We start from the raw sequence: 144,179 nt of genomic DNA on the forward strand, positions 1-144,179 counted from the left end.
GTCTCCCAAGATTTGTGAGAGTGTTGGGTCATCCTTCAGGATAGGTTGTAGATCCTTAATAATGCGTTGGAGGGGTTTTAGTTGGGGGCTGGGGGTACTCCTTTTCTTTTTGCGAATACAGACTAACACGGCTGTTACTCTGAAACCTGTCATTATGCAAGGCACTGCATTTAACCGTATGGAGTGGAAATATATCAACTGCATGAAAAAGTTGTACAGATACAGACAGACATCATCTTCCTTTCCAAATGCAAACGGATGGACATTGTACCAAAAGGACTGAAGGTAAAAAATCCATTACAATCTACATACCACCCAGACTATGCTGACAGCTTGTGCCACACGCTCTCAAAGAAACTGCAGAACCACCTGATCAACATCCTCTACAGCAAACAGGGAAAGATTAAGAATGAGCTCTCAAAAATGGATACTCTCATAAAAAAACAACCTTCCACACAAACTTCCTCGTGGCTGGATTTTACTAAAACTAGACAAGCCATTTACAACACACACTTTGCTTCTCTACAAAAGAAAAAGGACACTAAACATTCTAAACTACTACATGCCACAAGGGGCCACAGCAATGGTTCCCTCAACCCACCTAGCAATATTGTTAACCTATCCAACTATACTCTCAGCCCAGCAGAAGCAGCTGTCTTATCTCGGGGCCTCTCCTTCTGCCCCTCCACCCCCACGAACATGATACAGTTCTGTGGTGACCTAGAATCCTATTTTCGACGTCTCCGACTCAAGGAATATTTCCAAAATACCTCTGAACAACATACTAATCCACAGAGGCCTCCCTACCAACATTGCAAAAAGAAGGATTCTAGGTGGACTCCTCCTGAAGGTCGAAACAGCAGACTGGACTTCTACATAGAGTGCTTCCGCCGACGTGCACGGGCTGAAATTGTGGAAAAGCAGCATCACTTGCCCCATAACCTCAGCCATGCAGAACACAATGCCATCCACAGCCTCAGAAACAACTCTGACATCATAATCAAAAAGGCTGACAAAGGAGGTGCTGTTGTCATCATGAATAGGTCGGAATATGAACAAGAGGCTGCTCAGCAGCTCTCCAACACCACTTTCTACAAGCCATTACCCTCTGATCCCACTGAGAGTTACCAAAAGAAACTACAGCTTTTGCTCAAGAAACTTCCTGAAAAAGCACAAGATCAAATCCGCACAGACACAGCCCTGGAACCCTGACCTGGGATATTCTATCTACTACCCAAGATCCATAGACCTGGAAATCCTGGGCGCCCCATCATCTCAGGCATTGGCACCCTGACAGCAGGATTCTCTGGCTATGTAGACCCCCTCCTCAGGCCCTACGCTACCAGCACTCCCAGCTATCTTTGAGACACCACTGACTTCCTGAGGAAACTACAATCCATCGGTGATCTTCCTGATAACACCATCTTGGCCACTATGGATGTAGAAGCCCTCTACACCAACATTCCACACAAAGATGGACTACAAGCCGTCAAGAACACTATCCCCGATAATGTCACGGCTAACCTGGTGGCTGAACTTTGTGACTTTGTCCTTACCCATAACTATTTTACATTTGGGGACAATGTATACCTTCAAATCAGCGGCACTGCTATGGGTACCCGCATGGTCCCACAGTATGCCAACATTTTTATGGCTGACTTAGAACAACGCTTCCTCAGCTCTCGTCCCCTAACGCCCCTACTCTACTTGCGCTGTATTGATGACATCTTCATCATCTGGACCCATGGAAAAGAAGCCCTTGAGGAATTCCACCATGATTTCAACAATTTCCATCCCACCATCAACCTCAGCCTGGTCCAGTCCACACAAGCGGTCCATTTTCTGGACACTACTGTGCTAATAAGTGATGGTCACATAAACACCACCCTATACCGGAAACCTACTGACCGCTATTCCTACCTACATGCCTCCAGCTTTCACCCTGACCACACCACACGATCCATCGTCTACAGCCAAGCTCTGCGATACAACCGCATTTGCTCCAACCCCTCAGACAGAGACAAACACCTACAAGATCTCTATCAAGCATTCTTACAACTACAATACCCACCTGCAGAAGTGAAGAAACAGATTGATAGAGCCAGAAGAGTTCCCAGAAGTCACCTACTACAGGACAGGCCTAACAAAGAAAATAACAGAACGCCACTAGCCATCACCTTCAGCCCTCAACTAAAACCCCTCCAACGCATTATTAAGGATCTACAACCTATCCTGAAGGATGACCCAACACTCTCACAAATCTTGGGAGACAGGCCAGTCCTTGCCTACAGACAGCCCCCCAACCTGAAGCAAATACTCACCAACAACCACATACCGCACAATAGAACCACTAACCCAGGAACCTATCCTTGCAACAAAGCCCGTTGCCAACTGTGCCCACATATCTATTCAGGGGACACCATCAAAGGGCCTAATAACATCAGCCACACTATCAGAGGCTCGTTCACCTGCACATCCACCAATGTGATATATGTCATCATGTGCCAGCAATGCCCCTCTGCCATGTACATTGGTCAAACTGGACAATCTCTACGTAAAAGAATAAATGGACACAAATCAGATGTCAAGAATTATAACATTCATAAACCAGTCGGAGAACACTTCAATCTCTCTGGTCACGCAATCACAGACATGAAGGTCACTATCTTACAACAAAAAAACGTCAAAACCAGACTCCAGCAAGAAACTGCTGAATTGGAATTCATTTGCAAATTGGATACTATTAATTTAGGCTTAAATAGAGACTGGGAGTGGCTAAGTCATTATGCAAGGTAGCCTATTTCCCCTTGTTTTTTTCTATCCCCCCACCCCCCGACGTTCTGGTTAAACTTGGATTTATGCTGGAAATGGCCCACCTTGATTATCATGCACATTGTAGGGAGAGTGGTCACTTTGGCTGAGCTATTACCAGCAGGAGAGTGAGTTTGTGTGTGTATGGGAGTGGGGGGGGTGAGAAAACCTGTATTTGTGCTGGAAATGGCCCACCTTGATTATCATGCACATTGTAGGGAGAGTGGTCGCTTTGGATGAGCTATTACCAGCAGGAGAGTGAGTTTGTGTGTGTGGTTTTTGGAGTGGGGTGGGGGGGTGAGAAAACCTGGATTTGTGCTGGAAATGGCCCACCTTGATTATCATACACATTTTAAAGAGAGTGGTCCCTTTGGATGGGCTATTACCAGCAGGAGAGTGAGTTTGTGGGGGGGAGGGGGGGGGGCGGAGGGTGAGAAAACCTGGATTTGTGCTGGAAATGGCCCAACTTGATGATCACTTTAGATAAGCTATTACCAGCAGGAGAGTGGGGTGGGAGGAGGTATTGTTTCATGGTCTCTGTGTATATATAATGTCTTCTGCAGTTTCCACAGTATGCATCCGATGAAGTGAGCTGTAGCTCACGAAAGCTCATGCTCAAATAAATTGGTTAGTCTCTAAGGTGCCACAAGTACTCCTTTTCTTTTTGCGAATACAGATTAACACGGCTGTTACTCTGAAACCAGAAATTCAGTGACACTTTGAGCTCTCTACTCCCCAAGCCTGGGAATAAACATACTTGAGCTGCGCACGCTTTGGTCATGGGTCTGTGGTGGCCACAGGTTGCAACGGTGCAAATGTGGAATAAGAGAACATGCAAACCAGCAAGGAATTCACTCCCGCGGCATTTTGCGGTGTGTTCCTTTTGCTATTGTTGAAGGCATTAGTGCATATAAGTGGTCTCTGCTTCACAGGTCAGTGGCTCACTCCACTCCTGCCGGGAAGTCAGAGTCTTGTGTCTAAGACAGCACAGGCTGTTGCTATAGAAATCATTCCGATGTCGCCAATCCAGCAGGAGCAGGGGCCTGGAGCGGGTTCTGAGCTTTGTATGGGAGTGCCAATGTTTGTGTTTATTGGGATTTGTGTTTTAAAAGGTTTCAAGGGAGCTCGTTAGGAGGCAGAACTAATTCAAGAGTGTTCATTATTAGGATGTGTAGTAATTTATTATAATAATAATTATTAAGCATTGATGATATTGCTTGGCACGGAGGTCTGCTCTATCTCATAGGACTGCAGCTTCTGAGTGACAAAAATACGGAAAGGAGACAAGATCTCCCCACGTAAATTGCCCCCAAGTATGTGAGCTGGGGAGGGAAGAGTCCGTGAAAAACATTCAGTAAACACGAATACTGAGATAGGTGCAAGAGGTCTCCTGTGCACGCCAAGCGCACAGACTGTATTATCCTACAGGACGGGGAGACGCTGTGACATATACAGCTATGGGAGGGAGCAAGTGTGAGAATATCGGATTGTTTCTTTAAATTTGTAGCAGGGAGGCAGGCGGGGTGGGAGGGGCCTGGGGAAGGTGCTAGGTAGAAATTTGACACCGGTTAGCAGAGTGACAAAGTATCTTTAAAGACAGTATCAGATTTGCTCACGTGTCGGTGCCCTCCGCTGGACAAAAGCAGCACTGCTTGTGGGTGTTTGTGTTTGTCAAGCCCTCTAACGGCTGGAGGTCTGCAGATAGCTACTCATGTTGGTTGATGGTTTTTGCTTTAACTCAAGTGTGAAGAGGCCTGTGTTTGTGGAGCACTTATCTTCGCCCTGTCATTTGATACCAGGCGAAATTGAAAGACAGTACATTTTAACCAGATAAAAGGAAATATACTTTTTTCCCCACATCATTAAACTGTAGAACTCATTACCGCAAAGTATCATTAAGAAGGATTCCAGAAGTGATAGGACATTTACATGGAGAACATCCAAAGATAAAGTAATAAATATTTTTAAAAATAAACTAGAGTTTTGGGAGTAATGTTAACTGTCATGCTACAGGGCATGAACCAACCTCTAGCTATTTGCAGTTAGGAGAAATCTTTCCTTGGGGGCAGGTTATCCCAAAAGTGCACGGTCCCTTGCCCCTACCTCTGATGCATTTGGTGCTGGCCATTGTCAGAAACAGGCTTTTGAACTAACTGCACCAATGGGCTGATCTGAGATGGCAATTTCTGCATTTACTTTTGTTTTTACTTGTTGTTGCTTTATATTTACTTTTTATCTTAATAAAAGGCTTAGTTTGTGTTACAGGCAGATTTTCAGATCAGTTCCTATTTCATCCCACTGCTTTGCCCAGCCCTAGTACAGAGGGGTTGTAATATTTTATGCAGGAATAAGGGCATTCAGGAAGTGTTTGCAGTACGGCGCCTGAATAAAACATTCCACACCCTCTTCAGCAGCTCATTTGGGGTTTCTTTAGATCCAGCAGTTCTTAACCACTGAAGTACTCTGAAGTCTGTATTGACAGCTGGAAGTTCTCAGTACAGCCCCTGACGCTCAGGACTACATCTGGGAACTTTTTCTGTCCAAAATAATAAGGCAGAGAAACCGACATAGGCTGTTCAGGGGCTCTGCAGTCTCTCAAATTATAATCATTCAAAGGAGAAGCGGTTTGTTTGTTTTTTTCCCCCTGGCAGTAGCTTCCTGGAAAGTTTGAAAAAGACACTTGCAGCTTTTCAGCTAAGGCTTGCATTTATTTATTTTGCTTGCTTTCACTTCAAACCATCTCACTGCTCTATTGATGTAGGACCCCAACAATGAATGTGGTTCAAAGTGAACATTAAAGGGCATGGCTTGCTTTAAGCCACAAATGCAGGTGTGGTGGAAACAAACTTTTACAAAACTTAACATCCACAGAAATATTCAGGGGATGTTTTACATTCTGAAGGTCCCCTTTTATTTGTCCAGAAAATCAAAAATAAGGAGCATTGTCTAGTGGTTAGCACATGTCACTAAGACTCAAAAGGCTGGGGTTCTGGACTCAGCTTTCCTCTCTCTGCCTCAGTTTCCCCACCTTTCACATAAGGCTAATGATACTTACACGAGCTTTGAGATCCTCTTTTGACAAGATGCAGCATTAGGTATTATTATTGTTCAAGCAATACCCTTCTCACAACCCAAATAGTGCTGCACAATATGCGAGTGCATGAGAACCTGCAAATGAAACTGATTAGAAATATGAAAAGGAGTACTTGTGGCACCTTAGAGACTAACCAATTTATTTGAGCATGATCAAATAAATTGGTTAGTCTCTAAGGTGCCACAAGTACTCCTTTTCTTTTTGCGAATACAGACTAACACGGCTGTTACTCTGAAACCTGATTAGAAATATATCAGTCTAGTTTCACTGGCCAGGCTGAGTGATGGGCAAAAAAATAATCAAACAACATCAGCACTTCCAAGTTTTGTTCCACTCTATGTGTGACACCTTATGGATTCATATCTACCGAGGCCCGCAGGGAACCATTGTGCTCAGCAAATCTGACCTCCTGTAAAACACAGGCAAAAGGACTTCCCCCAAACAATCCCCAGAGCAGAGCTTTTAGAAAAGAGCATCCCATCTTCATTTAAAAATTGTCAGTGAAGGAGAAGCCACCACAATACTTGGTAACTTATTCCAATGTATTTTTACCCTCACTGCTAAAAAATGTACACTTTATTTCCAGACTGATCATGCAAATGTAAAGAGGTTAATTTGCATATTTGTAAATAACTTGTATAAAACTGTGATATGGCAAATTGTTAAATGAGCTAATTTGCAGAGTTTCACATAATTGAAGGGAGACCATGATGCATCATGGGAGAAGTACTTCAGTGAGAGAGGCCAGCCCATACAGGAGAATGGGCCCATGAGACACTGGGCCTACACCTCCCATGATGCATTGTGACAGCATTTCCAAATTGAACTAGTTTTCTTTTTGGTTTTTCTCCGAAAAGTTGTAATTTTCCATGGGAAGAAAAAAACCCACCCATTTTCTGACCAGTCTTACTGTACCAGACCCTGCTGTGAGTGCTAGGGATGCTGTGTGTGTGTGTGGTTACTCACCCTGCCAGTACTCATGCTATACCTGTTCTATAGATAGATGATTTCGGGCTCCAGCAGTGTGAGACCAGTGCTAAAACAATCCATTATTAAACACCCCAAGATGAGGACGTGTGAAAGGCCAGCTCAGCTTCTTGCAGATATTTGCGAGGCCAAGGTCAGAGAGAGGAGCGATAAAGTCACCAGGCTGCTGTTCTCAGAGTGTTACAGCATCAGGGTGGAACCTGCTGCAAATCTTCCATGGGAATGTGTCAAATTTGATAAAATTGTGATTTGACCTTATCAGAAGGGACTCTTTAGATTTCTGTTTGTTTGTTTGTTTGTTTCACAACAACAAACGCTTTTGAGATATATTTTCTTTGCATTCATAAGTTATAATATAAGGTCAAAATCAGAACAAACCATTTCAATTTATCGCAATGAAACGTTTCGATTGACCCCCAAATGAGAGTTTTCCAAAATTTCATTCTGTAAGAAATATTGAAATGTTTGGTTTTCTTCTAATTTGGGAAGAAAAAAAAATTCTGCAGAATTTCTGTTCTGTTTCGGCCTTCTCTAGTCGGGGCAAAATACCATCCTGGGTCCAGGAAAGGCAGGGCCTGATATGGGAAACCTGCCTTATGTGAAGCACATATGTGAAGATGGATCTTGGGACTGTTAAAAGAGGGATACATGGGTGACCACGGATCTGGAACATTGTTATAGTTGGGGTGCTGATGATGGAACATGTCTTTGGTGTTTGTTATTATGCGTCAAACCAGGGGGTGCAGCAGTGTCCCTAGTTCCGGCACCACTGTAGGTGATTGATCCCATAGGGTTAATAAAGGCTAGAGATGCCAGTCAGCTCAAGGGGAAAAAATAGGAGCACTTTGGCTGCTTTATTGGAGGCCTATTAATATCTGCCCGTGCTCAGGAAGTGGTGTCATGCAGAGCAGGAAGAGAATGGGCGTGGCCTTGTAAGCCTAATATAGACCATACACCTAGGTTTGTGGGCCAGCCAGACCCAGGCAGCCCAGGTCCTGCCTTTTTCACCAGGGCTAGGAGTTTTATCCGGTCACTCTCCAATAGGGGGTTATTGTTTTCTCTCCAAGGGATTTCCTGCCTGTGGAAAGGGCTTTGGGAGCAGCTATGCTAGACATTATAAACAGCGAGGCTGCTTCCGCTAACGGCCTTTGCTCAGCTCCTGGGGTGGATGCTGCAGCAGTGGGTGCAGAATTAGTGCTATCATATTAAAGGGAGTACACCCAAGCTGGCGCATTTGTCTGTGCACTTGGCTGTTGCTGATCATTGTGGTCACAGATGTCCTGTTGTGCTGCGGGTGTGCTAGTCCCGAATCAGGAGCCAAAGGTGCTGCCAGCAGCAGCAGAAGTGGGGGGTGCCTGAGCCATGGCCCCGCCCCGCATGCTGCCCCTTCCCCTTGAGGCACCACCCCTCTGTCGTCTCTTCTCTCCAAGCCCCCACCCCTATGCCCCCCCTCTCTCCGAGCCCCCACCCCTATGCCCCCCCTTCTCTCCGAGCCCACACCCTCGCACCACCTCTTCCCCCCAAGACCTTGTCCCTCTGTCGCCCCGGGTCTGGTGCCCCCTGCTGTCCTATGCTTTGTGCAGTCACTGACACCGAAGGTGGTGTTTTGCCCACGAGCGTAAATGACAGCACAAGGCGCAGGGCAATGGAGAATCAGGCCCAAGAGACCTTCCCTGAGAAGCTCACGCACCAAAGGTACCTCTGCAGTGCCCCGGGAAGTGTCATTTCCAGCTCAGGTGGACGTACCGGAGCTAAAACGAGCAGCGTAGCCGCAGCAGCTCAGGCTAGCGGCCCCAGTTCAGTCCTGTCTGAATCTTCGGCTTGTACTTGGGTGGCCAGCTGGAGCCGCCAGCTGCGCCACTGTAGCCATGCTGCTACTTTGGGTGCATTGCGCCTGTCCTGACTCAGGCAGAAAGAGGGGCAGCTGCTGGGTCACCAGTTCCAGTTCCTGTGCAGCATTGGTGGCCTCCCATCTCGCTACGCACCTAGCCCAGCCTGCCAAGATCTCACCAGGGCGCTCCCCGGGCAATGAGGGGGTCCCCACTCCTAACAGAGCACAGGAGCTAAGAGGAAGATGAGCGCCAGCCGACCCTTCTGGATTAGGATCTGTGGCTATAGGGGATCTGCAGAGTGGCTAGGCTGGGGAGGCCACTCACAAGTAGCAACGTCCCTGAAAATCCCTGAAGCTATTTTATCAATGCCTTGAAATTCTCGTCCCTTCAGCGACACCTTGGGGAACAGTTCAGGGAATCCTGCTCCTCCCTGCTGCAGAGCAGCCATGAAACCACAATGGGAACCTGCCAACATTGCTCATAGCAGCTGGGCTGTCGCCAGCCACAAGCAGCACTGAAAAACGGTTGGCATCCAATCAAAGAAAGACCAGAAGGAACCCGGGTGGCATTGGCACAAGACCAGCAATGGCCACATCTCCTGGGAGCGCCTCAGCATCGTACGCTGCCACCTGATGCAGGCCAAACACAGGGCTGGCTCAGTAAGCCGAGCTCGCCAGCCCAGCTATCACAACGAAGGGGTAGCACCTACTAGCTATGGGCCAAATTCCAGCGCTGGGGGCACTTCTGAAGGCACCATCATCAGTCCAACCTCTTGGTTTTCGATGGCATGTGCCAGGTGTGTCTGTTCCTTCTCACTGATCTGGAGATCTGCCAATCTTCTCGCCAGGCACTGTCATGGCATCACCTGCCAAGGCATCCAGGGTAGCTCCTCTTGTATTATTCAGCAGGGCCCCCCACAGAACACAGAGGAATGCGACAGTGGCTGGCTTATGATTGCAAAGTGAGTCTCCAGTCTCACTGGCATGACAGGGGCCCAGCTCCTGTAGTGAGGAGTACGATATAAAATCCTATTCTAGTCCATGTTCTAAGAAGGCGGCATCGTGCAATGCATTGACACTGGGATTCAGAACACCTGGTGTCTATTCCCAGCTCCATCACTGACTCACTGCATGACCTGGGGCAAGTCAGGTCACCTTTCTGCCTTGATTTCCCTGTCTGTAAAATACAGATAGTAAGGATCAGCCTTATTAAAGTGCTTTGAGATCCACAGATTAAAATAGCTTTGGTTTTATCCAAGATGTAATGCAGGGAACATGCAAAGATCAGCCAAGTTAAGGATGCTCTTGTATATTTCATGCATAATCCTCTAAGTGTGACCCTTGCTCCCCACCAAGGTCATCACAGTTACACAACCAGTGGATTCCTGTAAGTGCTAGATAGGTGCTAAACAGTATAAATAACGAACAAAGGAAACACTAGGTCATTTTAGTATTTGATTTTTTTTTTCAAAAACAGACATAAGATCCAAAGAACTTTGCCTCTCTGCTGCTCCTTTACCCAGCAGCCACCTGCCCATTATACCCAGCCCCAAATTTAATTCATTTCACTAATCTCACCCCCACCTGCCCAAACATAAAAATCAATGCATTAAAATGAAACAGCTCATAAAGTTCTAATGCATCTGTCCCTGGCCCTCTGTAGGATTGTGCAGATGCGGCTCACTCCAATACAGATAGAAGTCTGCTCTATCAGTCATGGGAGTCAGGGACCATGAAAATTATATGGGACCTGCTTGGCTATTACCCTGCACTTCATGTCTTCATTCATGCCAGCGCAACATGACTGCAAAACACCACTGGTGTGCTCTGGCAGCATTTCACCCTATCTTTACACGGGTATAAATGGCAACATTTAGTGCAGGGTAATGGAGACGCAGGCCCCTGGGGTCTGATTGCCAGAGATGCTGGGCACCTGAAGTTCCCATTGACCTTGGCTGGAATTGTGGGCCCAGCACCCCTGCAAAGCAGACCCAAGATGAATGTCTGACTGCATTAATTTCTGAGGATTAAGTAGTTAAAAACATTGGGCCCAGCGCTGTTCCCTTTGAAGTCACTGGCAAAACTCCCATTGCCTTCAGTGGGAGCAGGATGGGGGCCACTCTGGAATAAAAACATGCACCGGGGCACTGTTAAAGGTGTGCATTGCCTGCCCTTTCAACACTTAGCCATTCAGCCCTGATTTAGGAACTGCCAGCTTGGATTCCACCAGTGGCTCATCTAGTCGAGTGCCTCGTCTGACAGGAGCCAGTCCCAGCTGCTCTAGAATGAAGCTGCAGCAAGCCCTGCAGTAGGAGGTTATGCAATAACCTGCCCACAGTGAAAGTTGCTTCCTCACCCTCATTAGTAAAACGTTGGCTTATGACCTGAAGCTGGAGGATTTAGATCCCTTCCATACCTCTCCAGATTTTGTTGTTTGCTGATTTGTCTTTCAGCCTTGTTATTATAACTGTGGATGTTCTTGTTATTCATGTAAAGGCCTAATCTTCTTTTGGAATCCTATTAATCCTATCTTAGCCTCCTGATATTGTGTGGCAGTGAGTTCCACAGGTTAACCATGCACAAATTCTTATTCCTTTGATCAGATTTGAGTTTGCCACCATTCAGTTTCACTGACTTTTATTATAGGAGGTGCAGTGAAGAGCAGCACCTGATCTATCTCCCTTTGACCAGTCATCGTTTTTCTATATCATTATCATCTCCCCTCTGATTAGTCTCCTCTCCAAGATAGTCAGACTTTTCAATCCCTTTCCCTGTGGATATTTTTCCATGCCCCTGACCAGTCTAGCCACCAGGCTCTGAATTTGCTTGACTTCTGCTCTGTAAAGCCTTTGTTGTCTAGGGGGAACAGTCTCAGAAGTACCTAAGTGACTCGACTTTAAATATTTTAGCGAATTTTACCTAGGGTGACCAGAAAAAGTCACAGTACTTCAAGTGAGATATTAATTTACTATTAGTGTTATTATTTATATTACTGCAGCACCTGGGAGCGCCAGTCCTGGACCAGAACCCCATTGTGCTAGGCGGTGTACAAACACCAAACAGAAAGCCATAGCATTAGCATATTTTCTGTACTATTCTGCATCCCATTCCTTAAGCAGGCAGACATTTCAGTCACGCTGTATTGCTTTCTGCAGGGAGGTCTTACTTTCTTCTAATCTAATGCATCTGCTACGTCAGGGGGAGCTGGAATTCCTAAGGCAGCTCTGATGCTGGAATGGCTCATTCACAGAACTGCTGATGGGAAAATCACTAAACCATTGGGAAGGGGAATAATTAGCGCTGGTTTCAAGCCTTCAGCCCAAACTCCCTACACCTACGTATAAGCAGTTGTTCACTTAGTGGTTAATGGCAGCAGCCCAGCTGCTGCTGCTAAGCCTCTGGGTAGTCTGACTGCCCACATCATGAAGTCATTAGTATGTTTGTTCAGAGCACAGTTTGGAAAACTGAATGGGTGGCCCCAATAAATGGATTCACCCCTTTCTGCACCATGGATGGAGCATGACCCAGGGAGCTCTCGGCCCCAGCAGGACATGGCAATCTACCCTGCAATCAGAGTGGGATTGCAGCAGCATGCGTAGACATACCGGAGCAAACTTCAGTCTAGCTAGCTGTAGCTAGTCATGATCCTACATAGTGATACAGTCGTGATGCTGCAACAGGGGCTGGCTTGCTCAAGTGTGTATCCAGGGTTCTGGGCGAGTGTGTCCAGATCAAAGTGAGCTCAGGTGTATCTACATGTGCTGCAGTCGTACCTCTGATTGCAGTGTTAGACAGACCTGGAGATTGTTTCAAAGGGATAAAATGGTGACCGAGCTTTCATAACTGTTGTTCTTTGAAATGGGTTGCTCACGTCCATTCCATTCTAGATGTGCGCACGCCCACTTGCCTGGTCGTTGGAGATTTTTGTCTTAGTGGTATCCGTGTGGCCGGCTGTGGTGCCCCTTTGGTGCCATGCTCACGCGTCGGTATATCAGACATCACCAGCCCTGCGCCCTCTCAGTTCCTTCTTGCCGGCAACTCCGGCAGGGGGCAGGAGGGCAGGTAATGGAATAGACGTGAGCAACACATCTCGAAGAACAAGAGTTACGCAAGGTAGGTAACTGTTTTTTCTTCTTCGAGTGCTTGCTCATGTCGATTGCATTCGAGGTGATCTCAAGCAGTGTCAGTAGAGGTGGGTTCGGAGTTCACAGTCGCGCGGCTTGCAGCTTTGCTCTGCCAAAGCCAGCATCGTCTCGCGCTTGCTTGGTAAGTGCACAATGAGATGTGAACGTGTGGACAGACGACAAGGTAGCGGCCCTACAGATCTCCTGGATTGGCACCTGTGCCAGGGAGGCCGCCGATGACGCTTGCACTTTAGTCGAGTGTGCTGTCACAATAGCCGGCAGAGGCACTTTCACCAGCTCCTAGCAGTAGTGGATGAAGGCCGTGATCCAGGATGGAATCCTATGATCAGACACTGGCGACCTTTCACCCTGTCTGCCACCGCAACGAACAGCTGCGTCAACTTGCGAAACGGCTTTGTCCTGTCGATGTAGAAGGCGAGTGCCCTCCTGACGTCCAGGGCATGCAACCTGCATTCTTCTTCCCATTTATGAGGCTTTGGGAAGAAGACAGGTAAGTATATGTCCTGGTCGGTATGAAACTGGGAAACTACCGTGGGCAGGAACGCTGGTGCGGCCTCAGCTGGACCTTATCCTTGTAGAATACCGTATAGGGCAGTTCTGAAATAAGCTTCCTGATCTCGGACACCCTGCAGGCAGATGTTACCGCAACCAGGAACTAAACCTTCCAGGAGAGAAGAAGAGAGCAGGAAGCCAGAGGCTCAAAGGGAGGCCCCATGAGCCGTGACAGCACAAGTTTCAAGTCCCAGAGATGGACCGGATACCGGATGTAAGGGTAGAGATGCTCCAGACCTTTCAAAAACCGGGCCATCATATCATGAGCGAAGACTGACCTGCCTTGGAACAGAGGGTGGAAGGCTGAAATAACGGCTAGGTGGATCCTGGCTGATGACAGGAACAATTCTTGAAGTTTGAGGTACAGAAGATAATCCAGGATCGCCTGCAGCGAGGCCTGTTCGGCCTAGACACGTCATTCTGAGGCCCAGCACGTGAACCTTTTCCACTTGGCCAAGTAGGTCGCTCTGGTGGAGGGCTTTCTGCTATCCAGCAAGACCTGTTGCACCCGGGCCGACCATTCCAGGTCTTCCGCATTCAGCCATGCAGTAGCCATGCTGTCAAGTGCAACGCCTCCAGGTTCCGGTGCAGGAGACTGGTGTGGTCTTGGGACAGCACGTCCAGCCAAAGAGGGAGCTGCGGAGGGGTGGCTACCAAAAGGACCAGTAGGGTGCTGAACCAGTTCTGTTGAGGCCATGCAGGGGCTATCAGGATAACCTTCACCCTGTGCTGTTTGATCTTCTCAAGGACTCTGTGGATCAACACCACTGGTGGGAAGGCGTACATCTGGGCACCTGACCATGGGAGCAAGAAAGCATCTGACAGGGAGCCCCTGGAGTGAACAGAACACGTGGCATTTCGTGTTCTGATGGGACATGAACAAGTCCACCTGGGGAGTTCCCCACCTTCAGAAGTTCATACTCGCCACCTCTGAATGGAGCAACCACTCGTGGTGAGATGAGACGGTCCTGCTGGGGCAATCTGCTAACACGTTCCTGGTCCCAGGCAGATGCGCAGCTACCAGATGAATGGCCTGCCGCACACAGAAGTCCCAAAGGCAGAGAGCTTCTTGGCAAAGGGCCGACGACTTCGCTCTGCCCTGCCTGTTGATATGATACATTGCGGCGGTATTGTCCGTCAGAACCTGCACCACCTTGCCCATCAGGCAGGGCAAGAAAGCCTGACAGGCCAGGCAAACCGCTTTGAGCTCCCTGACACTAGCCCTTGCTAGGCAAGGAAAAGGCGCTGACTAACCACCACGGGCGGTAAGAAAGAACTGAGAGCACATCGGGCCGGCGGCGCCTGATATACTGACGCATGAGCGCGGCCCTCACGAGGGCGCCACAGTCGACTGTATGGATGCCGCTAAGGCAAAACTCTCCGACAACCGCACCCGGGGGTGTGCACACCTAGAACAGAATGGACGTGAGCAAGCACTCGAAGAAGAAGGGAAATTTTCTGATGTGATGATATGGATAACGAGATCTCATGATATGTGGCATTAGCCATTGCTGTAGTCAGGAAAGACTCCGTATCTGCCCACTCCCCACCCCTTATAGCTTGAACAGTGGATGGGGGAGAGCAGGGGGGCCACACGGTCCTCTGTAATATCAGGCAATGGCCACTGCTTGCGGCTGAATAGTGGCCTTGATGCAGCAATGGTCTGTCCCCAAATAGCAGTAAGGGAGCTATCCCACATTTCTGAGCCAGCATGGGAAAGTTTGGGAAAAGGGTTTTATGTCACTAATATAAAATAGCAGGGAAAGAGCAATTCACTAGAATCCACCACAGCACTGCAACATCACGTTAGCAACACGGACACTTAAAAGACTGGCTTCCTCCTTTGCCTGGCAGCCAGGTCTGGCCACCCGGGGCCACCAACAATCAGGCAGCATCACCGCAGCTTCTTCTTGCCATGAATACAGCCGACCCCGGGAATTCTGAAGTCTATAACATGGGAGCCTTGGTAACAAACCAGTGGCCAGCTGTCTCCTTTAGGAAGCAGACAGTACATTTGCTGCCAAATCGTTCACCAGCATTAACTGCCAGTGAACACTTGGGTTTCACTTGGGTTTATTAGCTAGGAAAGTCACACGTTCAGTTCTTGAATTCAAATCAGTTAGCAACAGCGTTGCATCACCTCACCCATCCTCCATCTGTAGAGGCAGGAACATCCTAGCGTTTGGCTAGGACAGGTAAAGAGGACCTGCTGCTTTAGCCTATTACTGATGGTGTTAGATGCAAGGATCGCTGATGGACGGTGCAAAGATCAGTTGTCCAAGAGGCATTGCAAATGACAAGCAAAGCGCCTGCCTCATTAAACTGTGTGTGTAAATTATACATGATTTCATCATTCATGCACTTTTGCCTGTATAGGTAATTCCTTGCGGAGTTCAGCACACCTCTGCACCCCTTGCATCCCTCGTAAGCGCTGCTGTTAGGCTCTCTGGATACTTAGACAGTAGCTCAATAATTACTGGATGGTCATTTATATTCTCTGGTATCCTCTCACTTAGTTGTTAAAAAGCAGAAGTCTGCTTAGCACAGTGCATTGAGCATAGCTGCAGAGATACTACCCTGGGCTGAGATGCCATCAGTTCTGACAAACTATGAGGCTTGGTCCTGGTCTGTCTTTGATGGCAGAGTGTCAAGGAAATCCCAGGGTACTTCAGGAAGTGGTGCTGGCATTTTAGCAGGGGTTTTCTTTGACTCAGTGGTGCAAGGTGACTGTGCACTGCTACAGGCGTTGTCTTCTGGCTGAGTCACAAATCCAAAGCGCTGACCACTCATGGTCTTCAAAACCAAAGGCACTTTGAAGACCATCTCCCCTTTTCCCCCACCCAGGAGACCTAGCCAAATTCTAGCTCTGGCAATTACATTAAATTCTTCCTGCACGTTCAGCAGGGTGCAGTCATCTTCACTTCCTGTTGTACACTATTGTTAGTGTTCCTGTGAACCATTAAACAGCTGCCACGTTCCACCCCAGTGGTGGCAGCATTCTGGTGGTGTGTGAAGGGATCCCTATATGTAATTATAAATGTATTAATAGCAGCCTTCCACCATGCAGCCCTTCCTAGACTCAGCTACCAAGCCCAGGTGTTATGGTCTCCCTTTTGTGGCAAGATGAGCAAGGAATTGTGATGTGCTGAGCACAAAACTTAATTGGGTTGCACTCAGCTAGACCATGTAGAGGGGAGCTGCTGTCACTCTAAGGTGGCTGAAGAGTTGCTATGGAGACCATTAATTAAACACAGCCTCTCGCCTGATGCTATCTAACTGGAGCAGCCTGGATAACAAGCTCTAGCTCTTTGTTTAGCCCTCCTCACATGTTGGTGCAACAACCCCCAGGGACCAGAAATAAGCCACAGAACACAAAGCTCCCAGCGATCCATGTTTAAATGACTTTATTTTTCCTTTTATAAATGGGCACAGCACAGAAATCATTAAAAAAAATAGACAGTACCATTACAGTGCTAGATCCATTGGCAAAGATTATTTGATAGGCTTTATTATTAATTATTATTATTATTATTTATTAAAGTTTTGGCCATTGAGTCAGGACAAAAACAAGTAACAAACATTTTTATTTATTTTATTTTTGTTTTTAACAGACACTATGAAGCAATTTAAGTACTAAACTCGAGGAGAGTTATGTACATACAAAAAATGTTCTGTTTAAGATATGTTTCCTATTAAAAATATTTACATGCATATTCCCCTCCCCCACTTGTTGAATAGTAAAACACTGAAATTTCAACTGCTGCCAAAGACTTTTCATTCTCCTACTTGGGCTTTTTAATCAGCCCCAAAAAGGAAAGGAAAGATTTATTATTGAAATCTTCGGGAAAGAGATGGGGGGTTGGGTTGGGTTTTTTGGATGTATATCAATGGTTTTGTTTTTCAATGTATACAAGTTGGCTTTGTGTTTATTTACAGAATAACCAATGGGTGGCATTTTATCCCGGAGATGTGGTGTTGAACGTTAGTGTTAAATAAGTGCATTGCTTCATCAGTGATTTTTAAAAGCAGATTTACCAAACAATGTGGGGAGAGAGATATTATTATAATTTGTTTTGTCTGGTTTGATTGTCAACTGTATGTTTATGACTTAGACCTCTGGGAGCCAAAACAGAGGTGCAAAAAGAAAAGGAGTACTTGTGGCACCTTAGAGACTAACCAATTTATTTACTCTGAAAACAGAGGTGGTTTATGCTCAGAAAGTCACTGGTACCCTTGAGGTCTTTGAAAATGCATTGAGCAAGATCTGGTGGCAGGATCTTAAAAATTCTGGGCAGCTCACTGAAATCTTCTGTGTCGAGTTGTTCCAAATCCAAAACTTTCCAAAAAGGTGCCACTCCAGACTGAGCTTTTCTGTAGATACTTAGGATGTCCAGTGATCTGGAGGCACAAGACACTTGGTGTCAGAAGGGAATAACTGAGAGGCCTTTGAAAGCTCTGTGTCCGTTTACCTGACTGATCTTCCTCTGTGTCTGCACTGGACAAAGAGCATGGAGGAAAGGGGAAGTCAGCAAATGCAATCCCCTTGAAAATGGTTTGGAATAGTCTGACACAATAACTGGGCACTATGTGCTGAGTTGCCTCTAGGCCCCTCGTACAAAAGCCACCGACGTCAATGGGAGGCTTTCTATCAGCATCCCCAGGCTTTGGCTCAGGCCCTTGCTGAGAAAGGAAAAAGGGGCCAGATCCTCAGCTGATGTCAACCGACTCCTCCGGCTGAGGAGCTGGTCCAAAGTCTCTGCAGAATTTAGCACTCTTAAATCTACGACAATAGTTTCCTCCCACTTAGTTTACATAGCTGGCTTGAATTAAAGCTGTGTGTGTGTGTACACACAAGTATATATGTATACACATATGTAAATTACATACACACACACACACACACACACACACACACATATTCTTCTAAGAGTTCAGACCTCCATCCAGCTAGCTTTTCCCTCCAAACACTGGAATGGATTTGTATTTGCTCAGGACGGCAGAGCAGCTGGCTATGTGCCTCACAAGACTCAGTTCTTCTAATAAATATTTCAGTGCCAAAAGCCTTTCAAAGCCTGGAAGCCCAGAGAGTGCTGCAGATTATGAACATTTATAATAATAGAAGGAGAAAAAAATTCCTTTTCATTTCTAACTAACCACTTTAATTGGAACAAAGCCTCTGTGCAGGACGGGGAATCAGATTCTGGGCTGGAGATTAGCTAGCTTTGAATTACACCAAAAGCTAAAGGCTCAAACTGAGCAAGGCAGGTTACCATATACGGGACCTTTGTCATTCTAACAGAAGAACAGAGTATGGAACTGTCAATGTGCAAAGAAACTCTGCAGCCTGTAGCAGGGCCCATTATTGACTCTGGTCCAGATTCTGCTTGTGTTTACATCAGTATAAATCTGAAGTGGCTTCACTGCAGAGACACTGAGATCAGACAGGGCCAGCGAGGCTAGGAAACATTGGATCCGGTTTCAGGAGTATTCCAGCTATCTCTATCAACATTTGGGCCAGGCTTTCAGCACACCTGAGCCCCGGTTCCACCACTGCAGCTGCAGATTTGGATTCTGAATGCTCCTAAATTCCCATGTGTACGGATCCCGGGTTTGGGGTAGTCCAAGGGGTCAGTCATCAAAGCGGATGCAGAATCAGAACCCCTGCAAAGTTCAGGGGGGAATCCAGCATTTTAATTTGAGCCCTTCTCTACATCAGGACTCCTGCCCGCAGTCACAACATCACCTCAGGTTCTGCTCTGCTCACCGCCCAGAAAACCTCTCGCAAAGCCAGGCAGCAGGAAAGGGCAGAATTGGAAGAGTGGCTGTAGGGTTCGAATGTGACTACTGGGAAAAGTTACTTTCCGACTTAATAGATCACCTCCTTCTGGGCCTTGCGTTAGGGCCACGTGATCTTCCGAAGTGCCAAATGCCTACAGCTCCGGGTAAAGGTGACGGGAGCTACTGATACAGGCTTTGAGAACGAGACCTCAGCTGAACAAATATGTACCTCCTTGCCAAGCCAATACAGCTATGGGATAGGGAGTCATCTGTGGCCAAAGCCTCGTCAGCTAAGCTCTGATTTCAACGGTTAAAGACTGCCCATCACCTTAGCATGTGGGCTACCCAAAAAGGGATCCCTAAAAGCCAATGCTGCTGCTGCTGGGAAACACGCTACATCCAACTGACTTTCCATTGGCTAGCTGGTGTTAAACCACAAGCCAGGACAAATACCTGCACCTTCCACCATGCATTAGCAGTGTCCAGCCTTTGATTGACACCTGGAAGAAGAAAGTTCCAGGGGTCAGAAGTTCAGTTAAAACAGGGTGACAGACTGTAACCACCCGGGTTTGAAGGGGGAGTGACTGCAGAGTCAGAAGCACTGTTGTGAATTCAGTACCCCTGGGGCTGGAGGGCAGCTGCATCCTGGGCTCGCTGCAGCTTTCCAGGCAATCATCAAGACATGCTGTGTACTGCAGGTCATGGGATAAGGCAGCAGGCGCAGAGCCAGAACTTCAGATGTGGAATCACTGAAATCCCATTTTGGGGCTTCCTTTCTTGACTATGAGCCCACTGGAGCTGAGGGCACTCACCACCTCACCAAATCAGGCCCTATAAACCAATCAGCATCTGACGCAGGTGGGGGAAGCAGAGAAGGTAACCAAAGATTTGCACCATGTCCCCTAGCCACACAAGCCCAGGGTTTGTTAAGATGCTGCCTTACACGGTACCTACCGTGAGCTGATTTTCATAATACATGTCCTGTTTCATTACAGAACAACAGCTGGGGAAAATCACCTGCTTTCCACCCTTCCCTCCCTTTGATCAAGCCTCACACCAGGTTCTCACCAACCCCCCCCCTCCCCTTCCCCCCCTGGAGCCCCAGGAGAAACTCATATTTCTTCATGTGTTGAGAGCAGGATTTTCAAAAGCACCCAGTGGAGTTAATCCTCCAACTCCCATTGACTTCCAATTGGGTCCCACAATCCTAATCCCACTGAAATCAACAGGAGTCTTTCCTAGTATTCCGGTGGGCCGTGGATCAAATCCTTGCAGCATTTGATTATTGACTCTTGGATGATTTCCTCCAACAAATTAAGATACAGAAAGCCACATTCATGGTATAGTTACTTCTAGTCCCCCAGCCGATGCACAGAAGAGAAGACATCAAACACATCTGGAATGCTTATTCCTAGCTGTTGATTCTTACAGCTACCCTTTCACTTGTGGATAGCTGAGTCAGTTGGAAGGGCCGATTGGTGACTGATTTTAATTTTTTTTTGTTAAGAAAAGGTATGCTACAAGCCAAGATAAAAATCTCCTTGAGATCACATCTACTTTCCAGACCAAGAGAGACACAGAAAGAGAGTGGTAGCAGCAGCTACTGGACAATAAATTAAGACATTGGTCAACTCTGATCAGTGTTTTAAATAACTATTTTTTTGTCTTTTTGTACTTTAAATTCTTTTAAGAGAAAGAAGGATTTTTCAGCCTGCTCTAACACTCACATTTTGAGATCGTTACTCCCTTCCGAACCTGTACAAGAGTTAAGCAGCGGGATTACAACTTAATGCCAGCTGAGAGGTCTAAAGGTAAAAGCGTCAGTGGATAATAATAAAAAAAGTTGTATTACAGTACTTCAGACTATTAAGGAAAAAAAGTAGAATGGAGCAGATTAATGAGGAAGCTGAGTAAAGCAACATTTAAAAAGTTAAGCTTGGAGGTTTTAATATATACTCAAAAGATTAGGACCATGTCTTTCAAAGGGGACTAATGGTTTTTGGTTGCCTCCTCTTTTGGGGTGTCCAAATTGAGATACCTTTAAGGGGCTTGATTTTCAGAATCCACTCCCTGAGAATTAGACCCCCTTTAAGGTGTCAATACAGTACCTTGAAATAAAGACACTCAAAATCAAAGTCCCTTTTGAAAAATCTCAGCCTAAAGCTGGTGAGAAAAAACAAACCTCCATCCAAATTTGCACCAAACCTTGAAACATTTGGCGCTCACATCCTGGGAGCCCTGGAGGGGCCCTTTCGTATGACTGGCAGCCTCATTCTGATGTCAGTTACACTGGGATCAATCAGGAATAACTCTGCTGACATCAGTGGAGTTACCCTGGTGTGACATCAGAACCAAGCCCAGGGTGTCATTCTTGTGCCTTTCACCAGATACCAGCTGGTATCACCGGATGTTTGCTTTGACCATAATTCTCCTCTCCCATCCACATGGCAGAGCCACTTTGTTCTCTGGGCTGTGCTGAAACCTTTTCCGGTTCCATGAGCAGATAGTCCCCAGCACGGCCCACTAAAAAGAGCCCACGAGGTCCCTGGCCAGAGGAAGGTGAGATAGCAGGGCATATCCTGCTCCCAGTTACATGTGTGCCCTCACTGACCCACGAGAGAGTTCCACGGGGAACAGCTTTGGATGGGTTATTTTGGGGGCTTGACCCAAGCACCTCCGGATGTCACTGCCTGTGTCTATCCTGCCTGAGCAAAATGCCCATATGGTGCCAATGGTGACATCAGGATGTCGACCGTTTTGTTTTTTTTATTATTAAATACAATAGTGAAGTCAGGGCTTCAAAGGAACATGGTCAAGATCCAAATAATCTTTTTAAAAACCCAGTTTCCTTAACTGTATCACGAACAGCCCTTTAGATTATTAAAGCCGGCCAATTCAAATTTCTCACTGAATGTTCCACCCTACAGGCCCAATCCCTGGGTTCGGGATTGGGCCCTCATGCCACTTATTCCCTTTCCATCTTAAACGCACCTCAGATGATTCAAAACACATTAGTCAGTTTCACGGTTGCTTCTAGTTGGTTTCCCTTTTGGACAAAGCTGATCCAAAGCCCATTGGAAGTCAGTCAAGTCCTAGCGCAGGGCTGTAAAGTTTAGACAGGAGTTTTAAAAATAAAAACTAAAAAAAAAAAAATGGAAACATTTCATTGGATTTAATAAATGATACATCGTCGAGCTAAACTGACCTGACAGTGACCCTTGAAAACCTACTGTTGTCTCCTTCATTTTCTTAATTTCCTGTAATTTGACAGGCGCTATCACCAAACACCATCTGAGGAGAACGGCTGCGAAGTGTGGCTTGATGAGGTTTGTGAGATATTATCACATTCAAAGGAACACAGATGACCTTTTAGCCTTTTGTTGTTTGTTCTTGTCAATCCCCCGTCCCCCAGCGTCCTGTTTCCCTTAAAAACGTGAGTGGGGTTGTCTGCAAAGAGCAGGGTATACTGCACTAGCTGCATTTTATTCGTCACAGTGAAAACCCAGCCAAAGCAAGGTCCCTGTCAACCAAGCCCCTGGTCAGCCCACAAAACATGGTTTCTATACACTTAAGGTCTCTGGCTGTGCACAGCAATGCAATGAAGTGAAGCAGTGTCAGGAAGGGAGCCCCACACAACTGCAAACTGTGGCTCCCTGCAGCTATGTGAACTCTCTGAGGAGGTGATCGAAAAGCTCCGCTCCAGCCCACTGGCCACTTTTCATTCCAAGAGCAAACCGCAGCATTAGATGTTTCATCTCATTGTGCTTTTTCAAGGCTTGACACTGTATTTGACAGTCACATCCTCTTTCCAAACAGAGCCATGGAGCAGCGATTCCCAGTAAGAAACCAACCCCCAACCCAACAAAAAGAAAGAAACCCCTCCCTCTCCCCAAATTCCCACCCCTACCCCAATTCTGGTAACAGGTGTTCAGATCTCAGAGTCAGTCATGTTGTTTGGTACACCCAGGAAACTCCAACCATCATCAGGAAAAGACCACCCAAGCATGCTCTCATCTGAGGAGTGATCGCATAGGCACTGAAAGTTGGCTGCCCGTTCGCTCCTCACACTTGCTGTCCCCTGCAAACGCTGCGTCCGCTGGAGAAAGGTTACGGTATTCGTTTGAAATCGGTGACACTTTTATTTGTATATTTTTTAACTGAAGATGTTTTTTTTTTCTTTTTATTATAGTGTTTGTTTGTTTGTTCAACTCACAGTCCCATCAGAAAGAGAGAGAGAGAGAGAGAGATTGGATGGGGAAGGGTGGGGACAGAGGGAAGTTGAACTGAGAGAGAGGCACTCTGGGCTCTTTTTATGCATAGAACTCCTCCTGCTTGTCGGGCTTTTGGTATGTGACGTTCGCCTGCTTTGGCTCCTCCAGTGTGTAGCTCCCCTCGTCCTTCTTCTTCATCCGGTAGATGAGTAGCATGACCAGAAAGGCAGCAAAGAGCGCCCCGACCACGCCGCCCACGATGACAGCTGCAACAGACAGCAAAGGAAAGAGCCAGTCAGTGAGCGGGACAACAGGGTCTCCTGGCCACCAACAGCGTGGCTGACCCCCAGGCGTCCAAAAATCACCAATGAAACCCCCCAGAGAGATTTAACAATAATAATTTGGGGGCCTTTTTATTTGCCTACCTCCCTTTCTGCCCCCACCCGCCTCCCAGTCAACTGGGTGGAGTTCAGGGTGGGGAGAGGTCACTAAGGCCTTTTGCAGAGGTTTCGAACTCCCAGGAGACTCTGCCCCTCTCCAGCTGCAGTTACCCCGTCAGCATCAGAACGCCAGGCCTCACCTATTAGCACTTCTTTCCTCTCCAGGATGTTTTTCTGGGGGAGCTGTGCAGCCGAGTTCCCAGAGTCTATCGTATTGTCTATGAGGCCGGGCTCTGCATTCTTCCCCAGCCCCGGCCCTGCTGCCAGGGTAACCGCAGCGATCACTTCGTTATTGAGCTCTGGCTGAGTCGTGTCTTCCTCCTCGCGGATTTCGAAGTCCCCGCTGGGCCCTCCGCTGACAGGTACCTCCAGCTCGTTGTCAAGGGCCGTGGACACAGTCACATCCAGCGGCTCGGTCTGGGGAAAGGAACGAGACAGAGGAGGAAAGAGAGTCAGTCATCCAAAGGCTTGGAGGAGAAAGCATGAGGAGGAACTGCTTTGAGCTTCACTCCGCCCTTCCCCTGCCAGATCTCCCCAGCTCCATTCCCGCCCCCGTCCGATGCAGTGAGAGAGACTTTGGGACCCAAGGCAGCTATTGCATTGTGGTACCACCTGGGGGCAGGCTGAGTCGGGAGGGCTGAGGCTGAGTAGCTAGGTCAGTCCAGCCCATCTGACAGCTTCCTTGAAATGTCCTGCCAGATTGCAAGGAGCATTAGACATCCCCATCCTTTGGGATTTTTAAGAGCAGGTTGGACAAACACCTGCCAGGGATGGTCTAGATAATACTTAGTGCTGCCTTGAGTGCAGGGGACTGGACTAGATAACCTCTCGAGGTCCCTTTCAGTTCTATGATTCTATCTTAGTTGACACCATAAGCACCCAGCCTTTAAAACCAGGTTGGCCTGAACCAAACCTCGCCTCCTCCCATCCTCAATACCCCTGAGCATTTTACAGCTGCTCAAAATCCCAGACCAATATCTGGAAGTGAATCTTGCACAAAACTCATCTTCATAATGGACCGAACTGAAATCTTGGATCCCAGCTTCTCCAGAGCGCTAGGATTTATCATCACTTGACTTTCTGGCCGAGAGCCGATTGAAAAACAGAAAGACAATTTGGTGCCAAAGATCCAAAATTGTTTCCATTTCATGGGGTTTGAAATCAGCCATTTTTCACAAAATATTTTTTCTGAAACACTCCCATTTTCCCCTTGTTGCCATTGAGTACAACACAATGATTTATGTCTCGGGTTTCTTATTTTCCTTCTTTTTCCCCCCCTGTCATTTTTCACAACTTCTCCAACTTGCAAAAGCAACTGAGTGGCAAAAGGGAAAAAAGTGCTGAAATTCATTCAAAGCTGGAGACTTTCTGAAAAGCTGCAGTGTCTAGAAAGGGGAGGGGCGGGGGATGCCTCTAGGCATGTGTTGGGGAAAAAGCCAAAATTGAAATTTCAAAATTTTGAACATTTTTGAAACACCAAAGCAAAATTTGCAATTTGGAACCAAATGTAACAACAGTTTTGTTTCTGTCTGGAATTTGACACCCAAAAATGTTGTTGAAAATGCCATTTTCTTGCATATTTTTTTCATTTTTGATTTTGGGAAAATGTTGCAGTTCAATCATTTAGACTGGCTCTATTCATTACTCTTGTCACCTCCTCCCCTCTGTGTGCACGGCGCAGGGCCTGGGGCAACCTGCTGGTGCATGAGAAGAACGGTTTGTTTCAAAATTTAGCTAGATCTATTTAAAAACAAACCAACAACAACAAAAAGGGGGGGGGGGAACACCCACAAAGGAAATGGAAAAAACAAAAAATAAAATAAATGTTAATTTCAAATAAAATGAAATGGAACAAAATGTTTTGTTCGACCCAAAATGATTTTTTGGTTTTGGCCACTGAACTGAGAAGTCAATGATTCGTTCAGCTCCGGCAGTGGGTCTGGCCCTTGGTCTTCACATGCTCCAGAGCCTGCAGAGATAGATTCCAAAGGCAGAGAGGCAGGTGTGGTTTTGGATCCACTCCTGGTGGTTTTCCCCAGTGGGGTCACTGAGTCTCTAACCCTAAGTGCCCCTGATTCTGCCTTTGTGCTGGAGGCAGGGCCCTGCGAACTGCAGGGCTCAGTAAGCCCAATGAACAGACATCGTCAGGAGGGTCTGTCCTCATGGGCTAGCATCTGTCACAACAAAATTCAAGAGTTTGAGGACACCAGGAAGCTCCCCAGCCTGGGTCCAATCCTGTGCTCTGCCCCAAGGGGGGAGGGATAGCTCAGTGGTTTGAGCATTGGCCTGCTAAACCCAGGTTTGTGAGTTCAATCCTTGAGGGGGCCATTTAGGGATCTGGGGCAAAAACTGGGGATTGGTCCTGCTTTGAGCAGGGGGTTGGACTAGATGACCTCCTGAGGTCCCTTACAACCCTGATATTCTATGAACCAAGGGGCCTCTTCCCTGTCTCCCTTCAGCCACGCTTACAGCCTGGCCCCAGAGCTACTGGCAGATGAGCTGGAGTCACAAGCTCGTCTTTGCTGGGGATGGCGTTGGGGCCCCAACACTCTGCTGCCCACCTGACCCCAACATCCCTCAGCTACAGGGCAGCTCAACCAGAGCCAGAATCTGCATCTGGGCCTGTTTTGCTTTCATAGATTCATAGATATTAAGGTCAGAAGGGACCATTATGATCATTTAATCTGACCTCCTGCACAACGCAGGCCACAGAATCTTACCAACCCACTCCTGAAAAACCTCTCACCTATGTCTGAGCTATTGAAGTCCTTTCCATCTGCAGGCCAACCTACCCGCCAGCTCCCTGCGGGCCCGATCCCCGTAGGCCAACCTATCCAGCAGCTCCCCACATGCCAACCTATCTGCCAGCTCCCCGAGGGCCCAATCTTGTGGGCCCGATCCCCACAGGCCAACCTACCTGCCAGCTCCCTGCAGGTCCGATCCCCACAGGCCAACCGACCCGCCAGCTTCCTGCGGGCCCGATTACTGCAGGCCAACCTACCCAGCAGCTCCCCACATGCCAGCCTACCTGCCAGCTCCCTGTGGACCCGATCCTGCTGAAGTTCCATTAGCTGAGCTGCTACAGAGCCAGCCCCCTTGAGCTAGCAGCCTCCCCTCCTCAGCAGTGATGCCTGGCTCCCCAGTCACCGCGATCCCTGTCTTCACTATCAGGACCTGCCCTGCCACAGTCAGTCTCCAGGCCTGCCAAGCAGCGCAGCTGCTTCTCGGGCTAGACAAGGCCGGCGGGCAGCACAGGGTCCCCTCCTTTGCACTGCTGCCTTTAAAACAAGCCCTAGGGACGCGCTGGCTTCCCAGGACCATGCATCTGCCTCCTTTTGTGACAGAGATTAGCTGACAGCTGGAGGGAGCCTGGAGCGACGCAGAGAAAGGGGAACTCGTTTCGATAAATAACTCCACGTCTCAGTCACCGCTTCCTTCACACAGACCCTTCAGGCCTTTGGATCCGAGAGCTCAGTGGATTACACCCACCGCCTATGCGACCCCAGGGGCAGGAAATGCACCACAAATGCATAATTGCAGAGCAGTGGGGCTCTGACTGGCCAGGGAAGGGTCAGAAGACTGCATGATGAACTTGTAAAAGACGCAGGAAACACATCCGTTGCCTCCTGCAAACCACACGAGACCCATGCAGGATCTGTGCAGGGACATTGATTTTTTCATCCTTTTGCATGGGGAGCATTGTCTCGCAGACAGAGCATGTGGCTAGGATCCCAGGAGACCTAGGGGCAAGTCACATCATTTCTTGGTGCCTCTGGTTACCCTCCCACTCTTTGTCTTTTTAGATTGTAAGCTCTTTGGGGCAGAGAGCTGCCCTCACTAAGGGTGTGTCTACATTGCCATGGGGAGTGTGACTGCACTAGGTGTAGACATACCTGAGCTAGCTTTGATCCAGCTGGCTCAATTAACAACAGCTGCGAAGACACCGCAGCATGGCTGGCTACATGAGCTAGCCCCTCCTGCCCAGGGCCTCGGGTACATAGTCAAAGGGCCGCCTCCCATGCTCCTGCCTCCTTACTGCTATGGCCGCTGGGGCTAGCTTTGAGCCAGACAGCTCAGGGCTGCGGTCACAATTCATCACACTGCTAAACAACAGAATACCAACTGAAATACATACAACATTTTTGTTTTTCTACATTTTCAAATATATTGATTTCAGTTACAACTCAGAATACAAAGTGCACAGTGCTCACTTGATATTATTATTTTTTATTACAAATATTTGCACTGTAAAAATGCTAACGAAAAGAAATTATTATTTTTCAATTCACCTCGGACAAGTACTGGAGTGCAATCTCTTTATCGTGAAAGTGTAACTTACAAATGTAGATTTTTTTTTGTTACATAACTGCACTCAAAAACAAAACAATGTAAAACTTTAGAGCCTACAAGTCCACTCAGTCCTATTTCTTCTTCAGCCAATCTCTAAGACAAACAAGTTTGTTTACATTTATGGGAGATGCTGCTGCCTGCTTTTTATTTATAATGTCACCTGAAAGTGAGAACAGGTGTTCTCATGGGACTTTTGTAACCGGCATTGCAAGGTATTTACATGCCAGATATGCTAAACATTCATATGCCCTTTCATGCTTCGGCCACCATTCCAGAGGACGTGCTTCTATGCTGATGACGCGTGTTAAAAAAATAATGCATTAATTAAATTTGTGACTCAACTCCTTGGGGGAGAATTGTATGTCTCCTGTTCTGTTTTACCTGCATTCTGCTCTATATTTCATGTTACAGCACTGTTGGATAATGACCCAGTACATAGAATCATACAATCAAAAGACTGGAAGGGACCTCAAAAGGTCAGCTAGTCCAATCCCCTGCATTCATGGCAGAACTAAGTATTATCTAGACCATCCCTGACAGGTATTTGTCTAACCTGCTCTTAAAAATCTCCAGTGATGGAGATTCCACAAGCTCCCTAGGCAGTTTATTCCAGTGCTTAACCACCCTGACAGTTAGGAAGCTTTTCCTGATGTGCAACCTACACTTTCCTTGCTGCAATTTAAATCCATTGCTTCTTGTTCTATCCTCAGTGGTTAAGAAGAAAATTTTTTCTCCCTCCTTCTTGTAACAACCTTTTATGTACTTGTTCATTTTAAGAACACTTTCAATGCAGATTTGACAAAACACAAAGAAGGTTTTAATATCAGATTTCTAAAGATAGCTACAGCACTCGACCCCTGATTTAAGAATCTGAAGTGCCTTCCAAATCTGAGAGACACGAGGTGTGGAGCATGCTTTCAGAAATCTTAAAAGAGCAACACTCTGATGCCGAAATTACAGAACCCGAACCACCAAAAAAGAAAATCAACCTTCTGCTGGTGGCATTTGACTCAGAGGATGAAAATGAACATGCGTCGGGTCGCTCTGCTTTGGATTGTTATCAAGCAGAACCCATCATCAACATGGACGCATGGCCTCTGGAATGGTGCTTGAAGCATGAAGGGCATCTGGTATGTAAATATCTCGCGACGCTGGCTACAACAGTGTCATGCAAACGTCTGTTCTCACTTTCAGGTGACATTGCATACAAGAAGTAGGTAGCATTATCTCCTGCAAATTGTAACCAAACCTGCTTGTCTGAGTGATTGGCTGAAGTAGGACTGAGTGGACTTCTAGACTCTAAAGTCTTACATTATTTTATTTTTGAATACAGTTTTTTTTGTACATAATTGTACATTTGTAAGTTCAACTTTCATGATAAAGAGATTTCACTACAGTACTTGTATTAGGTGAATTGATCTTTTGTTTTTTACAGTGCAAATATTTGTAATCAAAAATAAATATGCAGTGAGCACTGTGCACTTTGTATTCTGTGTTGTAATTGAAATCAGTGTATTTGAAAATGTGGGAAACATCCCACATTTATTTAAATAAATGGTATTCTATTATTGTTTACCTTTTTTAATCGCACAATTAATCACGATTAATTTTTTTAATCGTTTGACAGCCCTAATTAGAATTAGAAAAGCACAGAGAAGATTTAGGAGTATGGAACAACTTCCATATGAGGAGAGATTAAAAAGACTGTTCCGGTTCCAAAGGAGACGGCTAATGGGGGGGATATGATCGAGGTCTATAAAATCATGACTGGGGCGGAGAAAATGAATCAGGAAGTGTTAATTTACCCCTTCACATAACACAATGACCCAATGAAGTTAATAGGCAGCAGGTTTAAAACAAATATAAGGAAGTACTTCCTCACATAACGCACAATCAGCCTGTGGAACTCATTGCCAGGGGATGTTGTGAAGGCCAAAAGTATAACTGGATTTGAAAAAGAATTAGATAAGTTCATGGAGGACAGGTCCATCAATGGCTATTAGCCAAGATGGTCACCCCTCCTCTGGGCGTCCCTAAACCTCTGACAGCCAGAAGGAGGGACTGAATGACAGGGGTGGATCACTCAATAAATTGCACTGTTCTGTTCATTCCCTCTGAAGTATCCGGCACTGGCCACTGTCGGAAGACAGGACACTGGGCTAGCTGGACCTTTGGTCTGACCCAGTATGGCTGGTCTTATGTTCTTATGTCATTGGAGTTCACTTAGATTGTCAAGGCCAGATTTACACAGGTGTTCAGGAGTCTAAAGATGCAGATAGGTGCCTGACGGATTTTTCCAAAGCACCTAAGCAGGTTAGGCACCCAACTCCCATGGGACCAGATAGGCCAGCTTGCAGAAAAGCAAAACAGGGCCTGAGTTCAAAGTCTGGACCCAGATCTGAGCAGATCGCACAGCACTTTAGAAGGCGGGTCAGTATTGTTATCCCCATTCTTCAGGTGGGGACAGTGAGGCACAGAGAGGGGAAGTGACTTGCCTATAGTCACCCAACAGGCAAGAGGCAGAGTCAGGAACTGAACTTAGCTCTCCTGAGTCCATGTCTCTATCTACTAGGCTACACTGCTGCCCCCAAGTCAAAGGTAAAGACAAGACAGCGCTCATTGTGCTAGTCTGGTATTCAAAAGGTGCGTGTGCATGTTCCTATCTGGAAGCAACCAAGAGCAACAGAACAACACTCAGTCAGGACTGGTTTGACAGCAGCATCCAGGGCCCCATTGTGCTAGGCTCTGCATACACACAGTGAGCAGCCGGCCCTACCCCAAAGAGCTTACAGGTTAAATAGACAAGACAGGAAACGGAAGCAGTATTTTTATTCCTTTATATGGATGGGGAGCTAAGGGATGGAGGGACATGTCCCAGGCCACGCAGGGGGGTCTATGGTAGAGTCAGGAACCGAACCCGGAGCGTCTGACCATAAAGCCAGCCTTCCTCTCAACTGCTTCCACTGCCGTGGCTACAGAGCTGTTCTCAGATCACCCATCTGTGCTCCGCCTGCTCCCCGCGGAGAGAACCTGTCTCTGGATCAATCATTAAACAGTCAGCCCCATCCTTGAGGTTGTTTCAGGCACCTGAGGACATGGGCAGGAGCCATCTGCCCTTGCTCCACAGTGACCTTCCCTTGACACAAACCTCAGCTTGTCTTGCCCTGCCCCTGGAGGTCACCCCAAACAAAAGACATCTGCTCTCCAAGCCCAGCGCTTTGCAGCGCTTCTAGCCTCATTGCTGCTACTCCGTGCCCTAGCAGCAATCTGCAGGCCTGAAAACTAGACCATGCCTAGGAATGAAGACAATGGCCTTCAGCCTCCAGCTGACTCAACTTGCTGCAGCATTGCCTGAATATCTCAGGCCACCAATCGCTACACTGGTGCCCTCTTCAGCACAGGCACAGATTCGAGGTCCTTGCCCTGATCTTCAACACCCTCAATGGGATGGGCACAGGCTGGACTAGGGAGCTCCTCCCTCCATCACCCACAGCTCATCAGAAACCACAGGGCAGTCCACACAAAGAGCCAGACTGAGAGCTGTTTTAGTGGGATGGCTCCCAAGACAGGCTGAGACAGACCCAGATTTCTGAGCCGTCAGCACTAAAAGTAATGCCCAATGAGAAAGGACAGAACAGCCCTGTGCAGGGCCCTGCATTCTCTCTTTACTTCTGTCAAGAGCATTTCCACCCCAAACTCGGCCACTCACAGCTATGGTCTGCACAGCCCCATGCATCCTGGAAACAAACCAATAAAGGAACGAGGCAATTTAGGAGCCAGGCCTGGGAATTAGAGACGTACCAAGAAACAATTAGGGATGAGAAGCAAAGGCAGAGATGGAAGGTGCGGGAGGTGGGGGTGGAAGGCATGAGCAGGCCCGCTGACAGCAATTCCGGGCCCCAGGGCAAAGCAGTCAAAAGCGGCAGCCGGGGGCCTCCAGGCCCTTTTAAATCACCCAGGCCCCTGGGCAATTGCCCCCTTTGCTCCCCCGTTGACGGGCCTGGGTGTGAGAAGAATCCTACACCCCACACAGCTCTGTCCACGTCCTGCTAGGTCATCACTTCATTCAACTCGGCTTAAACCGTCAAGTCAGTAAAAAAACCCACCAAGACCATCCCGACATTGATTGTCGCTCCCCTCCCCTCCCCCGCCCCGGGAAACATTAATATTGCTGAATCCCTCAGCAAAGCCCCTTCTCCTCCTAAAACAGACAGTGAACATGCCGGGGAGAGGGATTAAGCGGCTGGAGGGATAAGAGGATGGGATGCTCAGGGGCTTTTCATTATTATTTCAATATTGTGAAGCAGTTTCTGACCAATGCAGCTTTGTGCCTCTCAAGGAGCAAGGACGGCGGCGCTCGTCCCATTCATACATCACGGCCGGGATGTTCAAAGGAGCCCGGGGGAGCTGGGCTTTGAAAATGCCAGCACTCAGGGTGGAAAGTGGCGGTTGCAGGATCCGATCCGATCCCACCTTTCCCGGCTTTGTCTTTCCAAAGCCTCCCCTGCGCACAAGGCCCAGCCAACACCCGCATCCCTTGCTGCTTTGCTTAAGGACTTGGCCCATAGTTTCGCCACTTGAACTGTCCCAGGATACTAAAGGCAGCATCGCCCCCCTAGCATGAATGCAGTGATACGAGTCCCCGGGAGCTGTTCCCGATCCACTTCCAGCATGGATAAGCTATACCACCATAAGGCACCAACACACCTGCGGCCATACTTGGGTTGTACCAATGTAGCTATGTCAGTAATCACTCCCTACCCAACAGACTGTTCAGGTAAACAGTGGAAACAGTGTGTGTAGACCAGGCCCCCGCCCCCTCATTTCCCCACAAGGTCACCTTGGATTTGTGATCAGAGCTCTGGGCTGGAACCCCTTGTCCTGACCCCATCTGGGTCAACTACCCTGCTGGCTGTGAGTGACATGGCTTCAGGCATGGGAAGCATTATGTCCAGCAAAGGGCCCCACACCGCCTTCCAGCATGTCACTAGCACGTAGCACTGAAGGAGTCCGAGGCCTTGTCTACACTTGAAAGTTGGATGGACCAGTCTAAGTAGGGGTGCGATTCAAAAGACTCGAGCAGTGAGGACACGAGCAGATCTCTGCCTCAGGAAGTCACCTGCTACGCACTCTGTGCCACCCCATTACCCGGCTGTGCCCTCTTGTGCTGTCCTAACCCGTTCTCCCCTCTCCTCGTTCCCTGCACAACCGGACACCCACAGAGCACTATGCCCCCCACCCCCTCCGAGGCCGTTGCTTAGCCTGTCTCCACTCAGGGGTCTTTCGCCTCCTAAGTTCTGATCCTTACGGCTCCCCAGTTTTTGTTCTTCTCAGAGCTCCCTCTGGTGTGCCCTCCTCTGTCTGGCAGGAAATGACTCAGAGAAAAAGAACTAGATAAGTTCCCGGAGGATAGGTCCATCAACGGCTGTTAGCCAGGATGGGCAGGAATGGTGTCCCTAGCCTCTGTTTGCCCGAGGCTGGGAGTGGGCGACAGGGGATGGATCACTGATGATTACCTGTTCTTTCATTCCCTCTAGGGCACCTGCCATTGGCCACTGTTGGTAGACAGGATACTGGGCTGGATGGACCTTTGGTCTGACCCAGTCTGGCTGTTCCTATGTTCTTATGTAGATCCAAGTTTTCACCCTCCCCAACCCTCTCGCTCGCGCAGTGCTCAGAGCTGTGTGGCCATTGCTGTGACGTTGCAGCTCAGGCCAGAGCCCGGACTCTCAAGCCTGGGGGCGGGCAGAGGGTTCCAGCCCTTCAGTGACCAAGGGTAGATATGCCCTTGTCCCATACCTGGGGTGCGTCCGTGGGGGCCAAAGTAGCAGCCGGCGGTGGCAAGACAGTGCTCTTCTCTGTGACGGCCATGGTCCTGGAGGTGCTCGACTTTGGGCTGGCTCTGGGCCTGGCAGTGCTGGAGGTGACAAGCCGGGACGTGGCAGGCTCCGTGACTGTGCTGGCTTCTGTCACAGAGGCGGTCGGCATTTCCAGAGTGGTGGCCCGCGTTGTGGCCATCGTCGTGACGAAGGGGGGCAGGACCCTCCGGACAGTTGCTGGCTTGGCAGTGGGAGCGGTGGGGCTGGCAGCAGCAGCAGCCGTTGCGGGTGGCGGGGTGTCACTGGCTGTGGCACTGGTGGTAGTTGCTTTCCAGCCTGGAATCACCGGGGCCTCTGCCACCCCGGGGATATACAGGACGCTGGTCGCCTGCTCGGGGGTCGTTTCTTCGGCCGGTAACATTTCGAAGGGCGTTGCCACGGGCTGCATGGATGTGACAGGCAGCACGGCTGGGGTGGTGGGGAGCGTGATGGAAGTGTCCGTGCGGAGCCTCATCGCTGTCTCGATCCCAGACTCCTGCTCAAAATCTACAACAGAGGCAAAAGCGAGGCTGTGAACGTGCTGCTCCCCGGCAGAGCCATGGCCCTGGGAGAAGCAAGGAGGGATTTCCCCAAGAAGTCACGAGCCACAGAACTGGGATCGGGGCGTCCAGCATGCCCTGGGTTTGGGGCTGCTGCCCTACAGCAGCGGCGAAGGGGATCTGTGCGCCAGCTCTCGAGAGGAGAAGGGTGCACACTGTGACGCTGGCAGACCAGGTGCCAGCTTGTGCTAAGGCCCCTAGGCCTCACTCAACACTGCCAAATGCAGAGCTGGAAACCAGTCTGGCGTTAGTATTGCTGAAACAGGGATTAGCTTCATAGAGACGTGCCTAGTGTTTGGACTTTAAGGAATGCTTGTAAATTGCTCCCTGCATTAACCTCACTGATCAGATCGGTATCCCATGCTCGAAGGTAATGTTGAAGTGTTTGCTCTACAACTATAAAAATGTTTGCCCAGAAACTGGAAACCAACCCCTCAGCCAGGAGAGAAGCATTACCGAGTGTGAAATACTAGTTTACACAGAAGGTGGCAGGTCTTGCCCACAAGAAGGCCCATGGGAACTAAATGAGCCATTGTAGAATATCAGAGGAGAAAAGACGTTGTTGATGGCTCCCCTCACACCGTGAAGATGAGGCGTGCGAGAGAACTTGTCCCATCAGCGTGGACTCTGGGGGAAGGGAATAAAAATTCCTGATGGGAAGGAACTGCATCTGTACGCTGCTTGGACTCTGAGGGGCAAGGATGACTAAGCATAAGCAAAAGATCCCCAGGCTTGGCCTGGGTTAGCCCTAAGGGACAAATAGAGCTTGCTTATTATACAAGCTTTGATTACCTTTTAGAACCTCAAACTGTAACCCATTTGTGTGTCTATGTTTACCTGTTTTAACCTTGTAAATAACTCTCATTTATTTTTGTTAGTCAATAAACCTTTTGCTAGTTTATCATAGGATTGGCTACAAACCTTGTCTTTGGTTTGAGATCTGAGGTGCAATTGACCTGCGGTAAGTACCCAGTCCTTTGGGACTGGAAGTAAGCTGAATATTGTGATTTTTGGTGTAAGAGACCATCTGTCACAGCTTGCCTGGGTGGCAAGACAGATCAGAGTGCCCAAGGGGACTGTCTGTGACTCCATGATAAGGCTGTTATAGGGCATGAGGAGTTCACACTTGATACTTGGGTGGGGAGCATCTGAGTAGAGAGCTCACCGCCAGCCTGGGGTTTGTGCCCTGGTTTGTAACAGCCAGCCCTGAGGCTGGTACCCACAGCCGTGAGCCACTCCAGACACCCTGACGCACATTTCTATGCATCACAAAGGCAGAGCCCATTTTCATGTAATACTGACACGTGTAACCTGCAAACGTCGCAGAGCCTGTTTGCGAAGGCCAGGCACAGAACTCCCAAGAGCTGCTGTCAGCAGAGGAACCTCGCCCTGCAGAAACAATCCCCCTGGGGCTGGGAGAGGGCATGTGCCCAAACCGATGTAGGTTGGAGGACCAGTGTTCTCCACCGGGGATGGGTGAGGTGTAATTTACTCCCTTCTCTGGCACAGAACAAAGGACACTCTTGATGCTCTAGTCACCTCATAGGCCAAGCGTTGAAGGCAACGGCAGACTCCCAGGATTCAGCCAGGGATCTCTTATCTGATCCCCTTCCCTATCTGATCCCCTTCCTTTACTCTATACTTACATCCCGAGCCAGACCCCGAGTAGAGATCATCAATTTCATCATCCGCAAAGGGGTCGTCATCCCCTGACCCTTCCAGGTCCACGGGCCTCTCGTAGTTTTCATTACGCCAGCGCTGTGCCTGGAATCAAGCAGAAGAGAGAGAGTCATGTAGGGAACTTACTAGGAGCAGCATTGTATCGTCACACAAAGACCCCACCTCAGATCAGGGCTCCATTGTGTTAGGCGCTGCACGCACACAGAGTTAGAAACACTCCCCCAGCTGAAGAGTAATACACTGCAATAGACAAAGGGTGGGAGGAGGAGCAGAATGAGCTGGAAATAGAGCCCAGGATCTGTGGGGCCATGTCCAGTGTCCTACCCATTGGACTCCACTGCCACTCACCTACAGCCCATGTGTTCTGGATGCACACAACCCCCTCTGAGACTGTTAGGAGCTGCAGGCTGCTGTCCATATGTCACTGCGGGGCCTTGTAACAAGGGGTAAAATTTCCCAAAGTACCTATGTGATTTAGGATCATAAGCCCCATCTTCAAAAATGACACTTTGGATCCTAACTCCTATTGAAAGTCAATGGGATTTAAGCTCTTAAGTGCCTAAAAATGGGGTTTGGGCTCCTAAGTCACTTAAGCACTTTTAAACATGTGACCCAAGGTCTCTGTTTGGGCCTAGATCCTCTGTCTCTGGAGATATTAATGCTCTGCATTATTATCATCATTCATTATTTATTGCAGTAGTGTCCAAAATGTTCCAGGCACTTTCTGAATGCAGAGGAAGACACTGTCCTTGCTCCACAAATAATACACAATCCCAGAGTTTTGAAATTCCTCCTGCTGCGCTATTTTCAAAGAGGAACTCAGTCTTATTCAATGAACTTCACTCTGCAGGGAAGATTGAATTGTACAGCTCCCTCTAGAACTGCACAGGCAAAATGAATGTGAAGTTTTGAGGGGGGAGGGAGGAGGCAGATGTGCTTTGAAATTTATTAACTTACAAAGGGAAACTCAGTGATTATTATGAACATCACAGCAGAGGCGCCGAGCAAAATCCAGGTCCCAGGGTGCTGTACAAACGCACAGTGAAGCTGGCCAGCCCAGACACCTTTCTCTGCTGCTGGTACAGGCGAGCAGAAGGTGCTCAGTGCACAGCAAAGGGAAACTCACCAAAGCCGGTCAATTTCCCTTTGAAGTCTGCTCCAGCAGTGTAGGCCCAGTGCAAGGGGGGAGCTCCTTCCCAGGGGAAGTGACAGGATGCAGAGTAGGGAAGGCGATAGCGCGTTGGTGGGAGAGAAGTGAGGGCTTGGCGGGAGGTTTATAGCACCTAGGAACCTCAGATAGAGAGCCTGGCTAGTCCATAAAATAATGCCCCTTCCGAGGTCTGAGTGGAAGGGAACCACGCTGGGGGCATCACACACACCAGAAGAAGCCGCCACCCTCTCTGCAGTGTCAGAAACCCAATGTCAAGTGCTTGGGCGTCGTTGCTGTGAGAGCTCAAAGCCCTGCACTCTGTCAGCGGTCAGAGTGGACCACGTGTTAGGGAGTCCTGGACCCCGCATGTGTATATTACAGGCCTTTCTTTTCTTTCATCTATTTAAGGGTCCCAGTAGCGCTCCTGGGCCTTTCGATCCATCCCCTTGATTGATTCAATCAAGGAGGAATCCATCTCTTTGATGGAGGCCTGTGCTGGGTGCAGTTGACAAGGTAGGTAAGATGACGTCCTAATAGGTCTTCTCCCTCTCTAAATTTTTATGCTTCTCTGGGTCTCTGCTTGCCATCAGCCAACACGCTCGGCCACAGATTTATTGGTAATGACACATTTGCCAGTAGGGCTTAGAATAAGGGTCTGCCACTAAAAGATATCCTTAAAGGGCATCTAGAATCAGAAAAGTGCTGTACAGCTTATGGGAGGGTCCGTGTTATTCTCTTCTAGAGCTGGATTTTCAGAGTGCAGGGCCATGTGCAAAAGCGTTTGTGCAATTGCATGCCTAGCTGCCATGATTGCAGTAAGCGCAGGAGCACACCAGGCATCGCCCCCTGCAGTCAGACAGCTACATAGCTACTTGCCCAGGTAAATGTGCTATTTGCACATGCAGTCTTAGCAACCAGGTCTGCAATTGCTGGTACATTTTTACATGGTCTCTGTCTCTGACAGAAGCACCCTCTGCTCCTCTCACTGCATCTGCTTATCTGGCCTCCCCTGTGCTTCTCCCTGCATCTCACCATGGCTGGTGCAACAGCCTTCTCCTCTGCAATCCTGCACCTTGGAACAGCCTCCCTGGATCTTTTCCCCTGTCCCAGCTCAGCTAAAACTCTTTCTTTCTCCCTTGCCTGCAGCTGTTAGTCTCTCTCTCTGGCCTGGTCTACACTACAGACTTATGTCAGTAAAACTGTTGCTCAGGGGTGTAAAAAACCCACACTCCTGAGCAATGTAGTTACACCAACCTTAACCCGCCAGAGTAGACAGTGCTGTGTTGGTGGGAGAGCTTCCCCCATGCAGTGCCCAAGCAGTGTTTTAAGTGCAGCCCTGCCCTTGCTCTCTCCCGCATTTGTTATATTTTGGCCATAACTTGCATTATTTAACTCCCTCACTCTGGAAGCCCCTGTCCAAAAGAAGGGCTCGATCCCACTGGATGCTGAGTACCCTCCATGCCTACTGAAGACCAGGGGAGCTGCAAACAGGATTGGGCTCTGCAATTGCATCCAGCACATCAAGAAAACTTCCAGAGCGATGGGAAGGAAACCTGGCTCACAGCTGTCCAAGAAGGTGGGATTCCTGCAGACAAACACATCCCCTGCACACCTACACTGCAGAAAGAATGGGCTTCTCTCTCTCTCTCTCTCATTGGGTGCCATTTGGAGTCAAAGCCCCTGAGTAAAGATCTGAGCCCCAGGCCCCGCCACACGAAGACTCTCCCTCCGCACTTGGGGGCCAGGCTGTTCAGATTTCACAGCCTGACGCAAGAGAATCACACACGGAAAGTTTATTTGGATTTCCAACAGCCATAGCAGAGACCCAGCCAGCGGGGCTTTGCCCACAATGGGCTCATTGACTGACAAGCCCCTGTCTCCACTCCTGGCACTTGCTGTACCTGGAACGGGGTCCGTCATGGTACCAAATCTAGCTCCAGGCGAGAGGGTTTCTGTCCATCCCGTTGGGCAGAACACTGTCAACTGCCAGCGGGGTGTAATCAAAAGTCTCCACTGCTGTCTGGAGCATTTTACTGCGGGGTATTGTTAATGATTTCTGCAAAGGAGTGGGCTGTCCAATTACGATGCCAGTTTCTCCTGACCAGATCAAGGGTCTTTGTACGGGAGCTAGAAACTCTCCTGTACCTTGACCTTCCAGTACATTAAAGCTGATTAAAACTGCCCACGTAATACGTCAGTCTTGTTAAAACTCTGGCTCCAGCGGTGCCTCTCTGAATGGCTCCCATTGATGGGGCTGGGAAATGGGACCGTGTGCAAGTGTCCTGGCTCATGGACTGTCTGGCTAGGGTTGAGAGCAGGGGTGGAGTGTCAGAACGGCTGAGTTCTGTACCTCACCGCACATTGACATGCCGTGTGTAGTTGGACAAGTCACTTAGCGTCTCTGTGCCTCAGTTTCCCCCTTTGTATCATGCAAATAATAATATTGTAATAAATTGATAGCTCTCAAGGAATTTCTCTGCATGCTACGGCCACTTAAAACTCCACAGGGATTGCAGGAATAAAATTCAGTCCGCCTGCTCTGTAAGTCCAGGCCCCTGATGGTTGGACTAAACAAAAATCCTCATCAGCTTGTAGCAGTACAGGGCTTATGGCACATAGCGGAAAAGTTCTACTTCCACCCAGTAGAGGACCGTGGCGCATACACTCACTAGCCATGTGCTACAAGAGAGACCAGTTTCGCAGTGTGTTATAAGTCTTCATTAATGTTGGGGAAACACTTTGCAATCATGGGATGGAAGCTGCTCTGGAAATGCCCTGGAGAGGTGAAAAGCCCCAAGCCAAGCTGCGGCTCCAGGTACCCTTTTTTTCACAAGGCAGATTTCCCAGGCTTCCCTGGTAGTCACTTCAAAAGTCGACAGGTGAGATTCACCCCTGTACAGAGGCCGAGACCAAGGCTCAGACACCAGTTCCCTCTCTGCATCTCACCAGCTCCCTCTCTGCGGAGCCAGCACTATTCTCCACAAGCATTGACAGAACATGAATCAGGCTCCAAAAACTCATGAGCTTGGCTTAAAGATCATCAGATTTCTTGTTTTTTTTTAAAATAATACTTTGGGTTCTTTTTATGCTACTTGGTGCACTCAGTCTCCAAGGTGCACTCAGGTCACATGTTTAAGCACCTCTCTGCAACCCTGACAGCCAGACACTTACTTTTCTTTCTTAAAATGAACACTGAGATTCTCACCTAATCACATGCCTCCTGGAGCAGGGGCTTTTTTACACTAACTATCGCGAGACTCACAAGAAAATCACGAGAGTTGCTTTGTGCAGGCCCTCTGCACAGGGGTGACTGTCCGCAGGCATGGCTGGCTAGCGGAAGATCCTGGCAGCTTAGTTATTAGAGACTCCAGAGTTCCATATAAGGTCACATTCCATCCATTTGACCCTCCAACCTCCCAGTAACAAGAGCCAGATGGGCAGACCTCTTGTCAAACTCATTCCCTGCTTACTGGAACCAGACCAGGCAACTCCAGCCATTGACTCACTGGCTACTTGTGCTTGGAATGGGAAAGCAAAACAAGGAGAGCTCGTTCCAGGAATTCCTGAGCTGATGCATAGCGTGGCCAGCTCCCCGCCCACCCCCACCAAGGAAAGGCACGTGCAAACCAATCCTTGTACCCTGGATCCATTTCGCTGGCACAACAGATTGAAACACTCCAGCACCAGCAACCTGGAGCTGCCACGGTGCCCCCCTTCCCTTGGGAGGCCAGGGGGTGCAATTGCAAAACACTGGGCTAAAAGACCGGCCAGGAATAGTCAATTAAAGATGGCTCTGCAACCAGTGGGATTTGTTGCTGCTGTTCTCAGGTAGGACTTCATAAGGGTGACATGAGGTCACCGCCTCACTAGGAATGTTCACGGGGATGAACTCCTGTTGGGCTTGCATTGGTGCAGAACGATGCAGTGGATGCAAGGAGGCTTGGCCATAGCATCATGACATCATCGCGTTCTGATGCAGCGCTGCAATGCAAGGGAGTCTCGTGGGCCTCTTGAGTGATGTCAGTGTAGAAACATCACTGCCAACCACCAGAAAACTATCTTCAAAAGAACATCATTGTCCCCTTCCTCTGAGGACCTCAGTGTGCTTACAGCCGTTCTTTACAGCACCCTTGTGAGGTAGGCATTATCCTCAATTCACAGCTGGGGAAGCTGAGGCACAGAGCAGTGACACGATTGCATAGAATCATAGAAATGTAGGGCTGGAAGGGACCTCAAGAGGTCATCTAGTCCAGCCCCCCACGCAGAGGCAGGATTAAGTAAACCTAGACCAGTGGTTCTCAACCAGGGTACACAGAGCTCTTCCAGGGGGTACAGCAACTCATCTAGAGATTTGCCTAGTTTTACAACAGGCTCCATAAAAAGCATTAACGAAGCCAGTACAAACCAAAATTTCATACAGCCAATGACTTGTTTATACTGCTCTATCTACCGTACACTGAAATGTAAGTACAATGTTTATATTCCACTTGATTTATTTTATAATTACATGGTCAAAATGAGAAGGTAAGTAATTGTTCAGTTACAGTGTGCTGTGACACTATGTCAGTTAACGTCGATTTCACCGTGCAGCCACAAAGCGAAGAACAAATATTTCCATCCATAATAATCAAAATATACAGAGAGGCAAAGTAAGACAAATACTTCTTGAGAACACAGTCCGTTTGATTTAAGGATATTTACAGCATATATTTTGACATGCAATGTTGCCTGTTTGTGTTTTAACAGTTATAAAGCTCTAACTCTTTGAATCTCGTCTGACATTAAATGTAGCCTGGCCACCCCGGCAGAATTTTCTGCAACTGTGAAAATTTAAAAATCAATAAAAGTAATTTTAAAAAAGCTTAAATATAAACATTGACATTATCTGTCAAAATTATACCAAAATAAAAATCACATTCTGCCAAGCCTGCTTATATGTTAGCCATCACACCCTCCTTCCGCCCATCTGTACAGCCAAACTCTCCTCTGGAATCTGCAGCGCGGGGTTTGAAACAGCCTCTCATGAGATTTCCAGAGCTGCCCCCTGTGCCTAGGGCAGAAAATGAAACAGAAACAGCCTGTTTGAGATTGTCTTGCTTCCAGCCTGCAGAGGAACTTGGAGGTGCAGAGGCTGTGACAAGCAAGGAAACTGCGGAGAAGGATAATGGCCGCTTTCAAACCTCACAGTGCGTTGCTTTTAGGATCAATGTCAGGTTTGGACAGACTCCAGAACAGCCCATATTTCCTGAGTGACAACCCTTCTCAGATGCCCAAAGTCTCTAGGAAAGAAAGAAGAATTAAGAACAACGCACACCCAGGTGCTTTACCAACAGCAGCTTATTTCCCAATGATTGACAGCAGCACTGCTTGGTCTAGGAATCTGCATGGCTGCTGAGACTCTGGCTGTGAAGGGTGGACACCAACATTTTAACAACTGGGAGACTGTTTGCAGCAGGAGGCTCTGATTTCTGAATTATTATAGGTTTCAGAATAGCAGCCGTGTTAGTCTGTACTCGCAAAAAGAACAGGAGGACTTGTGGCACCTTAGAGACTAACAAATTTATTTGAGCATAAGCTTTCGTGAGCTACAGCTCACTTCATCGGATGCACTGAATGCTTATGCTCAGATAAATTTGTTAGTCTCTAAGGTGCCACAAGTACTCCTTTTCTTTTTCTGATTATTATACTTTATTATGTATATGCTCAACTTTGTACAAGGCAAAAAGCTTGCACCGTGAACAAGCATATAATGAATCCAGGGATGCAGACACAGTTATTAGATGAATCACACCAGAACCAGGACTAGAAGCCAGGATCTGCAGTTCTAACCACTCAGGTGTCTGCTCTCACAACCTGTACGGGTCTTATAAAGGAGGAGCATGGGTTGCCAGATGGAAGACTTTGGAGGAGGCACCAGGAAGCCAGTCTGTGTGCACATGGCTGGAATGCTGGCTGCAGTTGCAACATCTCTGTAAACTGTTCTCCTAATAAATAGCCAGCTTTGTTTTCCAAGCGTGCATTCCTCTCATGTTATTACCCAGCACATGGGTCCATGGAACATCTACCCCTTGGACTAAAGGAAAACAGACACAGCTGGGAGCAGTAGCAAGTCATTTACCTTCTCTGCAGTTCTAGAGAACTAGCATAGTTTCCAGAGCACAGTAGGAATTTAGGTGCCTACAGGGCTAGGCAGCAGCTGAACAGGGGTTCTCGGGATCTATATTTTGGGTTTAGGTGCCTAAACTGGCAGTTGGGCACTTAATTCCCTTTAGGGATCAGCTGTGTTTGGGGATCATCTCAGAGGGTGTTTTATGAGCTCATTCCTTGCTGGATTCAGGGGCATGGCTGTGCCTTTGGGGTCTAAAGTGGGAACCACACTATGAAGCCCGGCTCTGGCACTACCATGGGTAGAGGTAACATTCTGCCCTGAGAGTTAACAAGCCTAGAACCGGATGTGCCCATCCTCAGGAATATTTCTAATCCTCACCCTCATGCAGCCAATCAAGAACTGCTTTTGTGTCTGCAGCCCCTTCCTGTCTCTACACACTTGGCTTCAATTCCCCCCTGCCCTTGTGTTTTCTTGATTTTTTTTTAATAGGATAGATTAGATTAGACAGATAGACAGATAATCCTAGCAGCCTACTTGTGTTTGGAGTAATATTTTTTGATGGGCAAGGAAAATATAGTTTATTTTCCCATTACCAGCTTTGTAATGGCAAGGAAGGTGGACCAGTACATTTTATACCTCTGTAATATTCAGCCCTGCAAAACTGTCATGGAAGTTGACCAGCCCCGGCACAAAAATGAGGCATTTACCATTTTGTCAGTGATAGTGTAAAACCTAATGATTCTTTACTTGATCAAAAATAAAGTCAACATCTCCTCCCTGCGGGAGCTGTTAGAGTTTCGCAAGGCATATGCTCTCATACATAGAGAAACGCACACCCACTGAGTCCCGCAGCCTTGAAATTCCACTGGTCCTTAAGTGCTTTCCTGCCACATCGGATAAATTCCAGTGCTCTGATTTCGTGCTGAAAATAAATAACTACAGCCCCATCCTGCTGGAGAGAAGGGATTTTCAAGCTCCGCTTTTCCCAGTAAGATAATGCAAAGGCAGCAGGTAAATATATAAGGTGTTGCTACCTACGGGAGCATTCAGTGCTAAGAGCAGAAGTGTTAATTAAAACCAGCTGCAGTAATAAGTTCACAGAGGTGCGTGGATGTGATCTACCAGGCAGAATAATTCTGTACCCTCCTTAGGTTGCTGTTAGCCGTTTTAGAAGACAGTAGCCCTTTAAGCTCTTAGCGGTGTGCAAGGAGCCCCGTTCGCCTGTCCCAAAGATATTGACAGTCCATGCACAGCAGTTGGAAGGCAGGCCAACAACATCTGAAGCCTCAGTCCCTACCAGGGAGGCAGTGCTGCTCATGGGAACATGAGTCAGGACTCCTGGGCTCTCCCACTGATTTGCTACGTGAGCTGGGGCAAATCCCTTAGGGCCTGATTTCCGGAAGACACACGCACCCACCGCTCCAGCCAACGTCAATGCGCAGTATGGGTGCTCAGCACCTCTGACAATCAGGCCCTGATAGCCCTTCTGTGCCTCAGGTTCCCAAGCTGTGACGGGATAATAGGGATGGAACTCAGGGAGGGGGGCTTGCTGGTTGCAGGGCTCAGTTCATTGATTTTTACAGGGTGCTTAAGATCTTTGGATGGAAGGACAAAGCATTTTCATTACCTCCCCCACCTCCACTCCCACCCCCACGTGTGAATCCTGACACACTCCAGGTGCTCACAGCATGACACCAAAGGATGGGCAAGAGACCCTTTCCTTTTGCTCTGTGCTTGTCTGGAATTAGACCCCCCCGCACCTCTGTGCCGGAAAAGAGTCCGTTCAAGCAACCAAATTCCCTGCTCTGTTCTCAATCCTCTCTCCACTTCACATCCTCACGGCCTGCGTTCTGCAAATGCTGTGGGCTTCCCTGGGAGAGGAAGTGAGAAACGAAGTCAGCATCTCCCCCCCAGCCCCTCTCTCATGGGAGTTTCCAACGGGTGCAAGCACAAACTCACCATGAATAAAACATCCCCTGAGAGCATTCCCCGGGATTTGATGCCAAAACACCTCCTCGCTCTCCCCACCCTTTCAGGCAAATGCCCATGATGCCAGAATCAGATGTTGGGGGATCAATATCCCAGCCTGCCAGTCAGTGACTCTCACCCATTCTGCCTCTGAGGCTGCTTCGTTGCAGGTTAGAGTGGTGACAGCAACTAGCAGGCAGGCGGCGGGGAGATGCTGGAAACCAAAGTGGACAAAGCTTGAGAGCAGATGTTCTGCACTTGTGGGCAGTGGACAATGGGGGGCGCGGAGCCAGCTGACCTCACGGCGCGGGTTCCTTCCTCTTTCCAGCTGCTACACCGCATTCAAGGAAGCTAAAAATATGTCAGGCACGTCCCTGCTGTTACTTGCCATATCAGCTCTTGCTGTGGCTGCCACAGAGATGTGACATGACTATGAAAAGGAGAGAAGGTGGGAGGCCGGGTGAGGTGTGGGCAAGATGCCGGGTGGAGAGGGGGCAGGGAACTGGAGGAGAGCCAGGGGACCAAGCAAGAGCTGGGGAGCCAGAGGGGAGGCATCAATGAGACACTCTCTGTGTTAAGATAACAAAGCCTGTGAGCCCCTGCACTGGTGTGCACTGTATGGGATAGCGCCCCATGTGCCAGGGGAAGGCAGGGAATCCCCATGGCTCATTGAGCAGACTACTTGGCAAGAGACAAATCCTCCCCAAAGTTACTTCCCCTGCCAGTTCCCCAGCCCCACTGCTCCATGAGTCGCAGGGGACAGCACTGATCTCCCGGGGATGGCGCTTTGGTCTCTGTGTCTGTAGCTAACAAGAAATACCCCACATGAGCCATCTGCAAGGGGCAGCGGAATGACCAGCCCTTCCAGTGAAGCCACTTAGCTAACCCAGCCAGGAGCCACAGCCAAGCATGCCAGCGTGCATCGGCTCACTCGCATCTCTCACCCCAGGGCCAGCGTGAGCGCGCAACTGGCATGGCCGCAGAGGTCAGCTCCAGGGGAAAGCCAGGGCTGAAGAGATCTGGACTGGCATTCTGGACACTGGCAAGGCAATTTAGGAAATAGATCCATAGCCTGGCTCTGTTCCTGGAGGCTACTGTGAAATTCATAGCAGGCCAACTCGCTGGTTCATTATCTCCTGCCCAGCATGCTGCAGAAGCCCACCCCCCGCGGTACTAGACTGCCTGCTCTGATCACTGGTCCTGTTTACAGAGCGGGCTGTCATGCACCAGCGTCATGGCAAAACCAGACACCACGAGTGGCTCTGGGGCTTCCCCGCTTCCTGGCACGTGAGGGCCCGCACTGCGCGACATGTGACAGTCTCACTCCGTGTATGAGGTGAACAATGGAGCAAAGCAGAGCACAGAGGAACTCTTCATTTAGGAGCCATCGCATTGCACCTCTCACTGTCAGCGGCCGTTTCCACCAGAGGATCTCAAAGCACTTTACACATTCATCACACAAGTCATAAAGCTTCTGAAAAGGCAAGTGAGTTTCATGAGCCCAATTGGACAGAATGGGAAAGATGAAGCAACTTGCCCAAGGCTGCATAGCAAGTTAGTAGCAGGGTCGGGACTAGAACCCGGGAGTTGGGATTTACTGTTCACCGCTCTAGACTGATTGCAAATTGCGTTAGTTATGATAATAAACAAGCTGTGATTGTTGCTACACAGGGGAGAGGGGATGACTAGGGAGACTAGATTTCTAGAAGAAGGGTGAGGTCCCTTTTACCTCCTTAATGTCAGCCAAAGTCTGCTTGAACTTAGGTGCAAATGCTTGTGAAAACACCAAGCCCCACCGTGATCTTTCCCTTTTTGCACCCTCCAGCTGTGAAACAGACAAGCCAATCAGTTACAACCAGCGCCTGGGTGCCCTAGAACACTGCTCACTGGCACAAATTGATGCTATTGTTCTGCCAGGGCTCGATCCAACAGCCACGCACTCAGTAGGGGGTTTGCTGTGGACTTCAATGGGACCAGGAACAGGCTCTTAGTTATTCATCTAAGCAGTGCCAGGAGTTCCTTTAGCCAGAGCAACTAATTCATTTCATTCGTTCAGCTCCTTAGGGCTTCAGCTAGCACCCACAGAATGTCAGCATTAAACCAACTGCCCTAAGAAGATGCTTGTTCTAGCTGATCAGGTCTCAGGCAACCCCAGGTCTATTCTTGGCTCTGCCACTGATCTACTGTGTGACCTTGGGCAAATAAGTTTGCCTTTGCCTGCCTAGGCTGTTTAGATTGCAAACTCTTTAGAGCAGTGGTTCTCAACCAGGGGTCCAGGGCACACTGGAGGGGCGCAAGCTGGTTTCAGGGGGTCCGCCAAGCAGGGCCAGCATTAGACTTGCTGGGGCCTCGGGCAGAAAGATGAAGCCCTGCCATATGGGGCTGAAGCCCAGGGCCCCAAGCCCTGCCATCCGGCTGATGCCGAAGCCTGAGCAACTAAGCTTTGCGGGGCCCCCCTGTGGGCCTATTGCCCTGATTGCTATTCCGAATGTTGACCCTGGCTTTTATATGCAGGAAAAACAGTTGTTCTGGCCCAGGTGGGCCGTGGAGTTTTTATAGCATGTTGGGGAGCCTCAGAAAGAAAAAGCTTGAGAACCCCTGTGTTAGAGCAGGGACTGTCTCCTGCTGTGTGTCCATGAAGCACCTTGCACAATGGGGCCCTGATTTTGGTTGGGGGCTCTACGTGCTTCTGTTGAACAAATAATAATAGATCAATCCCTTCAGTGTGTCACGGTGTTTCGATGGCTGTTTGCTTTGTGCGGGTGGGAATCCATTCTCTCCACCCCATTACCACTGTAGCTAAGCCAAGATCTATTTCAAAGAGGTGCCTTGTCCTGTCTTTAGATGCTACAGTTTGCAGCAGAGCAGAGATTTTCTTATATCACGTTCTCTCCTTAATGGACTCTACTGTGGGCTGGGGTCTCCCCCCATCGAACAGGAATCTCCTGTCAATGGGGAACAGACGTTTACCCCCATGGGTAAGCGGGAACCAGCTGGCACGGGGCGAGGCCCTGGAAACAATATGCTGGATGTCACAAGCTCATCTCGCTCTAGGAGCACTGCTCTGGCACCGGCATGGCACACACCTGGGACATGCACAAACCCCGCAGGTGTGTGTGGCTGCAGCCTACTGGAAATGTGCTGCAGCCCCTGCAGGAGTATTGGATCTCAGTGCCTCTGATGCCGCAGGGCAGCTGCACACGATACGGGGATGTACCTTCCATGTTCAGCGATGGCCAAGCAGATGAAAGCTGTCAGATGGGAAAAGCCAGCTTCGAGTCCTTTCCCCGACTACCTGGGGCTCTGTTAGCTCCTCCCCACCAGCCCCAGATACGGCTTGTATACCAGAAATGACACAGGACTAAGCCAGCCCATAGCAAGTCAGGGTGGAGGCAGAAGCTGCCAATGGCCCCAGCCTTTGCTGAGTGCCCGTCAGCTCAGTGCCCAAACTAAGGCCTGTACAAGTCCCCATCATAACCGCCTGTGGCTGCCAAGCACTGTAGTGCGACAGTAGTAAAATATGCATGGCCCGGAGCTGTGCAATGCTTCCACTGCTCAGAGACGAGGAAACAAGACCTATCAGAGACAAGGGAGAGTTCTCTCTCTCTCTCCCTCTTCTCTCCTTTTCAAGCCTCCAGAGGTCGCTCCTAAAGCAATTCCTATGTGCTTCAAGGGACTGGCAGTGCCCCTTAGTGCACGACTGGCACATCCAGCAGAAGACGATTCACTGGCACCGTTCTGAGCCTGGAGGGAACCTACCTCAGCCAAGGGGGAAGGGAGGGAACCAGCAACATACCCACAAGTGAGTCTGGCAGAAGTGTGGGATGGCAACGCTGGGGCTTTGCAGAACCAAAACCAGGGTGCAGGTTCCGAAGCAGCAGGGAAGCAGAGGGGGAAGTGGATAAGAGATTCCCCTGCTGCCTCCAGCTCTAGTTTAATGCAGATGAGGGATGGCCTGGGGTCTCTGAGCTGGTTCTTCAGCAATACTTTGTCCCTCTGCAGCAACATCCATCCAAGAATCTCAAAGCACTTGAGATGGGGGCCGCGAGGCATCCAAAAAAAGAAAAAAGAAAAAAAATGGATATAAACTGGCCATCAAGAAGTTTAGACTTGAAATTAGACTCCAGGGCACATTGGCAGAGGCCCTGCGGGTTTTTCGCCTTCCCCTGCCGCGTGGGGCATGGGTCACTTACTGGAGGATTCTCTGCACCTTGAAGTCTTTAAACCACGAGTTGAGGACTTCAGTAGCTCAGACATAAGTTAGGGGTTTGTTATAGGAGTGGGTGGGTGAGATTCTGTGGCCTGCGTTGTGCAGGAGGTCAGACTAGATGATCATAATGATCCCTTCTGACCTAAAAGTCTAAAGCCTATGACACCTGCCCATGGAGTCAACCTTGCCTCAGCCCCTGCGTCGTGTCTGTGTTATCACCCCGTTGTGCAGGAGGGGAAATGTCACGGAGAAGGACAGCAGTTTGTCCAGTACCACCCAGCAGGTCTCTGGCAGAGCCAGGAATAGAAACCTGACTCCCAATCCTGGGCCTCACCCACAATCCCCCCCTCCTTGCAGAGCTGGTCCCAGGAAGGAGCACCTGGGTGGTCACACATGGGGCCACGCACATGAGTCACTAACGCAGGGCCATGTGCATCTGGACCTGCTCCCAGAAGAGACAGGGGCAGGGCCAGGATGGCTGAGCTAAACACACACCAATCTGCAGATCGCTTCCCAACCAAAGGAAGCCATGAGAGGCCTGGAAAGCCAAGTGACCCCACTCCTCCTGCATCATCAGCCATGGGAAGTGACCTCTCTGGTTGCTCAGTTAAGACCTTGAAGAAACCCTGTCCTCCCACTGGCCAGCTCTCCCAAGCTCAGCTCCAGCCAGGTCTGTTCCCACTAGGCAGGCAAGTGAAAACATCCACAGCTTCAGAAGTCTCATCAAAGAAATGACTGAGGATTCCCCGAACTTCCCTGTCTCGCCATGGGAGGGAGGGATCAGATTGAGCCGCAGATTCAGAGCTGGCGGAAGTCCACGCGCAGGCTACAATGCTTTTCTGATCACAAATGTCCTGTCTGTACCAAACATTGGGGCTGCGTGGTTATAATAATGAGGGGGAGGGATAGCTCAGTGGTTTGAGCATTGGCCTGGTAAACCCAGGGTTGTAAGCTCAATCCTTGAGGGGGCCATTTAGGGATCTGGGGCAAAAATTGGGGATTGGTCCTGCTTTGAGCAGGGGGTTGAACTAAATGACCTCCTGAGGTCCCTTCCAACCCTGAGATTCTATGAATACACATGGCCAAACAACAAGTGTGCCAGCCACAACCGTGGAGTGAAAGAGTACAGGCTGGTAGCTGCAACAGTGGCAGGCAGGACTCCTGGGTTCTGGAAGGTAGTGTGATCTAATGGTTGGAACAGCGGCCTGGGAGTCAGGACTCCTGGGTTCTCTTCCCAGCTCCGTCACTTGCTCTCTGTATATGTTACAAATCTAGGGCCGCTTGCATAGAGGGAGGAGGAATGGGACCTGGACCTTCAGCCTCAGAAGCATGACCCCTTAGTGGAGAGAAAGTAACTAATTCACGTCAGGTAGTGGCCCATTATAGTTGCTGTAGCCAGCCACCAAAGGGGGACAGAACCACACGTGGAAAGCCAGGCTCTCACAGAGAGGTGAGCCCCTCAGTCACATGAATCCATCTCCTTAGACATGCCCATGTCTCACCCCTTCGTTACCCAGCACACTTGCCAGTGAAGGTGATGGGCAGGCAGTGCAGATGGCAATGCCTAGAGCTGATGCTTATGTGCACCCCCAGGTCACCTCCATCGTCAGTCGAGCTAGGGCGCTGCAACCTTGCACACCCTGGCACGTACAGAGCTGCAGGATCCCTGGCAGGCCGTCAAGCCAGGGCAGCTCAGCTCCCGATGGAAATAACCTGCCAGCTACCAGGCCCCCGCAGCTGCCCATCTCAGCAGCTAAACAGCACGCAGAAGCGGGCTTTAGGCTTTAGTCCTCACCCTCCCAAGTGACAGCTGCACCAAGCTCCCCTGCTGCCCTCTGAGCTACCCCCTCCCTGGTCAACTCAACCCCCAGCACCAGCCACCTAATGCAAAACCCCTGTGCAGCAGGGTGAGGTGCAGCTGCATTTCTCATGTGCTCCCCCAGCTCTCTGGCAGGTGCTGGTGTGCAGAATGGAAAAGAGAGCTGCACAGGAGAGTCAATTACCCGGCTGGAGCTGTGCACGCCAAGGAAGAGCAACTCCCATTCATAAAATGACATCTCACTGGTGAATGCCTCCTGACAGAGGGTTTCATTAACTAGCACCGAGCTGCCTTCCCCACATCAGACAAGGGCTTAATTAGACAAACTGAATCTGCGGCCAGTATCATCCTGGGAGGTTAGCTGGGCTTCATAGAAGGCTTGGAGCTCACGGTAGCTGGGATCACGGCTTCTCCCTACACTGTCATTCTTTGTGAATGGAGAGGCCAGCAGCAGAAGACAGAGCAGTAGCTTGCTGGCTCTGAACACAGCTCCCCCAGGTCGGCTGTGCTAGCCGGAGGGTCCCAGCTCCTGCAGGCCAGTGGCTGTGCTCTAAGCCAGGGAGGCAGGATTCTCGACGTGCCTCTGCCATTGTCTGGCTGCGTGACCGTGGGAAAGGCCTTATGGACGGGAATAACGATTCCTTGTAAAATGGGATTTGACCAAGTCACCAGGATTAACCATCCTACCCCTTGAGAAAAGGGCTCCAGCACTTTTAAACACCACATGCAGCTGAAGGATGGGCACAGCACAGCAGTGAACAATCAGCACCAGTCCTGGGAGTCTCCCATCCAAATACAGACCAGCCGGCTGCTGTTTAGCTTAAGCAAGATGATAGCGTCACAGCGCTTAGTGAGGTGGTCACAGGCAGCCCAGGGCCTAATGCAACCACTATTCAGTTATCCCACTCACAGCTCTATCACTCGGCCTTGTGCCATACCTGGGTGTCGGTCTCATCCCAGTGTCAGGGTATATCATCCCACAGCCAGTGACTCTTCATCGCCTTGGTTTTCAGCCTCTCGGCGGCGATCATGTTTGTTAGCGAGAGATGGAGACAAACCCCACCCGGAGCTAAGCGATCTGGGCACAGGTTTGATGGCTTTAAATACAATATCACAAGCCAACAACAAAGATCCCACACTGGGGACCTCAAAGAACCCCCTGTCCTCTGGTTATTAATGGAGCTTGGAAAGACCCTCCCATCCCCCAACTCAAAAGCAGATGCCAATCACAGCTGTTTATGATCCCTTTTGTGTCTCCCCTCTGGACCTTGGGTGCAATGACCAGGAACTACAGCCGAGGCCGTCAATCCAACAGCAACACAGAGCGCATCCAAATCCTCAGCCAAGAGCCCTGGGAAGCTAGTGATGGCTCAGGGTAGCCCCTCGGCTCACGCCCCACACAGCTGGGGTCTGAGAATGACGGCACTGCATCCCTCTCCATTGTCTGCCATGGGAGCACGCAGGAATGAATCAAACCTCACAAGCTCCCCGCTCCCCAAAGGCCAGAACTATCATCCCCATTTTACAGATGAGGAGACTGAGTCACAGAAAAGTAAGTAACTTTCTCACGATTCAATAGTGAATCCCTGGCAGAGCAGCAGAGACCCCAAGAGCCCTGAGTCCTGCTCTAACCACTAGACAATGACTCCTCCCTGTCCAGAAAGCCGGGATTGAGAAAAGACTCCGGGGACTGAGCTAACAGGCCAGCGAAAGCACATGTTCAGGGAGCACCCACTTCCCACGCACCCCTATCCCTGCACACACCCGACATACTCCCACACCCAACACACCATATACTCACACTCCACTGCTCCCATACAAACATCCCACTCACATCATCATCCATACAGAGTCCTCCCCATTCCCACCGCTCCACCTGTTCCCTCACCTCCCACACCCATGGTCCCGCCCCCCGATACCCACCCCCTCCCCCAGCACACAGATACCCACACCACCTCACACACTTCCACCTCCCCCTACGGAAGAGCCATATAGAACTGACCAGGCAGGGGCCGGCAACCTTTCAGAAGTGGAGTGCTGAATCTTCATTTATTCACTCAAATTCAAGGTTTCGCACGCCACGAATACATTTTAATGTTTTTAGAAGGCCTCTTTCTATAAGTCTATAATATATCACTAAACTATTGTTGTATGTCAAGTAAATAAGGTTTTTAAAATGTTTAAAAAGCTTCATTTAAAATTAATTTAAAATGCAAAATGGAGTGGTGGCCAGGGCCCGGGCAGTGTGAGTGCCACGGAACATCGGCTCGCGCGCCGCCTTTGGCCCGCGGGCCGTCGGTTGCCGACCCCCGGAATAGATGATAGGATTTTTGACACATCCTACAGAATGTAACAGAGAGTTCTAGCCTTGCTCTAGAATCCTATAGGACGCTTAAAAACACAACAACCAAATCTCCTATAGGAAGTAATTTCTTCTCTATAAAACCAAATAGGTGTTTAGTGTAAATTCTATGTAACCCTGGTTAATTTCAAAGAGACCCGGATAAATTCGATAGGACTTTTCTATACGCACAACCTTTTCATTATATTTATACACAAACGCATTCTGCACCCAGCCAGTGTGATGAGATGGACAGTTATGTGCAGAAAAACACAACGGGTCAGATCTTCAGTCGGCATAGCTGCGCTGATTTCAGTAGCACTATGCTGACTGACACCAGCTGAGGATCTGGCCCAGACACTAGCTGCTCTCTAAAGAGGATAGAAGGATTGGAGGTTGTATATTTTTTGGCGTGTTATTGGCCTGGGTCATCTCAGAGCTATTTCTCGGACATTTGCCATCCTCTATAATAAATGTTTCCCCTCAGAGTTTCTCAGCGCATTCAGAGAAAGAAACCGGCCAATTCCCACCCCCCAAGGCTGGGTTAGAAATGAAATTTACTGCTGTTGCAAAGAGATCTTAACCACTGAGTGTGTCAATTTAATACAGTGTTGTAAGCTAGGGGAAAAGAGAGACTTACAAATCAATCACTCAGTCTTTAAACACAGGTAGATGGGGTGGTGAATCTTGCCTGAATGCTATTAGGCCGTGTTCCAGTAGCCATTGACATGACAACAGTAACTATGGTAACTACCTCCTTCATCCTAAAGACGGAGATGTGTAACTCCCTGCTACGCTCTGGAAAAGAGAGCACATCACTTTGATGTCAAGAGGTTTCCTCCAGCAGTTTCATGTTCTGTTTCTCTTTTGCCAAGACGACCTAGTCAGCCAGCTCTGCTAATGTTCCAGCCCAGCCCAGCTGCATGGTACCGACGAGCAGAAACCAGCATTGGAGTCCGAGCAGGCCACTGAATCAAAACAGATCTGTCTCCCTTGGGTGTCAACCAGGAAGGAAGGGGTGGTGTCTCTTTGGTTAAGCCCATGGCCTGGGTTCAGGAGATCCAGGTTCAATTCCTGCCTCTATCACAGTCACTGGGTGACTTTGGGTAGGTCAGTTGGGGTATGTCGGGAGTGTGCGTAGGCTGGTAGGTGCTACCTCACACAAGTAACAATGGCTGCATGGGCTAGTAACCAGGCTCTGGCAAGCTTGCATTGCCTTGTTACCCCGTGCTTGCACAGCTTTACTCCCAGTGGTGCTTGCAGCTAGATTAAAGCTAGTCCAGATGTACCTACCTGGGCTACAATCACACCTTCACTTGAAGCATCGACATAACCTTTGTCTCTCTGGCCCAGAGCCTCCAAGGTATTTAGGTGCCTAATTCCCATTGGTTGCAATGGTTCATTGATTCCAGTGCCTAGATACTTCCAGGGATCTGGCTCTCAGCTCTCCACTGCTAAAGAGGGGCTGGCTATCCTTCCTTTACCCTCTTATTTAGACTGTAAGGTCTCTGGGGCTCAGACTGTCTCTTGCTATTAGTTAGTGTGACGCCCAGCACAACGAGGCCCTGTGTGACCCAGAGACCCCTGGGTGCTAACTGGCAGAGGGCATAAGAAATGCATGGGGTGGTACACGGATGTCCTGGGTCAGATATCTGCATAATAGCTGACGAAAGGGGGCATGTGAGCTCTCTTCTGAGAGCCAGTTGCTGACTGATCATCATAATTATTGCAAAATGTATCTGGATAATATTTAAGGATTTCTGTATCTATACTGAAAAAAATACGTTCTTAAGGTCTTAGCGTTAAGGCAGGTCACCAGGAGGTGACAGACCTCAGAGATGTTCCTTGCAGGCCGGAGGTAACTTGTCCCCCCGTCTGGCCATTTGTCTATTGTCTGTCTCACATAGACCTACCTGCATGCTGAGCCAGGTGAGAATTGAGAGACTGCAAAATCTACAAATGAGGAAAGCTACAGGAAAAAGCAAACAGCAGGGGGGTGCCCTGTTTATGAATAAAGATCGTTCTGGGAGAGCTTGGAATGCAAAGAGACACACTGAATCTGTTGTCTAGAAGGCAAACTGACAAGTATCTTGTTAATTAAGGCCAGGTCTATACTACAGACCTGTTTCAGAGTAACAGCCGTGTTAGTCTGTATTCGCAAAAAGAAAAGGAGGACTTGTGGCACCTTAGAGACTAACCAATTTATTTGACCATAAGCTTTCGTGAGCTACACTCCGATGAAGTGAGCTGTAGCTCACGAAAGCTTATGCTCAAATAAATTGGTTAGTCTCTAAGGTGCCACAAGTCCTCCTTTTCTTTTTGCGACTACAGACCTATGTAGGTAGAACTCCGTGTGAAAAATCCATACCTCTGAGCAATGTAGTTATACCAACCTTAACCCCCTCTCCTAGCCCCTAGACGGTGCTCTGTCTGCAGGAGGGCGTCTCCTTTCGACACAGCTACCACCTCTCAGGTAGGTGGATTAACTATGCAGACAGCAGAAGCTCTCCCATCCATGAGCAGCGGCAGTCAAAAAAGCGAACAGAATGTTGGGAATCATTAAGAAAGGGATAGATAATAAGACAGAAAATATCATATTGCCTCTGTATAAACCCATGGTATGCCCACATCTTGAATACTGATTGCAGATGTGGTCACCCCATCTCAAAAAAAGATATATTGGACTTGAAAAAGGTTCAGAAAAGGGCAACAAAAATTATTAGGGGTATGGAGCGGCTGCCGTATGAGGAGAGATTAATAAGACTGGAACTTCTCAGCTTGGAAAAGAGACGACTAAGGGGGGATATGATTGAGGTTTATAAAATCATGACCAGTGTAGAGAAAGTAAATCAGGAAGTGCTATTTACTCCTTCTCATAACACAAGAACTAGGGGCCACCAAATGAAATGAATAGGCAGCAGAGTTTAAAACAAACAAAAGGAAATATTTCTTCACACAACGGATAGTCAACCTGTGGAACTCTTTGCCAGAGGATGTTGTGAAGGCCAAGACTATAACAGGGTTCAAAAAAGAACTAGATAAATTCATGGAGGATAGGTCCATCAATGGCTATTAGCCAGGACGGGCAGGGATGGTGTCCCTAGCCTCTGCTTGCAGAAGCTGGGAATGGGCGACAGGGGATGGATCACTTGATGATTCCCTGTTCTGTTCACTCCCTCTGGGGCACCTGGCATAGGTCACGGAAGACAGGAGACTGGGCTAGATGGACCTTTGGTCTGACCCGTTCTTATGTTCCCATCAGCATAGAGTGTCTTCACTTAAGCATTACAGCAGTGCAGCTACAGCACTGTAAGTGCAGACCTGCCCTAAGTCCAGGCTTTAGAATGCTTGTTCTAAGTTTATTTCATATGTGACCATTTGTTTCCAATACGCCTAATTCCTATCCCTTGAATCTCTTGTGCTCTGTTAAATAAACTTATACTTGATTTCACTATAAGCATATCAAAGTGCTGTGAGTGAAGCGGAGCGATGCTCTGAGGTGGACCTGGTATGCTGGGGTGTCCTGTTCCTTTGGGAGCAGTGGATCATGAATATTGCGAGCGCCCAGTGGATCAGGGGCTGGACACTCCAGGGAGACACTGTGGGTACGTCTACACAGGGATACAAAACCTATGGCTGGCCTGCACTCTGAGGCTGAAAAATCGCTGTGTAGATATTCAGGCTGGAGCCTGAGCTCTGGGAATCTGTGAGGGTGGAGGATCTCAAAGCTCAGGTCCCCACCCAAGCCTGAATGTCTACACAGCGATTTTTAGCCTCTCAGCCCAAACCTGAGTCAGCTGACCCTTGCCAGCCATGGCTGTGCAGCAGGTCTTTTACCCCACACGTATCCTTGGAGGGCTCGAGGGTTGGAGCATGTCTATTGCTAGCCCGCAGAGAGACACCAGAGCCCTGCATAGGCCGAGAGGGACAGTGCTTGTGTTGCCCATGGCCAGTGGAGTTGGGGAGTTGACCCATAGCAGGCACAGACAAAATGACCGCCTACTAAGGGCAAGGTGCCTCCGAGCCCTGGGTCCCCCGGGAAGCGTCACACCCTGATCTTTGTTGGGACTCCTAGCTGCTGTTGTTGAGGATGGGATGGTTTGGGTTGGAAAGGAGTAAGGACTATAAAAAGAACGGGCCGACTAGTGTCTGCCAGTCACCCTCAATATTAAAAGCTACTGCAGTATTCACCAGCAGCGCCCGACAATAATGATATCGCAGCCTGCACAGAAGCCCCTGTTTGTTGGCTCCCATCTTAAAAGGTCCAAAGAGCACTGGAGAAAACCTAAAAGGTTGCAAAAAATCCCAATGGAATCTCTCACATGGCATCCAACCAACCCATGGAACTCTCTGCTGCTGGGTTACCATGGCAAAGGGCTTAGTGAGTTGTGTTAAAAAAGGTTTGGATACAATAGGTACCTGGCAGGGCTATAATGGTTACGGGGTCCCCATGGCTCCACTTCCATAAAGAGCTGGCTGCAACCTGGACTTTGCCCCAGCCTCCACTCTGGGAGGGACGCTCCTTTTATTTCATTGTTGTTCCTCAGATGGAGCAACCGTGCTGCTATTGAAATCAGCTTTCAGAGTGACTCCTGGATAAAGAGCGACGGGGTCTGACATTGTGAGACGCTTTTTTGCATCTGAGTTACTTACCACGCCCGTGTACACACATGCGCTCACATGCACATTCCTGCGGATATTACATTGAGGACTATTTACGTTACATAGAAACTCTCTGCAATAAGCATGTGATGCCAGACAAGCAGCATTTCCTAGTGACCGCCATCTACAGAGCACGGGACCAAACCTCGCCACAACCCCCAATGCTAACGGCCTTTACAAAAGAAAATGCAGAAGTTTCTGGGGGTGAAATTGATAGCTGCGCGAAGCATCTGCACAAAGCTCACGTCATGCAGAAGCCTTGTGCTACTCGGGCATCAATTTCACACTAAGCATGCCGATACTCGTGGAACACGTAGCCTCAAGTGTGCAGACGCAAACAGCATTGGGTGCCAAAGGTCTAACTGTGCATGTGCAAAGAGACAGAAGAACTGACCACAACTGGACTACCAGCCCCCATTTTGAAGATGTGGCTCTAAGAGCTCTTGCCAATTTGGGCGAGGATGGCTCCCTTTTCCTGGAAAGGCCCAGTGCTTAATTTGTGCCAGGTACCTCTACGCGTGGGCAGTTCATAGCCCTGGCACCTCTGGGCTTGCTGCAGCAGTTATGAATGCAAAACCATTCCCCGAGCCCTGGCACCCAATTGCTTGAGCACCCCTGTCATTGCGAAGTGAGCACTGGAAAGGCCGCTGATCACTTCCTGGATCAGCTGCGGCGGGGCAGGGTCAGCAAATCCTGGGGTGCTCACAGGCACTGCACACGCAACCATCATTCCGAAACTTACTCACTTAGAAACTAACAGCAAGGCACCGGTGATTTCCCAGCAGCCCCTAGCATGTGTGCGCAGGTGTGGGGCGAAGGGTGAAATCTACAAGGAGCACCAAAGAGATGGTTGGCCCTTTAATAACAAGCAAAGAACAGAACCACTAGGGGATCTTCTAGAGGTATCAAAGGGTATCAGCCATGGGATTCCCCATTCCCACTCCCTAATTTACCATGAGAGTTACTGATGGCTGAATTATTGATCAGACCCAGCGATTCTCTTTGACATGGAAACAACATGCCTGAAGGACTGGAAACGCCAGAGGGGAGTTTCACTGTCAACATTCCTTAGGGGTTTGCACTGCAAAGAACAAGCAGGGGATTTTGCTCCACGACCCACAAACTCCCTCCCACAGGATCTGCACAGGCCCTGTGCCCCCATGCTGGCTCTCTGCCCCCCACGGCTCCTTCCAGGACCCAGATGAATGGGAGAAATTATGCCAGCATCATTCAACAGCACCCAGCAGGAAACTACTCAGGGTTTTCCCCCTCAGCCAGCAGTGGTGTGGCTCTTCGCCAATTACAGAGAAAAGTTGGATCCAAGATTTAAGGTTTGTCAAGTTTTTGCTAAAATGTTTCCTGATTATGTTTCCCCCCAACAATTCAGATGAAAAGGAATTGGGCCCCTTTAAATGAAGGAATATTCCTCTGCCATTTATTTGCAACCCAAACATTGTGGCCTCATGCTAGGGCATGAGAACGGAAAAGCAAGAGGATCCTGAAACAAATGTGAAACTGACCAGACTTATTTCATTGCTTGAGCTGCCCGAAATGCAAGAAGCGAACAAACAGCTTTGGGGAGGCAGAGCTGCCAACTCTCCCAGCAGTTGGTGTTGTACTTAAAGCCCCAGCTACCGGAGTCACAAAATTATGTCAGAATCTTTGCTCAGAAAGTGAATAAAAAGAACCTATTATTTAAAATCTTGTGATTTTTAGCCAGTCCCAGGATTTTGCCGGAACCTGGCTTGTGGTTTGTTTGTTTTTTTTTAATGCTTGCAAGTTGGCAATGAACCTCAAATTTGATTTTTTTAAAAAAGTCAACATCTCCAAAGGAAGAGCCTGCAATATGGGTGGGGATTTTTGTTTTAAGAATAGAGATTTCTGGGACTCAGGAGACGTGGGTTAAATTCCTGATGCTGCCACTGGCCTGCTGGGTAACAGTCACGTCCCCGCCATGTGCCTCAGTTTCCCAATCTGTAAAATGGGAATAATGATGCTGACCTCCCTTGTAAAGTGCTTTGACACCTAAAGATGAAAAGCACTAGATAAGAGCTAGGTATGACTGTCATTCTTGGTGCAAGATTTAGAGAAGTCATTGTTAACTTTCTCAGCCTGAGGCTCAAATGTGTTATTTCAGAAAGGTCCAGGGTCCCAATCAATACTTTGGGGAACAGGCTGAGGTCTGTTCTGCCCCCTTGCATTGGCTAAGTGTTTTAAAAGGTGCAGAAAGCCACCAGGAGCCACCCAATCAGCCAGCACCCTCTCCCCTCCCTTGTGATGTAGACAGACAGACAGAGAGCAGCTCCAGAACACAACACACAGCAGCTGCTCAGAGCTGGTGCAGGAGAGGTGGCGGGTGAGGAATAGCCCAGATCTGCCTCCCCATAGTGCCTGGGCTCATTCAGACACTTCCATTGAAAAGCCACGGGGAGACATTTTTTCAATTCACCATTAAATATCTTCTAAACATCCTTTTTAATACAGTCACCCCCAGGGCCATGATTTAGAACCTCAAGAATCACGAGCAGCCCCTGGCCTGAAGGTTGAAACCACCTCCCCATCCTCCAAATACAGATGCTGCTTATCTGAAGCTTCCAAACCGCTGGGGTCTGCATACCGGAGCTGGCGATGCTGGGAACCAGCTTCCCCAGTCATTCCTACTTGCGGCCAGGACTGGAAATACCAGGGAAAAAGCCTCCCCATGAGATTTTGACTCTTCCAGTCAGAATCGAGGTAGTGGAAAAAAATGACAGAAGAAAAATACCTGTGCAGGCTCTCAGAGTCCCTGAGGCATCTGGATTTGGAACGGTTCTTGTTTTCTCTGAACTGGTTTGTCAAACTGATCCCATAGCAGGGTGGAGCAGGGCAAAGGGGCCACCAGAGGGCCAAAGGGAACAAGCCAAATTTGCACTGCAGTTAGTTAATTTCAGCATGGTGCCAAGGGGGTGTTTTTCTCACTGGAGGGTGCTTGAGGCAGGAGAAGATTTTAAATCCTGCTAAAAGGGCTGGGATGGCTGAGCAGACAGGAACCTGGTTTATACCATGTGGGACTGTTTCTGGAGCAGAGATACCCTCCCACACCCCGTCCCAGCTTTCACCTCAGACTGCCAGCACCCAGCGCCAGCATACAGCATATCGGGGCACCCCTGAGAACCACCGTGCAAACAAGCAACTGGCTGCAAGGCAGTGATCGCAGCTAGACCATCTCCCTCCTGCAGCTGTGCCGAAGAAACAGGTCCTCTCCAGCCATCCCACTGTGCTGCTGGAATGTAAACACCATGTGGGAACGAGACTTAGGGAGGCTCCGGACAGCAGGAATTAGGACAATGATCCTGTAACTCAGGGCTAGATGAGACAGGACAGATGTTCAAAACATGCCTGGGATTTAAACTTGTGGGGGATGCAGGTTATTAAATCTTGTTGGGCACAAACATGGAGCCCAGTTTCCCCGTGTAAATCCGGAGTAACTAACACAGAATGCATCCGATGAAGTGAGCTGTAGCTCACAAAAGCTTATGCTCAAATAAATTTGTTAGTCTCTGAGGTGCCACAAGTCCTTCTTTTCTTTTTGCGGATACATTCTAACACTGCTGCTACTCTGAAACCTAGCCCAGTTCTGGTCACTATATTTTGCAAAGAGAATTACAAACCATTAACTGCAACATAATGATCACAACTTCACAGCTTTCAGACCAAAGGCTTTTACAGCACCTTTCGAGATCAGTTTAAACCAGCACTAAAATGCAGCGACCTCTGCGGTGGAGCTGCCTGACAGAGCACAGCAACGCTCTGCAACAGGATAAGACTGAATCTTGTAGCCTGTTAGAATTGCAGGATGAAACGCTGGGGGCTGAACTGCACCAGACAGAAGGAGACCAGGGTCCTGGGGTTAACCCCGGTGATTCTTGTGGAAAGTGCAAGGAGATACTGACTGACTGACTGACTAACTGTCAGGAACTCAGTTTCACCCGTTAGATGGTCCTGAGTTGCAAATTTTGGATTTAGATCCCAAATTTCCCCCAAACTGAGGGTGGTTAGGATATGGGGTTCCAGTTTAGAGCTACTTCTGCCCTAACCCTGTCGAGACAGAAACTTGCAGTATTCTATATCTATCTATGGTGCTTCTATCATGCCCATCATCACTGTATCTGGGCCCTGGCCAGTCTTTAATTTATTTATCCTGACAGCATGCCTATGAGATAAGGCCAACTATTATCCACATTGGGAAACCAAGGCACAGACAGAATGACTTGATCTCAGTTCTCCCAAGTTCCATGGTAGTGCCCTAACCACTGGACAACCTGGCTACGGAGAGATTGTCTAGCCTGGGGAATGATTCATTGCATTACACGTTCAGGTTTGACTTTCCTTTTCATGGCAGAAGCCCCGCAGGTAGTGTCTCTTTTCCAAGAGTCCTATCTACTTCAGCAATGGGCAGCTAATTAATATCTCATTAGGTGCCCTGAGAACCAGGAGACAAATGCACAACAGGTTCAGCAGGCAGGGCAAGAGTCTGGGCTTGAGAACGGCAATGAAAATTCAGCTAGAGTCAAAATCAAATATCTGAAAAAACAAGAACATGATGGCCTAAATCCCGTTACTGGACAATCTGGATGTTCAAATCAACTCTGGAGTTATCACAATCTTCCTGGCCACAGATGACTGGTGGAGGGGAGCTGCTGCCGACATGGGAACTCAATGGTTAATAGTGTGGGAGAAGGGGGGTTGGGAGGAGAGGGGGACAGAAGGCTAGTGCCGGAGGGGGAGTCTGACACCCCGAGAGGGATGGACTAAGCCAGACTCGTGTGAGAAAGTCGGTGAGCTAGGGCTTGGGTGGGGAGCACAGAGCTAACTCAGGACAGTGGGCATGCTATGGCAAGAGGGGGCGATGGCAAAGCTATTCCAAGGCGTACAATAGAGAGGAACAGCGTGAGTGGGGGAGATGGACCTAGCCCAGGGGAGGGGGCATGATAAGCCAGTATGGAGGAGCTGGGCAGGTGGGGGAATTGGAGCTAATGCCAGGGCCCAGGCTGATGCGCCAGAGGGGGAGCTGGCCAGAGCAGGAGAGGGCACTGGCGTAGGGGAGCCGTAGGCAGGGTTGGAATGGGCAGATGGGCGCAGCAGTGTTTCCCAGCTGCCTGGCGAAGCTGCAGCCGGAGGCAGCCTTTGGTGCAGTGAGACAGCGGGCAGAACTGCCCCCTTGGCATTCATTCAGGCCATGGCAGAAAGATCCCCCCAGAGCGACAATCTCCTTGGAGAGTCTCCATTCACTCCACCCTCCCAGCCCTTCCCTGGGAGCAGAGAGCTTGTTTACAAAGTGGTTTTAAACATCTCCTCTTCCCCAAGCTCCCAGCAAAGCTATTTATAATCCAGACTCAACACGGCCAGCAGCCAGGAGGAGGCTGGCATGGGCACGCGTGGCCGATCTGGCTCCCAAGAGCCAGAGGGGGCGGCTGTGATTGGTCACAGTGGCACGTTGGATTCTGCCCAGAGCTCAGGCAGTAGCTGGAAGGGCATTGTGAGTATCCCCATGCGAGGGCATTGGGCAGCCCAGCTTTACTTCTGGAGCTCCCCTAGCTGGAGCAAGTGACTTCGTTAGTTGGGGATGGGGCTTCACGGGGGGAGGGGAGAAGTCAATGGTGTGTGTTTGCCTCACTAGGGTGGCAGGATAGGCAGCACAGGGCAGACTGGCACACTGGTGTTATACAGGGGCTGTGACTGACCATGTCTTTCTGTCCACAGACACAATGCTCTGGATCCTCAGTAACGCTAACCCTGTTACCCCCCACCCCCGCTGAGCAGGGGCCAGCAGGGGGCACTATGGGCAGGGCAGCTGGAGGGTTAAATGATGGGGTTTTTATGATGTGGACACATGTCCCACTAGCAACTGGACTGAGACTCAGCAACTCGCTACACCAAACCTGGGACAATGTGTAGAGTGGGGGTGCTGCGAGGCATTGAACCAAACTGTAACCCCTGTATATGATGGAAACGACTTCAAGCCAGGGGGTGCGGCAGCCCCCCCAGCACCCCTAGTTCCAGCACCCCTGCACCAAACTGCCTCTTTCAGGGTCCTGGCCTGTGTGTAAAGTGATGGAAGGCTCCATGTTCCATGCTCTATGCTGAGCCCCCGGCTCCCTTCCAGTGAGATACTTATGGACACAGTTTCGAAAGACACCTCTGATTTGGGGAGCCCAGCTGGAGAGGCCTGGGGCTCAGCATGATGGGTGCTCAGTGTGTCGTGGTCAACACTGTAGGTGCTGATCACTTGAAAACCCAAAGGAAAATCTGGCCCACCAGTGTTTGCTGTTCAGCAATGTGGAGGCACCCAAAATCCGTGGCTACGTGGGAAACGTGTGCCCTAAAAACTGTTCTCCTCTTACTGCCCACCTAACCCCGTGGGATGTGACGCGCCGCCCGGGCTCCAAACCCCGTGGGATGCGACGCGCCGCCCGGGCTCCAAACCCCGTGGGATGCAACGCGCCGCCCGGGTTCTCCTATGCAGCTCCACGAGCAAGGCGTTGGCTGGGCAGCAGCTACGTCCCTTGCAGTGCCGCAGAGCAGGGATCTGAGGTGGAGCTGGTATGCTTCTCCTGTGGGAGCAGTGCATCGTGAATACTGCGAGGGCCCAGTGGAGCAGGGGCTGGACACTCCAGGGCGACGCTCAGTGGGCTCAGGGGCTGGCATATTCCTATCGCTATCCTGGAGACAGAGAGCTGGGACTGCGAGGCCTAGAGGGTGCTGGTGCTGCCTGTGGCTAGGGGCGTCAGGGAGCTGATCCCCACTGTGCCCAGACAAGGCTCCCTCATGCAAAGGCCAGGTGGTGGTGAGGTGTCTCACAGCCCTGGGTACCCCCAGGAAGAGTCACACTGTTCAGGGTGAGGCCAGAATCAACCCTGAGTCACACCCCGTTTGAGTGCAGCCTGGGATCGGAGCCCTGATTTACAAAGTGCTTTGGGAGCTTTCAACATCATCAGGTTTACATGGAAATCCTGTTTCCAGCTGCGATGGGAAGTCGCTCTCCCAGAGTGTCTTCAGCTACCACTAAACAACGGCAAGTGCCCCACTCCCCAGGGATGTGTGGCCAGAAGGGCGAGATTTCATGCCAAAAGGCTGAGCTGACAGGCCAGCAGAATGGCTAGTCACTCTCAGATTCTCCTGATCGGCACAGAGCACGGAGACGCCTGCCAGAGCCTAGAGCCCAGAGAGAAGGAAAACCCAGAAGCAAAGCGGCCACAGAGCCGGGATGCAATCTACCAGCTACTTCTTCACTGCTTCTGCAGGCCAAGTTCACTGCACACCCCAGAGGATCATTCTTCCCACAAACTCTGTGTACCACCCTTGCATCCCCCTCTATCTCAGGGACTCCCTCCCTGCCCCACACCACAGAGGCTGTGTGCCTCCCTTGGCCTCTTCCCCATCATGCAAGGGTCTCCATGTGCCCGTCCCCCAGACAGATAAGTGACTAGAGTCAATAGTTTGCACACAGGTGCTACAGTGATGGGCATTATAAACTGACAACCATTGAGGAAAGGAAGGGAGGCCAGTGGCTAAAGCACTGACCTGGATCTCAGGAGATCTGGGTTGGTTTCCTAGCCCTGCCACCAGCCCCCATTCAGACCTCGGCATGAATCAAATCATTGCTGGATGATTCAGTTGCCCATCTGTGAAATAAGCTATCCTTTCGCTACCTCCTCTGTTTAAACCGAGAGTCTTTGGGGCAGGTACTGGCTCTCGCTCTGTGTTCAGACAGTGCCCGGCACAATGGGGCAATCCTGAACACAGCCGGGAGGTGCTAATACAGTACAAATTATATTGGTTATTATTAGTGTGGAGCACCTAGGGAACCCAACATGGACCAGGGCTCCAGTGCAACTAGGCAAAATAATACCCAGAAGCACAATATATTAGAAAGCTATACAAGCAATACATTGTACTGGCATGGCATTGTTCACACAAAGACCTTAAAAAACTGTACAGAGGTGTGTCAGTATCATTATCCCCACTTTAAAGATGGGGAAACTGAGGCACAGAGAGGCAAAGTGACTTGACCAAAGTCTCCCTGAAGTGCCAGAGCCAGGAAACAGAACCCAGGAGTCCTAACTCCCAGCCCCCAGCCCTAACTATACTTATATATATAAAAAGACAAGGTGTGACTTTGTGCAATGAGCACACTAAACAAACGGTGAAGAATAAGAATGAAAACACATGCTGGCTAAGACGGGGTAGCCCAGCAAACCCTGGACAGCAAATCACTAATCGGCTGGCCTCCTCTTGGGAGCTGCTGCAGGTGATGGGCATTGGGATTTGGCGGAGCTGGAAGCTGCGGAGCAGGATTGGAATAGGAGGGTGCAGAGAAGCTGCCCAGGAATGGGGGAATATTGACGACGTTGTCAGGGAAGAACTGCAGTTGTAGGAGGGGTTTCTGGTCAAGACTGAGGTGCATTGGCAGAGCTGGAGGTTGGAGGACCAGGAGTGAGGGAGGTTGGACAGGAATGAGATAGGTGGGAGAAGGGTCTTGCACAGGATCTGAATCATATCTAGCTCATGCCAGTCCTAGCAGCATCTAGTTCTTGTTTTGGACTGCACTGAAAAAGCATAATCAACCACATGAACAACAAGGCTTCTAAACCTGGATTCATTTCGGCTTAATAGGCTAGTTGTTTTATGCAAGTGAAATAATCAACATTTACTGAGTGACAGCAATTATCCCGGGCTTGTTTTTAGTCCATAGCTGTTAATCCTCCCAGAAACATTCTGTAAGCAGTTCAGTGTGTGTGCGCACTCCTATGCTTCTTTAAACTCTCCGAACGTAACGTTAACAATCAGCTCTGGGGTTTTATGAAGGGTTAAGGAAATGGTCCCTGGGTATCTTGCAGGCAGAGCTGGCTGGAAAGCATTCGACAGCCTTTGTTTTGTTAAAAGCATCATTTCGTCAAAATGTTTTAGGAAAAGTGTTGATGAAATTTTATTTTGAACCAAAAAAAGCTGGAAAACGCACGTAGATTTCCATTTCCAACAACTTTTTTTAAAAATGTATTTTGCATAAAAAACATTAAAAATAAAAAAGGTGAAAATCAGACCAGAAAGTTTTGGTTTTATCGAACGGAATCGTTTTGATTGACCCCACCGAAGTTTGGTTTTTTTGTTTGGTTTTTGTTTTTTTTTGTTTTTTTGGGTTTTTTTTGGGGGGGGGGGTCATTTCACGTGAAACTTCTAACTCCTTGTTCCCCCCAATCCATTTCAATTGGAAAGTTTCAAACCAGCAAGATTTCCCTCGAAACGGACAATGCAGTTCAGGCCTAGCTCTGCTTGTGAGGTTGCGAGCGTTGGTGTCAGGTCATGGAGCCCACACAAAGCACTGCATGTGTCCAGGGAGCTGGACACATTATCTGAGCCGGACACATTATTAGAATGGAAGCCCAACAAATTCCAAAGCACGTGAACCAAGCAATGCCGCTGCATGGCCAGCGATTACATGGGTGTCAAAAGCATCACCGGCGCAATAAGATCACCAGCAATGGACTGGTGGTCTGGCTGGATACTCACTTTAAGCACCTTGTCAGAGATCGACCTGGGTGGTGCTCCATCTGCAAGGTGCCCACATCCCTTTGGGATTTGCTATGGTGATGAACCACTTGTTGCAAAGGAGTGACTGTTAAACAGCAGCAATAGTAGGCTCTTATCCTCTGTGTGGGTCAGCCACAAGTGAGGAAGAGAGACACACTGCGTAAGGGTGTCACACAAACAGACAAACACACCGGTGCATATGCGCACACACGGCGTGCAAACGCGCCTCCACATATGTTCGAATACGTACAATCAGATTCACACACAACTCAGTTAAGGCAAGAATAAGAAGGGTGGTCTAGCACAGTGGCTCTCAATCTTTCCAGACTACTGCACCCCTTTCAGGACTACTGCACCCCTTACAAAATCAGACATAAAAATACAAAAGTGTCCCAGCACACTGTTACTGAACAATTGCTTATTCTCATTTTTACCCTATAATTATGAATCAACTGGAATATAAATAACGTACAGAGTATAGCATAAAGAGCAGTATAAATAAGACACTGTCCAAATGAAATTTTAGCTTGAACTGACTTCACTGGTGCTTTTTATGTAGCCTGTTGTAAAAACTAGGCAAATCTCTAGAGGAGCTGATGTGCCCCCAGAACAGGGGGTCCCAACCTTTTCCTTTCTGAGGCCCCCCAACATGCTATAAAAACTCCACAGCCCACCTGGGCCACAACACCTTTTTTTCTGCATATAAAGCCAGGGACGTCATTAGGGGGTAGCAACCAGGGCAATTGCCTGGGGCCCCACGCCACAGGGGCCCCCCATGAAGCTACATTGCTCAGGCTTCGGCTTCAGCCCTGGGTTGTGGGGCTCAGGGCCCTGGGCTACAGCTGGGCTTCGGCTTTCTGCCCTGGGTCGCAGCGAGTTAATGTTGGCCCTGCTTGGCGGATCCCCTGAAATCTGCTCACGGCCCCCCCAGGGGGTCCCGGACCCCTGGTTGAGAACCGCTGTCCTAGAGGACCTCTGCATACCCCCAGGGGTACACAAACTCCTGGTTGAGAACCACTGGTCTAGCAGATAATGAACAGAACGAGCACTCGAGAGCTGTGATCAATTTCTCATTCACCCACAGACTCAGTGAGTGACATTAGGTAAAATCACATGAGCTACCCTGTGCCTCAATTTCCCCTCTGTAAAATGGGGGTGATAATTCCCGAGCTCACCATGTGCCCATATAGATACAGGTGAGACAGATTAATTCCACTATACGTACAGTGGTTCAGTCTTGCATCCTATCTAAATAAACTGTGGCAGGAAGAGAAGAGGCTATCGCCTGGGACTGCCTGTCACTGTCGTCATTTTTTATCCAGATTCTTCAATGGATTAGCACCAGCCATTTACCCTGCTGCACAATAACCATCACAAAACAAGGCTGCAATGAGAAATAACAAGCCAACTGCCATATATTGTTGATAACACCTTATCTGCAATGCTGCTTGGTTTGCTACCTCAGGGGAATGGAAAAAAGAATGAGAATAACCTACTGCTGCATATAAAACACAAAATAAAAAGTTACAGATGAGCACGGCACGGTGGTCCTGATCATTGGCACAAATTGCTTTAGACTGTTTCAGAGATTTATTTTCGGCTCTGGAGCTGGAATGGAGGCTAGCATCTCTTTCTTTTTCGCCTTTTACCGCATTGACACAGTTTTCCAAACACCTCCTCTTCCACCCTCCATGGCTTGTTTATCTGGGGATAATTGACTGGCTCAACTGCTTTGTCAGCAGTAAAGCTGGCACAACAAACAAAGCTGGGTAGAGTTTCCTGCCAGCCTTTGGAGACCCCAACTTTACCAAAATGTAAAACCTGAGCCACTTTTCAGAAACCTCGCACTGATGCCTATGATACAGCCCAGCCAAGCCCTTTATCATTCTGGATACTCTACCTGCCAGACAGCTCTCCAACACCACTTTCTACAAGCCATTACCCTCTGATCCCACTGAGAGTTACCAAAAGAAACTACAGCATTTGCTCAAGAAACTCCCTGAAAAAGCACAAGATCAAATCCGCACAGACACACCCCTGGAACCCTGACGAGGCGTATTCTACCTGCTACCCAAGATCCATAAACCTGGAAATCCTGGATGCCCCATCATCTCAGGCATTGGCACCCTGACAGCGGGATTATCGGGCTATTTGGACTCTCTCCTCAGGCCCTACACGACCAGCACTCCCAGCTATCTTCCAGACACCACCGACTTCCTGAGGCAACTACAATGCATTGGTGATCTTCCTGAAAACACCATCCTGGCCACTATGGATGTAGAAGCTCTTTACACCAACATTCCACATGAGGATGGACTACAAGTTGTCAGGAACAGTATCCCTGATGAGGCCATGGCACACCTGGTGGCTGAGCTTTGTGACTTTGTCCTCACCCACAACCATTTCAGATTTGGGGACAACTTATACCTTCAAGTCAGCAGCACTGCTATGGGTACCTGCATGGCCCCACAGTATGCCAACATTTTTATGGCTGACTTAGAACATCACTTCCTCGTCTCTCCTCCCCTAGCACCCCTACTCTACTTGAGCTACATTCATGACATCTTCATCATATGGACCCACGGGAAGGAGGCACTTGAAGAATTCCACCTGGATTTCAACAATTTCCACACCACCATCAACCTCAGATGACACTAAACTGGGAGGAGAGGTAGACACCCTGGAAGGTAGGGATAGAATACAGAGGGACCCAGACAAATTAGAGGATTGGGCCAAAAGAAATCTGATGAGGTTCAACAAGGACAAGTGCAGAGTCCTGCACTTATGACGCAAGAATCCCATGCACCGCTGCAGACTAGGGACCGAATGGCTAGGCAGCAGTTCTGCAGAAAAGGACCTAGGGGTTACAGTGGACGAGAAGCTGGATATAAGTCAGCAGCATGCCATTGTTGCCAGGAAGGCCAATGGCATTTTGGGATGTATAAGTAGGGGCACTGCCAGCAGATCGAGGGACGTGATCGTTCCCCTCTATTCGACATTGGTGAGGCCTCATCTGGAGTACTGTGTCCAGTTTTGGGCCCCACACTACAAGAAGGATGTGGAAAAACTGGAAAACATCCAGTGGAGGGCAACAAAAATGATTAGGGGACTGGAACACATGACTTATGACGAGAGGCTAAGGGAACTGGGATTGTTTAGTCTGCGGAAGAGAAGAATGAGGGGGAATTTGATAGCTGCTTTCAACTACCTGAAAGGGGGTTCCAAAGAGGATAGATCTAGACTGTTCTCAGTGGTAGCAGATGACAGAATAAGGAGTAATGGTTTCAAGTTGCAGTGGGGGAGGTTTAGGTTGGATATTAGGAAAAACTTTTTCACTAGGAGGGTGGTGAAGCACTGGAATGGGTTACCTAGGGAGGTGGTGGAATCTCCTTCCTTTGAAGTTTTTAAGGTTAGGCTTGACAAAGCCCTGGCTGGGATGATGTAGTTGGGGGCTGGTTCTGCTTTGAGCAGGGGGTTGGACTAGATGACCTCCTGAGGTCCCCTCCAACCCTGAGATTCTATTCTATTCTATTCTCAGCCTGGACCAGTCCACACAAGAGATCCACTTCCTTGACACTACAGTGCAAATAAGTGATGGTCATATCAACACCACCCTATACCGGAAACCTACTGACTGCTATACTTACCTACATGCCTCCAGCTTCCATCCAGGACACATCACACGATCCATTGTCTACAGCCAAGCCCTAAGATACGACCGCATTTGCTCCAATCCCTCAGACAGATATAGCTTTGACTTTAGCAAAGCTTTTGACACGGTCTCCCACAGTATTCTTGTCAGCAAGTTAAGGAAGTATGGGCTGGATGAATGCACTATAGGGTGGGTAGAAAGCTGGCTAGATTGTCGGGCTCAACGGGGAGTGATCAATGGCTCCATGTCTAGTTGGCAGCTGGTGTCAAGTGGAGTGCCCCAGGGGTCGGTCCTGGGGCCGGTTTTGTTCAATATCTTCATAAATGATCTGGAGGATGGTGTGGATTGCACTCTCAGCAAATTTGCGGACGATACTAAACTGGGAGGAGTGGTAGATACGCTGGAGGGGAGGGATAGGATACAGAAGGACCTAGACAAATTGGAGGATTGGGCCAAAAGAAATCTGATGAGGTTCAATAAGGATAAGTGCAGGGTCCTGCACTTAGGACGGAAGAATCCAATGCACCGCTACAGACTAGGGACCGAATGGCTAGGCAGCAGTTCTGTGGAAAAGGACCTAGGGGTGACAGTGGACGAGAAGCTGGATATGAGTCAGCAGTGTGCCCTTGTTGCCAAGAAGGCCAATGGCATTTTGGGATGTATAAGTAGGGGCATAGCGAGCAGATCGAGGGACGTGATCGTCCCCCTCTATTCGACATTGGTGAGGCCTCATCTGGAGTACTGTGTCCAGTTTTGGGCCCCACACTACAAGAAGGATGTGGATAAATTGGAGAGAGTCCAGCGAAGGGCAACAAAAATGATTAGGGGTCTAGAACACATGAGTTATGAGGAGAGGCTGAGGGAGCTGGGATTGTTTAGCCTGCAGAAGAGAAGAATGAGGGGGGATTTGATAGCTGCTTTCAACTACCTGAAAGGGGGTTCCAAAGAGGATGGCTCTAGACTGTTCTCAATGGTAGCAGATGACAGAACGAGGAGTAATGGCCTCAAGTTGCAGTGGGGGAGGTTTAGATTGGATATTAGGAAAAACTTTTTCACTAAGAGGGTGGTGAAACACTGGAATGCGTTACCTAGGGAGGTGGTGGAATCTCCTTCCTTGGAAGTTTTTAAGGTCAGGCTTGACAAAGCCCTGGCTGGGATGATTTAAGTGGGAATTGGTCCTGCTTCGAGCAGGGGGTTGGACTAGATGACCTTCAGGGGTCCCTTCCAACCCTGATATTCTATGATTCTATGACAGAGACAAGGTCTCTGTCATGGGTTCTTACAACTAGAGTACCCTGTGGCAGGAAGAGAATTTCCAGTATACTGTGGCAGGGGAACTCACCTGGGGAAGTGAGGAAACAGAATGACAGAGTGAGACAGGTACCCAAAAGTCACCTACTACAGGACAGGCCCAACAAGGAAAATAACAGAACACCGCTGGCCATCACGTACAGCTCCCAGCTAAAACCTCTCGAGTGCATCATCAGCAAACTACAACCTATCCTGGAAAATGATCCCTCACTCTCACAGACCTTGGGAGCCAGGCCAATCCTTACTTACAGACAGCCCCCCAACCTGAAGCAAATACTCACCAGCAACTACATACCACACCACAGAAACACTAACTCAGGAACCAATCCCTGTAACAAACCCTGTTGCCTACTCTGTCCCCATATCTACTCTAGCGACACCATCAGAGGTCCCAGCCACATCAGCCACACCATCAGGGACTCATTCACCTGCACATCTACCAATGTGATATATGCCATCATGTGCCAGCAATGCCCCTCTGCCATGTACATTGGCCAAACAGGACAGTCCCTACATAAAAGAATAAATGGACTCAAATCAGACATCAGGAATGGTAACATACAAAAGCCAGTAGGAGAACACTTCAATCTTCCTGGACATTCTATAACATATTGAAAAGTAGCCATCCTTCAACAAAAAAAACTTCAAAAACAGACTTCAAAGAGAAACTGCAGAGCTACAATTCATTTGCAAACTTAAGCACCATTAATTTGGCTTGAATAGGAACTGGAGTGGCTGGTTCACTACAAAAGCAATTTTCCCTATTTTGGTATTGACACCTCCTCATCAATTATTGGGAGTGGACCACATCCACCCTGATTCAATTGGCCTTGTCAACACTGGTTCTCCACTTGTAAGATAACCCCCTTCTCTTCATGTGCCAGTATATATATTTATGCCTGTATCTGTAATTTTCACTCCATGCATCTGAAGAAGTGGGTTTTTTTACCCAAAAAATCTTATGTCCAAATAAATCTGTTAGTCTTTAAGGTGTCATTGGACTCCTCATTGTTCTGATCGCAGAAGATTCACAAGTAAATCACAATTAATCAATCAACACATTCTTGCTGTGACTCTATGGCGTGAGAATGCTTGACTTTTACGGCTTTGTATCCAAAGACTTCAAAGGTCTTGAAAATGGTGGGGACATATGATTAACTCTATTTCACAGGTGGCGAAATGGATGGATTTAGCCGTGGTCACACAATGAGTCACCAGCAAAAGTAGGAACCAAACCCAGCTCATTTCAGTCTAAGCTCACTGGGGACCCCCTTTGATTCCCTTCTCTCCACTAGCCTGCTTCGCTAACAGTGTCATGCACATTCCCCCCGCTCCTTCTGTCACATACACACGTTGTCCATACTCTCCCTCCTCTCTTCCTCCCCTCTCATTTCTCCATTCTGCTCCCCCCCTCGATCCATCCCTCTTCTCTCGCTCTTTCCCTGACTTGATCCACTTCTTTCATTCATAAACTCCTCTCCTACTCCCCTTCTATTTCTCTTCTGCCTTTCATACAGTCACTCCTTCTCTCTCCCTTTCCCTCATGCTCTCTCGCTCCACCTGTCCAGGCCAATTTTGTTTCTGCTCCCAAGATTTACCACTCACTCCCGACTTTATGAATTCCTGTGGGATCGTGCAGTGTGCGTCGCGTTGGCAACACAGCCAGGCCTTGGAAAAACCTCCCACCCCTGGCTCCTGCAGTGAGTTCCCCCCGGCTCATCCTTTGCTGGCCCCCCTCGGCATGCCATCCAAGCCTGGCTCATGCAGCCCCAGACATCGAGGGAGGATTGTTAGCAGCCAGCAGGTAAGTGGGCCTGTGCCCAAAGCCCAGGGGTCGCTTTACACTCCCTCCCCAGACAGACCTAGCAGGCCACTGGGAAACAGAAAGGAGTTGGAGGTTTTAATGACACAAGAACCAAGCTACACAAAAGTCAGGGATCATCAACGCAAGAACCAGGTGCATTGGGTACCTCCACAGCTCTGCACTGAGGGCCCAGAAATACACAACTCTAGCTAAAGGCTAGAGTCATCCCGCAGCAAAATCCCCCGGCCACAGGGAGTGTCTCCCACAGCAAAGTCACAGCCAAGCCATTTCTCTAACAACACCACCCAAGACTTTCATTCCAGAGACCTTCTCCAGGCTCCAGGCTAGATTAAGACCTCAGACAAGTGGAGAAAGCAGTGGGGTGGAAGCCAATTGACACCAGATCTAAATTTGGATGCATACGCACACGTCCTCTACATACACATTCTACTTCAGCTGGTACTGAAATGCAGCCACCTCCAGGGTGGAACAGGGGAGCTGTTTAACCGTGTGCAGCACCATCACCCAGGAAGACTACTTCCAAATGACTTGCAAACCCCACTCTGAGATAAGTGTTATTCCTATTGGGCAGAGAGGCCAAATGAGTCAGAAATCTTCCCCTGAATAGCCCAAGATCAGGTGAGCACGTGAGATTAGAACTCAGACATTTCTTGGTCCCAATTCTGTGCTCAGCCCACGCTACTCTGCCTCAAGAGTTTGAGACAAGAAGTGAAAAACCACGCACAGATGCAGAGAGCCTGAACTGAGATTTGTCCTGCAGAGTCTCCTGAGAAGCACCAGGAGATGGTTATTAATGGCAACATGGCATCAGGAACCTATATTTTGTATCTCATTTGGAAGACAGTAACGCCCTACCTTCATGCTCAGGAATTAATCCATTGCTTACTTTGATAGAACAGCGCCCTCTGCTGACCTGCCAGTACAGCTTCCTGGAGCACCCTACGTTTGGCAATCTCTCCCACCCACGTTCTGACTGTTCCCACCCCTGCTCGGCTTGTGACGTCTAAGATCACAAGCCTGTCCCTGGCACCAGACTATTTGCTTGCACAATAGGACTCAGCTGTGGATCCAGGGCAGCCCCCACCTTGCTAGACATTGGCATGGCCTGAGGCTCTTGGGCTAATCTGAGACCAGGAGTCAGACTTTGGCCACAGATCTTTAGTCCTTTAGTTTTTCCCCAGCTGGAATTTACACACTGACTCTTCAAAAGCAAAGACCAAAAAACAAAACACTGGAGTCGGGCCTGAGCCCCACTGTTTGGATTCAGATTTGCGGGGGGAGGGCTCAGATCTGAGGGGATGGGTAAGCAGGGGGGCTAATTCAGGCCCATCACTAATTGAAACCTTCAGAGCAAGACCATTTGTATTCATGTCTGCAAAGCTATCCTAAGGAGATTTGCTTCTATATTTTCCCAACAATGAAGTCAGCAGCCTTGGAATCCCTGATGCCAGATCCTCAGCTGGTATAAATCAGTGTCATTCCACCAAACTGCTGATTTACCCCAGCTGGGGACCTGGCCCGTGGTAAATCTTTTTTGCTCCACTGGTTACATAGATTAAGACAACATTAAAATAAAGCCAACAATCAGCTCCTTCCCCCAACCCCCCACTGTAGCTGGAACTGAGGAGTCTCTCTATTTCAAATCAAAGAGCAGTTCCCAAATAAGACCACTGCTTTTGATGCAGGACATGCCAAGCCAAAATCCTAACCACTTACACACCACAAAAATTCCAGGATTTGTGAATATACAATTTCTCAATATATATTGGAATGAATTAACTGACTAGTTTGCTAGTATGTTTTAGGTGCACAGCTCTCCTCTACAGGATGGAATTGTTCAGCTGTGTGTCATAAACCCTATACTACTAACAGCTAAAGGTGATTCTCCGCTTTTGGACCAGGAGAGCATGATTTCTTTCCCTGTTGTTAGCCTCAAGTTCGTAGTGGGCATAGTGTGCAGCAACAACAACTGCACACTCCAAGCTAGCCAGGGATTTGTTGCAAGATAATGGAGCAGATCAAGGTTCCTGCACATTGAGTGGAGAGCTATGAAGGTATATACCAAGCGGCTGTGCTCTTATTTGCGTATCCACACGAGTGATCCTCCAGCCAGTTATATAAGCTCTTAGGTGTCTACAAGGTGCTTTTCCTTAACCATTTGCATCACTGATCTAGCACTGGAGCTAGTTTAATGAATCAACAGGACGGCGCATCAGCAGGAATCGAACCTGGGACCGAAAGCAGGAGATAAAGGGCCAACTCCATTAGCGCTTCATAAAGAGCCAGTTTTGTTTTATAAGCCTGGAGTCCTCTCGTGTTATTATCTAGCTAGAGGTACATGAACCACAGTGGATTAAATTCTAACACTCTTACACACAGGCACACCCACCCACGCTACCCTCCTGCAGATTTATTGTCCATAAGGGATTGTGTTTCTCAGAGGTGAAGCAGGAGAGCAGATTTTATCGGCAGTTTAGATATCCTGCTCTCATGGGTTGAAGATTAGTAGGTGGCAGACTGAGAACAGAATTTGGTCCACCAGTTTCATTTGCACAGCTGTGCGGGGGGGTCGGGGGGAGAGAAGAGAAACAGGATGCTAGTGGGAACTTCAGTCATTACAGAATTGATCTAATTCACTTGTACAGTGTAATCCTATCGCATCTTAATGTGCAAAACTGTCTTGGGCTTTTCTCACCTTTCACAAAGGAGTATTTCATGGCTCTGGGGTTGCAGTGGAGAATCCGTTCTCCATGCAGCCAGAAACAAAGGACTCTTTTTTTAAAAAAACTTTACATGCAGTGGGATTATTGCTGTATCTGGTAAATGCATCCCCAATATGCTTGTTACAGTGGGACCTGGCTAAGTAGCACCCTTGATAAATCACACGCTGTCTGCCTCTCCCCCACGCTTCTCAGTTTTAATAGCGGAGACAATCCCCTCTTGGTGGGAGCTCTTGTATTACTATGGAAAGATGGCCCTGGGCTTTAATAGGCCAGATTGGAAGTCAGGCTTTCCGGGCTCTCCTACGTTGGCTTCAACATGGTTCTTTAATATGATGTTGGAGGGTGGACGGACACTGGGGGGACTGTCCACAAACACTGTAAGAAACCAGACAATATACCTGGCTGCACCATACTAGTTTAAACATGGTTACTTTTTGCTCTGTGGTCTAGTATGGCAATTGCTATGCCAAAATGGGCTCAGTTCAGGAATTCAGGTTTCAGAGTAGCAGCCGTGTTAGTCTGTATCCGCAAAAAGAACAGGAGTACTTGTGGCACCTTAGAGACTAACAAATTTATTTGAGCATAAGCTTTCGTGGCTACAGCCCACTTTATCAGCTGCATGCAGTGGAAAATACAGTAGGGAGATTTTATATACATGGAGAATATGAAACAATGGGTGTTACCATACACACTCCAATGAGAGTGATCAGGTAAGGTGAGCTATTACCAGCAGGAGAAAAAAAAAAACCTTTTATAGTGATAATCAAGATGGGCCATTTCCAGCAGTTGACAAGAATATGTGAGGAACGGGGGAGGGGGAGGGGGAGGGGGGGGAGGGGGGAATAGTTTTACTTTGTGTAATGACACATCCACTCCTAGTCTTTATTCAAGCATCCTTTAATGGTGTCCAGTTTGCAAATTAATTCCAATTCAGCAGTCTCTCGTTGGAGTCTGTTTTTGAAGTTTTTCTGTTGTAACATTGCGACTCTTAGGTCTGTAATCAAGTGAACAGGGAGATTGAAGTGTTCTCCGACTGGTTTTTGAATGTTATAATTCTTGACGTCTGATTTGTGTCCATTTATTCTTTTACGTAGAGACTGTCCAGTTTGGCCAATGTACATGGCAGAGGGGCATTGCTGGCACATGATGGCATATATCTACCAATATACGGTCAGAAGGTGAGGCCGGGAGGAAGCACATTAGCATTCCCCAGAGGCAAGTGGGAAGGGAAAAAAAAACAGAGACAGGAGGGGATTGAATGTGATTTGTTCCCGTGCTGTACAGAGTGCCACAAAGGCAACGCAAGGAGAGCAGGCAGCTGCGTCCTTCTCTGGGCTCATCTTCGCCGTGGCACGGGGTGCGCCAGGAAAGGAAGAAAGTCTCGTGACCACGGGCTTCTATGGCGAACCTGCACCGACTCAGTCATTGCAGAGAGGGAGCTATTGCAGGGCACTTTGAACACAGGCTGAGAGAAAGGCCTGGCTCAGGGATACAGGGCTAGCCAAGGATTGAACCCAGTTCTCCTCTGGGTGAGTCAACATCAGCAGGGTCCCTGGGGGCAAGTTGCTTAATCTCTCCAGGTCCCCACCTGCACAGTCAGGGTGATACTTCCATTGCCTGCCTTGTAGAATCAGGCTACGAGCTCTCTGGGGCAGGCACATGCCAGCTGCACGGCCAGGACTTGGAAGCAACCCCTGCATCTCCAGCATCAGCAGTTCTCTTCTTCCCCCGGGCTGCCTGCTTCGAGTGGGCCCAGGCTGCTTGTCCAGTCCCAGCACATTCCCCTGTTGAGGCTGACTACAGCAGCACGCTTTTGCAGAGCTGCATGGTGTCTCTACAGCAGAGACATTGACGTTTTAGGTCCCAGCCTGTTCACACTTGGATTTATCCTCAGCTGCAAGGTAGGCAATAAAACACGCAGGGCTGTTCAGAAGGACAGGCCTTCCCGTGAAGAAGTGATCCTGACAGAGGAGCGGAATAGTTCCAGGGTGAGAGGAGTCCCCCATGAGCTCTTCCTTCCAGGGATTTTTGTTCCTTTCCTTGGCAAAGCAGAAGCAAGGACACTCCGGTGAGACTTGTACTGGGCTCGGACACTCGCATGCACAATGTGCAGGGAGCAAACAACAAGCAGGGAGGCTGATCCGGGGGTACAGCCTCAGGCTGGAAGTCTGGTTCCATACATGGCTCTTGGATGTGAAGCATGCTTAGTGGTAGGAGCACAAGACTGGGCATCCAGGACTCCTAGGTTCTACTCCCAGCACTGCCACCAACTTGCTGTGTGAGCTTGGGCAAGTCACATAACCACTCTGTGCTTTCATTTCCCTATGTGTAAGAGCTGGGATAACACCCCCTTATCCACCAGAGTTGTAGGTCAGGGCTCTTGGCTCTGTATGCTCCCATTTAGATCACTGGAAGTTACTACAGCTAAAGGATCAGCTATATCCACACTAAATACTGAGTCCCCGGGTGACCTTGGGCAAGTCACTTCCCCTTCCTGTACCCTAGTTTCTCCATCTGGGATCTGGGGCTAGGGATCCTGAGCTCCATTTCTAAAGTGCTTTGAGATCCTCCAATGCCAGGGAGCCCAGGACAGGACTGAAGGACATTAGCAGAGCTGGTGGGCGGGGGGAGCCCAGGATGGGGTATCAGGAGGCTGTGGTTGAGGACTGAGGGGCACTGGCAGAGCAGGGCGCGGGTCACAGCTGGCATGGCCAGGGTGCTGTAGCTCAGGCTTGAGGGGGATTGACAGTCGTGTGGGGTCCAGGGCTGGAATCTCTTCCTGCCACACACACTAAATTCATCAGCAGAAACCACTGAAAGCAAGAGAAATCGCAGCCAGCCCCAATGCTGCAGCCAGCACAGCTGGGCTGGCAAGCCAGACTCGCCCCTTCCAGCGAGAGCAGACGGCTCGTTTTGCAGAGTGCCCAGGCATAGCACATACCCGCTCAGTCCTGGAAGAGCCGCCTTTCCTTGCCCTCTGCTCTTCCCTGCTACCCATCCTCCAAAAACATGGGACTGTTGGACCAAAGCACTTTCTACCTGCAATGGCGCCTAGCCACAGAGCGACGGCTCATCCCAAGCCCATCTCTTGGACCCAGTACCACTGGCGTCATCACTCTCACCCGTTTTCAATTCAAACGTCCTGGCTGAGGGTCCAATTCAGGGCTAAGATGTGAGGGGGTCTTTCATGGACCCTTCCCCCCAGTGGCCAGATTGGACCTGTTCTTCCCCTGGACAAGAGGGGCAATGGCACGTGTTACAGGGAAGTGTCGGAGGCCGGTGCCATCACCCGCCAGTCTGTATCTCAGGAGGGATTAGCCCAGACCAATAACAGCCTGCACTGGAAACACGGAAATGCCTGCAACCCGAGCCCAAAGAAAGGCCTGTGTTCTTTATTTGCATCACCTGCACTGACGCTGCACCCCCGGGTTAATGCTACAATGACAGACTGTGCTTGGAAAGGCCAGCTGGCTTACGAACACAGGACCCAAAGGGTTCCTTACACCATAAACTGACCTTGCCCAGCATCTTACTTCTTGTGTTTCCATGTCTTTGCCCCCAGTGACTTTAGGCTGAATACCAGGAAGAGTTTCTTAGCCAGCCAGGCTTATTAACTGTGGTGCAGCCTCCCGAGGGAGTGGAGAAGTGGGGAGTATTCTGTAAATTATATTCTACATTACGTATCTATTCTGATGTGCTCTCAGTTCACAGCTGTGGAGAGAAACCTGCTGTAGACTCCCCAGGACAGGCCATTTGGCAGGACTCAATCCGGGACTCTGGCCCTTAAGCATGCACTGAGCTTGAGAGTTCGCTCTGTTTGCTCACTTGTAGCGGATTCGACCTTAGACACATGCTCTAAGCACTAGAGGGGGACAAAGAGCCACACGGGGTTAGCAGAGGTGATACTGGGAGCGAAAACGCTGAAGGACCCCCAAGGCGCAGCAAAACAAAGAGCTAACAAGGCCCGTGCGATTGGGGCTCGTTCTGCGCAGGTCTCCCAGGGCAAAGCAGGGAGGTGACAGGCCCTTCGCACACAGCTCTGCAGCTGAATGCGCCTTTCGGCTGTGGGCGCCTGGTTACCAGGACAGTGTCAGACTGGGAGGAGCGTAGAGAGGAGCAGTGAACACAAGGAAGCCAGCGAGGTTGATATCTCCAAGGAGAGAGGAATGTGTAGCTTGGCTAAGGGAAGGGTGACAACCTAAACACCCCGGAGGTGGCACAAGAGGGTGGGGTTCCCCCTGGCCAGAGGAGGCGCGTATAAGACCCATGCAGAGGGACGCCTGGGCCTCACACTGCCCCTCGGCACAGGGTGAATTTCAGGGGATTCATTGGATTCAGGGGGAGGCCGGGCAGAATCAAGGTGGGAAACTGCATGGTCATGAGATCCGTTTGGCTGTGGGATAATCTGCCTGGGAGAGGGGGAGCCCCACAACCAGGCCACCCTGTGCAACGTAGAATGACAGTACAGCAGGGAGCTGCCCTTCATTGGTCTCGGGAAGATGAGTGAAGGGGTCTGCTGTAGGGGGTCTCAAACGCTGAAGGGAACCGGAGGGAACTCTGAAGGGAAGGGAACCGAAGCCATGACGGTGGGCACCAAAAATACAGGCCTTTGGCTCAAGGGGAGGTCCTCTGGCTGTGAGTATCAAGCTGTGGCCCACCCAGTAGACACAGTGTTCCTGGGTGCCTCCCCTGCCGTCCCCCCCAGCCCCCATCATAGGTCACCTGCGAAGCAGCTATAGAGATAGCTCACATGGGAAAGCCCCTCTTGGAACGTATGCAGTGATTATTCTAACGAGTCTTAGCTGCTAATGAGCCAGGAGGAGCCAGCACAGTGTGCCTAGCCAGCTCGGGAGTCTGCATCCATCGCTAACTCCTGGCGTCAGACATGGACGAAGCAGCTGAACCTCTGCCACTGGGAACTGCAGGTTGTGGCCACAGTGAAGCGACAGGAGAACACAACAATGGCCAGAGTGGGTCAGACCAAGGGTCCATCTAGCCCAGTATCCTGGCTTCCGACAGTGGCCAGTGCCAGACGCTTCCGAGGGAATGAAACAGAACAGGGCAATTTATCAAGTGATCCATCCCCTGTCGTCCACTCCCAGCTTCTGGCAGTGAGAGGTTTAGAGACACCCGAGCCGCGGTGGCGTCCCTGACCGTTGTGGCTAATCGCCATCGATGGACCGACTCAATCGGCGGCAGGCAAAGGCTTATCCCCCTTCCCAAGCAGCCAGCCCCCAGCTCCTCAACGCCTGCCTCTGCAGCCCCAGTCCTGGGAGCGCAGCGGTGTTTGCGGGGGAGGGGAAGCACATGGCATCAGTTTGGCGCGACTGCAAACCTGTCAGCATGTCCCGGCTGCACTTCGTCTCCCTCAGCTCTCTTCCGTCTCCTCTGCAGCATGGCTGGTAGTCAGGGCCTAGGACTGGGGATCAGGACTCCTGGGTCCTTTCCTGACTCAGTGTGTTCCCAACAGCAAGTCACTCCCCTCCTCTGTGCCACAGCGTGCCCATCTCTACCCTGGGGCTGATGCCAGAGAGCCATTTTGGGAACGCAGTGTGAAAGGGGCGAGGGAAGAGGTGCTCTGCGGGCGCCTGGGGTTACCCTGCCACAGACCCGGGGGACTGAGTCCCATGATATGAGGGGAGGCTGCACGTGAACGTCCCTGTTATGACCTAGGGGGCTCTGTTTGCGTGCTCCTCTCCAGGAGCTCAGGGGGCCCCTGGCTTCAGCCCCAAGGTTCCTGCCTGCCCCGGCTGGATCCCCAGCAGCAACAGCAGCCCTTTCCTCTGGCCTAGCGCGCCTCCCCCAGGGCAATAGACAGGCCACGCCCCATGTAAAACCTCCCTCCAGGAGACCACAGCTCCCAACCAGGGCTGAGAAAGGCCCTTGGCATGCAAAAGGGCCCAGTGCCAAGGGTTACAGACAGACAGCACCACCCACTCCCAAGCAGACAGGCCAGAGTGGGGGCAGGGAGGGGAGGAGCCCCCTCCTTAAGGACTGGCTGATTTGGTTCCACAGTTACATCCTCTCTGAACTTTATCCTTCTTTGCTCAGCAGAAGCTGCACAGCCTCTGCTTCCCCGGGGGCTTGAACCTTCGCCAGGGCTCCACGACCTGTCACCTTTGCCGAGGCTCCCGCACTCCTCCACAGAGCTCCCCCTGCTCCTTCCACGCTGCCCGCAGGGGCCACGGGACCCCGGGCGAGGTACAGGTAGCAGATTCCCTCTGACATTCCGCCCTGCACACCAGGACCAACAAGTCGTATCCCCGGCCAAACGCACACACCCCCCGCCCCCGGGCAGCAGCGGGAACCGGAGCCATGAAGGTGGGCACCAAAAATACAGGCCTTTGGCTCAAGGGGAGGTCCTCTGGCTGTGAGTATCAAGCTGTTAGAGCAGGGGTGGCCAACCTGTGGCTCCGGAGTCGCATGCAGCTCTTGAGAAGTTAACTTCCTTGTCCAGGCACCGACCCCAGGGCTGGAGCTACAGACGCCAACTTTCCCATGTGCTGGGGGTGCTCGCTGCTCCACCCCTGGCTCTGCCCCCACTCCACCCCTTCCCGCCCCCTCCCCTGAGCCTGCCATGCCCTCGCTCCTCTCCCTCCGAGCCTCCTGCACGCCACGAAACAGCTGATCGGGAGGTGCGGGGAGGGAGGGGGAGGCGCTGATCGGCGGGGCTGCCGGTGGGCGGGAGGCGCTGGGAGCGGGGGCGGGGAGCTGATGAGGGGTTGCTGAGGTATTACTGTGGCTCTTTGGCAATGTCCATTGGTAAATTCTGGCTCCTCCTCAGGCTCAGGTTGGCCGCCCCTGTGTTAGAGTGACTCAGGGGAGACATGATCACATGTGCTCAGCCGCAGTATTACAGCACGTTACTGTAACATCCCTGGCCTGGGAGCAGCAGGGGCTCCAGCCAAGCCTCTGGAGCCTGGCCCACACCAAGTACTGTCTAATGGCCACATGCATGTTACATGACAGACAGCAGTTTAGAAAAGACCTTTGGCTCAGGAGGGTGCTGGCTGGGCCCCACAGGGTTAAGAAACACAAACTTGGCTTCTAAGGGTCTCGTAAAACCCCTGACGGTGGATCACTCACTTCACCTCCAACAGCAGCACCTGCAAAGTGCATCCCCAGCTCCCCCGGGGCCCCCAATAAAACAGCCAGGAAGCAGAGCTAGAGTACTGTGTTCTCAGGTCTGGACAGGCCACGCAGCAAAGCATCCCTCAGACCGCACGAAATGGACAGTGGACCAGTAATCGCACCCCAGACACCAGTGAGGGAAAGGGAAGGACGTTGCAATAGGACTCTGTTAGAAATCCCTGGGGCTGCCCGGTCTGTTTATATAGTTAAGCAACTCAGCCTAGGCAGGTAGTGGTAACTTGCAGGCATGCCCCAGCTGCTCCCAGCTGCCCCAGGGAAGCCTTGGAGAAGGGGTTCAATCCCACAGTGATCAGGATGGTACCAACACTTAGGCAGACCGCAAGAATGTCCGAGCCCGGAGGCACTCATTCTGCCTAGCAGCCAGCCATTCAGCTAGCAACGCCAGTGGGAAGGCAGAGGACAAAGGTTGCACATGATTGAAGGGGGTTGTGCTCAGCACAACTCGAGGAGCTCACCAGACACGTGGCCCAGCGGTCGCAGTGTTAGTTGGAGACCTGGGTTCAGGGCCCTGCTCTACCCACAGACGCCTTTGTGACACCCTAGGCAAGCACGTCAGAGGTGTCACAGACGCACATGGAGATACACTGGAGCTAGCTTTGGTCTAGCCAGCTCCAGAAACACCAACAGGGTGGCCATTGCAGCAGAGGCAGTTCAACCCCTCCTGGGACACTGGGAATGTCTGCACTGCTATTATTACTCCAGCTGATCAGATCACAGCTATTTCAGGTCTGTTTACCTGGCCTTAGTCCCTCTGTACTGCAGCTTCTCATCTGCACCCGGGGGAAGAGCTCTGCTCTGCCCGACAAGGATAAACACAGTAAAGATTGTGAGGTGCTCCTGTACGATGTTAATGAGGCCACAGAAATGCCTAAGGGTATGTCTACATTAGGGACCCTAGGCCAGCCTAGCTGCAGTGGCCACGGACAGGATTCATCAGTTTAGGAACAGCTTGTCCCCAAAGGAGGTTAGCTCTGTTAACAGAACCACTGTCCCATTGACAGAGCTGCTTCTACACTGGGGGCTGAACTATGTTGATCAGGGGTGTGGGTTCCCCCACGGTGCCCGATGGAGCCAGGCCACCATAACTTTTAAAGCACTGACCAAGCCTAAGATAGATACGCTCAATTATAAAGGATGTTTGTTTCCTCAACCCATGCCATGTATCTGCATTTACCCGCCTGCTCTTAGAAAAAGATTCTGCAGTTTATCCCAAAGTACTTGACAAATGACACATACAAGATCTGCTTAACCCACCACTGAAATGCAGCCACCTCTGGGGTGGAACACAGCAGTTTTTAGCCAGGCAGAAAACACACGACAGCAGTTCCAGACAGTAAGGGATAAGTCACATAGCTAACTGAAGCAACAGGGGGAAGACTAAACTCTTTGGGACGGGACAGGCTATAGTGTGTGTTTTTGCACCACCTGGCACTATGGGCTCCGAACTTGGCTGAGGCCTCAGGAGCCTACTGTAAAACAAATCAATCAATCAATCTGTAATTTAGGGAAGTGGAACATAATTAGCCAAGATAGGAAATTGGACCCTGGGGTTCACACACCTTCTTCTTCCTCCCCACACTGTCCCCAGTTCTTGGGGAAAGTGCCTTGCAATCCTTAACAACCCCCAAGTAGTCACAGCATTCGTTTGGTCTCATCTGAAAGATGAGCCACTAGTACCATGCTGGGGCATTGGCACAGAACCAACACAAAGAAGAACGTCGCCGGTGGAATCCCCAAGCCCGCTTCCTGCAGCAGACCAGACCAAGTTAACAATGGGTCCCCCATCTCAGGTCTGACCTGATCTACGCCTGCTTAGCTTCAGAAAGCAAACAAAACTCCAAGAACAGTTGCACTAATTGCAGCATATGGTTTTAGGCATCTAATGAAGTCCTCTCGCTGCATAGAGAGCTCTCTGACCTCCTGCTCCACCCCTCTGGGTCCTTCCTCAGCCAGACAGAGATTAGCAGAGCAGGCTCCCTTCTTTTCTACTGAGGAATGTAGCTGCTTGGAAACACTGACTCTCAGAGCCCAAGCCGGTGTCCCCCTGCCCCTTCCCCGCTTCTTGCTCCCTGAGATGGAGAGCTCTCTGGAACTCCACAGGAGTGTGACATTGCCCTCCTGGGTCAGCTGGATGTTCCAGGGCTTCTGGGGCCATCTTTGATCTTGGGCTTTTTCCATTTGCTTTGCCAGACACTGGAGGAGCAGTTGGGGTCAGCGAGGCAAAGAGCCAAGCTTCTACATGGGAGAGAGCAAGGGAGGTCAGGGAGGTGCAAAAAAACCCAGAGGCGACACATTGCCATGGTACTGAGATCTGCTGCCGTGAACATAGAGCTGGGCGAGACACGGAGCTGGGCAGAATTTTTTGGCCAAACCACTCCCCCCGCCAGCAAGAGAAAGCAACACCAGGACATTCTGCAAATGCGTCTGTTTACCAAGATTCCATAAGAGTCAAAATGCTCTCTTCTGACATTGTCTAAGTGAAATATTTCAATATTTTTGGGGGTCAAATGGCATTTTGCTTAGATGCTGCCTTTAAAGTTTTAAAAAATGCAGAAGCATAAAAATAAGCTGCTCAAAATAAAAGTGAAACATTTCATTCAAATCATGACAAAAATTTGACTTTGGTTTGCCAAAAATCCAGGGGGAAAAAATCATTTTCAGGTCCACCTAAAGTGATCTCTCCCCCCCACCACCCTCCCAATTTTTCAGCACTGCCAGTGAACCAAAAAAAAGAATCTGTTATTCGCCCAGCTCCAGTTGTCAAAGCACTTGCTGGCTTGGGCCCAGGAGAGCCAAAAGTTTGCAGGATGAAGCCCATGAGTGGTAACCCCACTACCCTGCCTGCTTTACGAAGCCAGCCTGTGGCAGTCACGCCCAGCAATGCGATATGGATGTGCCAGGCACAGCTGCCACTGCATTGCCAGTTACGCTCTGATTCCAGAATCTTTACTCCTAGGGATGACGATGCAGCTGGCAAGAGACAGCCGCTGGGTTCCAGAGCCCAGGGGAGCCCATGCTGCTGGCAGACACAGATCTCATTCCTATGGAAGACATGGAGAGAGAATAAATATTGTAATGAATGAACTGGCTAGTGGAGCAGTTCTCACACAGCTGGCAGAGCATTTCCTGGTGGGCAGGCCAATGAATCATGCCTAGTGAGGTCCACAAAGCAGCAGGACTGGGAGGGTAGACAGATCAAGGGGATAGAGGAGGAATTGAGAAACAGCTTGAGAAGCACTGGGTGATAGAGAAACTAGGTGTGTATGCACCACTGCCATCTACTGGACAGAATCACCACTGCTCGACTGTGTCAGAAGCCCTATACAGTTAACAGAGATTTTCCTAATGTAATTCTGGGCAGCGTAAACAGGGGAATCTGGAGTAGGAGCACAGAGGTTATTTTACCTCTGTATTTGGCACTGGTGTGACCGCTGCTGGAACACGGTGTCTAGTACTGGTGTCCACAACTCAAGAAAGATGGTGATGAATTGGAGAGGGATTTAGAGAAGAGCCGTGAGAATAATTAAAGGATTAGAAAACCTGCCTTACAGTGATGGACTGAAGGAGCTGAATCTCTTTAGCTTAACAAAGGGAAGGCTAAGGGGTGACTTGATTTCAGTCTTGTAGGTACCTACAAGGGGAACAAATATTTAATAAAGGCCAAGTCTAGCAGAGAAAGGTCTCACACAATCCAATGCCTGGAAGTTAAAGCTAGAGACATTCAGACTGGTAATAAGACATACATGAGTGTAATTAGCCATTGGAACAATTTATCAAGGGTCAAGGTGGATTCTCCATCACTCACTGATAATTTCTAAATCAAGATTGATGGTTTTTCTAAAGGATCTGCTGTAGGAATCATTTTGGGGCAGTTCTCTGGCCTATGCGATACAGGTCGTCCGACAAGAGGATCACAGTGGTCCGTCCTGGCCTTAGAATCTAGGAATCCTTCAGCACATGGCGCCTGTGTTTTAGAGCAGGCTGTTCAGAGCCTTAGGCAGCCAAAAATTCATTACAGCCTCAGAACCTAATATCAGGTTTCAGAGTAACAGCCGTGTTAGTCTGTATTCGCAAAAAGAAAAGAAGGACTTGTGGCACCTTAGAGACTAACGAATTTATTTGAGCATGAGCTTTCGTGAGCTACAGCTCACTTCATCAGATGCATACCATGGAAACTGCAGCAGACTCTATCTGCTGCAGTTTCCATGGTATGCATCTGATGAAGTGAGCTGTAGCTCACGAAAGCTCATGCTCAAATAAATTCGTTAGTCTCTAAGGTGCCACAAGAACCTAATATGTCATTCTAAACAGTGACCCATACGCAGACACATTAAACACCCCTTCCCTCCCCTGTCCGTAAGGGGATGAGCGTCGGGTAGGGCTGCAGGGAGATTAATTCACTTTGTCTTTAGGACCCTGCTGGGTTGATCTGATATGGGGAAGGCAGCAGCTTTGTTTAGTCATTCTGGCATTTTTAAGAGTATGTAGGGTGCCCCGAGCATTGGATAGGAGTTTCCTTAGTACAGTTAGTAGAAATCCAAATAACTGAGTGAATAAAGGGCCCACTGTCAAGAAAAAAATCAGATTTAAAAGAAGACATCCTAAGCAAAGCCACCCTGGATTATGAAAGCGGAGAGACCTTGGCAAGTCCATTAGATTTACAAGCATTAATGGTGTGTTTCCTCTTTGCACATCACCCAACTGCGATAGGGTGGCGTCACTTCCGATCCGTAGCAGAGATGGCCCCGATTCTGCAAGTTTCGATCTGATCATGTGCAGAGTTCAGTGGTGTCTGGCACAGTCTGCAATATCTAATCTGTGTCGCTCTCTGGTTTACCAGCATTAGCCTGGCTGCTGCTGTTTGTCCCGAGTAAGAGGAAAACGGGGATGTGGGGAGGTTCTAGAATAGATGGTGGCTGTGTTTGTGTAAAGGAACCCTATGGATTGGGAGGAAGATAGATGGGCTGTGCCCCTTTAAGGCAGAAGGGCCAAGCAAAGTGCCCCCCCCCCCCATCGGTGTCTTTTGGCAAAGATGGTAGGTAGGATCCTGGCTCTGGGACGGTCGCCGGGCAAGGGGGCCAGCGACGCGCCCCCGAAGACAGCCAGCCTGGATGCAGGACTCCCAGGGACAGCACCGGGGGATCTCTCTAATCCGGGTGAGCAAAGGGTTATTGCTGCTGCAAAATCACCCCTCCGTCCCCCTCCCGGGGGTGGCTGTGCTGGGAAGGCGAAGGGAGAGCCATGCTGGGAAGCCTGGATGAGCTCCAGGCGTGGGACCAATGGCAGCAAAGAATCAAAAGCTTTGTCTCTCTCCGTGGAGCACCACAGACTGCTGCCGCCATGGAAACCACAGTCCAGGTGAGGCAAACAAGCCCTCTGCAGACACCACCTGGGGCCCAGCTGCCATCGGGCCCAGGAACTGAGTTTGATTTGGCTTGTTTGGGGAAGGGGAGTCGCACCTTTGATCACAACTGAGGGACAGGAGCGGCTCAGGCTGGCTGCATGACACAGGCTGTGTCCCAGCTCTGCGGCTCACACACACCCCTTCCCTGTCTTTGGCTTGTTGCCGGGGCCGATGGCAAATCCCCAACACCCAGGGCGCTGGGAGGGTCCTTGGAGTTTAAGGGGACAAGGGGACCTTTTGCTAGGCCAATGTTGTCCTGGGGTGGGAGAAGGGGGTAAACTCCTGGGGCCAGCGCAGATGGGAGCCCATGTGTGATGCCACCTTTCCCTCTTGACCAGAGCTTCCTGGGGCATTCTCTTCTCCAAAACCAGCATCTGAGACGAGGAAGAGTTCCGGTCTCAGATCCAACCCCCTTAGCCAGCCCAGCTCCCAGGGTCTTCCCCTCTTGTCCCAGCCGGCTCCAGGGGATAGGAGCAGAATGGTGCATGCAGAACCTTACGCACCAAGGCTAACAGTGCCAGGCCTAGTCGTAGCCACCAGCCTCCTGGGGCTCTGTGCACAGGACGGGAGTCGCGGGAGGGAAGGAGAAACATTCCCCACTCTGGCGCAGGGGGGTAACATGGAGATGGGGACAGGTAAGATCAGCCGATAAAATTCACAGCCGCCTGTCACAGCAGGCCCATCGGTGACACCCGTCCAGAGGCTGCATGGAGATGGGCTACACCCGCCCACTCCCTTACTGAAGAAGGGGTTAATGAGCCCAGGGCAGCAAGTCAGAAGCTCAGCCCTTAGCTGTGTACTGTGCCTCAGTTTCCCCAGGCAGTGTCTGTGCAATGGGGATAATGACGCTGACGTACCCCACAGTGGGGTGGGAGGGGTAAGTCGTGACTGTCCGGAAAGCACTTGGAAGGCGCACAGCCCTACGCGTCACGAACACAGCACTGGCTCCGGGCAGATCGTCGCCCCACCAACCGCGCTGGAAACGAGGGGCCATTCCCCCGAGCCTGGAGTGCCGTTGACAGCGGTCCGCAGTGGGTGTGAAGCCTCCGACTGGGGAGCGTTTTATCCCCACAGTGCACTGGTGCCAGCGGCACACCCAGAGCAGGGAAATGGGGAAATCACCCGGGCCCGGCAGCTTTGCTCACCACACAGACGGCCGGCCGTGGGCCGTGGGCAGCAGCGTCTCGCGGAGCGACATGGCATGCTGCTGAGTAGCCGGCCCGGTGCTGAATGGGGATTGCTTGGATTCATCCCCGGAACCATGCTGGGATCCTCCCTGCTCCAGCACCGACACCACCCAACCCAACCCACGCCACCCTGTGCCCACCGAGCACAGCACAACGGGCACTGAGTACACCCCACTGCGCAACAAACAGGTACTGAGTACAGCCCCCCACTCGCTCCACCCACCCTGAATACAGCCTGCAAAACAACCCAGCCCACACAACCAGCGCCGGACACAGTCCTCAACACAACGGGTACAAATCAACCCAGCAGACCATGCACACGCTCCTCAACCTGGGCATAGAGGGTTTTTTTCCTTCTGCTTATTTGCTTTTAATTGGCTTGGGAACCAGCAGAGACGTTGGAAGAAAGAAATCTGTAATTCAGTAAGACACATATGCTGGAGAATCCAGATCCAGATACGGAGTTTGGTCCCTCAGGTGCGTGTGTGAAAAGGACAGAACACACACGCTCAGGATCCTTTCACATTTTGAAAGAGCACTGGCAAATCTCTGCACAGCCAGCCCTTGGAGATGCTCTCTGCAGCACCAGGTGGGAGAGGAGGAAAGAAGCCAGGCCATTCCCAGGAGCTGCCTCCCACTGGGGGGGCTGGAGGGAAGGCGGCAGACAGGGGGAAATTGGCAGGGAGCAAGGATGTGATATTTCATCCTAAATCAGAAACAAAAACCCGTTCCTGTGATACACACTCCACAAGCTACTGAGAAAGAGCCTGGCCTGAGACAACATGCACACACAGGGACTAATTTATCTGCCTCCCCAGGGCAGGATGTAGCCACTTCAGGACCCATGGAAGTTAAACTGACACCTTGGCTAGGTGATTAGAAATGTGCTCAGACACTCGATCAACAGATAGAGGCTAGACCAATGGGTGATGAGTCCACAGAGATTCTTTACCACATGCATTGTAGTGTGGCTGTGATTTGTGTTGTTGCTAATTCATGATTTTATTGCGAGTCATGCACTGATGGGGGCTTTAGGAAAATCCCCATCTCCTGGAGGCATGTGATTATATGAAAATCTCAGCATTCATTAAAGAGGACAAATAAGTTTCTTGCCCTCATGGTTGCAGAGAAAAGTTTGAAAATGTGACTTGAGTGCATCATAAAGGCTCAGAAAGACCTCCATTTTTTTCAGTCTCATGATTTTGGTGGGGTTTGAATCATGATTTGTGATCCCCTGGGGTTGACCATACTGCAAAGATTTCTCTGATGCTTTCTAATCACAGGTATATAAAGGGATTAAACACCAAAGAGAGGGAATGGTGAGTGTAATGCATGGAAGAATAAAGTAAGTGCACTGGGGTCAACTTGAGCAGAGGAGAACATAGGTAGTGTGGCCTAGGGCACAGAACACTGGGATTCAGGAACCCTGGATTCTATGTCCGGCTCTGCCACGGGCCCGCTGGGTAACCTTGGTCAAGTTACTTCTCTCTGTGGAGCCACTCTTTCTGCTCAAATGGAAGAGGTCCATGATTTGAACCCTGGGCAGGAGGTTTTAATAGTACAAAAGAAACCTAGTCCTCTCCCTATTCCAGGTCCAAGCCAATTGTTCTATAGAGCAGTGGTTCTCAACCAGGGTCTGGGGCCGCTTGCGGGGGCTGCGAGCTGGTTTCAGTGGGTCCACCAAGCATGGCTGGTGTTAGATTCACTAGGGCCCAGTGCAGAAAGCTGAAGCCCCATCATGCAGGACTGCAGCACGGGGTCCCAAGCTCCAGCACCTGGGGCTGAAGCTGAAGCCTGAGCAACTGAGTTTCGCGGGACCCCCTGCGGCCTGGCCTCCTGGGCAATTGCCCTGCTCGCTACCCCTTAACACTGGCCGTAGCTCTTATATGGAGAAAAACAATTGTTGTGGTACCATTGAGCTTTGGAGTTCTTATGGCATGTTGGGGGGGGCTCAGAAAGAAATGGTTGAGGACCCCCCAGAGAGAATATTCTCTAGTGCTTTGCCTCATCTGGTTTCCAAAGTGTCCACAGCCAAGGCTTCCACTGTAAAGAAGACAAGGCCTGCAACTGCCTTCTGCCCAGTGAGCCGCTGAGTCCTGGATGGGGCAGAGCATCCCCTGCGGGGAGAAGTGCCAAGATAAGGAACCTTGGCAAGGAACACTTCAGCTGCCAGCCTGGGCCAAAGCAAATGGAGCTGCTGCGGCTTCCTGCCTGCACACGCAGTGGGAGATTCCTACAGCTGGGGAGGTGGGTACAGAGAGAAGCTAATTAGGGCTGTCCTGGGAAGTGGGAGTTTGCAGGGAGAGTAGATTCTCTTCACAGGGACGCCCAGAAGCAGTCAGCACTGCTGCCGGGAGCTGCTGCCCTGAAAGTTGGATGTGGGATGAAAGGCCGTTTGAATCTCCCGAGAGAATCTCTCCCTCCAAGCACAGAGTGAGCAGGGGAGGAGGGAAGGAAATCTGCCTCCACTGTCTTCGGTGAGAGCCAGGCTTCACACCCGCAGCACGAAGGCCTTCCATGGCTCTGCGGCAGTCGGAACTAGCCGGAGACGGGCCTCTCCTCGCAGGCTTCATTGCCTCAGGGTGGCTTTTTCCAAGCAACTAAACAAGCCGTTGATACTTTGCTGGCTGACGTTCACGTTCCCCGATCCAGTGTGAGTGTGCAAAGATGAACAGGGTTCCCGCTCTGTACACGCCGTGGGCCAGACCCTCCGCTGGCCCAGCTGATTGACATCAGTGGAGCTCCACCCAGTCACACCATCTGGCCCAATGTGCAGAGCAAAACAGGGCACACTTCAGGGAGGCAAACAGATTCTCTTACATATTACAGATGCTGATTTGTCTGTGCACTCTTGATGTACTGTGCTCGCTATAGGAGACAGGGACAAATTAGCGACCACTCGTTACAGAGAAAGATGCACTCTAGATACACTTCTGTCTGTTTCATGCCACCAGTAAATTTAATGCATCAAGGGAGGGCCTATTGTATCCCTCAAATATACAGCCTCTGAGAAAGTCTAAATTGGTTCACAGATATAGGGAAATCCTGGCTCATGATTGCCTATAAAATGTCATGCAAAGAGCTAGAGCGTTGTGTCAGTCAAGTGGTCAGTAACACCGGGGTTTGGAACAATGTTAACTAGTCAGATTGCTTATGCAAATGGCTGCATCCAGATTGGCACAGCAGGGGGTAGTTATACTGTTTTGCTGAACCCCTTAATTTCATCTCTCCTTTGCACAGTCTTGAATAAACTCCAGTGTCGGTCTCTGCTACTGCAGTTAACACTTGCCTCAAGAAGCAGTGGAGCAAAACTGATGTGATCCTTGTAGCTTTCACCATTGCTCTGAGGAGCAGCAGAAAATTCTGCACCAGCACGAGCAGCATCAAAGGCATGATCCCCCTGCAGACTCAGGAAGGCAGCCCATACTGCTTCGAGTCACATTCAAAAGCCATGAAGGCCAGACGTTTATTTGATTTCTTAATGAAGGTTTAGATTCCAACAGCCCTGCTGGCCCCAGACTCCCAGCCCCCTTTCTAGAGCTATGTTCTTCTGCTAGCACTTTAGATCCAGCGTAATTCAATCCCCCAAGTCAGAGGGTTTGGCTTTCCAGTTACACTCCCCCGGCCCCAAACCACCCAGGTGCCCCGAGGCCATCTACAAAAAACGGAGAAAACATTTACTCCTCAGGCCTCATCTGTGAAGACTTTCCCTCCATGTCCACCTCCCCACAGCCAACCACCCAGCTTGGAAAACAAGCTTCACCTCGCAAAATGGCCCACTGTGTACTGAGCTAACACCGCTCTGCTGGCACGGGGCAGGAGCTCCCGTCAGGCTTCACTTGCACTTTAAATGGGTCACAGACCTGGCATCATTTGAGACTTTCTTCCAGAAAGGGTTGGAGGAGCTCAATGGCAGGCAAGGTTCCAGGAAATGGCACCGAGCCTGGGCCCCTTAATCTGCAAACACGGACAAGCCGAAATTTACACATCCATGAAACAACCAAAACATTCTTCTCCGCGGACCCTGCATCAAGGCAAATCCAGGACACAAGAGACAGCCAGAGAAAAGGCCACTGCCGTGCATCAAATGACAATGAGCCCAACTGAGGAAACTGGATCCCCTCCCTGCTGGTCTCCAACAGGCAGATTTTCTATAGGTCTCCAATGGCCGAAAAGGGAAAAAAAAGATGCTGAGGATCATTTGACTGATCTGGACGGAGGCACTGGTGCCGTTGTTCCCAGCTGGGCGGGACACCGGGTATGCACAGAAATGATCCATCCCCTCCCTCTCACAGCTTGGATTTATCATCTATTATTTATTAATTAAAGCACCAGCAAAGGCAACTGGCTACACATCAGAGAAAAAAGAAAAGGAGTCCTTGTGGCACCTTAGAGACTAACCAAGTGCCACAAGGACTCCTTTTCTTTTTGCGAATACAGACTAACACGGCTGTTACTCTGAAACACATCAGAGAAAGTGACAGTCCCTGCCCCTAAGAGCAGGCAATCTAAAGACTAAAACACACTGACAGGTGCTCAGCAGGTCAGCAAATGGGGAGGGGTTATAGTTTGCTGGGGTGACTGAGGAATGCAACAGCTTTCTTTAGCAGGCAGGGGCAGAACCTGGGTTTCTTAGGCCAGGTCTACACTAAAATCTTTTGGTAGTGTAGCAATGTCAGTTAAGGGTGCAATGGAAAGGGGATTGTTTGTTGTTTTTTGCAACATTTCTATACCAGCAAAAGTCTGAGTGTCACTTATCATAGAATATCAGGGTTGGAAGGGACCTCAGCAGGTCATCTAGTCCAACCCCCTGCTCAAAGCAGGGCCAATCCCCAATTTTTGCCCCAGATCCTAAAAGGGCCCCCTCAAGGATTGAACTCACAATCCTGGGTTTAGCAGGCCAATGCTCAAACCACTGAGCTATCCCTCCCCCTCCAAAATTACAGCACTGAAGTATTTAATACGTCAGCAAATACTTATCACAACACTGAAGTATTTCTGCCAGAGTAGCTCATTTTGCTTGCCGAGCCGGAATAAGCTATACTGGCAACAGTACTTTCTTTGCCACTAAACTGCATTGCAACTAGCGGGAGTTTGCCAGTGTAGCAACAATGGTACAGGAATCCCGGCAATCCTTTGCTAGCAAAGACCTGGTCTTAGTTTGGAATTTCACAGACATCAGCTCCCTGCATTCAACATCACTGATCAATTTCAGCTTGAGGGCTGCAGCCTGGTGAGCAATGAGGAAACTGACCAGAGCAAGTGAAGGGAGAGCTTGCAGCAGCAGCCGCTTTCCTTTTATGTGGGATTCCAGGATGCACGCGAGGCAGAGAATGGTCTGGTTTGAGGAGGGTGGGGGACACAAAATGTGTCTCCTCCCCATCCAAAACTAGAAAGGGGGCAGGAATACTTTTTGTCACTGGTCTGTTTTCACCCTGCATCCTCTATATATTCAGCACCCGACACACTCAACACTTGGGTTCACCTTGCTTGAGGTCTAAACTTCTCATTTGAATATGGTGTGCTCTTAAGCAGTATTTATCCAGCGCTTTGCGCCCCGGAAGGTATGTCCCCCCTGCACGCCACTGGCAGCAGCTACGTGCCATGGCACAAAGCAGGCTGTGTCCACCTTGCAGAGATTTTCACCGCAGCAAGGAAAGGCCTCCGCAGCGGGACACCATCTGCTGAAAATATCGGCATAGCTGTGGGGGGCACTGCTGGGGCGTGCAGAGCCACGTGGGCTACATGCCCTAAGGGTTCAGGCGTGTTCTTACTCGTCTAAACTGTGCCTCGCCGTCTGCGCTGCTATTTGTGCCTAGGGTAGGAGGGCACGCAGCGTATGTACTCTACATGCCCCTGTGAGGCGTGTGCAGCGTGCATGTACCCACAAGGGCTTTGCAAAGGTGGGTAGATATCAGCCTCCCCGCAAGAGACGTGACCAGGGCTGCACAGAGAGTCAGTGGCAGAGCCAGGAATAGACCCCTGGAGTCCTGACTTCCACTCGCATTACAGCCCTGCCTACCCACAGTACAGCATCAGGCGAGACAGCAACCAGGGATGCTTCCCCTACACCACTGCCCCAGCTTTTACCTGGAGGGGATGGTCTTTTGGGGTGAGGGCAGAGTTCTGCCCGCACAGCGCCATACAATCCTTCTGCCCAAACTGACCATCTAGGGGCCAGTCAATGCCAATCACCAGGATGAACCTGTCCATCAGCAGCCATCTCACTTCATGTGCCACCAAACGAACATCAGAAGGGACCACAGAGCCCAAGACCATCCAACTCAGAGTGGACCCAGCCCCTCCTAGAACACATAGATTCATAGATATTAAGGTCAGAAGGGACCATTATGATCATCTAGTCTGACCTCCTGCACATCGCAGGCCACAGAATCTCACCCACCCACTCCTGCAATAAACCTCTCACCTATGTTGAGCTACTGAAATCCTCAAATCATGGTTTAAAGACTTCAAAGTGCAGAGAATCCTCCAGCAAGTGACCCGTGGCCCATGCTACAGAGGAAGGCGAAAAACCCCACAGGGCCTCTTCCAATCTGCCCTGGAGGAAAATTCATTCCCAACCCCAAATATGGCGATCAGCTGAACCCTGAGCATATGGGCAAGATTCACCAGCCAGATACCCAGGAAAAAATTCTCTGTAGTAACTCATATCCCACCCCATCTAACATCCCATCACAGGCCATTGGGCCTATTTACCATGAATATTTAAAGATTAATTAATTGCCAAAATCATGTTATCCCATCATACCATTTCTTCCATAAACTTATCGAGTTTAATCTTGAAGCCAGATAGGTCTTTTGCCCCCATGTCTTCCCTTGGAAGCCTATTCCAAAACTTCACTCCTCTGATGGTTAGAAACCTTCGTCTAATTTCAAGTCTAAACTTCCCGATGGCCAGTTTATATCCATTTGTTCTTGTGTCCACATTGGTACTGAGCTTAAATAATTCCTCTCCCTCTCTGATATTTATCTCTCTGATATATTTATAGAGAGCTGCAAAACCTGCGGCCATATCTCCACTGCTGCAACAATCAACTCCCCCCTGCCCCAAACACACCTTTCAGGGTTCATGGGTCCTATACAAGCTTATCCCAACATGTGGTGGACCTCATCCAGTGCATCAAATGCCCTAACAACAACTATGGGGGTGGAGCGCAAAACCAGACTATTACCCTTGTGGATGAATTTCACAGAAAAGCCATAAGAGAAAGACACCCTGTCAGCTGTGGGCAAACACTTTTCACAAAGCGATCTCTCCAGATCTGATCTCTCAGTGCTTGTCCTGAAGAGAAACCTGCACAACACCTTCATAAGGCAAGCCTGGGAACTTACATTCATAACTCAGCTAGACACTAAAACCCATGGACTTAACAATGGATTTGTGGCTCCAATTCGCACCCCACTGCCTGCTACCCTTAACTGCCCACTTCAAGTCCTTTATGCATAACGGTCTAACCCACAGCCACCCACTTCAGTCAAAGGGACCACTTTCAACAGGCATTAGCCCTCCTGCTTGACAATTCATCCCTACCCTACATCTTTCGCTCAGACGCTCTGCTTCTTTCCCCCGAAGACGAGCTCTGGGGAGCTCAACAGCTTGTCCCTTCCATCAGCAGAAGTTGGTCCAATACAATATTTTGCCTCAGCCACCTTGCCTCTGTCAGAGGGGACAGACTTGTGGTTGCTGAAGCTCTGAATGCTCAGTAACCCCCTGGCCATGCATCTACCACATTCTAACTGGTATTGCAGTCGCATCTAGGAGCCTTAGACGTAGTGCCATTGTGCTAAGCGCTGTATAAACGTAGAGCAACGAGATCCCCTCTCCCTACATAACTCTTATTAGCATTTGCCCTTTCCAGCAGCCTCGCTGCCACACTGGTTTTTAAGGGTGATGTTTTTATTTTGACTACAATCTCTTTCTGTCCTCTTCCTCCAAGACTTAGGCCAGCCCCTGATCGCTACGTCACTCTGCCAGCATCAGCCCTTCATACTTCTATAGCACGAGGATCACAAAGTCCCTTATCATCATGAAGGAAGTTTCATGCATCCCTCAGTGGAGAACAAGTTTGCTCACCCCTGAAATGCAGACACCTCTTGGGTGGAACAAGGCAATGGTTTAACACAGTTACCTTGTATCACAGAGGTTGCCGTCTCCGGGAACCCTGGCCTAGTATGGTCTGATAGGCCACAGCCATAACTAAACCCTCTCCTTGCAGGTCTCAAGTAGTTACTCCGATACCTTAATATGGAAAGCACCCCGCGTTACAGGTTTGTTTGTTAATATTTTAAATTCCACCCCGAGTCTTAGAGCAAACCGTAACGTCCCAACCCAACAGCCCCAGTGAAGCACTTCTCCACACCAGCTGCTCCAGGCACTCCTCTCACTGTGGCTGGGCACAGGCCCTCCCTGAGCCCCCAGAAATGAAAGTCAAGTGAACGATCGTCCTCTCATGCCAGGGTCGCCCCAGACTTCTCACATGCCAGAATTGCCGCCCCTCCACCATCCCCTACCTTCATTCCAGAGGGGTTCAAGCCACTGCCCAGGGTAACCATGGCCTCCCCTCCTGCAGCTCTCTTTCCCAGTGGCTCCTCTGCCAGGCCCCTGTGGAAGCTCCCCTTCTGCAGCTTCTACCCTCCAGGCCACCCCTTTGCAGCTCTCCTCTTAGTCTCTCCCTCAGGGGCTGCCCCACCTGGGGACACCTGCTTAATCATCCGAGGAGCTGGAACCACTTCACCTAAAGGGCCAGCCAGCCTGTACACTGCCATGCCGGTGAGGCTGGGAAATGAAGAACGGCCAGCTCCAGCTGACACTGCAGGGCAGATTGCGGGAGGCAGAATGGAATTACCCAGTTTGGAATCTGGCCACAACATTGGCCATAGAATCTCTAATAGCCACAAGTGCCCAGGGACTCCATGTTACGCCCTATCCAAAAAATGGGCCCCAGGCGGGATGGTGCCCCCCGAAACCATGTTTAGGCATGGATCCCCCACTGACTCAGAGGGGAGAATGCCATTGACATCACCAGCATTACTTCCTGCATTGGGAGGATGGGGTTCGCAAGCCCAGGCCAGTGTATCTCGTGAGCTCTAGGGGGGCGGGTTAGTGGGACCAACACAAGCCAAAGACAGCTGAGTTCTGCCTCTGCCACTGATTTGCCTGTGGTCTTGGACAAGCCTTTTTGCCTCTTGGTTTCCTACTCTGTTCAATGCAGAAGACACCCCTCATAGGACCATTGTGAGAGTTAATTAGTCAGTAACGGAGCTGCACTTTAAAGACATGCAAATGCTCAGTGTTATTTGGTTGGCATCTGGATGCCAGAGCCATTAGCACTTTAAAAATAGAGAGCTGGCTGGTTAGAAAGATAGCAGCAAGGTGCTAGGGCTGCCAAGGAAGCATGAAAACCCAGCTCAGGGGCCTCCCAGGCTATACCCACGGCAGCACTTTCTTTCCACAGAGACTAACACAATTTTCTCTGTCTTCCCTCAGGGCACAAATTATTCATGAGGGTAGCAGCAGCACCAGGAGGGTAGCAGGAGCACCAGCTGAGATCAGCGCAGACACACAGTGCCTGCCCCCAGGAGCTTCCAATCTAAACAGGCAAAGGGGGGTTCTCACTTGCCTATAGTAGGTCAGGAACAGAGCCAGGAACAGAATGAGGGTCTGCTGCGTGCTGGCCCAATGCCTGGCCCACTAGCCCATGAATCCCAGAGACCTTTTTTGCACTTCCTCAGTATTCCGCTCCAGGGCACCGACAAGATCCATTCTTGCTAAGGCCTAGCATGTGGGCGCAGATCCAGACGCCTAACTCCCGCCACAATCAATGGCCGGTAAGCAGCTCGAGACGTCTGAAGATCTGGGCTGTGACGAATGCACAGGGCAGGCACTGTGAATGTGGGGGGAAGCGGTGGGAATTCATTGGGTGCAGTGACTGGGATTGCTCTGCCAGTCTCCCGGCCCAGTTGGAATGCTGCCACAGCGTCGCTATTTATAAAGGCATTTCCTCTTTTTCTTCCTTGTTCAGAGACTCATTAGTCTATATTTATCTGCCCTGGACTTTATCGGCTGTGGTTACTCATCTGGAAACGTAACCAATCTAAGGTTTGACTGGGCTGGACAACCCAGCTCAGTGTTCTCACTGCCACCCACTTCTCTGTGCTTCTGCAAACTGCGCTGGCGAGCAGCGTATGTTGTTTGTGATAAAAGGAAGAAAGGCCAGAAGTGCAGATAAAAATTGCCTAGAGCTGCTGAGCCAGAAGTGGGAAACTTCACCATAACAGACGGAACGCACGGAATTCGTGCCTACCACTTGCAAACAGTGGGCTGATGGAGCAGATTGCTACTTGCATTCACCAGGCACAGAAACAGCCTGCAAATTCTACCCTCTGTACCCTCTGCTGGGCTGTCCCCAGAAGGATTATATCTATACAACATGGCTGCAAACAAAGAGCTCACAAAGCACTTTTACCAACGACAAGGATTACTTGAAATGTAATCTAATTATTTTTTGTACCCAGTTATACTTTTGGCCTTCACAACATCCCCTGGCAATAAGTTCCACAGGTTGACTGTGTGTGGTGTGAAGAAATACTTCTTTGTTTGTTTTAAACCTGCAGCCTGTTAACTTCATTGAGTGACCCCTGGTTCTTGTGTTATGTGAAGGGGTAAATAACAACATTTCCTTTATTCACTCTCTCCACCCCAGTCACGATTTTATAGACCTCGATCATATCCCTCAGTCGTCTCTTTTCTAAACTGAACAGTCTCAGTCATTTTAATCTCTGTTCATAGGGAAGCTGTTCCATCCCCTCATCATTTTTGTTGCCCTTCTTGGTACCTTTTCCATTTCTAATAGATCTTTTTTGAGATGGGGCGACCAGAACTGCAAAAGATTTGCCTCTTCTGTGTTTGTGTGAACCCGTGTGTATGAGAAAAGAAGAGGTTTGCGGGGGAGGGTAGAGGAGTGGTAAGGAACGGAAGGGGAAAATAACGCTGGAAAGTTCTCTACAAGTATTTACACAGAACAATTCTGATTGTTGCCTGCCCCAGAATGAAGTCCCCTAATAAAATGTAACTAAACAAGCCATTTACATCCTTCCTTTTCAGTGACAATTACAGCCGATAAAGCAAACCAGACAGCAATGTTCCAGCTACTCTGGGAAAAGCAAAAATACCCAGTGTCCTCAAGGCAACGTCTCCTAATTGTCAGCTCCAGCTCTGGGAGCTTTGGAATTCAGGTTTGCATGGAAGCGACACGCTCGGGGGCAGGCAGAGAGGACTGCCGTGTGCCCCGGGTTATTGGAAAGCATCCGGGTGAATGCCGCCAACCAGAACCTCTGAGCAGCTGACATCTTGTCTGTGAAAAGGTGACATCTCTTGTATTGGACCCGCCAGTATCCCGTTGTCGCTGCTAGGAGCCCAGATTAGAACCCCAGATCCAAGCCCCCCGAGGGGTGGAGGATTTGGGATCCAGGTCCCAGTAATGCAGCCCTGGCCCACTTTAACTTCTGAGCTGGGGGTCAATTTTCAAACGGATCTGTGCAAACTCTGGGCCGCTTTGTTGCTAGCCTGCAGCGGGTCCGCCGGGCACCTAAGAAACCTTCTCCCAGTTTGTGTCCTTGCAAAAGGGAAAGCCACAGTCTTGGGGTTGTCTAGCCTTCACCACTCTGCAGGAGGCAGGAGAGGGCAGAGGATCCAGGGACAGTACGCCCCCACAACAGGCCCAGTACCTACCCTTGCTTGCAACAGTTCTCTCCTTTCCAGTCAGGCATCCCTGGGGCAATTCTTTGGGTTAGACCAGCCCCCTAACTGCTGGACCAGCCTTCATCTTTCTCAGCTCATACAGCTTTCATGAGGCAAGCCTGGGAGGGAGGGGAACAGTATTGTCCCCAGGGCGCATGTGGGGAAACTGAGGCATAGAGCAAGGAGGTAACTTGCCCAAGGCCTCCCAGTGCACTCAAGGCAAAGCTCATGACAGACTCCAGTTCTCCTGACTCCCTGTTCTAACCACTAGACCACTCTTCCACATAGATTTGATTTTTTAATAGTCTCTCCCTTTGCACTGGGGTTCCCAGCTACCCAGGGGAGCCGGGCAGTGGGGCATGAGGTCATCTCTTTGCAGGCTAATAAGAGGCAAATTCTTATTCTTATTCTTAAAGATTCAGAATGCTTCCACCTAACTGCGCACACAGCTCAAAACATCTGCTGCAGGCCAGAGAAATACCCCAGCTCTGCATGGGCCGGCCCAACCCAGCCAGCAAACCTTCGAAGGAGCTCAGCACCTAGGCACCGGCCCAACAGCTGCATTCTCAGGTTGGGAGTTGAGCCGTCTGACAATCCGGCCCAAGTTGCACATGCTAAGACCTTTGAAAATCTGTCCCTGAGCTCTTCGGGGTCCCCAGGTCCATGGGTGGCAGGAAGGGCCCATGCTCCCAAGCAGCGAACGGGCTGCAATTAGCTCTACGTCCGAGATGATACACAAACACAGTGACTCTGTGTTGCAAGAAAGGGCGCGGATGATTCCACAGGGGTGCTCAGCGCTGACTCTGCAGATGCTGGGGGGCACAATGCAGCTGGAAAGGCTGAGATGGCAAACAAAGGCCCGGATCTCTATGGTCATGAGGGAAGTCACTAAACAGCCCGTCCTTGCCTTTCTGTCTGCCCACCCCTTTCTAGCACACTCCACAGCTGCAGCAGGAAAGCCACCCACCCATATTTCACATTAGCTCTGCAGCTAATAAATCAGGCTCATTTCTGTCTTGCATTAAAGACCCTCGTGCCCTCTGGCCATGCCCAGGGCTGGCCCAAATCGCGGCAAGGGTTAACCACAGACAGACACCCTGGGAACTCACCAATTGCTGTTTAACCTTTTCCTGGGGGGCTGCATGTAACATTAACATAATCACAGCAGGTATTTAATTTCATCAAGGAATAAGCAACTTAAGGAGGCAGGCCGGAGAGGAGGAGACGAGCTGGAGAGGAGGAGACGAGCTCACAGAGGAGGAAGGCTGGATTGCTGCTGTTTGGATTTCATATTTATCTTTTTTTTTTTGGAGCGTGAGCAGCTGAAACAAGGTACCAGACTGAAAGCCCAGCAGACCGGAATCCTCTCTTTATCCACCGAAGAGAGGTAGAATTAGCAGCAGCAGCGCAAACCAGGGGCCTGCCTCTCCAGGGATGGACTTCATCTGAGTAGGGAAGGAAATAGACTTCTAGGATGGAGGCTGGCACAACTGATTAAGAGATCTTTAAACTAGGAATCTGGGGGAGATGGTTGGGAGATGTCCAGGAAATTTCCACGCCGGATTTTAGCATTGAGAGGGAAGAAAACGAAGTAAGAAAGGATACAGCCGTATCCAGCCGAAAGGATACAGGAGAATGTATATAAGGAGGAAGGGCAGTGTGGATACCAGTCTAATAGGTTATACTGGCTGTAGAATGACCGTGCCTGATAGGGTAGCGGTAGCCAGAATGTGAGTGAGGCCAAACAGCAAAAATTAAGATGTTTGTACACCAATGCGAGGAGCCTGGGTGACAAAATGGAGGAACTAGAGCTACTGGTGCAGGAAGTGAAAGCAGATATTCTAGGGGTAACAGAAACATGGTGGAATAGTAGTCACGACTGGACTACAGGTATTGAAGGGTATGTGCTGTTTAGGAAAGACCGAAATAAAGGTAAAGGTGGTAGAGTAGCATTGTATATCAAGGATGAGGTAGAATGTAAAGAAATAAGAAGCGATGGAATGGATAAGACAGAGTCCGTCTGGGCAAAAATTACATTGGGGAAGAAAACTCCCCTGGGATAGTGCTTGGGGTGTGCTATAGACCGCCGGGATCTAATTTGGATATGGATAGAGCCCTTTTTAATGTTTTTAATGAAGTAAATACTAATGGAAACTGCGTGATCACGGGAGACTTTAACTTCCCAGATATAGACTGGAGGACGAGTGCTAGTAATAATAATAAGGCTCAGATGTTCGTAGATGCGATAGCTGACAGATTCCTTTATCAAGTAGTTGCTGAACCGACTAGAGGGGATGCCATTTTAGATTTGGTTTTGGTGAGTAGTGCGGACCTCATAGAAGAAATGGTTGTAGGGGATAATCTTGGCTCAAGTGATCATGAGCTAATTCAGTTCAAAATGAACAGAAGGATAAACAAAAATAAATCTGCAACTAAGGTTTTTGATTTCAAAAGGGCTGACTTTTAAAAATTAAGGAAATTAGTTAGGGAAGTGGATTGGACTGAAAAACTTATGGATCTAAAGGTAGAGGAGACCTGGGATTACTTTAAATCAAAGCTGCAGAAGCTATTGGAAGCCTGCATCCCAAGAAAGGGGAAAAAATTCATAGGCAGGAGTTGTAGACCAAGCTGGATAAGCAAGCATCTCAGAGAGGTGATTAAGAAAAAGCAGAAAGCATACAGGGAGTGGAAGATGGGAGGGATCAGCAAGGAAAGCTACCTTATTGAGGTCAGAACATGTAGGGATAAAGTGAGACAGGCTAAAAGTCCAGTAGAGTTGGACCTTGCAAAGGGAATTAAAACCAATAGTAAAAGGTTCTATAGCCATATAAATAAGAAGAAAACAAAAAAGAAGAAGTGGGACCGCTAAACACTGAGGATGGAGTAAGGTCAAGGAAAATCTAGGCATGGCCCAATATCTAAACAAATACTTTGCCTCAGTCTTTAATAAGGCTGAAGAGGATCTTGGGGATAATGGTAGCATGACAAACGGGAATGAGGATATGGAGGTAGATATTACCATATCTGAGGTAGAAGCGAAACTCAAACATCTTAATGGGACTAAATCGGGGAGCCCAGATAATCTTCATCCAAGAATATTAAAGGTTTCAGAGTAGCAGCCGTGTTAGTCTGTATTCGCAAAAAGAAAAGGAGTACTTGTGGCACCTTAGAGACTAACCAATTTATCTGAGCATAAGCTTTCGTGAGCTACAGCTCACTTCATCGTATTGAAGGAATTGGCACCCGAAATTGCAAGCCCATTAGCAAGATTTTTTAATGAATCTGTAAACTCAGGGGTTATACCGTGTGATTGGAGAATTGCTAACATAGTTCCTATTTTTAAGAAAGGGGAAAAAAGTGATCCGGGTAACTACAGGCCTGTTAGTTTGTCATCTGTAGAATGCAAGGTCTTGGAAAAAATTTTGAAGGAGAAAGTAGTTAAGGACATTGAAGTCAATGGTAAACAGGACAAAATGCAACATGGTTTTACAAAAGGTAGATCGTGCCAAACCAACCTGATCTCCTTCTTTGAGAAAGTAACAGATTTTTTAGACAAAGGAAACGCAGTGGATCTAATTTACCTAGATTTCAGTAAGGCGTTTGATACCGTGCCACATGGGGAATTATTAGTTAAACTGGAAAAGATGGGGATCAATATGAACATTGAAAGGTGGATAAGGAATTGGTTAAAGGGGAGACTACAACGGTTCCTACTGAAAGGTGAACTGTCAGGCTGGAGGGAGGTTACCAGTGGAGTTCCTCAGGGATCAGTTTTGGGACCAGTCTTATTTAATCTTTTTACTACTGACCTTGGCACAAACAGTGGGAGTGTGCTAATAAAGTTTGTGGATGATACAAAGCTGGGAGGTATTGCCAATTTAGAGAAGGATCGGGATATCATGCAGGAGGATCTGGATGACCTTGTAAACTGGAGTAATAGTAATAGGATGAAATTTAACAGTGAGAAGTGTAAAGTTATGCATTTAGGGATTAATAACAAGAATTATAGTTATAAGCTGGGGACGCATCAATTAGAAGTAACGGAGTAGGAGAAGGACCTTGGAGTATTGGTTGATCATAGGATGACTATGAGCCGCCAATGTGATATGGCTGTGAAAAAAGCTAATGCAGTCTTGGGATGCATCAGGCGATGTATTTCCAGTAGGGATAAGGAGGTTTTAGTACCGTTATACAAGGCACTGGTGAGACCTCACCTGGAATATTGTGTGCAGTTCTGGTCTCCCATGTTTAAGAAGGATGAATTTAAACTGGAACAGGTACAGAGAAGGGCTACTAGGATGATCCGAGGAATGGAAAACTTGTCTTATGAAAGGAGACTCAAGGAGCTTGGCTTATTTAGCCTAACTAAAAGAAGGTTGAGGGGAGATATGATTGCTCTTATAAATATATCAGAGGGATAAATACTGGAGAGGGAGAGGAATTACTTAAGCTCAGTACCAATGTGGACACAAGAACAAACGGATATAAACTGGCCATCGGGAAGTTTAGACTTGAAATTAGACAAAGGTTTCTAACCATCAGAGGAGTGAAGTTTTGGAATAGCCTTCCAAGGGAAGCAGTGGAGGCAAAAGATCTATCTGGCTTCAAGATTAAACTCGATAAGTTTATGGAGGAGATGGTATGATGGGATAACATGATTTTGGTAATTAATTGATCTTTAAATATTCATGGTAAATAGGCCTAATGGCCTGTGATGGGATGTTAGATGGGGTGGGATCTGAGTTACCCAGGAAAGAATTTTCTGTAGTATCTGGCTGGTGAATCTTGCCCATATGCTCAGGGTTTAGCTGATCGCCATATTTGGGGTCGGGAAGGAATTTTCCTCCAGGGCAGATTGGAAGAGGCCCTGGAGGTTTTTCGCCTTCCTCTGTAGCATGGGGCACAGGTCACTTGCTGGAGGATTCTCTGCTCCTTGAAGTCTTTAAACCACGATTTGAGGACTTCAATAGCTCAGACATAGGTGAGGTTTTTCAGGAGTGGGTGGGTGAGATTCTGTGGCCTGCGTTGTGCAGGAGGTCAGACTAGATGATAATAATGGTCCCTTCTGACCTTAGTATCTATGAATCTATGAAAGACCACCACATAGCTCTTGGATTTTGCTTTTCACCTACAGATCTCAAAGCACTCTAGGAAAGAGGGTAAATGTCACCAACCCCTATCTTGCAGAGGGGGAAATTGAGGCACGGAATGAGGCAGCAATTTGCCCATGGTCACCCAGATGGTTGGTGGAAGAGCCGGGGACTGGAACCCAGATCTGTTCCAATAGATTAATTTGAATTTTTCTGATCCCTCCAGGCCAGATTAAAGTATAGAATCATAGAATATCAGGGTTGGAAGGGACCCCTGAAGGTCATCTAGTCCAACCCCCTGCTCGAAACAGGACCAATTCCCAGTTAAATCATCCCAGCCAGGCTTTGTCAAGCCTGACCTTAAAAACCTCTAAGGAAGGAGATTCTACCACCTCCCTAGGTAACGCATTCCAGTGTTTCACCACCCTCTTAGTGAAAAAGTTTTTCCTAATATCCAATCTAAACCTCCCCCACTGCAACTTGAGACCATTACTCCTCGTTCTGTCATCTGCTACCATTGAGAATAGTCTAGAGCCATCCTCTTTGGAACCCCCTTTCAGGTAGTTGAAAGCAGCTATCAAATCCCCCCTCATTCTTTCTTCTGCAGGCTAAACAATCCCAGCTCCCTCAGCCTCTCCTCATAAGTCATGTGTTCTAGACCCCTAATCATTTTTGTTGCCCTTCGCTGGACTCTCTCCAATTTATCCACATCCTTCTTGTAGTGTGGGGCCCAAAACTGGACACAAGCAGTGCCGGCCCATTAGAGGGATTGTGGGAAAGAGGAAGGGGCTAGTGGTCAGTGGTGCAGTTCCCTATCCTGCTACAAACTTCTTGTGTGACCCTGGGCAAATCACCTAGCCTTTCTCTGCCTCGGCTCCCCATCTGTAAAACAGGGATAATACCAAGTCCCTACCCCATGGGAGTGCCATGAAGCTGATTATATTAAAAGCTGTCAAGTGCTCTGCATGGTAATGAGAGATGTGTAAGTCCCTGCTGGGCTAGAACGGGGGCCCCAGGCCAGTGCCCCAGTCTTTCTGCTAGGAAAGGGGGGCACTGTGGGCCCATGTTCCCTTCAACACACCTTGGTTTCTTTGACACAGCTGCAGCGCTGTGAGAAACGGTGAGGGGAAAACTCCACCTCAGCCACCTCCAGAGCGAGCCACGCGGTGCTCCGAGACGGGAGAACACAGTCAGCCCTGGAGCATGCAAAGCACACAGAGTAGGGGTCACTTTGGTGCCAGCGACGATTTACATTAATTTCACCCTCGAAAGAGCCTCCAAATTATATTGTGCAGCTGGCTGATCGGTGAGGGACCAGGGGCCATCGCACTGCCACGAACAGCTAGCAAAGAATAAGGGACGCAGTTGTTACATTCCCCCCAGCACCGGAGGAACCTTCCTCTCTTTGTCTACCAGGGAATTCTGCAGACACCAGGAGAAAGGCAAGTACAGGGAGGTGGCACGGGCTCGACACAGAGACTTTTCTGACTGGTTTGGTTTCCCACGTGGTGTTTACAGAAACTGGGGCTGAGACCCTGAATGCGGCAGGCAGCCCTGAATCAAAGAACCAGGTCCAGGCTCCTACACAAACACCGTCTAGACCCTGCCACCTCGGGAGTAATCTGCTCAGTGCGTAATCGTCAGAGCCACCCGAGGGCTCTCCAAGGGCAGCTGACCCACAGGAGCCTTTGTCCAGGGAGACTGGGTGCGCAGCCGGGAGTGAACAGCATTGGCCAGGGTGCAGAGCAGGGTGAGCCCAGGACAAGCCCATCCCCCAGGCGCCAGCTGTCAGAGGCTCGCTGTGGGACTGTGCTAACGGGCTGCAAGCACATTCATAATTAATAGCACTAATCAGGATACCAGGCTTGTCTGGCACCTTGAATCTGAGGATCTCAAAGCAACCCAGAAACATTAGTGAATGCAGCCTCAGCCCACCCCCACATTGCAGATGGGGAAACCGAGGCACAGAGGAGGCGTGACTTGCCCAGGGTCTGACAGGTCACAGCGGAGCTGGGAATGGAACCCAGGAGCCCTGGCTGCCCATCCTGTGCTGTAGGCCCAGGAACATCCTGGCAGCATGGTGAGGTGTGGAGGGCACAGCCGGTGACAGCAGCAGGGTAGCACGGAGCAGCAGCGCTCTCTGGGGGGCAGTCTCAATGGCATGAGGGAGAAATCCCTCCACCCTGCCCACCCCAGTCCAAGCCTGTTTCCCAGGGCCAGTCAAGGAGCCACCTGTAAATCGGTGGGCCGCTGGGAGACCAGGCAGGAGCTACCTCATGGTGCCAACAGAGACCATCAATGGCTTGTAGTCAGGGGACTTCTGCAAGGCCCCTGGAACCTGGGGAAACGCAAACTGCCCCCCGATATATTGGGGAGAGTGAGGTCAGAAGCTAGGTAGACGAAAGCAGGAGGAGGACCCCCCCTTCATGGAACCTGAAGGATTGTGCCAACATGGGTGACCCTCCCTGTCTGTGTCTGGGGCTCAGACCAGGACAAGGGCTCCTGGGTTCTCGCTCACCAGCCCCCTGTTGCACCAAGCACAGGGCCCCGCAGGCAGGTGAGATGAGAAGGAGACTCAGCAGCCTCTTCATCTTCACCTGCACTCAGCTCCGCACTCTGGAACTGCTGCATTCCCCTGGGCACACTCAGAAACTGGGCACAGTCAGGAGCGCAGTCACTCCCTTCGGTGTGCTGTGATACCCACACCTGCTGTGTGACCATGGACAAACTATGTCCCTGTGCTGCCTCAGTTTCCCCACACGTAGGCTTGTAGGCTTAATTGTCTGTGCCATGCTGGAGAGCCTGAGGGGAAGGAGCTAGGGAATGGCTACTAGGGCCAGTGCACTGCACCATGGATTTTGTGGGGCTCACAGACATTCCCTGCCATCAGCTAGAAGAGGCGTCTGCAGGAGCTCTTGGGCTGTGGGAATGGATACCCCAGCCTTGCCCACGGCAGCTTGCTTTCTGCGTGCTGCAAGGACACACTGCTGCCCCTCGCAGCACGCCGGGGAATTCGCTGCAGTCAGGCTTTGCTGCATGCTCCCGAGGCGCGACACTTGCCCTTGGCATCCCAGTGCTGAGCCAGGCGGAGCTGCCTCCATTCAGTCAGCCAGGGACAGGAGAGGGGCTCCCTGAAAAGGAGATGTGCAGTGGCAGGGGGCCAGCTGGGCGTCCGCCCGAGCAGGTTTGCAAGGCAGTTACAGACTCATGTCTGGAGCGCCGGGCAGAGCAAAATCAGCTCAGCAGCAAAGTGGCATGAATAACATCTCCCCCGGGCATGGTAACGACAGACAACACACCACGTGCACACACACTGCTACACCCACAGTCGTACACACGTGTCCACACACACAAATCACACATACAGTCGTGTTCACACACACATGTACACCTGCAAAAAACACAGTGACACACTCACTGTCATGTTCACATGCACACCCACTCACAGAGGACACACTGTCACACACACACACACTTGCAAGCATTCACATGTGCATACACACACTAGAATATATCATAGAATATCAGGGTTGGAAGGGACCTCAGGAGGTCACCTACTCCAACCCCCTGCTCAAAGCAGGACCAATCCCCAATTTTTTGCCCCAGATCCCTAAATGGCCCCTTCAAGGATTCAGCTCACAACCCTGTGTTTAGCAGGCCCACCCTCCACTCTCATGCACAGCCTGCCCAGACACACACACTTGCTCCTTCTCACCCAGTGGCCACGTTTCCAGTTAGCTCCACATACCTTCCACTATTCCTGGCCTGGTTTGCAAAATCGATGCACAGATGCCCCCGTCAGGCTGGCCTGGTGACCCAGCCCCATGCCCAAATTCTCCCAACTCGCTTGCAACTCCCCTGCATGTATTTGCACACACATGCAGTCCAGCAATTGCCCTGGGAGGTCATGGAAGCCCCTTCACTGGAGGTTTACAAAACAAGGCTGGAGCCGTCTGTCTTGGATGGTTAGGACGCAACAAATCCTGCGTCTTGGCAGGGGGTTAGACTAGATGACCCTTGCAGTCCCTTCTAACCCTGTGGTTCTGTGAGTCTATCCTAGCTCAGCGGCACAGCATCCCGAACGGCTCTGGCTCCCCAGCCCCAGCCCCACCAATTAACGGAGCTTTCACAACAATGCCTCCAAACGTACATGCAGCCACATGGCAGAGAGCGGGTCAGATTCCTCCTCGGTGCTAAGGTCAAAAGGAGCTCCACCCAGAGATGAATTGGCCCCAGTGTGCCGAACACACTCTTGGAAACTCTACAAATTTCTTGTACACAAGCCACCCAAGTGCCTTTGTTCGCAATTCCGGGGCCTCTACCCTTCCCGGTTCCACCCAGGCTGAGCAGCGGAAGTGTCTGACTAGCTCAAGAACGGCAAATCTCACGCTGTGGCCTGTCTGGAAGCAGTAAACGCTGGCAACAAATACTAATATTCCACATTTATAGAGCACTTTCCACCTGGGACTCTCCATGCTGCTTTGCTAGGGAGGATCAGAGAGTTACCCCAGTTGTGCAGATGGGGAAACTGAGGGACGAAGAGAGGAAGTGACAATGAATCAGCGACAGGGCTGCACACCAAACCCAGGTGTCCTGCCCTCTGTCTCACAAGGCAGCCTGTTCACACCGAACTCTCCAGCACAGTTTAGTAGGACCCAGAGGTGCAGAGACCACAGATGAGGCTTGTTCAGAGAAAAGCCACGGCACTCTGCTACGAGCAAACACCCTCTCTGGCTGGGGGGTCACAGTGGAAGAGTTAACACCGCCCTGGCAGTAGGCAGAGAGCGGCTGATCTGCTCTCTCCTGTTTGTAGGGAGCGGCTGAAACAAACCCAGCACGACAGAGGAACACATCGGTCCTGAATCCCCGAGACCAGGAGATGAACAGACGTGGCTTTGAATGCGCCGGATTTAAAAGGAAAAACTTGTCCCCAAGCAGCACCGTCCTGTCGTCAGCAGCCTCTGCCATGGCTGGACCTGGGGAGAGATGCTGGGCATCCCAGGCTGTGCCCGGTCAGGCAGAACCAGAGAAAACCCCGGGGCTGTGTCTGTCATAAAGAACTCCCTTTCTGTTCACCCTAGCCCAGTCCTGTCCCTTCCCTCCTTGCAGGGCCACCCTGACGACGACTCCTGTGTCCTAGTCTGGCTCCTGACTTTGGGGGGAGACAACCCAAGAAAACCAGCACTGCCAGGGTTCATTCAGGGACGGCCCAGAGCTGTGGATCCTCAAGGGACCAGCAATCCAGAAGGGGAATGGAGTGTTTTATGGTTTTGTTCTTGTTTTTACTGGAAAAAAATCCTTTAGTTTAGACTGAAACACAACATTCCTCTTCACTAAGTCAAGCGGAGTAGGTATGAACTGTCGCTTCTTCATTACAGGAAGTCAGAAATGGTAATCACATCAGGCTTGCCATCCAGCTGCAGCACAGATCAGCGTAATCGCCTTGTGGAGCAGATTTCCAAACTCCATCGTTATTCCCCAATCAATGCTGGAAGAAGCTGGGAGGGAGGAAGGGAGGGAAGATGCCTTGACGCTCTCCAAAACACCGAGCAACATGGCAGCATCTCGGTAGCATCTGTTCTGGCTGCACACTTGTATCATCTGCTGTCACCAAGCAGGAAAATGAATGTGGCTGCCCAGAGCCCACCTGGGCTTTCACTGAAAGCTCCCCCTCTCGCATGGCCTGGCAAGTGACCTTTTGGGCTCCCCCCGCAACGTATTAACATCCCTTCTCCCAGCTCCCAGCTCTCAGAGCGAGGGTAATAACATTTCTATGAGTCCCACAAGAGGGCTCCTCCCAGAACTAATGAGTTGAAGGTTTCAAGGGGGATTTGGTGGGAGATGAATCACTCTGATGTCTCTGCAGGCCAGACGCGGGATGATTATTCCGGGGCGGTTCCGCAGGCGCTAAGGAGTCCGGGGAGGGAGGGTGCTGGAGGCAGCGCAGGGTAATTATGGATATTGGAAAGCTTCACGCAGCTTAGCAGCTGCTCCAGGTTTTCATACAAATACAGGCAGATACACAGACCCACAAACACACAGACCTCCACACCAGGCACACACTGACATACATGCAGCACAGATATTATGTACACAGACACACACAGCACAACCGGACACAGCTGCACCACGCACACACCAACATACACAAAATACAGGTACTAGGTACACAAATACACCCACACTGCACAACCGGATACAGCCATGCCATGCACACACTCACACACACACACACACACACACAGTGGGCACACCAAACACACATATACAGTAGACATACTATACAGATACCATGTAAACACCTCCATCCTGTACAACCAGATATACACACACTGCCCCCTCCCCTACCCACCCCAAGAAACAAATACACATCAAGGGCTGGATCTTAGAATCATAGAATATCAGGGTTGGAAGGGACCTCAGGAGGTCATCTAGTCCAACCCCCTGCTCGAAGCAGGACCAATCCCCAACTAAATCATCCCAGCTAGGATGCTGCTGTAACTTAGCATACCTCCATGGGGCTAGGCTGATTAGCACCTGGCTGAGGATCTCGCTGATGGTGTACACAGTTTGCATGTACACACACACACACACACAGATTTTGACATACCAAAACGGTGATCCTTGTAGCTAAGTTGCTTCCTTCAGCTCCATGGAAACCCTCTTTGGAAAACCCACCTCCTTACAGCTCATAACTCGACTGGCTCCCAAGAACAAAGGTGCCCAGTATGTGCCATGCAGGTTACGTACACTCCTGTACACTTACCCCAAGCATCTCACAAATGCAGGGACTATGGCAAAGGCCAGAATGACAGAGCCTGTCATTCTTCACTCTGGAGGGAGCTATTTCCCATCCGGCCTCCCAGAGATGCCTGTGAACCTCTCCGGCAACCCTCTAGAAATGTGGGACTAATGATCAAAATCAAAAAATCAATCGACCAGGCAACTCTTGGCAAGGTGGAAATATTGCCTTAAGTGTTCCAATGGGTTCCTAGAAGGTTTCATTTATGATACAGCATTTCTGACAGGAGCAAATTGCTGCAGCAGAAAAGTCAGACAGAGCCAGCGCCGTGTAGGACAGCAGGAGGAGTGAAGTACATATCAGGGCCCGAAGAAAGAGCATGTCAGTTTCTTGACGTATGGTCTTGACACAGCACAAATCTTGAGCCCATGACACAATCCATGAGATCAGGCCTGGGCTGACACACAGCTGTGATGAACAGACCAATGCCCTCTGCTGGATGGAATCTGAGCTATTCAACTGTGTGTCAAAGGTCCTATACTGCCACCAGCTGAGGGGGATTCATAGCTTCCAAAGCAAGAAGGGACTGATGTGATCATCAGGCCAGTCAGCCTCACATCAGTCCCTGGAAAAATCATGGAGCAGATCATCAAGGAATCAATTCTGAAGCACTTAGAGGAGAGGAAAGTGATCAGGAACAGTCAGCATGGATTCACCAAGGGCAAGTCATGCCTGACTAATCTAATTGCCTTCTATGACAAGATAACTGGCTCTGTGGATGAGGAGAAAGCAGTGGACGTGTTATTCCTTGACTTTAGCAAAGCTTTTGACATGGTCTCCCACAGTATTCTTGCCAGCAAGTTAAAGAAGTATGGGCTGGATGAATGGACTATAAGGTGGATAGAAAGCTGGCTAGATCGTCGGGCTCAATGGGTAGTGATCAATGGCTCCACATCTAGTTGGCAGCCAGTATCAAGTGGAGTGCCCCAGGGGTCGGTCCTGGGGCCGGTTTTGTTCAATATCTTCATAAATGATCCGGAGAATGGTGTGGATTGCACCCTCAACAAGTTTGCAGATGACACTAAACTGGGAGGAGTGGTAGATACGCTGGAGGGCAGGGATAGGATACAGAGGGACTTAGAAAAATTGGAGGATTGGGCCAAAAGAAATCTGATGAGGTTCAACAAGGACAAGTGCAGAGTCCTGCACTTAGGATGGAAGAATCCCATGCACTGCTACAGATTAGGCAGCAGTTCTTCAGAAAAGGACCTAGGGGTTACAGTGGACGAGAAGCTGGATTTGAGTCAACAGTGTGCCCTTGTGGCCAAGAAGGCCAATGGCATTTTGGGATATATAAGTAGGGGCATTGCCAGCAGATCGAGGGACGTGACCATTCCCCTCTATTCGACATTGGTGAGGCCTCATCTGGAGTACTGTGTCCAGTTTTGGGCCCCACACTACATGAAGGATGTGAAACAATTGGAAAAGAATGATTAGGGGACTGTAACACATGACTTATGAGGAGAGGCTGAGGGAACTGGGATTGTTTAGTCTGCAGAAGAGAAGAATGAGGGGGGATTTGATAGCTGCTTTCAACTACCTGAAAGGGGGTTCCAAAGAGGATGCATCTACTGTTCTCGGTGGTAGCAGATGACAGAACGAGGAGTAATGGTCTCAAGTTGCAGTGGGGGAGGTTTAGGTTGGATATTAGGAAAAACTTTTTCACTAGGAGGGTGATGAAGCACTGGAATGCGTTACCTAGGGAGGTGGCGGAATCTCCTTCCTTTGATGTGAGCTGTAGCTCACGAAAGTTTATGCTCAAATAAATTGGTTAGTCTCTAAGGTGCCACAAGTACTCCTTTTCTTTTTGCAAATACAGACTAACACGGCTGTTACTCTGAAACCTCTCCTTCCTTTGTGGTTTTTAAGGTCAGGCTTGACAAAGCCGTGGCTGGGATGATTTACTTGGGGATTGGTCCTGCTTTGAGCAGGGGGTTGGACTAGATCAGGGGTCTAAAACTCAAATGACCACAGGGGCCACATGAGGACTAATACATTGGCCTGAGGGCCGCATCACTGACCCCCTCCCTGCTGCCCCAGCCCCGTCCCCACTCCACCCCTTCCATGAGGCCCCACCCCTGCCCCACCTCTTCCCACCCCTTCCCTGCCCCCATTCTAACCCCTTCCCCAAAATCCCCACCGCAACTCCGCCCCCTCCCTGTCCCCAGGGGATACAGGCGGGGTGCAGTGTGTGGCAGTGGGCTCAGGGCAGGGGGTCGGGGTGCTGGGTGCAGCAGGGGGCTCAGGGCAGGGGGTTGGGGTGCAGGAGGGCTGCAGGGTGCGGCAGGGGGCTCAGGGCAGGGGGTCGGGGTGCAGGAGGGGTGTGGGGTGCGGCAGGGGGTTTGGCTGCAGGAGGAGTTCGGGGGGCGGGTCCGGCCCGGCGTGCACCGGGGGCAGGGCAGGCTCCCCGCCTGCCTGCACTGCCCCGCCCCCACGCCGCTCCAGGAAGCAGACGGAACCTTGGGGGGACACAGGGGTCTGTGTGTTGCCCTGTCCGCGCCTCCAGGCACTGCCCCCTGCAGCTCCCATTGGCTGGGAATGGGGAGCCGCGGCCAATGGGGGCTTCGGGGGAGGTACCTAGAGGTGCAGCCAGGGCAACACACAGATCCTTGTGCCCCCCAATCCCACCCCCCAAGTCCCGGCCACTTCCCAGAGCGGCGCGGGGGCAGGGCAGGCAGGTGGGGAGTCTGGGCGGGTGGGGGACATGCGGCCCGTGGGCTGTATGTTTGAGACCCCCGGACTAGAGGACCTCCTGAGGCCCCTTCCAACCCTGATATTCTATGATTATATGATCTCGTCTGACTTCCTGTAAAATACAGGCTGAAATAATTCCGAGATACATTAGCTTAAGAAGCAGTGGGGGTCTGTGTCATAGGAACAGGTTTTGCATTCTATCCTCGCAGCCACATGAAGTCCTGAGTGGCTGTGGTGCATGGCAAAGGCACGGCTGTTCACCTGCCACCAATTTGTGACAGCACCCTGGCATTCCATTTCTCCATTTCTTTTGGGAAATGCAAAGGTTTGGTGGCACCTGCCCTTCTCCCAGGGGCTCCATGCAGATCACACAGACAATCGCCTTGTTCATTTCACAAGGAGAGCTCACTGCACCCTGGCCAATTCCCCATAAGGGAACTAGACTCAATTTCCTCTGTTCTGTTTCCCAGCTCGACACCAGAAGCAAGGAACTGCAGGGCTTCTGGGGAAGAGAATGGGTCAGCAAAGAATCAAGCAACACTCAGAGGAACTCACGGGTGGACTGGTAAGCGAAGGTATTAGAAAAGATACACTCAATGGTCTGCTCTTTTAAGGAGCAATTCCCACCCCCTCCTCCACGGTTGCGGGGAACCCTCTTGCAGCAGAGCTGGGGCAGATTTGCTGTTGAAGGAGAGGCCTGGAGGCAAGCAGGATTTGCAGCTACATTCACGATATTGTTCCTATTGGATTATTTGTATTGCCATAGCACCTAGGGTCCCCAGTCTGGGCTCAAGGCCCCATGTGCGAGGCGCTGTACAGACACGTCACGAAAAGAGAGTGTCCCTGCCCTAAAGCGCTTACAATCTAACACATGCAAGAGGAGGACAAGGCACCAGGTACGTGACAGCGTTTGGTGCATTTAACAGCAGACTCAGCACACCAGGTGCCCAACCCCTGGAGAATGGGATCAGTTCCATTCCTCACACTCTCATGATCGGCTTAAAATTCGCTTCCTGCTTGTGAAACACAACCCTACAAAGTGCTTGTGAAAGGAGGAGACAAAAGGGGTAGGGATGCAGTAACCAAGTTTCAAAACCCAAACCAACATGCACAGGTATTATACACATGGTATGAGCACACGACACTCACTCTATACAGAGAGAAATTACATATAGAAAACCCTTCATTAAAGGAACATTAAGGCTGCAAAGTCAAGTGTGCCGAAGTAAGGAAATGCCAGAAAGAAAGCTGCCTGTACAATCCTAATTTGGTCCCCGTGTGAATACAAATTATGGTACACTCTTGCCCAACATCACTTAGGAAGCCTGTGGCAGTGCCCAGATCTCCTGGGTCCCATGCCCGTGATTTAAACACAAGAGAACATCCTTTCTCTTCTTGCAACCCCCTGCCTCATTCACTATCCATGCCATGCACAGAGTGAGGCAGAGATCCTGTAGAACAAAGAATATGAGATCCTATAGATACTGTATTATAATACGTATGCAGAAGGAGGAGGAGTTAAGCCTGAGACAGGCACAAAACATTGAAAATTTCAGCCAAAACAGTTAAAAGTTTGCCAAAGTTATAGGCAATATAAGCTTACAACAGACTCAACCTTAACTATAGGTAGGCTTGGAAGGGATAGATTTTTATCCGTAAATGTCGATAAACGTTGATTTCACCGAACGCACACAAACTGACATAAAAATACTTCCACCAATAATAACTGAAACGTACAGATAAGCAAACTAAGCAAAATGTTGCTTGAGAAACGATTAGCGTTTGATTTCAGGAGAGACCTACTTTGTATATTTTGACATGTGATGTTGACCATTTGCATTTTAGCAATTATAAACTTTCATTTTTTAATCCCGGTGTCTATGGGGACATAAAGAATTATTGTTTGAACCCTCTTCATTGCCTGAACCCTGCTCTATAATTTCTCGCAACTCTGAACATTTAAATCAATAAAAACAGAAAAAAATGCTTAAAATCCATAATTTTTCACAACTGTGAAAATTTAAAATAATAAAAATCTAAAAAACTTCTTAAAAAGAGATGATATTCATCCAAATTATCCAAAAAATGCAAACTGAACTCTTCCAAGGCTAAGTCTAGGTCAGGGATTGGCAACCTTTGGCATGCAGCCCATCAGGGAAATCCACTGGTGGGTCAGGACAGTTTGTTTACCTGCAGTGTCCACAGGTTCGGCCAATCACAGCTCCCACAGTTTGGCCGCGGTTTGCCTCTCCAGGCTAATGGAGGCTGCAGGAAGCAGCGCGGGCTGCGGGATGTGCTGGCCACCGCTTCCTGCAGCCCCCATTGTCCTGGCACGACAAACCACAGCCCGTGGGAGCTGCCATCAGCTGAACCTGCGGATGCTGCAGGTAAACAAACCGTCCCGGCCTGCCAGCAGATTTCCCTGACGGGCCACGTGCCAAAGGTTGCCGATCCCTGGTCTAGGTTTTACTTCTAGCTCCTCCTACAGATTATATCTTCTGGCAGGCTTGCTCAGCTGGAGCTGTTACAGATAGATTGCAGCTCATGTAGACATACCAAAGTTAGCTTTAATCTAGCTAGCTCAGGTCCTGAAGCAGTGAAGCCATGGGCTTCAATGCTGGCTGTACAAGCTTGCCTGGGATTCTGAGTAATTACTTGAGTAGCTAGCCTGCCTTGAAGCTCATACTGCCAGTTTCAGTGCTGTGATACCTGGCTAGATCAAAGCTAGCTGTGTCTACATCAGCTGCATTCACACCCTGTGATTGCAGTGGAGACATACCCGTAGCCTTACAAGTACTTTTTCTTAGTGGGTGGACACTGTTCAATCTTCAAAGAAATGCTGCATTGTTGTTAGTTTTTTGTCGCAGAATTTTGGTGGGAAGCTGTTGCAAACAGCAGGAGAGAGTTAGCTGTCTGCCCTCATCCCTCTAATTAGAGCCAATTCCTTGGCTTCCTGGCAATCAGAGTTGGGTATTTGGGCTGAGAGCCATGGAAGAGGGGATAGCCTGCACGCTGTTTGTGACCACCTCTGTGCCAGGACTGGTGTGCACAGTGTAAATAAACTTTTACCTGAAGGAAATATCCAAATTCTGTTGCAATGATTTCTCCTATAAAAAGAACCCATCCTGCAAGACCTCACAATGTGCTCCTGCTCAGCAGAGAGGTGATACTATGTGAGCATTTACCCAACTCTGCTAATAAATTAAAATAAAAAAAAAACCCAAAAGAAACCATCTTCTAAATCTGCCTGGCTGTCCCAATTTCTTATGCTGATCTGCAGGTCACTATCCCATCACATTTCAGGCACAGCACATGGCTCAGCCCAAATCCAGGGCTATTCACCTCCTAGCGCACTGGAAGCTGTCAGAAGTATGGTAATTAGCTCTCAGGTGTGGGTGGCCACAGGAAATCTAGGCCACTGCCCAGAACTGAAAGGGGCGGCTTAATCCGCACTGGGGAAGGATCGCACACGTGAGCTGGCCCATGCTGCTGCTGGGGGCAATGTGTCACTTGCAACTGACCTACATTACAGCTGCCAAGTCAGAACATGACGGCATTAAACAATACTGCAGGTATCAATCCAATTAAGGAGACTGAGCTTAATTATATCATTATGAATGGAGTTTTTAGCACAGCTGGGCCCTTTGTGTGCCACACGTCTGACACCCTCTATGTCAATCTAGCCTCGGCGTTTTATAAATACCGATTGGAGAACGGCTTTCCTCCTTGCAAGCTCGTTAATGAATATTACTTACAAGCTGCCTGGAGGGCTCAGAGTCCCTCAAAGGCACGGATGTGCTCATGGCTTTTAGGAAGGTGAGTTAAAAGCAAAAAGGGCCCCCGAGAGCAGAGGTTGGGCCATGCCAGGGGAGAGAGAGAAGTTTGGTGGGTGTCAAGGAAAAGGTTTACTCTTCCTTCTCCCCTTCCAGGCAAAATAAACCTGATCAAAGGAGAGACGCAGAACCTCACAATTGGAGGCTTTCATTGCTGCAGTCCTGGCTGTGGGGGAAGTGTGGCTTAGTGGCCAGAGCACAAGCCTGGCAGCCAGGATTCCTGGGTTTTAGTCACAGCTCTGCAAGGGGAGTGTGGTTGAGTGGTTAGAGCAGGGAATTTGTGAATCCTGGGTTCTGTTCCCCGCTGTGACTCTTCCTGTGAGGTTAGGCAAGTCAGTGGCTCTCTCTGTGCCTCTGTTTAAATTGAGTAGCGCAACTGAGACCTCGAGTGCAGGAGTTTTAGTTAATTCAGGACTTTGTGATCCTCCCATGCAGAAGCACATAGTTTTGTTTCTGGCAGAATGTGATTAACGAGCAGATTCCTAGACAGCCGGAGCCGAGAAAGGAAAGAAGAGCGACTCCAGCGCTTTGCCAGCCAGTAACAGTTGGTGCTGTCTGAGCAGCCCTCGGCTAATCAATGTAGCCAGGGAACATCTGAGCCGAGAGCCTTCAGGTACACGGCGCCGTTCAGCTCAGCATTTCAGGGTATTCCTAAGCCCCGCTCAGGAACCTGGAGTGGGAGGTCCACAGGACATGTGAAAACCATGTTTAAAAACAATTGCAGCTGGCATGCTGGGATACATCCTGGAGCAGAGGTTGCCAAACTGGGCTCTAGGAAACATGGAGCCAGAAAGAGCTTGAGTGGATTCAGTCAGAGCTCGAAGGGTCTGTCTACACTGAAATTAGACACCCGGTCTGGCCCGTGCAAGCTGACTTGGGCTAAGGGGCTCGGGCTAAGATGTTCAGGCTCAGGCGGGAGCCCAGGCCCCAGGACCCTAGGAGGTATTTTCAGGCTACACTGCAATTAAACAGCCCCTTAGCCCAAACCCCTTAGCCTGAGTCAGCAGGCCTGGGCCAGCTGCAGGTGTCTAACTGCAGCGTAGACATCCCTCAAAGCCCCAGGAGGTCCTTCCAACAACCATAGATGGCAACAACACGGCCCCCAAAGGCATCTGACGGGCCAAAGCAGTCACCCAGTGTAACCTAGAGATCCGGGCTAGAGGGGGCAAAGTGTGGACAGAGTGGAGATGGGGCTAGTGCCCCTCCCAGAGCCCCTTGAGAAGGTGTTGAACATGGCCAGGCAAGCCCAGGCTCGGCAGCGGGGTGGGCCAGCAGGGGGATTCCTGGTGGGGGTACTAGCGAGATATTCAGATGTAGAGAGTCACACATCAGACATCCTAAGCCCTCCGGAGGTGACACTCATCCCCCTCCTGCACTGGCTACAAGGCTGGACAGCAGCAGCGACTCCCTGTGCACATCAAGCACCTTCCCTGTGCAGGGCTCTGTGTGTGGCTGCAGGGCTCTCTGTGCGGCGTTTCACTGCATGATTGGCCCACGCCAGCTGGACGAGCAGGGAGGTAGGGGCGGGAAGCTCCCCACCCAGCCAGCCAGCTCAGATCACTGTGCCCCCATCAGCCCAGCCCCTGCACACCCACTAACACAACTGACAGCCCCCACCCCCCACACACACCCACCCCCCCGTCAGCCTCCTAACTGCCCTCTGCAGGGAGAGAGCAAAGCTGACCCATGCCTTGCTCTCTGCCAGAGAGGTGATGTCGCCCTCAGGGGCCTTTCAGCAGCGGGATGAGGTGCACTGGAGAACCTGCAAGATCTGTAAGATCGCAGGGCCAGAATGAAAAGAGCATTGTCCTAGGCCAGGAGAACTGCAGCCCCCTTGCACACAAGGTGTGAACTAAAGGCCCGCCAGGAGCTGAGCATCCTCAGCCCCCACTGACTTCAGCACTCAGTCCATGAGAAATGCAGTATGGACAATAATGCCAATGGAGCCAGATTCCGCTCTGAGATTCACACCAGTGTCACTCCAGAGTAATTCTATTGAGTTCCCTGAAGTCACTCTGGATTTACACCAGTATAACTGAGCAGAGGTCCTGATTCTCCATGGCTTTGCACACCTGTCACCATTTCCACCTGTGCATTGGGAGTGCAAGCATTACCATACCGATGTGGTCGTGCTTCACACTCGCTTTGCGTGCATGAGGAAAGACAATGGAGAATCAGCCCCGTAGATTGAAGTGGAGTGACTCCAGAGTTTTGGTGTAGCTAGGGACAGAACTTGCCCCTGCCATATTTAATATTTTATCATCCATAGATCTCAAAGCACTTCATAACGAGGCCAATATTTTTATCACCATTTTACAAATGGGGAAACTGAGGCACAGAGCTATTAAAGTGACTTGCCTAAGGTCACTCAGCAGGCAAGAGCTGGGGCCAGAACCCAGGGCTCCCAAGTCCCAGTCCAGTGCCCTAACCATTAGGTCACACTGCCTCTCTTTACATACAATGCTCTCTGTATAAAAATTCTACCCTGGTGGATTGCTCTTTTTAAATCAAATATAATAAGAACAGAAAGTCCGCTGTGCATAAAACCTCCTTGCGCTTGCTTCTCCGCCTATGTGGTCCGTTAGACAGGGGATAGGAAAGAGATTAATGATGTGATAGCCGAAGAGATTACACTCAGCCCTTATAGCCACACAGCGTCCAGTAGATTGTACTGGGGTGGGCAGGAGAGAATAAAATCTTCTGTGTCTTGGCATTTGATGGATCTTATGGGTGCGTAATAAATGGAGGATTTACCTGGGGAGGATTAAGTGCTAACATTTCACCATTCTGGTGCAGATGTGTAATACTTCTTTTACACAGCAAAATAAGTCTGTAAGATTCCAGCTTGAGACGATTGGCACATAGATAAAAGCACTAACAAATGCAATGGGGTAAGCAAAGATAAGAAGGGTGCTCTTGTGGTCAAGACGCTGAATGAGGATTCAAAAGATGTGGCTCAGTCACTGGCCTGCTGAGTGAGTCACATGCCTCTGCTTGCCTCAGTTTCCCCATGTGTAAAATGGGGATAACAATGCTTACCTCCCTGCTGTGAAATCGGGAGAATGATTCTACCAAGTAATTTAGGGGCACATTGTTCAAGGGCTTGGGAATCCCAGGAGAAGCAAAGTTTTCAACATGCTTTGCTGCCTTTTAGGCACATAAAGATGGGCCAGATTTTCAGAAAGCCAGTCCAGCAGCCAGCCAGTCCCACTGCACCACTTGGGGGCTGAGTACCTAGGAAAACCAGCCCCTGCTAGAGGTCTGCTTGCGAGTCATTTTTAGGCCTGACCCAAACCCAACCCCAATGTTTTCCCCCTAGCCCAAGTCAGTGTCGCTGCCTCCTGCCCAAGGGGTCAAGGCAGAGGTAGATGCATGCCCTGGCGGCTGTGTGCCCTGCGACTGCTCCCATGTCCAGGTCGGGTTGCAGGGCTCTACTCTGTGCCTTAGATCCCCCCTGCAAAATGAGGATTAAGAAGTTTCCTTTCGCCCACCTTTGTCTGTCTTGTCTATTTCAATTGTAAGATCTTCAGGCTAGCGATTGTCTGTCAACCACCACAGGGCCCCAGTCGCAGCTGGGGACACTTTAGGCACCATTTGTAATGTAAATAAATAATAGCAGCAGCAGCAGCAGCTAGATTGAAAACTTGCAAGAATAAGAAAAAACTTTGTACCTCCAGAGCTCCTTTCCTCCAAGGAGATTACAGAAGTTGTTCACGTGTGTAAATCAGAAAGCAGTTTGTCAAGGCGGGTGAGGATCATTGTCTCCATTTTACAGGTGGAGAAACTGAGGCACAGAGCCACATGTTCCGGTTTAGGTGTTTCCTGGCTCCCAGCTCTGTGCTCAGACCATGCTTCTTTGACGGACTTATTACCTGGGTTGTGTGTGCAGCACACTGTAATTTTGGCACCTGGCACACACACACACACACATACACACAAATGTACGCGCAGGAAGAACAGCCATTAAGATGGCTAGAGAGGCTGAGCTATGCAGTGACGTGAAGATGAGCAGACACATCCTGGCAGAGACCTCAGGTGTCATGAGCCCCGGCCTCTTTAATCACCATGAAGCTCAATGACACCTCTGCTGAGGCATGTTACCGCGTTTTCCTGACCCACCTGGTTATGCAGAACAGTCCCAGAGTTTGTGATCCTCTTTGATCTGAATGCTCCCTTTATCCTGCCCATTTTATAAATGCAGAGACACACCATGTACATAGATCAAAGGATTAATTTTTAAACACAGCAAATAATTAACCTGTGGGACTCGTTGCCACCAGGTACCGCTGAGGCCAGGGGTTAGAAGTATTCATAAAATGAGGAGATATTGATAAGGGTTATTGAGCACGTGCACAGCTAGGCTAAAAACCAGGTAGGCTAAAAAAAGAGAACTATAAAGCCATATGCTTCAGGACCATAAGCCAACCCCTAACTGCATAGGGGTAGGAGGAAGTTTCCCCTGTGGGCACATTATTCCATAATTGTCCACCATGGGATTTTTTTTTTTTTTTTTTTTTTTTTGCACCTTCCTCTGATGTATGTGGTGCTGACTACACTCCAAGACAGGATACTGGGCTGGATGGATCAGGGGCCTGATCCAGTGTGGCAACCCCTGCTCCTGCCCAGGCTTAAATCTTGCTCCCAGTGAAGTCAAAGAGAGTTTTGTCAACAGTAGAAGGAATTGATCATGTAGTATCTAGCTATGGCTATCTATATAATATAAATATGGGGCCCAGTATATATTGTGCTGGTTGGAGATTTGGGAAACTGGGGCTCTATCCCTGCCCCTGGTGTGCTGGGTAACCTTGTCCAAGTCACAGCCCTCTCTGTGCCTCAGTTCCCCAACCTGTAAAATGGAGATAATAATATTGACCTCCTTTGTAAAGTGCTTTGAGACCTACAGCTCTAGGTGTTGCTATTACAGGCCATATTCATCCCTGCCACACTCCACTGTAGTCAGTGGGGATGACTTGGTCCCCAAATACTTCATTGCTGCAAATTGGCCCAGAACTACAGCTCTGGAAAGCACATGTGTTTTCTACATTATCTGTATGTCCAACTTGTAAAACACATGCTGCCCCATCGCAACCCTTCACACAAGTCCTATACATATTTGCCCTCAAGCCTTCATTGCAGAAACAGGAGTAAGACACAAAACCTTGGGAGTTTTTCAGCATGAAGGGAAGTGGGTCAGCTGCACAAGAATTTAAAATGCTCCCAGGCACTTTGCCAATGCTGGGAATTTCAGTGTGTGTGCTTGCTGTGTCTATACACCAAGCAGACTGGGGTAATGCACAGATGCCCCTTGAGAGCTGTTTAAAAACTCTGGTTTCAGAGTAGCAGCCGTGTTAGCCTGTATTCGCAAAAAGAAAAGGAGTACTTGTGGCACCTTAGACACTAACAAATTTATTTGAGCATAAGCTTTCGTGATGCAGTGAGCTGTAGCTCATGAAAGTTTATGCTCAAATACATTTGTTATTTTCTAAGATGCCACAAGTACTCCTTTTCTTTTTAAAAACTCTGTTATTCCCAGAGGTCTTAATAAGTCGCATCCTGCATCTCTGGGAACTGGTAACAGTGAATATCCCCACTCACGAATGTAATATTTGATGTATCTTCATTTCTCAGCTGTAACTTTGCTAGGGTACATTGAGCAATGAAAAAGCCCCTGCCAGGCAGGCAGTGGCAGAGCCACTAGGATAAAAATCAGAACCTCTGACCTCACCCTCCTGCCATTGTCACTTTAAATTTAAGTAGGGGAAAGTTCAGCTAACATTATGAGATGGTCCCAAGCCACTAAATCCAGATCCGGAGTTCCAGCCCATGGTTTTCATGCAGCCCCTTGTATCAGAGGAGAGATGTATAAAATCGTCATCCAGATCCAAAACCCAGGGTGGATTTAGATCTGAGGGTTCTCTTTGGCCAGTTACAAAGGCACCAGCTGCAAAATTCTGCCCCAGATTTCACCAACACCCCCCAATAAAGATCAGGGGTTCCAGTTCAGAGTACTGTAGTTTAGGTCCATCTTTTTTTTTTTTTTCCTGCTTGAAACTGGGAGAGAGAGAATGCCACTGTGACACTGTCCTACTTCCTACTGATATTCCTAGTGATATGTACTTCCTAGTGATATTATGATGATATGATTATGGCATAATTATGATGCATATTATGCAAGATGGGTCATGTAGGATGTCATTGGAAAAGTTATGATTTGCTGAATATGATTAGTCTATTTGTTTCAGAGTAACAGCCGTGTTAGTCTGTATTCGCAAAAAGAAAAGGAGGACTTGTGGCACCTTAGAGACTAACCAATTTATTTGAGCATGAGCTTTCATGAGCTACAGCTCACTTCATCGGATGCAACATCATTCATCCGATGAAGTGAGCTGTAGCTCACGAAAGCTCATGCTCAAATAAATTGGTTAGTCTCTAAGGTGCCACAAGTCCTCCTTTTCTTTTAGTCTATTTGTGTGCATGTATCATTTTTGTATCTGCAGTTATGAATACTGACTATGTATCTGTATTACACCTGGGTAACACCCACTAGACACGATGCTTTCAGTCTAGACAGCTAGTCTGGAAGGGCCTATTCAGGGTAATGGACCATTAGGAAAAACAGTATCAGAAGGGATACTCCATTTCTGTTTCTTATAAGGAGTCCTGAAGTTTAAATCTCCTTAGTGTGATAGATATGCTTGCTTTGATCTGCTTAGCTCTTGGAAGTCCAGGGGCTGGGGACAGCTCTGTCCGCCATTAGGGAATTTTTTCCCGAGAACTCCCTGTAACATTTCGTGAACCCCAGTTTGGAGAAGCTTATCTTCCTGAGAACACTCTAGACAGCTTGTAAGTAGTGGCTGCTATGACTCTACAAGGACATGTGACCAGGCCACATAATGCTGGATTCCATCTTGGGATGTCAGTGTTTTTCCACAAACTCGTCTGGGAACCAAGCTTTGAAACAAAGGGTTCCCGCCATATGCTAAAGCTACATGAGGCAGGGAGTGACATCATCTGCAGTTCTCCACTCCCAACACAAGACGACTCCTAGAAGCACCTGAGAAACAAAGACTGAACTGGGGGAAGTGCTGGACCCAGGCTAAAGGGATTTCTAGTCTGTGTATGGAACACCTGGGGATTCCAAGCAGTAAAGCAAGGGCATCTTAAGAATCAGCAGCCTGCTTGTATCATCTCTTAGGGTGAGAACCTGCTATTCATAGCCAATCTATTTAGTATATTAAGCTTAGTTTGTGTTTTTGATTATTTGCTAGATAATCTGCTAGATAATCTGCTTTGATCTCTTTGCTATCACTTATAATCACTATCTTTTGTAGTTAATAAACTTGTTTTGTTTATCTAAACCAGTGAGCTTTGACTGGAGTGCTTAGGGAAAATCTCAGCTTGGTTACCACAAGTGTGTATTGTTCTCTTCACATTGAGGGAGAGGTGGACCGGGTGTTAAACCCATATACTGGCCAGATTTGACCAGGACAGGACAGTACTGGTCTGGGGTTCTAGGCTAGGAAGCTTGTGGTTACAGAGCCTGTCTGAAACTGCAGCTGGGTGTGTCCCTACCTGCGTGGATGCTGTGAAAGTGCACGCTGGAGGGCTTTGCAGCTTGTCACAGCAGGACAGTGTGAGAGGGAGTCCAGGTTGGTGGGTTAGAGGGCTCAGTGGTACCCCAGTTCCAGGCAGCACCCTGGGGGAACTCATCACAGCCACCACTTCTGATCTTTCTGGCTTGCTCAGGTGCAGGGGACACCAGAAAGAGTGAGAGAGCTGGCTGGTTCTTGGGCAATTCCCCAGCCTAGTTTGACAGACAGACAGACGAGGTTCCAAGCAGCCAGGCTTTCATAGATTTTAAGGCCAGACCGAATCACTTTGATCATCTACACTGACCCCCTACATAACAGAGACCATGGAACTTCCCCTAAATAGTTCCCAGGGCAGAACTTTTAGAAAACCATCCAATCTTGATTTAAAAATTACCAGTGATGGAGAATCTTCACTTCATGAGCCTGAAGCCCAGCCCTAATGCAAAGGAGAATACCATGACATGTTGTCAACTCTCACGATACTATCCTGGGCCTTGTGACATTTGTTTTTTCCTGAAGCTCCAGCTCCTGGAGTCAGGTGATTACATGAGAATGTCCGCTTTTTTTTTTTTTTTTTTTTTTTAAATGCCAACTTTATAGCCTTTGTGATTGCAGGGAAAAATCTTGAAAACATGACGTGAGTGTCTCCCAAACGCTCAGAATGCAGAAGGCAAATAAAAAGAACCCAAATGTATTGTTATTTTATAAATCTCATAATCTTTAAGTTGATCTTATGATTTTGCAGGCTGAATTTTTGACTGCTTGGTGTTGGTCATGCTGAATATGGATCCCAGGTGCTTTCACTTCTGTTGTTTGACATCAGAGAAGATTCTTTCTCTCTGTGCCTCATATTAAGACACCTTATTTTTGATGAGTTGTTTTCCATACATACATAGGTATGTGAACTCATACCTATATACTTTCATACATGTTGTGAATCTACAGGGGAGAGAAAATTAGCGTGAGCTAAAGGATTGAGCTGGAAGCTAGAGCCCAGCTGTGATTCACTGGGTAGCCATTGGCCACTTTGGCCAAATTTTCACGAGTGGCCTCTAATTGTGAGTGACCGAGTTTTTACTACATTGGCAATGCATGCCTGACTTGTTATGCCAGTGAATTCACAGTAGATTAAACTGGACTCAACTGTGGGGTGCACAGTTTGAGATACCGAGGCCCTGTTCTCAGAGGTACCTTGCTCCCACAACTCCAGCTGAAAACAAAAAGTTATGGGTGCTCAGCTCTTCTGGAAATCCGGTATCAGGTGTCTCAAGGTGGGCGCTCAATAAACCGAGCAACCCAGAAACAGAAACCCCTTTTGGAAATGTGGCTGTCAAATTGTATGCCTCAGTTTCCCCATCTGTAAAATGGGGCTAATATTGATTCCCCCACCTCACAGGTGGTACTGAGGATTATCTAGTTAATGTCGGCAGTACTTTGACAATGTAAAGGGTGGCTACTGTTGTGATTCTGCTTGCATACACACCTTCTAGCCCATGAAATTGACGTTAGCCGGACAGCTGTCCTCTAAGTAGGTGACTAAAAAGATAGCCTGATTAACAGAAAATTAACAAGATGCAGTAACATTTTATATAACTGTGCTCTTAGAAGCAGGCTGGCTTCCGAGTCACTAGCCAAAAGCCTCTGATCTAATGCAGATCAGAAAGTGGGTCGGACGTGGGTTCATTTTTCCTGAACTTTGCAACTCTGAAAAGGCTCAGACGACTGACTTCAAACAACCCTAAAAGATTTGCTCCTGGCCTCTGACCAAGCAGAAGAAATATTAGGCCAAAGGTTGTCAGTTTTTTCTTTTTAGTAATAAAAGTTTAGAAAGGGGTCAAAAATAGAGGTCAGAAGGAAAAAACTTGTACTGTAGTCTTAACTATGTAATTTCTACACTGCAGTTATACAGGAGTTTCGTGCTGAAGGATCCCACTTTAACAGGCTTCACCCAGCACCACCAAAGTGCAGTAACTCTGGAGTGGAGGTCAGCAGCTAAGTAGCACACTTGGAAAGAGAGGGAAATTTTGGTCTAAGGAAAACCTTGACTCTTACAAAAATGCCAGCTGGTCTCTTTATAGCTCAGCAGAAAGATCTGCACACAGTTATTAGTAGGAGACTCTATATATCTTCTGTGCCAGGAGATTCACGCCGCAGGGACTCACAGCTCTGGAAAGTCTGTATTTCACACTTGAAGCTTATGACACTAAGCCATCCCCAGCCAACCTGGGGCAGCAGTGTGGTCTAGTGGAGTGGTCACTAGATTAGTAACGGGGAGAGCTAGGTTCTCATCCCTACTCTGCAGATTACCTTAGTCTCCGTGCTGTCTATTTCAACTGTAAGCTGTTTGGGGAAGGGACTGTCTCTCATTCTGTACCATCTAGAACAATGGGGACCTGTTGGTGGTCCCCTAGGTGTTACCATAATGCTAATAACAACAGGCTTCTGTGTTCCTAGATGGATAAAGAATATGAAAGAACATCTGAGTGTATCAGGGTCTCTTCCCTCCTTTTGCTAGGGCAGTGAAAAGATCCCCGTGCTGCTCATGTACTCAACACTTCTTCCAAAATGCCTATCCCAAGCCCTTCCCAGGCCTTTCTGCCCCAATGCCCCGGCTGGCACTTCTGGCTCACCCAACCACGCCTCCCCCGCTCTTCCCAGGTGCAGATTTAGTCAGACATGCAGCCATGCTGATAGAGGCCATAAATGTCTGTGAGGTGGTGAATCACGGCTATGGAGAGCAGGGAGCTCCCAGGGCAACAGCTTGGCTGCTTCCAGAGCTTGTATTTTATCCGAAGGGATGAGCATTAATCTACCCCATTGCGGCCTCCCTCCCCATTTACATTTGCATGGTGGATTTCTCCAAAGTCCAATGCTTCAACATGCTAAAGCCCCATAAATGAATACTGAGCCTAACTGCTTGTGGTCATTGAAATCTCCTGGCAAGAGCTGGGATGTCCTTGGACTATTTCAGTGTGGGGAACTATTTGTGCATACCTGAGTTCCCCTGGAGTTCCAGTTGGCTAAAGTACGATGTAGTAGAGGACAGAGAAGGAACCAGTGATGCAGGACTCCTAAATTCTATTCTCAGCTCTGCCACTAACTCGCCATGCGACCTTGAGCAAGTCACTTCACCTCCCTGCTTGAAAGGAATGATACTGACCGCCCTTCTCAAGGCATTTTAGGGTCATCCGTTGGAGAGCGCCAAGCAACTACAAAGCATGATGTATGGTAATCAGCACTAACGGGCTCAGAAATCATTTGGGTATCAGTGCATGGGGATTAGAACAATCCCCGCCCTGGGTAAGCTGTGCGCGGCTGATGCTGGAGGCAGGGAGCAGTTTGGATTCACCCATCAGAATATATCTGCATGTGCAGATGGGAGTGAAGAGCAGGAGACAGGCCCTGGAAGTCAGCCTGAGCTCACGCCCAGGGGTGTTACCAGCAAGCAAAAAAGTGACACACTGATCCCAGAGTGACAGCAAGGGAACGGCAAATGGTGCAAAGCCAAACGGAGAAACAACCCCCCGTCTCACCCTGCAGGATCAGCCAGCCCTCTCTGTGTCCTTTGCCCTTTACATGGCAAAAACCAATAGCCAGAAACCACACAGTGGGGTCCCAAATGACCGTGGTGACTAGCTGTACCCAGCCATGCCAGACTTAGCTGCGTACACACGGCTGTGCTGATTGGCTTCTGGTGTCTTCCAAAGCACAGAACGCAGGGAGCATCACTAGTGGGCTCCCCGAGCTATTTAAAGGGATACTACCCAATTCCTATGCCTTTCTCTCCCCACAGCTCTACCCCAGGTTTCACATTTAGCAGTTGTCAGCACCCAGCTCTGGCAGAGGGGGGACTTCTCCAGAACAAGCAGCCTGACTGCTCTCATTGAAAAGATTCCCCTCAACATCAGCGAGAGCAGAGTTAGATCAGAGATTGCGTAGGCCAGGAGACAGTGGGGAACAAAGCTTTGCCTGTCGGGTGGGCGCCAGCTGTGGAACCAACTTCCCCAAGAGGATCCGGCAAATCCAGAGTCTGGCTGTCTTCGGGAAACACTGCAACACCTCCCTCTTTGAACAGGCCTGTCCACCATGACACTGACACCCCAAACCCAAATATTAATAAAATCTAAACAAAAACCCCAAACTGCCCAGCAAGCAGAGTTGATTTGTTTTAAACTTGAAAAGGGAGAAGTGCTAGAGATTCATGAAGCCAGCTCGGGACTTTGCTGTTGTTACTGATGATATGTGGAAGATGCTCAGATACCATGGTGATGGGCAGCAACATAAACCCTAAGCTCTGACCTGCACACGGAGTTTGTATTGGTAGAGGCATGGGGGTTAGAGCAGTGATTTTATACCACTGTAGCTACACCAGCACATCCCCGAGAGTGGACACGGTTACACGGATATTAACGGTGCCGCAGCTTATTCCCCTTCCCTTATGGGAACAGCTCTACTGTATAAAACACCTTGAGACGGATGTACCTGCAAGGCCTGTTGGAGCACTTTGTGCCAGTTTTTGAGTTTTCACCAAAAAAATCCAAACTTTCCCAGGGAAAAGTTCAACAAAAATGAACTGTTTTTTCTTCATTTTTGTCAAAACCGCCTGTGGAAAAGCAGCCCCATTGGCTGAGCAGCTCTAGAAGGGAGGGAGGGGCCGACACAAACACCCCTCTGGGGGTTTATGATCAGTCCCTGCTAGCACTGGGGCACCCGAAGACCCCTGTCAGGATCAGGGACCCATTGCACGTCCTCCGTGGCCTGCCTCTTCCCCCTACACCCTGCGTGCTGCAGGCTCAGAATTCAATCCAAACCCACCTGTGCTTATGTCCAGCCTTTGGAGTTCACCACAGGATGGGGAGTTTCTCTCCAGAGCAACCACCACAAGGCAGGGAAGAGGCCCAAGGAGGCAGTACCTGAGATTCTGTCCCTTGTTCTGGCCCCCCATAACACTGTGGTGGTATATAGGGGGCAGGGGAGAATTCCTGACCCAGGGCTGTGCTGTACCAGTGATGGGGACACAGAACATCCCACCCTGGCCATTGTGGCTTGTGCTACTAGCCTCTGGCGGCCTTGAGGTGGCTGATGTAACTCAGAGCACCTCCAGGAGACATTTCACCTCCTCCCCCTGAGCTGTGCCTCCAGACCATGACTCTTATCCTAAGTGACTGCCAAGGATCAAACAAGGAGTACGTGGCAGAACCAGGAACTGAACCAGAACTTGTGATGCCCAAGTCAATGCCTTGACTACACGGCCCCGTGAGTACGGAACCCACTAAACATCCTGAGCTCGGGGTTATTAACACTCAGTAGCGATGGCTGGGAATGAGGCATCCTTTGCCATTTTCAAGCATCAAAGCTCCCTGGGTCCTGGAGAAGGCCCCAGACTTTAGTTATATTTGCCAAGACACTTGAATGGCCATTTATCCCCTTCTATCCCCACCCTCCTCCTCCTTCCTTTGCAGGCTGCTCCTCCTTAAGCCGATTCTTCCCAGGGCCCATTTCTTCGCTGTCCCATCCCCCATCCAATTGCTACTGATCCCAGCGCCTGCCTGCCAGAGAGGTGCTGCAGGCATTTAACCTCCTGGCCTGCTGACAGCTCGCCACCACCTAGGCGGAAGGGGCCAGCATTTTCCCATTTGCAGCGAGAGCCTGTCTGTAAGGATTAAAGGGAATTAAAGCTGCGGCTTAATGTCACTTTCAGCAAACAGCCTGAGCATCATGCCCCCGATAGGGGAGCAGGCGAAGAGTGGGCCAAGCAGGTAGGCAGAAGCTTAGCCAGTGCGCGAGAGGATTTGTCCTCTAAAGGACTCACCCAGCCTGACAGCCTCCTTATTTCCCACCTTCCAGCTGTATCCTGCTGGCCCAGGCAGCTCTATGTGCTCATACAGACCCAAGCCAGAGGTCACTGAGGTCAAAGTGAGTCTTTTCCACTGACTTCAATGCAATTTGGATCAGACCCGTATTCTGGCCCTCAAGGTTGGAGCTTGCAGTGAGTGGTTACTTCGCATCAGAATTGCTGTGAGAAGGGGCCCATCTAGCCCGGTGTCTGGTCTCGAATAGCGCCGACACCAGCTCCTTCCGTGCGGAGGGTGCTGCAGGGTAAGAGGGCCCTTTACAGGAGTTGGGGTGAGCCCCCGGTGATGGGGCGTCCAGCCCTCACCAGCACGGATGGGGTTAAAGGGGCAAGAGAGACCAATTAGCCTTAGGCTGCACCCACTGGGAAGCTACGGGCAATGAGGCTGATGGAGACCCAAGCTCACCTAGGCAGGAATGGGTGGGGCTCTGAAAAGCCCAGGAGCTGAGGCTAGAGCAGGGGTGGGCCTGCAGTCACCCTCCCCGATTCGAGAGGGAGAGGAGGAGACAGGGTCGGAAGCTGTCAGGGGAAGGAGCAGTAAGGTCTGAGCTGCTGGGTCGCGGGTCCCTGGATTGAAAGCCGGTGTGGAAGGTGGGCCCGGGTTCCCCTCCCAGCCACAGCAGGAGAGCCACAGTCCGCACAGCGGAGCTGGAGGCTGCCTGAGACTTGGGAGGAACGCGACGCTGCTAATACCCCAGAAGGGGAGGACAATGTGACTTGGCCGGAGAGCTGAGCCACAAAGGAGAGGCACTGCAGCACCTGACGAGCAAGAGAACAGCTGCAGAGCGACTGCCGGGGGCAATGGAGTGACGGCCAGACGGGGCACGGAAAGCAGCAAGCAAATTCCCCAGATGAGCCATGAGGAGGCGCCACCGAGCAGCAACCAGCAAACCCCGGGATACCCCCACGTGTGACAAATCATCTGCCTCCCAGCTGATGGCATGAGATCAGGGATCAGGTGATAGCCTGAAGATCACCAGGGCATCACAGGAGCCAATGAGTAGCTCAGCTGCTAGTGAGAGCTGCAGGGAGCAGGAAGGTCCTGAGTCAGGGGAGAGAACCCAGTTGACATCTGACTCCCAGGCAGATGGCCCATGAAGGGTGCTCCTGCAGGAAGCAGGCTAGGAAGGAGAAGGGAGCAGAAAGGCTCATCTTAGCTCCCAGACAGATGGCCTGTGAAGTGTAAGAGCTGCATGGAATAGATAGGTTCTGCAGAAGACCCTAGGTCAGGGGGAAAGGACATAGCAGAGATGTTAACTGGCTTTAATTTAAAGAAATACAACAGATGCCCTGAAGAAAAAAGGACTGAAATCCAGTGGTTGGAGTGTGCTCTTTGATGCATGGACTGGGGAGAAAGCCCCCAGTATAGGAAGGGTTAACTCCATCCTCATGCCCATGACGGACAATGATGCAATAACAGAATGACGGAAGAGGTCTCTTCCTTACCCACCCAGGAGGGGGTTGGTTTATACCTCAGGCACAAGAGCCGATGTCCCGTGTACATTTTTACCCTCGTTCTTTGGTTTTTAATTGCAGCGTAGACACACCCTGAATGATCCTTAGCAGGTCATCTGAGCCTGACCTTGCTTACCTTATTATGGGGTTCTGTGGCCACCCTGCAGAATGAACGGGATGAGGTGCCATTGATGGGAGGGTTGGGAAAGAGTTTCATGACACAGAAGAGGTCGAGAGACATCCGGTGCTTTGAATCATAGAATCATAGAATATCAGGGTTGGAAGAGACCTCAGGAGGTCATCTAGTCCAACCCCCTGCTTAAAACAGGACCAACCCCAACTAAATCATCCCAGCCAGGGCTCTGTCAAGCCGGAAAACCTTAAAAACCTCTAAGGATGCAGATTCCATCACCTCCCTAGGGAACCCATTCCAGTGCTTCACCACCCTTCTCGTGAAATAGTGTTTCCTAATATCCAACCTAGACCTCCCCCACTGCAACTTGAGACCATTGACCAGATCATAGGCGGAGGCCACTGGAGCAAAGCCGACCCCCACTCATTGATTCCATTCATTTGCACATTTCCCCACATTTATGTATTAAAAATCCCCCAGTTTTACCTTCCCTAATTACGACCACAATGACGTTACTGCACCAGCAAGAGGCCTCTGTACTCCAGCTAATAATTACAATGCAGTATGCAGAGTGTGAAAAAATACAGGCCACCTTAGCTATGATTAAACACCTGGCCAATGTCCAGTAAAATTACAGAAAAAGAGGAAATCTGAAAGCATTTTCCCCAGGTGCCAGGGACCAGAGATCCCCAAGGAAGGAGACCTTGAATAGTCAAGGATTAACCGATCAGTGTTAAAAGGAACTACAGGCTCCCTTCCCTTCCTATAAACAGCCAGTGGTGACTCATGCCGTGTTCCACAAACCATAGCTAGTGACAACTGTGCTCATGTGGCCCATGTTTTCTGTATTTAGCCCTAGAACAAGGAGCAGATGGAGTCGCAAGAGACAAATGTCCCCCACTTTTCACTGTGTTACATGTCCCCATCTGTGCCTGGCCCACTGAAAACACAGCTCTGCTACAGTTCCCAGATATGGGATTTACTTCTCCAAGATAGAGCGGCTCATGCTTTTAGTTCTGGATGTCCCAAGTTTAAATCTCCAGTGGTGGCTTTGCCATGATGGTCATTGCAGCCGGGTATTATTTACTTTGGGTAACAATAAACCAAGAAAAAATGGGGCAGGGGGATGCTCATTCGTATGGGGCATTTAAAACTTCTTGGGGCAAGCGCTGGGGAATGGACTGTACCGATCCATCCTGCAGACGGCTGCAGGATAAGTGAAGTGTGGAACTTTCTCAACCTAAGTGCTATGAAATGAAAATAACAGTGCCAGTTAGAGCAGTGAGGGCTGTCTCTAAAGTTTTCCCAGACTCTTCACAGCTGGAGCACATCATTAATATCAATTATTTGGACTGCGTGGGCACCCTGTCGTGGACCAAGATGCCATTGTCCTAGACGCTGTACATATACTTTTCTGATTCCATAAAATTCCTCCTGCAGCTTCAGATGGGTACAGGATGCTTCTCCACTGATTATCCTGCATCAGTGAGTGGCATTGCTGTGACCTAAACAGCTGCCACATCCTACCCCGGAAGTGGCTGCATTGCAGTGGTAAGGGAAATGATTCATATATACAGTCTAGGATCCTACATCATCAGAGTTCTTCATGGTTCAGGCCTGGGAGTCACCTTTATAGCCTCCCACTCCTCCGCAGCCTTTACAGTCAGCCTGGGCACAAGGCTCCTTTATTCTGTCGAGTGCTCAGATGGCTTTTCCATATTTCTCCAAAAGAGGGTCCTCAACTTCTTGTGACTCAGGAAACTTTGAGAGAGTTATGGAAATTGAGGCCTTAATAAAAATGTGAAATTAGAGCCATCGGCGGTTCTATCCTTGTACAGTTAGTACTCCCGGAACACTAATCCGAGGTTAGGATTATATAGTCAAATCCTGCCCATGCCCACACCCCCCCCCCCCCACATATACAACACCCCATTTCCTAAAGGGGGAAAATGCAAGACTAGCAGTGATTTTCACTTCAAAAAGTCAGCCAAGCCTTTCTCCTTGATGTGGTAGCAAGAAAGAGACTGGAGCCCTGGGCCTGGTGCAAGATCTCAGGCCTGAACCAGAGGCTGTGAACTAAAGTCAGGCCATGGATTAAAGCAGACGGTTACAAGTTCACTGTCCAGTACAGGAACTTGACAAAGTTGTTGCTAGCGTACTAGGCACTAGATATTTACATTAATATATTCCAGCTAGTGTGGATGTATGCCAATCTAGTACAAGATAAAATGGTTTGACAAATCAATGAATAGGGATGTTTTGTCCAAGATATCAGAAACAAGGGGAGGTAACAACCGGGTGTCATGAAACACGTAAGGCGGTGTGTAAATTGTGTATGTCAGTTGTTTGTTTTAATTTATAAATGTCGGGTTATTTCACCTTAATTCTATGTTTGACCGAAAGTCAGCGGAAGGTCCCACTGCTGACTGAGCTGTTCCTTGCCACAGGGCACTCATGTGTTAGCATACCTGGAACCACACAGCCAGGATGCTAAGACTGTGTCTTGATGGCAATAAACCTGGCCAAGTGCCTTGGCCACTGAACCTTGCCTGTGGTCTTTCTTTATGAGTACATCGAGGTCTGCTGAGCTAACACGATGCACTATCTGCTAATAACATTGAAGCTCCAAGGACAGAAGCACTGAGAAGACTAAACAGCACTACCGAGGCAACGACATTCCAGCCTCCACCACTTAACCACCTGGGCAGTCTATCCAGGCCTGCTGAACCAGCTCCCTGCACAGAGCTGGGAAAGTACCCAGAAAGAACACACACACAAGCAAGCCAACTGACAACACCTGATCACTGCAGATGATCATAGAAGGGAGATATGGCACAGCCCACTCTTGCTTTCAGGAGTTACAATCCATGGGAAGCCATTCTCTGGTTGGCACAATTCCTCCTGCCTTAGCACACACAGATCCCCGTTAAGGGCCAGCAAGTCCAGCCGTCTGCATGCTTAGAGCAACCCAGGGAATTCTTTCCCCCAGAGAACAGAAACTTGTTTGGCCCCCAATGGAAGGCTCACGGCGGGTAGGGGCGTCTGTTTGGCGCAGAAGAATGGGTGCACACAGTGGTCTGCCTCGCTGATCTGACATCAGCTCCAGGGTTTCACTTGTAGCTTTCCTCTGCCAGGGATAACCAGTTTGAGGGGGCTATGGGACATCATCGGGGTGTCTCAGCACCTCCCTTAGTGTAGATCTCCGAGGTGGTGACAAAGGAAGAAAGGCATCACTACCCCATTTGCCAATGGGGAAATGCGGGCATAAAGAGAAAATGACTTGCTCAAGGTCAGACTCGAACCCAGGTGCCTTTTCCCATCACCCAGACTCTGTCCCGCCCATTGGACCAGGCTGACTCCCCTCTACAGTCAGCAGCAAGCATCCACTTTAAGGGAGCCCCTGATATAGCATCACTATTCTCCAAACTCTCTTCTCTCCGAGCTCCTCGGCTTTGGAGAGCGTGAACCAACAACAAGGGTATGCGTATATTGCAGAGTTAGCCTGGGTGATCAGCACCTGTCTCTGGATGCCTGGGTTAGCCTAGCCCAGGCGTGAGCAGCCACACTGCAAAGCCCTGCCCGAATGACTGTGTCCTTCCTGATGCTGTGCTTCCCTGTGTCTGTCGTTCGGGTTTCTGGGGGCATGTCCCATGGTTCTTAGCAGTGCAATAAACTAAGCTACTCTAGGATTCTTTCTCAGTCGGAGAACTTGTCTGTCCTTCACATAGGTGAAATTGGGGGGAAGGCACTGACTATCAGCATTTGAATGGTTTCACCTGCGTCCTCACTGCAAAGTGGTGGCTGACCAGCCTGAAGGTAAGCAAAGCCCAGAATCGTGCCCAGCTGAGTTCAGGTGTAAAGCACCACATTTGGGAGAGATGGTTTTGTTTATGGATGGGACAGGGATTAAGGAAACACCCTAGTAAGAGCCCAGGCTAACTCGGCAGTGAAGACAAGCTCTTAGAGAGCTCTCTGCCCCGGGATAATGTGTCTTCACTAAGCTGGAGCCTGTCAATCTCAAATACGGACTTGCTTAACATTCTGCTTTCCACCCACATGACTCCTCGTCTTCCCCATCACGTGCAAACTGACTCAGGACTTAAACATCCCGCCCATGCCACCCCACGACAAGAGGAGGAAAACATCATTTCTGCCATCACTGGCTATGGGATGACTCGCAAACACTAAGCAAAACCCTTTCCCAGCTCCAGGCAAGCATAGCCAGTCCCTGAGGCCCTGGCTACATTACAATCAGTCCCGGACAGAGTTAGATCGAAATACAGTTTGTATCCACACCCGGCCTGGTATAACTCAGAGCACGTCTCTGCTGCAGTCAGAGCTAGCCTGGATCTGACGGCAGAACCCAGCTGATTGCAGCGTAGATCCACCCTCAGTTAGTAACTTTAGTCAAGTAATGGGCCTTTTCCCACCGTGGTGAGGCAGGATGGTCTTGTGGTTCAGAGGCAAAGCTGACTCAGAAGAGTGGGGTTCAGTTCCCAGCTCTGCTACAGGCTCATGGTATGACCTTGGACAAGTCACTATATCAACCCTCCTTCAATTCACCATCTTTAAAAGGAGGAGGCTGTTACCTCCCACTAAGGGGCAGGCTTCGGGATCGGCTGCGTTAACAATGTGATGTGGGCTGTACATAAGTAGATCAAAGAAGCCACTTGGTAGCTGCAAATTGGACTAGCTATATTAGCTGGAACCAATTAAATTGGTGCCTGCGTCACATGACGTGAGAGAGTTTTGCAAAGAGCTTTTCCATCCCCTTCCTTTCATACCTTTCCTTTAGGGAGTGGCTGGGAACAGAATAATCTCTGGCAGACCATTACTCAGGGAAAGCCTTGCTGTATTGTTCTCCTCTCACACAAGAGCGGCTCCATCTCTCCCTGTTCTTTCCTTAACGACTTCCTTTCCCCTCCTGATACAAAAACAAGGGCACCTGGCTTTTAGATCTCGTTCCTCAGGCCCCCCGCCCAGCAGCCATTTCTTAACAAGGCTCCAGGCAACAGAATGCACCTTTGGTTGGCTCCGCGCATCTAAAACACATTCTGCCTCCTACTCCAGTGGGACAGATTCTCAGTTGGTGTAATCCAGGCTACCTCCCATTGAAATGAAGAGAACTAGGCTCATTTACTGCAATTGAGGATCTGGCCCTATCCACTTCATTCAAAACAAAAAAGCACCCCTTTGCTAGTTAGCCAGCTTTCTTTGACATGGGTGAAAAAAGAAAATAACACTGACTTTCTAATTCCACCCCCGCCCCAATCACACGAGCAATCAGTTCCCAGCTATTACAGTTTCAATATTCCTCTTGCCACCTTTTGATTGCTTTTAAATGACTGTAATTAAACTGATCCCAGAGAATGAAATGGTATGAAAACCCCACAACCTCTTATTGTGACTATTAATAGGCTTTCACTCCAGCGGTCACCTCTCCATAAGTCCCAGCTAAGTGGCCCCTGGCAATCTGACAGAGAGTGAATTTGGTTCAGTACAGCTTGGCAGGCTCTCCTGAGCAGAGGCTGTTATGCTTGGGTATGCTGGGCTCTTAACCCTGTCCCAGCCAAAGCAGCCCCCCTTCCCACTCACCCCCTGGCTAGCTTGAGAGAGATGTTTAATAGACATGCTGTGTGTTGAGAGCTTCCTGCCCATGCCTTAACTCAATGGGGGTGCTGAATTCTCAGCCAGTTATTGACCAAATTGTTACCAAGGGGATATTCATCTGCAGGGAGGGTTTGGGTCATTCTGCCTCCTAGAGGAGTTCAGGTATTCTGCAAAGGAGGTGCTTTCTGATCAGCTTAGGGTGCCAGGGTGGGAGAAACGGGGAGCGGGGTATTGAAGGCCAAAATGGATAACCAAAGGGTGGTTCTGCTGCTAACATACTGTACAGCAGTTGTTCTCAACCACGGATACATGTACCCGCGGCGGTATGCAGAGGTCTTCCAGGGGGTACATCAACTCATCTAGATATTTGTCTAGTTTTATAACAGGCTACATAAGAAGCACTAGCAAAGTGAGTACAAACTAAAATTTCATACAATGACTTATTTATACTGCTCTGTATATTATACACTGAAATGGAAGTACAGTATTTATATTCCAATTGATTTATTTTATAATTATATGATAAAAATGAGAAAGTCACCAATTTTTCAGTAGCAGTGTCGTGGGACACGTTTGTATTTTATGTCTGACTTTGCAAGCAAGTCATTTTTAAGTGAGGTGACACTTGGGGGTAGGCCAGACAAATCAGACTCCTGAAAGGGGTGCAGTCGTCTGGAATGGTTGAGAGCCACTGCTGTACAGGACGGGGAGACGGGTGCTCTGGGATTACCTGCAGAGATGCAGATTTTCCATGACTAAACCTCTTTGGGCTTAGTTTCCCCATCTATGAAACAGGGTAATGATCGTTAACCTGTCTACTTGGAGGCGGGGGGTTATAAAGAGCTTGGAGACCTTGACATGGGAACTGCAACAGCATGCAGTGAGGGGCAATGGTAAATAATGAAGAGGACAGGTCACTGATTCATAGCAATCTGGATCTCTTGGTGAGCTGGGCGCAAGTCAACAATATGCGTTTTCATACAGCTCAGTGTAAATGTGTACGTCTAAGAACAAAGAATGCAGCCATGCTTACACGAAAGTGGACTCTACCCTGAGAAGCAGGGACTCTGAAAAAGATTTGGGAGTCACGCTGGATAATCAGCTGAACATGAGCTCCCAGTGTGATGCTGTGATCAAAAGGGCAAATGCGATCCTGGGAGGCATCAACAGGGGAATCTCAAGTAGGAGCAGAGAGGTGATTTTACTGCCGTATTCAGGGCTAGGACAACCCCTGCTGGAGTGCCATGTCCCATTCTAGTGCCCACAATTCAAGAAGGAGGTTGATAAACTGGAGAGGGTTCAGAGAAGAGCCATGAGAATGATTAAAGGATTAGAAAACCTGCCTTATGATGCTAGAGTCCAGGAGCACAATCTATTTAGATTAACAAAGAGAAGGTTCAGGGGTGACTTGATCACAGTCTGTAAGTTCCCTTATGGGGAACAAATATTTAATAATGGGCTCTTCAATCTAGCAGAGAAAGGTCTAACATTACCCAGCAGCTGGAAGCTGAAACTAGACAAATTCAGACAGGAAATAAGGCCTTCATGTTTAACACAGAGTAATTAACCACTGGAACAATTTACCAAGGGTCATGGTGGATTCTCCATCACTGACTATTTTTAAATCAATATCAGCTGTTTTTCTAAAAGCTTGGCTCTAGGAATTATTTGGGGGCAGTTCTCTGGCCTGTGTTGTACAGGAAGACAGGTTAGATGATCACAATGGTCTCTTCTGGTCCTGGAATCATTAAATAATAACCCTGAAGTGCTCTCAAGATTGAGATTTGCTGTAAACAGGCAGAGCTGCAGCAGAGTGAATAGGGTTGGACCCGTTTACACAAGTGTTGCCAACTCTAGTGATTTGATTGCAGCTCTAACGATATTTGGTGTTTTTCTGCAAGGTCCCAGACTCAAGATATTGCATGAGACCTTTCTACCCCTCTTGGCCGCAGAGAAAAAAAGCTTGACAAGTGTG

At 49.5% G+C, this 144,179-nt stretch overlaps 1 protein-coding gene across 1 annotated transcript; it reads right to left on the reverse strand.

The window, feature by feature from the left end:
* Positions 1-23,508: 23,508 nt before the first annotated feature.
* Positions 23,509-97,659, reverse strand: SDC3 (syndecan 3). The gene is made up of 5 exons (XM_077838105.1): positions 97,471-97,659; positions 36,264-36,381; positions 33,999-34,564; positions 23,990-24,266; positions 23,509-23,675 (listed from the first exon to the last, which is right to left on the reverse strand). The coding sequence occupies exons 1-5, from the start codon at positions 97,657-97,659 to the stop codon at positions 23,509-23,511; spliced, it is 1,317 nt and encodes a 438-aa protein (XP_077694231.1).
* Between the last annotated feature and the right edge of the window lie 46,520 nt (positions 97,660-144,179).

The sequence above is a fragment of the Eretmochelys imbricata genome, chromosome 19 (genome assembly GCF_965152235.1).
Source record: "Eretmochelys imbricata isolate rEreImb1 chromosome 19, rEreImb1.hap1, whole genome shotgun sequence".
NCBI classification, from domain to species: Eukaryota; Metazoa; Chordata; order Testudines; family Cheloniidae; genus Eretmochelys; species Eretmochelys imbricata.

Bases quoted from the DNA above. Each gene is read 5' to 3' on its own strand.
- SDC3 (XM_077838105.1), bottom strand. From the start codon at position 97,659: ATGGTCTTGGGCTCTGTGGTCCCTTCTGATGTTCGTTTGGTGGCACAT. The intron at 34,565-36,263 runs GTAAGTATAGAG...CCTCTGTTGTAG, and splicing joins CTCGGGGTCTGGCTCGGGAT to ATTTTGAGCAGGAGTCTGGG. The intron at 23,676-23,989 runs GTGAGGCCTGGC...TGTCTGTTGCAG, and splicing joins GAGGAAAGAAGTGCTAATAG to CTGTCATCGTGGGCGGCGTG.